Below are 144,179 nucleotides of genomic sequence, written 5' to 3'. Positions count from 1 at the left end.
GGGGTCTCTCACACTAGAAAGGAGGAGCATACAGGGAAGGGATGATATCTCACAATATGGGAAATGGAGCTTGTGTTAGTAATCCCTTTGGAACCTTTTTTAGGTTCCTCCTAAATCCCCCTAGTCAACTTCAGCTGAAATTATTTCTGAGAAAAACTTGGGTTTTGACAAAATAGCTTTTTAGTGTCAAAAAAGAACTTCGTCAAAATTGCTCTGACCTATTCTAGATGTAGTAGTTCACTCCCTGGACCTTGAAGGTGCCTCTTTTGGCAGGCACTGCCTCTTTGCAGACAATGACTATGCTGTATTTCAGCACTTTTATCTGTTTGTAGCTATCCATTCATTGTGTCCTGTGGAGTATGTTTTCATGTTATTAAAACATGGCACTATGTGGTAATTGCCACCTAGAGATGTATTTTATGTGGTTGAAATTGAGTTTACAACATCTGCTGTAGATTTCATTCTCAAACAAGTTTATTTACTTCATGAAATACATTTTTTGTACATTTTTTCTTAAATGTTTTTAGATCACAGGAATGAAAGAGCTAAGAAAGTATGAGATGTAGAATACAAACTGCATGTAATAATATTAGCATATAATGGTGTAAGAATGAATTGACAAATTTAGGTTCCTTTTCTGTGAGCCACCTTTCCTGGAACTATTCATAATTCAGACATATTAGAAGAGTCCTTAACTGTGATATTTTATGGACTGTTGAATATTCATAATTCAAACTATACGTTTTCTTAAGATTGCTCAAAGGAGCTGCATTGTGAAATTTCTGTTCACTGATTGCTCCATCACACACAAAGAACTGATTGTGTTTGCAGAATCAGAAATGAGTTTTTGCCACTACTTTCTCATCGGTTTTAAAATTCACTTCATGAAAACATATTGTTCAGTGAACTACATTGCATGTATACCTGCAACAATATTCTAACATTATTGTGCATGTGAAAAACAATTGAAATTTTACTGTTTTGCATGTGCTGTTTTGTTTTTGGTTTTGAGAATAATTTATAGAAGTTTATAGTTTTTCAACTGAATTCCTTTCATAAAGTGTAGATGTTATGAATGATTGTGGATATGTCTTCACTGGATGAATGTTTCAGTCACTGCACACACAAAAGAAACTGAAAGCCACTAATGAAACGTAGTGATAATTAAACATAGTAAGAGGAAGCCTCAAAGTTAACTGCACAGAAGAAAGCTGTGACAACCTCGTTGCTGAGGTATTTCTGTCAAGGAATTATCACTGGAGAGATACCCAGGGCTCTGCACTGCACTGGGATCAATGAGTACAGGCAATGGACACCTTAAGTTGCCTGTGGTAAATGCAACCTCTGTAGTGACTACAGAATGGTGAATGGGATGTCTGCAGTGGCTGAGCAATCCCAAGCCTTGTAGCACCAGACATGCAATAATGATGGCACTAGACAAGAATGCCCTTCATGTTGTCTTATTTGCCCTGATGCTACATTTATAACTGGATGCTGGGTATGGAAACATTAATAATTCACCTTTCCAAATGCAAGTAAGTAATAAAGGAGTTGTCTCTAGCTCATGGATGAGATGCAAAAGCACAGCATTGTCATTAAATTTGATTGGTCAATGTTCATGCTTCCTGTTCAGCCCTGAAAATTTGTCTTCATGAGACTGAGCAAAACTGTGATAAGGGGAAGGTTCCCAAAGCCATGTTATCTCATGGCACAATCAGGTACATTCTGTAGAGCAACAAGAGATTTGGGCAATTTCTGCTGGCCTTTATGCTAGGCTAACAAAATGCTGCATCTATCGAAGAAGAAAGACTAGAAGGAAATGGCCCAAAATGTTAACATATTTCAAAGAACAACTTGCATAAATACAGCTAACATTCACAAAGTGCGATGATAACCAAATCACCATATGTCACCAAAAAAAAAAACAAAAAAAAAACACACATGTGGGCTGGATATTGCAGTATTAAGCCTTGCAATTAATCTGCTTATTAAACTGCTTACTACTACCTTTGTCTGGCACTAACTTTGTTGGAACTGCTGTACTTTATGCACTAAGTGGAACTGAGGAAATAATCAACTTATACTGGTGATGGGAAAATTATGCCAACACATTCCTATGCAATAGCACTCACCAGAAGAAACAGGGCCTGAGTGGAAGACAAAGGGTATGACCTGCACTGAATGCAATGCTCCAGACAGGAACTGTCAAATCCCCTTCACCTGCTCCTCCCAGCAGCTCTTGAACACTGCACTGAAAAATTTGTTCACCTGCACGCCATGGAGGTGAGAAGGGAAGCTGACATCTCAAGATTATTTTATTACCCAAGCAGGCTTTCTGCTCTAACCATGGTACGTAGCAAAAACCTAGTTCTGTATCATAGAATTAACAATTCACAATAGGATTCTTTCCAACTGTGTATGATGGGAAAGACCTAACTTAATATCTTCTTGATCACATTGTAAGTCTTAATAAACTGATAAAAGTAATTACAGATGATTAGTGTTGTTGATGTAATACTCTTACACTTCTGTAAGGCCTTTGACTTACCACATTTTGATTACAAAATTAGAGCAACACAAAGCCAATGTGAAACCCATTAAAGGATTAAAACTGTCTGATAGTTTGTTAAAGGGGTATGAAGAGCTCCAAGCTTCAAACATCTATCTAATCTGTTGGTTCTTTGGTTCCCTCAGTTCTTTCATAAGCAACAGTGAGAAAAAAGAGGAACTTTTTCAGAGCAAATGTAACTTGTGAGCTTCAAAACAGCTTTGGGAAGAAAAAATTTGGTACTGCAATTCCACGAGGAACTCTGGAGACTAAAAACTGAGATAACTAAAGTTAAAGTGCACCAGAAAGAAAAGGTAAAATAAACATCATCATTTGCTTCAAGAGTGGATAACAGTTATTTTTAAATGTATGTTGTATGATATATCTATGATTAAGCATAAGTACATTACTAACAGACTTAGAGAGGACATGAAAGTGTGCATGAAAAGGCAAACACTATGGACAGATCACTAATACTAAGGTTGGCTCACCTACTAAAATGAGCACCTGGGCAAGCCACTTGGTGTGGCTTTTTGCACTTCTTACTGCATTCAATATGGTCAAATGTAGCCATACTTACAGAATGGGAGAATCTGTCTCCTACCTGAGGATATGGGCATTAAGAGATGTAACCATCTGCACACAACCCCCACGTGAAACAGTGAGCTCAAAATCAGACACACAAACTTTGTATGAATAAAGAGGATATTTGTTAGGAATAGGTATGATATCCATATTTCTGTACTTGGCAGTAGAGCAAATACCTACAGGGATATTGTGTTGTCCAATTTCAAGACCTGCAGTATTATAAGGGTGTCAATAACAGAAAATGTTTATTGAAGATTACTGATTGGAAAATACTTCCCACAGCACATGTCCTTCGGTAAGTACTTTATTCTATCTGTCTTAGTAAAGGGCAGGTTAGGGGATGGCAAGCTCAAAGTCTCTGTACCTACATGACAAACAGGTACTTCATAAGAGAAGATTCATAGGTCTAGTTGGTAATTCTGTAATGAGATCAAATGATCTAGGTGAAGCAAGCCAAATTCAGATCAAATATAAAGCACTAAAGTTAAAGACTAATAAAACATTAAAATAATTTGCTACTGATTATGGCAGACTTATCTCTGCAAACGCTTTCAACAAGATTGGCCATTGTTCTAAATGGAACACTCTAGTTCAAATGGGAATTAATTCAAAAATCTCTGATGGACTATGTTATGGAGGAGGTCACAGTAAACGACCACAATGGTTCCTCCTGGGATTTATAATCTATGAATCTCTGAACTTGGTTCAATAAAATGAGTTCAGCTTCCTAGCTGCAGGCACGCCAGAAAATGGAGAAGGCTTTCTCCCGTTCCTACCAAATAAGCTCCTATTCCAAGCTCCCAGCAAACAGACCACTGAAATAAATTAATGTTCATCTTGACACAGCTAGTTGGTGCATGAATCTGAGAAATCTATCTTGGCTGTTTTATGTTTAGGTATCTTGGGCCAGAATTAAAATGAAATGTAATTACCTAAAAGAGGCAGTCCTCAGGGACAGGACACAGCTGACTGTTAGTCCAGTCCAGTCCCAAACCTACACAATGCACATAAGCATTCTCTATAATCAGAGAAAAGATGTAAGCATTGACTGCAGATCCAGTTCTCAGTGTCCAGGACAGCTGGGTTGACGCACTGCCTGATGGGCCTTCCTTCCTCACTATGGTGTACCATAAATGCCTTGCACAAACTGAACACCCAACTTTCCAACTTTCAGACAGCTAAACCTGAGAGTATGTGGTTAAGTGTAAAATTCTCTTTCAGACCCTCAACTGTTGCCCAACACTGGTGTTGCAACTGAAAACAGGGGTATATATACCATCTGGATGGAAACAGTTAGAAGACTGATCAGGCCAGGCCAGGTTCAAACTACAAAATAACACTTAATGAGATTGCCACTCATTAACAATACACATTTCCAATGGTTACGTCTTACCGACTGTCAATAATTATCAGTACATATTCAAAACATTTAGACCTTAACAGTCATATCCTCAATTAGCTGTGGTTACACAATGCCACAGAGCTGATGTGGTACGTTTACCTATATGACTGCTGTGGTCCTCCCAGACTGAAATGATGAGGCTCTTCAGCAGTCCCCAGATATCTTTTAGGCTTTTGATGTGCATGGGGCTAAGATCTTGGAAAAAAAAATAGTATTAAATTAAAAGCACTTGACCCAGAAATTTTATTTAAATAATAAAAAAAAAAGGTGCTATCTGTCGTACTTCTTAAGTTTTGATTCTCAGTGCCTCCATGGGAAGGGTCTGGCAAAGCCAGGGAGTCACTGCCCAGCAAACAAGAGCCCCTGGGGGGCTGAGCCTGGGGGAGGCTGTGGGAGCAGGGAGCAGTAGCATGTGGTGAGGAAACACATAAAAGTAAAGCCAAATAGACCCCACTCAGCTGCAGTAAGGTCACATGCAATGTCCTTATGACCTACTGGGATATTGGAGGTATGAGCACAGCACCAGTGAAAAGGGACTTCTTTTACAGTTTTAAAGATATGGAAACCTATCAATGATAATTATATTAATTTGAATTGATAGTGCTAATATTATTGTAACTGGATTAATGACAACTGGTTGCTGTATTTTGATTAGATTGCCAAAACTTGATTAAGACAGTTTATTTTTGCCTCTGCATATGGAATGTATTCCATTTTTCCTCATAAGAAGATTTGGAATTTAAGACTTCTGTCAAAGCTCAAATTTCTTCAACTAGAAATTCATGGGGAAAAATAGGATTGCTCAATGACACGTTGCAATGGTGAAGATGAAAAAAGAAATTGAAAACCACCCTGTAACCGTAAGAGAGCTGTCCTGCAAAACAGACATCAAGTAAACAAAATATTTAAGTTTTGTTAAATGCCTGAATAAATGCCAGATTAAAGCATCTGTTCATTCTTCTTTCATGCATATGTTACTTGATTTGTAGATAACTTAATTTACAATGTAAATCTAAAATCATCTAAAGTACTAGCCTAAGACCTATTCAAATCATTTGGGGATTTTTTACTGACTTCAGTTACCTCATCCTTAACACTATGGGTAAAGGACACCAAAACCAACAGATGTTCCAGCTTTCTACAATTACTATGTGTTATTGCTTCATGCTGAACCAGACAACCAAAAACTTTCCAAATAGATGGCTTGTGTGTACCAACACAGGTGCTATCACTGATCCATCATTGCTAATCTAAAGCTTCAGATCTGTTTGTGGGGATGAAATTCCTTCTAGATACAGACTTTGGTTGTCAGCAACCACAACAGCCCTTCTGCTGAATAGAAACATCTCATATTTCTGCACTGCATATGAGAGTCAGGGAAGACAAATCTTTGAGAGCACTGAAAGTTGTTAAAGTTGTACTGAACACTTTGAATTCAAAACCACATAACTCAAGTCTATCTAGAAGATTCTGATGTGCAGATCCTTGCAGCAACCTAATGAGAAATCAAGAATGACTAAAAGGCCTTTGAAGGCTGTAGAAAGGACAACAGTGTAGGAGATGAGATGTGTGCTGTACCTTTTCACCTGAGTTAGAAGAGATACTTTTTTCACTGGCATGGTGATGGAAACAGGCATCCCAGTCAATGAGAGGAAAGGGAGGAATCCAATCAGCAATTACCATTCATCATCACAATGTCAGCTGATGTTCACAAAGCTGGAGTCAAGAGACACAAGGGAGCATCTGGTCATCACAAGAAAGGAAGCATAAAACAGGATAAGAAATGTGGTAAAAACACTAGAAAAAAATCCACAAAATTGGTATTCCCTAACAAATAATCTTGAGATTCAGTTTTGAGTAAAAGTAACCTGAGAAATCACAGAAACATGTTAGCAACCAGCTGAAGAAACATCTCTGTTTACTAATTTGAAAAGTAAATGACATACTGGTTGACTTAATCCTTTCAGTTTCTGTAACTTTTCACATAATTTGATGAAAAAGGAGCTTTCACATTCACTTTTCTAATAATCTTGCAGCCTTGACAAGAAAAAGGTAAAAACTGTGCAAAGGCTGTTGCTTTTCCCAGTGTATATGAAGCTGCTCTTAGATTGGGTGAGCTGCTGGGTGGGAAGAAAAAGAAAGATAATCTATGTGTACATTAAATACATGCGAGCACATAGCTTTCATGTGCATAGAAGTGTGTGTGTTTATGTAGATAAATATCAAAAAGTGTATTTGCTACAGACAAAGCTTAGTTCAGACAGACGCCCCAAAGGAATACATTCAAGAAGGTAAAAAGAAAAAAAAAGTGCTCCAATAAGAATGCTTTTGAACACCCTGAAGTTAGCTGACAAACATCTATTTCAAACAGATTCAAACAATGCGGCATGCAGGAATGGTAGACACTTGTAGAAAACAGAACAGTTTGCAGTAGTGAGATCTGATGCAGTGCCGTAGCTAAGGTAACATTTTTGAATTTAAGAATCAAAACAAAGAGCTAAAAAAAAAAAAAAAAGAAAAGAAATGGATGCAGTAGTACAGCATACATGGCTTATTAATTCAGTCACAACATTTCTGTTTTATGCCACTATTTTAACCAGAGACTTCTGAGTTTTAAACACAGACTTCTGATTTTTAAACAATGCTTCTTACTCATGCAGGGTTAGCCTGGATTTTAAATTCTCACAGAAGCAGTTTCATGTTAGAGAAAACTCAATAGATGGAAAATAGATTGTTTTTCTTCGGTGATTATTTTATTCCATAGATCACGGAGTTGCTAAAGGCAGTGGGACGCTCCCCTGTGGTGCTTTTTGCTTGGTATTTGTCAAGTGAGTTGCAGAATTGTTCATCCGGTACTAATAAACAATCTCATTAATGCTGTCTGAGCCCTGCTGCCTGCTTCAGCAAATCTGTCCAAACCTTCATAGACTAGTCACCTTTACTGCAACATGCTCTCTCTCTTGTGTGCACGGAGAACCCCTCCTCCCTGCTGCATTCCTTCTCTCCCCTACTCCCTCTTCATAGTCCCAGCCATTAAATTAACACACAAAGAATGATGTAGAGAAACCAACATATCAATTTCACAGGTGTATATTGCTCTCACAAATTACTTTACACTATGCAATACAAACCATATGATCCAGGGGACTGATCATTTTTCATCCCCCCATTATTCACAGACTTTGTTACTCAATGAAAACAGTTCATTAAAACTCCAGAGAAAGCTGATTTAAAAGCAGGGATTCAAATCCCCTTCAAGTGCACCTCAGATCTCAGTCCCTTATTTAGGAAAAGCAAATTAATTTGCTCCATTAGCCCCTCCAAAAGCAAGTAAGTCTCCGGACTCATTTCTATTGTCTGATTAGTCACTCCTCAGCATGGAAAAACCTTGCCCATGTAGACAATATTTGTGTGATGGGTCCCTAGGAACTTCCATTCCAGGTAGGAGAAAGGTGAAGTAATTAGTATGTTTCTGGAGATGGTCGCAGAAGCATTTAATTATTGTTGTATCTCTAAATAGGCAGGTAGGTAGATAGCCAGTTCTATTTTTCTAAGAGGAAACATTTTGCTTTGAGAGTTAAAAAAACTTTAGCTTGTTTTTTCTTATCAGTTATTGTTTATATCTTATGTAGAGTCTTTACAGAGTCTTTGTGCAATAGGTTTACAGTTCAAAAAGATATTTATCTGAGTTATTCAAGCATGACAAGAGGAACTGCTAATGACAAAATGACAAGCCAGAATACCCTTATACGAGAAGGTCTGCAGATGTAAAGGTATTGACAAAAGTGTTCAGAGCATCTATACAATGCAAATGTAGGATCTGAAGGCTTTGAAGCCTCCAGAGTGAACAAACTCAATGCAAGAAACATCAAAATAACAAGAAGCAGAAACAGAGAACGTTTCTATGCAGCCAGAAATCTCAGCTCCTCTGTTTTGAGACCTGACCTACACACAAAACATCCAGGTGACAGATTTCTTTGGGATCAGGGGCAGGCATTCATGTGTGTACATGTCACATCATCCTTTTGTTCAGCCCATGTGGGTACTGAAATTTCAGAATCCTTCTTTTACGGAATTGTGATAGAGAGTCACTCCTTTCTGACTGAGATAGAGTGAATTCACAAAAGGTGATAGCTCCTTCTAAAGGAATATGAAAATAACTGCTTAATGAGGAGATGGGTAGCATAGTTTTCCCTTCAAACCTTGCTCAAAGCATTCAGGGCATCTGGATTTTTGCAGTCCTGCCCAGGATTATTCATGCACATCAAGAAATCTCATTTTATTCTTTGTAAAATATGCATGGCAATTTTCTAATGCCAAAAGAGGGGAAGGAAGATGATTCTTTACCATTAGACTCAAAGGCTGCTTCAGAAATGAGAAGCAGAGATTTGAAAGTGGGCTGAGTTCTATTTCATAAACTTTCCTTCCACATTTTCACCTGAAACTCTGTGTCCTGCCCTGCACAGCAGACAGCTATAATATGAGAGTGACACTTAGTCAATACCATACCTGGATGTAAAACCATTCCCTCAAGGCATGCAAAATAGGAAAATCTTCATGTTCTCCCATCCCTGCTTTCTTAATTCCAATTTAATTTTCAACACAAATTTATAAAACAAATTTTAAATACAATTATGTTTTTAAAGGAGTAACCAGAAGTGTAAAGGCACAATGTTTTTCAGTAATAAGCTTTTAATAAAGATATGTTTCCCAGACATGGGAGACAAAAATTTGGCATTCTTCAATGACTAAAATTCATGAACTTGCATGTAAAAAAGGTCCATGAAGCACATCAAAAAGTCCTGGAAAGCAATCCAATACATCCCACATTCTTAACTGAATTCAGTACTTCTGGTATCACTGGGTGATTAGCTATCATCCATACACATCACCAAATCATGAAACCTCATGAAAATGGTACCCTCTGCTGCTACTACAAAACAAAGAACAAGTGTACCATAAAAAATGCACTTGTTTGTTTTACTTGTCTCTATATGCTGAAAGGAATTTTGCAAAAGGGATTAATAAAATTAAAAGTGAACCTGTGTTTTATGGGATTATTGACCAATAAGGTGAAATAATCCCCATGCATAATTATGCTGAATAAACAGACAATCAGCTAGGCCATTTCAATGAAACCTAATCCAAAACAGTCCACCAAAAGGAGACATAAATTAAGAAACAGGTTTATCATCAAATAAAACAATTTATTCCTCACATAATTTTCTTGTTATTACCATTGTCCATTTTCTTTCTCCTCATTCATGCTCTTTTTGCCAAATCCAATTTCACTTTATTTGTTCCCTTCTCTTATTTCTGTGTTGTGTACTATCTAGTCATTTCCACACTTTTCATGTCATATCTATTCTCCATTTTTTCTTTTATAATTCCAATCTAAAGAATTTCCCACACTCTTCATCTCTTTCCTACACAGTGATTCACTAGGTTTCTGCAATCTCCTCTATACACAGTCTACATATTCTACCCAATCTTCTCTCATGAACATGCATTTCAAGTACTATTGTTTTCATTTTTCTGCTGAATCACATTCAGCTAAACTCATGCTACATTGTTCTGCTTCCTAGTTTTTAATCCCAATAGACATTAGCAACATATCACAAATTTCTTGCTAAGATGTCAACTATTTCACAATTTAAAAAATAAAAATAAAAAAAAAATCACAGATAAGGAAGTCAAATGCTTGGTATGACTGATATTAATGCTTTCAGCAACACTGAGCAACCAAAGGGAGGATCTCAAACACAACCTATTAAATATCAGCAACTTAGAAAAATATTGCATTTCTCACTTGACATTTGTTCAACTGCTTACATTTCATACTGGTATGGATTCACACGTGCATGACCCTTATGACTTTGAACAAGGCACATCTACACTGCATATCAGAGCCCTGGTTTTGCAGTGACTGCCACATGTCTTTCAGGCAACATTCAGGCAAAAAGCTCAGGTCTGCAAGCAGTAAAACTACATCTGGGCAGTGCCGCATCTGACCAAATAAGCTCCATCTACCTTGCATGATTGAATTACAATGTAATACAGCTACGCTTCACTCCTCCTGTGCCCCTGGGTCCTCTCTGATCTGATGTTGTCCATAGGCTTACCTAAGCCAGTTCGAGTATCTCTCTCCGTACATGATGTAGTTGAGCTCTTAAAATTACAAAGGACAACCATTCTTCATTCTTCTCTTCTTTGGCAGTGTGGCTGATGGGCTTCCATTATCTGAAAAAAATCAAATGTGAACCACATCAATAAAAAGGATATACTTTTGTAATATTTAAATAATAGTTAGGTGTTAAGTATATATATTCTTTTTACTATTGCTATATAGCAAGAATTTCCGGGGACCCTGAGAAATCTGTGAACCTATAAGAAGAATGTCTTTGTGACAAGGAACATATAAGAACTGCATTGAATTCCATCTAGAATAGTATCACTGAGATGCTATGGTTTTTGAGATGTCTTAAAGAATCTGTATCTGAATAAAAATTGCTAAGTTGTCTTGATGAGCACCTTAAAAGCTTTAGTTGCCTAAGAAAGGTTATCCACAGACAAGCAGCACATCACGGTCATGTGAACAGGAATTTTTGGCAGCAAAAACAATTCACTGTTTGACAGCATAGGTGGAGTCACCTCTAAATTGAACATTAAAGACTGTAACAAACATCACAGAAGGCACAGGTACCCCTCTTCTTTACAATCCAAGTATGTAGAATTGATTACAGTGAGATCCTGTACTGTACTACTGTTTATGTTATGTATTGTCTTATTATCAAAAAAGTGTAATTGTAATATTTGATCTGCATTTTATGTTTATTTTTAGCTAGTTTGGTTATCTGCATTTGAGGTTTAATTGCAAAATTCTGATGCAGAAGACTGATCCCATTCTGGGTAACACACAGATTTCTGTACCTCAGCATCAAGACTCATCAGTCCTACTAAGGATTTGTAATATAACTCATTTTATGTCAGTAAACTAATCTAGCATACACAAACACCAGACTACCCCCAATGCTTGTGCTCCACAGCAGTGCCGTCAGGCAGTGTCTATACAGGCACAGCACATATGATCTGCCAGCCCTGCACTGCCTCAGAGGACAGGATAATACCCCTAATTCACTACTGACTCACAGACCAGCTGTCTCCTTATGTGCATACAAGAATCACAGAATGATCTGAGTTGGAAAGGACCTTAAATATCATCTAATTCCACTTCTCCTACCATGGACAGGGACACCCACCACCATACCTGGGTGCTCAAAGCCCCATCCAGCCTAGCCTGGAATGACAGTCACAGAACTTTGTGTGGCAAACAGCACACGGCCCTGATATTACTGCCTATATGGATCCACCACACCTGTAACTACAGTACATAGTTACCTCTCTTCAATTTCTTAGCGGGTTGGCCCTGGCTAGCTGCCAGACACCCACCCAGCTGCTCTCACACATCCTCTCCTCAACGGGACCAAGCGGTGAAAATAAAATGAAAAAACTCATGGGCCAAGAAAAAGACAGGGAGATCACTTGCTCAGTTACCATCATGGGCAAAACAAACTTGACCTAGGAGAAATTATTTTGATTGACTACTAATTAAAATAAATTTGAGTAGTGAAAAACAGACAAATCACCACAAGCCCTTCCCCTCGTCCCATCCCTTTCACTTCCTCATTCCCAGCTCCCTCACCTCCTCCTCCCCAGGCCATGCAGGAGGCTGTGGTCAATCCATAACACGTCCTCTCTGCTGCCCCATCCTCCTGTCATGGTTCCCCTCGAGTGGGCAGCTGAGCTCCACCACAGCCGCTCTCTCACTCCCCTCCTCAAAGAGGAATGGGGAGAAAATATGTGAAAAGGGCTCAAAGGTTGAGATAAGGATGAGAAAATCATGCAGTAATTATTGTAATGGGCAAAACAGACTCAGCATAGGGAGATAGTAAGATTTATTGCTTATCACTAACAAGCTAGAGAAGTGAGAAACAAAGGAAAAAAAACAAAAGCACCTTCCCCCCCCATCCACCCTCTTCCACCTCCTCTCCCCAATCGGCGCAGGGGAACGGGGGAATGGGGGTTATGGTCAGTCTACAGCGCTTCTTCTCTGCCGCTTCTTCTCGGTCACTCTTGTCCCCTGTGCTGTGGGGTCCCACCCACGGGACACAGTCCTTGATGAACTGATCTGGCGTGGGCTTCCCACAGGCAGCAGCTCTTCCAGAGCTGCTCCAGATATGGGTCCGTACCATGGGGCCCATCCCTCAGGAGCAAACAGCTCCAACCTGGCTCCCCCACGGGCAGCAGCTCCTGCCAGGTCACCTGCTCCTGCGGGGTCTCCTCTCCACGGGCTACAGCTCTGGCCCAGAATCTGCTTTGGCAGGGGTCTTCCACAGGCGGCAGCCTCCGTCGGTGCAGGGCCACCTGCTCCACCGTGGTCTCCTCCACGGGCTGCAGCATGGAACCCTGCTCCACCGTGGTACTCCATGGGCTGCAGGGGGACATCCTGCTTCACCATGGCCCTCACCACAGGCCGCAGGGGACTTCTGCTCCAGTGCCTGGAGCACCTCTCCCCCTCCTTCTGCACTGACCTTGGCGCCTGCAAGGCTGTTCCTCACTCCTTTCACTGTCCCAGCTGCTGTGTGGCGCAGCGTTTTTTTCCCTGTCTTAAATATGCTCTCACAGAGGTGCAAAACAACATCGCTTATTGGCTCGGCTCTGGTCAGCAGTGGGGCCCTTAACAAACATGGCGCAGCTTCTAGATTCTTCTCATAGTAACCACCCCTATGGCCCCCTGCTACCAAAACCTTGCCACGTAAACCCACTACACCTCCTCACCTTTTCCCCTCCTCCAGTATGCTTCCCATGGGCTGCAGTCCTTCAGGATAAACCTGCCACAGTATGGGCTGTCCATGGGTCATGCTTTCCTCAGGAAATACCTTCCTGCTCCACCACAGGGTCCTCCACAAGCCACAGTGTGGGTATTCTCTGTGGCCTGCAGGGGGGTCTCTACTCTGGTCCCTGCAGTACTACCTCCCCCTCCTTCTATGATCTTGGTGGCCACAGGGCCCTTTCCCTCACTTTTCATTTGTCAACACCTACATGCCATGTTTTACTCTTTCTCAAACACTTTTTTTTTTTTTTTTTTTTTTTTTTATTTGGCTGCTGGGCTCAGCTGTGCCCTGCACTGGGGCCATTGGAGGCAACTGGAACCAGCTGTGTCCAGTACTGGGCAGCCCCAGCCTCTCCTTACAGGGGAGTCCTCAGCCCTGCAGCCCTGCTGCAAGCACATGGGCACAGGCACACAACACATTTTTATTTTTATTTTTATTTTACATTAGCCCTGTGGTGGAGACACACTGTTTGTTTGTTCCCAGATTTGAACACAAAGAGATGTTAAATGTGTCACCCCAGATCTTAACACCCCCAAAGTGTGACAGAACAACCTCAATAGGTGATTATAGCTTGTTGTCAGCCAGAAATTTCCACAGGGTCTGTCAGTTTTATGTGATTTACATTGGCTAAGGCTGTGAACCATGAATAGAAGCAGCATTAGTTGAGGGTTATGCACAAACACAGCTGAGCAGAATTTGCTTGCCATTTATTTAAGCATCTTTCTATGTTTTTGTCTTTTTGTCCATGACCACAGAGATACATGCTTATTACTTGAAATACTGCATTTTTTGCATTTCAATTCCTTTGATTTGTTTAGCTCACGACAAGGTCAGTAGGATGTTTTAGCTCAGTCCTATTTATTAGATCAAAAATATACTGTGGCATATTCTGACAAATGCACAACTGCAATTCTTACAGCTTTCCCTACTGTAATATCAAAATCCTTACACTTACATCATTTTACATTTTAATATAGTCTATATAGCTTTATATGGTTATAACAGTGTTTTAGGGACCGTATTATATAGACACCTAAGGGATATGATCTGTAAGGTGAAGTATCTGCAATGGGTCCATGCATATCAATGCACCCTTCAACAGCTCTCACTTGAGCAAATGATTTGCTTCAGGTGCTCCTGTGAAGAATAGTCAAAGATGAAAAAGATTAAATATATATATATATATAAAACTAAATTGAAGAATAGAGAAAAGAGGAGATGAACAGAAGAAAAGTAAGACAAAAATGCAAAACACCCACTAAAGGTGTTGGGAATTAATGTAGGGCAAGAGGGGCAACTGAAATGCCCACTTACCCGCCCATTTACCCGCCCAAGAAAGATAATACTCACTTATAACAAAATTTGGCTTTTTATACAAAAATAAATCTCCTGACATATCTTTACATCTATTGTTCCTTGGTGTATATTGTGGTTTAACCTAACAGTCAGCTAAGCATCACACAGCCATTCACTCACCCTCAGCACCCCACAGTGGGATGGAGGAGAGAATTGGGAGGAAAAAAGGTGAAACCTTGTGGGTTGAGATAAAAACAGTTTAATGGGACAGAAAAGGAAGGGAAATAATAATTATGATTATGATGGTGATGATGATGATAAATAATAATTTATGATGATGATGATGATGATAAATAATAATAATGATAACAATAATAATAATAGAATGTACAAATGTACAAAGCAAATGATGCACAATGCAATTGCTCACCACCTGCTGACCGATGCCCGCCCCAGCCAGCCACCCCATATTAACTGTTCAGCATTATGCCATATGGTATGGAATATCTCTTTGGCCAGTTTGGGTCAGCTGTCCTGGTTTTCTTCCTTCCCAGATCTTTGTGCACCCCCCGCCTGCCCACTGGCAGGACACCGTGAGAAGCTGAAAGTCCTTGGCTTAGTGAAAGCACTGCTCTGCAACAACTAAAACATTGGTGTGTTATCATTCTCATTCTCATCCTAAATCCAAAACACAATACCATACCTGCCACAAGGGAGAAAATTAACTCTGTCCCAGCCAAAACCAGGACAGTATATCAAGTAGAAAGGTGAATTAGGTGTACAACACATGAGCCACTAATCAATCATCATTTTATCAAAGTTATTCCTGGTCTTCAGGGTACATTGAAGAGGATGGGACCAGGATGGCTTTAAACCTCTGCAAGCCTGGCTGCCTTTGGGACATGGAGAAATTCATACAACTTAAAGCAATAGTACTCCTAATTTGTCCCAGGTTGTACCAGACCATCCTTTGTATTGTAGGGATGTATTATTGTATATCCAAGGACTGAAAAGCACTGTACCTCTTGATATAGTTTCTTTGTATTCCACCAGATCATGTCTGTGATAGCAAACTCTTAGCTACCTACATAATAGAGCATTTTGTCCCTTTGAACTGCTCTGAAAAAAGATCAAAAGCTAATCTGGACTATTCAAAAATGTATATTTCCTTGCCCTCTCAATCTGGTGTCAGGCACATGGAGTCACTTAGCACAGACAGACATTTTCACAGTACTAAAATGGTTCAGAAATTTCTTTTCTTGGTTGAAATAAGTCATAAACTCCCTGAGACTGAATATATTCAAGCATGATGTATTATATATTCTTCAGTGGACTGCACTGATGATAACTGTGGTCTTGAATGTAAGAACTATAACTTTCTAAAGTTATGTAACTTCCATTTCAAATATTTCAGTTTATGTTTACTTCATCTAAGAGTTACAAAAAGTGTCAAAACCAACCGACCAAACAAACAAAACAGCAATAACAATAACAACAATAATCCCTGAGTAGATTTCCCACTGCTGTGGGGAAAAAAAAAAAAAAAAAAAAAAAAAAAAAAAAAAGGAGATCTCTTTGGCCAGTTTGGGTGCACCCCCAGCCTGCCCCACTGGCAGGACACTGTTTTGTCTTTGACAAAACTGAGTATTGGATAAAATGCCATTCACTGCCAGAGGATTGCAAAAGGTCTTCTTTGAATTTAGCAACCTTCAAATGTCTGTATAATACTTAAATTGCCCTTAATTTAGTAGCTGGACTGAACTAATTATCATGAACATCAAAAGGTTTCCAGAAATACAGTCATTAAATATTTTTCCTTTTCCTAGCCTTAAAAAGCAACTCCTGGCTTTATTAGCATAAGTTTTCTCTTTAATTGGGTGCTAATGATGGTGCTTTTTCAAGGTTTTTCACAGCTAGTACCTTGGGATAAGTAAACATATAAATAGTTTTGGTAAGCTTTGGGGCTGAAGTCTCAGGTTAACAGCATCATTATAAAAAGGATATACAATTACTACACTAAGTATTTCCTTAAGTCACCTTTGGTGCTTTACATTTCAAAATGACCCATATGACTCACCAGTCATTAACATATGCCCAAACATTTAAAAAATAATAATAACAAAGTTATTTTCTTATACCTTCAGTCAACTTCTTATTTTCTTATAGCTTCAGTCAACTTCTAAATGGCCATTTACTGCATTTCAGTGATGCATATTCAACGTTATCCCTGTTCATAATTTTTGCTTTAAAGTGCACTCAAAATGGAGTAAACTCCTCTAGAAGGAAAACACAAGCAAGTGATATCTGTAGAAATAGGCTGTCCTACCAACATTCTTGGTACATACTTTATTTACATATTTAGTTAAAGACCTTTTACTCTCTGTAGCCATGACTGGTGTTTGTTGGCAATTTAAGTCCTTCTTGGTTTCCCATCATCTGCTACCTTGTGCTTTCATAGAGCTAATAAAATTTCTGTCTTTCTTTATAACTTAAATAGGTTCAGGCTAAGTTTTTTCTTTTATCTTTTCGTTCTAGTAATGCAGGAGGTATGGAGGAGTGAGGGTTGTCACTGATGGCATTTGAGGCATAGGTTTGTCAGTGATAGAGTGCCACAAGCCCTGGTCCTAACCTGTATCAATCTAGTGGTGCCACAAGTCATTATTCTTTCAGAAGCCTATAACAGCCTCCTATCACCAACCTTCAGTCTGCAAAAGCATTATCTTCCACCAGAGAGTATCTCTATTCCTGTTCTCAAAATATAATGATTTCTGCTTTGAGATTCCAGGAAAAGAACAAATCAAACTACTATTAATGTTTTATGCACTGACCTTAGCAGCAGTGGCTTTAACTGTAAAAATATTACTTGTTAGTAAATATTCTTTCCTACAAAAATGCTTCATTCTGTGTAGCAGACTTAAACCTTCCCCAATCAGACAAGGAAGAAGAGAAGGTGGCAGAAAGAACGCTACAATTCACCTATTCTCCAGACTTCCTAGGTCAATTTTCTCTTTGCTAGACATTTTTAAATGCAAAATGATTGTCACTGACATGAAAAACTCCATTCTGCAGAAATTCTGACATATTGATCAAGATGAAAGAAAATTAGCCTATGAAGTAGGAATAAGGGAAAAATAAAACTGTAAAGTTAATATTGACTAAGTTTATCTTCAGATTTTGTAACTGTTTTTAGTATTTTAAAATCTATTTAAAATATTTAATATTTTCTTCATGAAATGAAAAATGTAGGACAATTCTTTTTTTACTCATCTTTTTTTTTTTTTTCATTGAAAAAAATAAGCTCCTCTGAAGCATCGAAGGGATATGACTTCTGCTTCTCAACACATCGTTAGTTTTTCAGTTGTTGGAGTACTCAGTGTGCACTTGGGCTGAAATAAAGGCAGCCTTCATCAGGAAAAAAACAGATTGAGACTTTCTCGACAGAGTGGTGTCTTGGCATTTCCAAAGTCACTGCAGAATATTTCCTTTGCTATTGAATCACAGAAATGCAGTTTAAAATTATTCATTGTCCTTTGCAGCCTTTCTCTTGCCTTGCCTTGCCTTGTCTTCCCTTGCCTCACCTTGCCTCCCCTCTTTTCCTCTTCTTTCCTCTTTCTTTGCTTTATTTTACTTTACTTTTTTTTTTTCCTCCCTGTAAGCCATACAAATTTAGCTTCTGAACATAATTTTGCAGCATTCTTGTGGAAATACCAGTGGTAGTACCCACAATGCTGGAAATGTTTCCATTCTAAAGATATTCTACAGACAAAAAAATAATAATACAAATTCTAAATGCTAAATAAATAATAATTAAAAAAAAAAAAAGTATTTTTCATTTTCTTTTAGCGTTTAAACAAGGTAGATTTCCTTGTGATCAAAAAGACTACTTCAAGCCAATTTCCATCTGTCTTTGAATAAGGTGCAACTATAACAATTTGATATGCCAGACTGAGATCTGAACCTTATCCTTACAGCTAAAAAGTTTGCTCATGCGTGTCTTTGTGTTTTTAGCTATACGAACGCATCACCTTCTTTAACAATGCCCTCTGGTCAGCTGGCTTACTGCACCAGGCATTCAGCTCCAGACAGATATGGAGAATATTAATCATGTCAATGTTTTACCTCCTACTGCCTTGACCTTCGCTGGGGAAAGCAAAGATCCCAGAAATAGAATATCCGAAGGAGTAGATTAATTTGGGATGAATCCTTTTCATTTGGGGCCAGATCCCAAGCCAGAATCAATTTAAAGAGTCTGTGTACGCCAACAGAATTATGTTACTGAAACCAGTTGAATATCTTTTGCAACAACAGGCTCTTCACTCCTCAGGAGAATATTATTTTTCAGTTTATAATAGGCTGCCTGAAATATTAAAAACACTAAAGTAAGCATATATATATTCTAAGTAAATGGTGTCCTTTAGAATATTTAGGAGCTAAAATAAAACTATCACGATTGGCACCTTGTTAATGTCTGTATAAATAATAATTAGTTTTATTTGTGCAGGCTCTTTCTCAGGTATCTTTTCAGGCTTTCTTCTTACAATTCCTGGATTTTTTTCAGCACCTTACTAATACAGTATTGCAAATATATCCAGTCTCAATTTCTTATTTTTAAAGAAGGTTTTAGCCTTTACAGCTACAGCAGAAAACACACACACACACACAAAAAAAAAAAAAAAAAAAAAAAAAAAAAAAAAAAAAAAACTCTCTAATATTTTAATGGCATGAAAAGTCAAAACAGCAAATTAAAAAAAAAAAAATAAAAAAAAATAAAAAAACCTCAGAATATTGAAAACAAACTGGTAATATCACTGTTCATCATTCCAGCTTTTGAGTCTGGCAGTGAAGCTGTTAGTCCCATTTCACAAATGAAGAAGCTGAAGTAGTGCTTTGGATGAAACAGGGTGAGCAGCTTTTGAAAGTGAGCCAAGTGTTAGGGTCCAGAGGCAGCGGGAAGCACTGAGGGTCCCAAAAGCCCCGGGTTAAAACTCAGACTGTTTTCATCTAGCTATTAGACTGTAACATCATGTAATGAGCTGATGCCTCAGAGAAAACCAATCAATCCTTACCCTTTCAGGGTGATCTTAGTGACAGGCTCTGCTTTGGAAAGCCAGAGATCCTAGCTCCAAACCTGTATGCAGTTCTCCAGGGTATGCAACTTGGTGCAACATCAGAGCAACAGTTGATAAGGCAAATTGGTATGAAAGTAACATAATTTATTCCAGTGTAAATAATGTGACAAATTCTCCCAGATTATTTAACTAAGCATGATACTGACAGTCGGCAAGAAGGATTCCTGACTGGGTAGAAAATAATAAAAATAATAATTAAAAAAAAAAAAAAAAGTTTTATTTGGAATAATTGCAAAACATTTTAATGACTTCTATTTTTAACAAGGAATGAGACCTACCATCTCGATAACTCACAATTTCCTCCACAAGCATCCATGTCTGGGGCAGGAGCTGAGCAAGCTGCCCCACTAATGAGCCCGAGCCTTGTTTTGAAGGAATAGCAGTGACAGGAGGTCGATAAAACTCTGACAGACAGGACAGGAGGGGGCTGCATGACTGACCAACCGTGGTCACTTCACAAAGCAGAGGAGCACCCAGCCTCTGGGGCAAACTCATACATTGGCATGAGCTAACACCTGCCATCACAGGATCTCTGGTGTGCCAGGAGCCCACGGCCTGGGAGCTGCTCCACCGTTTGCATACTGTGAACACACCAGATGATACAAGAGTTTATACTCTCCAATGTCTACAGCTTATCAGAAGAAAAGAAAAAAAAAAAAAAAAAGAAAAAAAAAACACTCAATTAAGGTAACAACTCCTCCTGTGTGGGGAGTTCAGCTCTGTGAGAAGAGGTAAATTGCAGGAAAGGTTTGTATACCAGAAGCACCGCAGCCCCACAGGGTCCGTGTGCTGCTGTGGCTGCCACCCTGGGAGCTGAAGGCTCCCCGGGGAAAGTCCCTTGCAGGATGGCACAAATGCAGGTTCCCCCCAAGGCTTGGCACCAGCCCTATTGGGAAGCTGCACTGGGGCATGTATGCAGCGTGCCCCCCCTTTCCAGGCAAACTATTTCAGCAAGTCTGCAACACCGCCGAGCAAACACAAACGAGCCATGCAACAGGGAGGCTTTCAGATACAGCCCATGAGAATCATCATCACTTATCACCATTTTTTGTTTTACTTTGTGAAGACAAAGTCAGTAAGCTTTGAAAGAAAAAAAAAAAAAAATGATGACAATGTCTTTTTTTCCCTCCTTCCTCCTTGCCTAGTGAAACCTCCCACACTTTTAACAGTGGGAACTGATGCCTCATGGGAGAGAATTGCCCTGAGATGCTTTGGAGCAGCAGTGGGGTATGAACATCCAGCTGACCCAGCTCTGCTTCCATCAGAGTAAAACAAAATGTTATTATAGTTTGGGTTCAAAAGAACAAATGCTTTCCGTGTTGATCTTGTACAAATCTCAGTTTGGAATACAATGTGTGTTGTTTTTTTTTTTTACTCTAATTAATTTTAGAAAGGCTTTTTATTTCTTTTAACATTTATAATACTTTCAGTAGTAGCATATTTGTCTACTACTTAAGACTTAAAAACTTAAGATTTTTAAGAGGAGTACATCAAACTAATAAGGACTCCAATCACTGTTTGCTGTGTGATGATTTTTTTATACTGTAAATATTTTTGAAAGCTTTTTTTTACATTTATATTACTTTCAGTAATAGCCTTTTTTTGATAACCTGCGAATCTGAATAGTCAATTAGAAAATTCATGACCTCTGAAGAGATTTCTCTTTTAATTTGTTTTTATTTCAAGGATAGTTTATCTTTTGCTTCTTAGTGTTTACAATAAATAAAAAGACAATATTGATAATGCATGTGTTTACTGCAGAGAAACATTCTCAATTTAATTACTCTGCAAATAATACAGCTTCACATACAAAAAATAGACTAGCAGATGAACACAAGGTTATCATAAGTAAACGGTTAAAGAAGAGAATAAGCTCCCCTCATGCACACACATTATAATGTTTCCTCAGGCAGTTTGGACTGAAGAAGAGCTCCTGCTGGGACATTTTAAGAATAAAAGCAATTAACACAAATAACAGTTGACTATTTACATTCTCAAGACCTGATCCCTCTCTTATTAAAAACAACTGAAAGACTCCCCTTTATGTAACAAGACTGGATGAGACCTTTAATTTTTCTGTCACCTTTCTATAGTGTTATGTGGGTGTGTTGTCATTTTGCTGGCATTAGAGATGATAAAATGAAAAATTACATGGGTAGGTTTTCTTCGTGTTTAGATTACCTTCTATACAAGCTTTATGCACAGTTTTGAGGATCAGGTCTAACCTTCCCACTGCGATTTCTGACTCAGCCCTTTCTTTAATAAGCACGAGATACTAAGGGAAAATTATTGTAGAACGTTCTAAATTCATTTCACAATCAGCTCTGTCTGTGAAACACTCTATAATTCAGCAATATTGCATTCTGGTAAGCGCCTTTTTTTCCCAGAAATAGTAGCTGAAATGTGCAACGTGATTTTTCTTATACATGCGTTATGAAAAAAATATTGCAGGTGATGAACAGAAGTGGGTTAGATTTATTAAAACACTTCGTGTAATGTCTCATAAAACTGTAATATCTCCAAAATTAACTTCAATTGGAATTGCAATAAACATAATCATACAAGGTAAAAACTATCTGAATACCCATAAATATGCATTAATTATAAATATCAATATTTTGATTTATGGTCAAAAGTGGTAAGGAGACTGGCAGTAGATCCCTGTTTTGTTTAAAATTTCCATGTCAAATCTGGAAAGTAGAGAAAAATATGACGGTAACTGAAGCAAGCTTGAGAAATAAAAGTATTTATGGAATTTAGAAATACAATAACAAAAATTGTTACAATTTAGGAAATACAGTCTTTTACCTTGGAATAAGGCTAATGTAGATCAAAACTTGAAAGGAAGAGAAATCAGGAAACCTGCAAAGCAATCACATCAGAGGGGGTCAGGCTGATGGCAATTTCCTGTAGCTGCATGATAGCATCAGCTCCTGCCAGGCTGCCTACGCCACTATTTTCTGGAATAATCTAAGACTGCAGCTGCCCAGACACATGGAGGATGAGCAGAAAGGGTCAGAGGAAGACCTCAGCAAATACAGTTCTGCATGGCTACCTTCACTTTTGTCCCCTTTTCCAAGCAACATTGAAGAGCAAACTGGGTTTCTTCATTTTGGTTCCCATCAACCTTTGTTCTTTTAACTATCCCTGGTAAGAAAGAAGTCACAATGATCTCCATATGCTCCAGAAAGGTGCTAGCACCTAATTTTAATCCTCAGAAACCTTCAGCAACTCCAGAACATAAAGAAAATGCAGTTCCAGAAAAGAGAGACTTAATCATCTTGTTCTTGTTAGGTTTCTCCAAGATAATTTCGTTTTTATCTTTCATGGTACAATTTTGTCATTTCCACATATCAAGCTCAAGCCTGTGCAAGTTTAGATGCCCTGGACAGTAATGAGCAGGTAAAGTGTGTTCCTTGAATGAATGTAAATAATTTTTATATTTATTTATTTTCTATAGCCAGTAAATGAGGATGTATCATTGCATCATTTGAAGTGTTATGTATCCAACTGTGGGTAACCATGCAACTGCTTATGCTGCAGAGCTGCACCTAGTATGGAACCATTTGAGTGATGGAGCAGTCTGCAGTATAAAAATTCCCAAATTTCTCATCTGTGAATCCTACTAAATATCTGAAGTGGTACTTCTGTCTACTCTGGCTATTTCCACAAGACAACAGGAGGGGCTGTCCACCCCTGGGCAGTGACTTGTCCCATTGCTTATGTCCCGTGAGAAGCATGGCTGGACAGCTGGACCAGTGGATGGTGAAAGTCTGCAAAAAAACTCTCTGTATGGACTCCTTCTGAGCCACCTGGAGAGAGAGAATGGCCGCTCAAAAAAAAAAAAAAAAAAAAGAAATCCACAGTGCTTTCAATTTCAGTTTCAATTTCAGGATTTGCTAAAAGGATTACTAGTTTTTAAAACAATTGTTGGGGTTAAAACTGTGGTAGGAACAGGGCTGGGTAACATCTACATCTAAAAATGTACAGTGCATTTGGGTGCATAGGGGTACCTTTGATGCTCTTGCTTGCATTAAATGTGCAGAAGGCATTAAGAGGTATCCATGCTACTAAACAGCCTCTATACTCTTAACACCTCCGTACTCTTAAACAGCAAAACACATTTGGATTAGAGTATCTACTGAATATCACTAGAAACTGTCTAGAGCAACCTGCATCACTTCAGCTACCAATTTTGAGGGTACCAGAGCTCGTCTGAAAGCACTGCTCTTCGTTTTGGAGGCATTTACAGTGCACCCCCAGCCATGAGCATGGCACACTGCTCTTCAGAGCTGTTCACAAAGTTGCAAACTGCAGCAAGACTGCTATTAGCAGGATAATTTGAGGAGGCATGCACAGTCCAAGAATGCCATCTTGTGGAGTCTGGCTGCAGACGAAAATTTCAAAATCTAGGCTTGCCATCAAGACATCAGCAATGAAGACATTTTTTATCACATTTATGGCACTCAAAAAAAATTTAATTATTTTTTAAAGACTCTTTAATGAATCTTTAAGAGCAAAGTAAGGATGTTAAGTACTCCTGAAACAATCAGAGAAACTGCAGTTTACCAAAAAATTAATATTATCTAATAATAAATATTTTATAGCTGCAATGTTTTACAGTTACAGGGAGCAGTTTTATGTGCACGAATTTTCAATTTAATTTAATGGTTTATAAATTCAGACATAAAAGTTAAATGAAATCTTTTAGAGAGTGGCTTGGTAAAGAAATTTGCTCTCCCAACAGACATTATCTTGTAAAGCAACTTTAATACAGGAAAACTGCTCTCCTATTACACAGGTTTCTTTGAAGAGGTTAGTGGGCATTAAGTGTTTTATATACTCTATATTTTCATCTAAAATATTTTAATATATTTACATACTATTTAAAGACATTTTCAAAAGCTGTTTTTAAAAAAATAAATATAAGTGTTCAAGCAGGGACAGGTATAAGGGAAAATTTGAAACACCATTATCTGGATTTGACAGCGTGTATCCAGTATACATATATGATGCAGAATTGCATGTGTGATGTACTTAATTTTATCATTGCCACACTTTTTCAAACTGCCTGCTTTGTAAGCAGCCTGTCCTCCTGTAGCCTATTGCTGGGCTAGGAAATCTCAGGCAATCAGATACTCCCAAAAGCAGGGCACATCTGGAGAATGCAAGTTCATTATGGGGGACGATGAGCCCTGCTCCCTGCTCTGTCATCTGCTATCAAGGAGACTGTTTCATCCAAAGATAAAAGCTAAGAGCATTGTTTTATGTTTTCCAAGGCCCTGCCGTATGTGCAGCTCCTTCTTTGTACTGTTAATATGCAGCTTACTATGAGACCTCAAAATGCCAAATTCATTTCAGAACCCAATGAGTATGTGATGAAAAAGTCCCTTGATTAATATTAACAATATGTTGGGGATATAGAGAGTATCAAACTGGGACATTATTAAATACATTTTGTTATTGTTGTTTAAGCATTTTGCTTTTTATTTCAGAGATGCTGTGTAAAACACTAAAAAGTTTGAAATCTAATCACATAGTAACTAGCCAGTAATAATCAGCCATTAATATTAGCCCGAATTGCATTTCTTTTACAGGTTCATTTTCTTAAATTGAAACTTTCCTTTAATACTTTATAATATATTGCAGTCATTTAAAATATGGTTAAAATTATAATATCAGCCAGCTAATTGTATGTGAGTTCTGATGTAACTCTCTATAACATTTTATACAACAAGTACTCATTTTGAGTTAACTTTGTCTCTCCATGTATTTACTATGTTATCTATTTGCTGTAATAATACACAGAGGAGCTTCTAAGTTAACACAGACAGGTTGTATCCTAGAAGTTGAAAAAGAAATTGAAAAAATGCAAATATTCAACCATTTGTGTACAAAATAACCAGATGAATTTTTAACAGTGAACACTGATTTTCACTTTCCAAGTTGAAATTGTTCATATATGATTTTCAGAAACTCTTAACTTTGTCCAGTCTACATGAAATGAACACAAATGTTGCTTGTCTTTTGAAAAAAAAAAAAATAATAATAATAATAATAATCATGAATATCTTGAACAGGGAGATGTAAGATCATTGTAGTTGGTTGTATTTGGAAATGTACACCATCATGCCTCAATGAATATTAGTGCATATCTAAACACCTCAGATCTATGAGGATGCAGACATAACACCCCTTAGAGCAAAGAGCAGGGTGGAATATTTCAGTCCTTTAGAGCAAGAAGGACAAACAGACCAGGTTCCTTCCACCAAATTCTAATGGATTTGGGTACCAAAAGGCACTCCCATGCTAAAATAATCACATTTCAGAAGAACAAAAATCACAGACCTCCACTCAGCAGTTGCTGAGCGTGTAACCACAGAGTAACATATATGACATAAGCAGAGATAACAGAAAACCAACATCCATTTCAGTGTCTGTTGTTATGGTAAGCTTGTCATTTTTATTATTTCACCTTTTGTTCTAATTCTATAACTTTACAACTTTTCATTATTATCAAATTTCTCACATGAAATATGTGAGCAGAACCAGATATTTTCAGTCACAACAATAACAACCATACATCTTTTCATGTGATATATTTTGACATGTTTATATTATCATCTTTAGGTTAGATCATAGTTTTGATGAAAACATAAATGTGGCACCAAACATCATAAAAAGGCAAGTTGTACTTATATAGAATAACAGAATATGGCAGCTGTAGAGTGCATGTAATCTATAATGTCCCTAGATAGATCAGGTGACAGAACCTAAAGCCCTGGAAGTGACTTCTGACAATAAAGACACTCTGCTCCAAAAAGAAAATCTGCTCCAGCCCCAATCACTGTTGTATCAAAATGCTTCTTTCCACATAAACAAACAAATAAGATGAATTCCTGAAACAGGGCTACTAACAGGTAGCCTGTGTTTAATGTTGTAGTTCAGAGAGACACAGAAACACTAAGTGAAACTGGTGGCCCTTCCACCAGGTGTTCCAAAGACAAATATGTGATAAATTCTATAGTGGGTCTCACCTAAAAATTTCTCAATTAAATTAGTAGGAAAATGGAGGCAGAATCACTATTTGTGCAAGTAAAAATAAACTGTAAATGTCAAAAATTTACTCTATTACTAGTGAACAATTTAGTTGGATTTTGCTCCTTTGTAAACGACTGAACATCAGTAGAAGTGTTTTAGATATGTGTCCTGATCATCAACATCATATACCTATGGCATTTTGCCTTTCAAGCAAGGGCTAAGCTGAAGTCAATAAGTTTAAAGCTAAGGGCATGCACATCAGCAGTTACAGCACTCTAGGTTTAGCACACTTCATTCATGAAAACTGATTTATTTATTTATTTATTAACATCTGATTTTATGATATATTAGAACCTTGTGCTCACTGGGAATCACTTTCATCTATTAAAACAATGGGGATTTCTTGGGAATTTTTGTATGCACATATTAATCATCTGCTGTTCCATATGTTTGCTGCAGCCACGTGCTGAAATTCACTTGAAATTTTGCTTTAATTGAAAAAATCACAACTATTGCTAAAAAATCTATTTTTCTGGAAAGACAAGCTCGGTCTGTTTCAAGTAGTTTAACAGAGCCTCACTATTTATAAGGACAACGAATTATCATCATGTAGAGGCCATCAGGCAAAATCTCATTTAAACCAGCTTTGAATTTTAGTGGTTTTAGAATAGGCTTGAAAAGACATTTCTGTACAGGAATGTAAGAATTAAAGAGCCAAAGGCTGTGATGTATCCACACCTGCCTATGAGGGAACGTGTTCAGACTCCGTTGTGTCATGCTTAAAACTGAGTTTAGATACATTTGCATCTGCATTTACCAGCACAAGGAGATAATCCTGGTGGAATTATGGAGGTAATTTTAAGCAATGCCACAAAATCAGCCTTGCCATTATTACCCACAGTTCTGCCATATCAATATAGGAATTCTTTGTGACTCAAAGATAAAAAGATATTAATCCTGCATGACAATATTCTTTGTTGCTATACATTTTTATGACCCAGCTGCTGTATTATTATGCATGAACAATATCCTGGACAGCTCTCAGTTACCATACATTGTTTCATGGAGCAAAGAAGTCAAAGCAGTGGGTACTATTTTCCATCATTTTTTGGGGATCAATAACAGGAGCTGGCATATCAGAGCCCTAAGACAAGTGATTTCTTTCATAGCAATAGTATCAGCTGTGTTTTCACAGAATGAAACATCGTGAGAGACCTTGGTTTGCTCTCCCAGACCCTATTTCTGATGAATGGAGCAGCTGAAGTTTAAGGAAGTGCTATAGTATCTGTTAATGACTGTATGAAACAATGGGGTGTGATTGCAGGATGGGATAGCAGCAAGAGACATACTGCACACTGAGCTGGAGGGATTTGCAGTCCTCTGGTTGGTATCACTGCAGAACAGAGGTTTTGCCCACATTTTGTTGACAATGAATGGATACCCACATCACATGGCACTCAAATGGCAGCAACTTTGCAGAAACTTTCAAGCAGTGAATCAGCTGCACAAGAACCACTTCAGAAGTGCCCCAAATGTCTCCAGAAAAAGGTAGAAATGCATTGCAATGCAACGTGATTGAACGGTGCTGCTTTTGCCTTAAATAATCCAAGCTCTGTCCTCAGGATTTCATATTAATTTCTTCATGGAAAGGAAATTAATTTCAAAGTCCCGAGTAAACCATCTTTGAAAGGTTGATGGTGACTTTGTTTATACCTGAAGAACCCACAGCTCCATCTTAAAATCCTGTAAATACTTCCATCAAACATATTCATAAAGCCCTGAGAACTGACTGCCTGTCAAGAATAAGTAGAAATCCCTGAAGATCTTGTTTTGGACAGGAGGCTGAGTTAACCACCTGTCTCTACATATGTCTATAGGGACATTTGGGACTAGATCAGTATGACCTCAGTGTTCTTTTAGATTTATTTTAACTGGCAATATGTTATGCTAAACAAAACTGTCCCTGTGGCATCATCCATCAAAGAGAATACCTGCAGCATATAGAGTAGGTCTTCATGGGGAAAAACACGATTTTTTTCAAAGTTGTAATTTTTCTTGAGTTTTTGTTCAAATAATATATGGATTTTTTTCTGGGTAGATGTTGGGTGCAATTATAATGAGTACATTCCTTAAAATGATTAAAACAGGATTTGGAGGTGAAGTTTAATCAAGAATGATATGGGAAGAAAATCATAAATTATGACATTGTTCTCATTTCTGGTACCAAACATAGGAACCTCCTGGTTTTAGGAGATTTTATTATTATTATTTTACTTGTTTAATACCCATATCTTATGAAGAAAGAGGTTTGATAAGGTTTTGGTGACATCTAGACTAGGTTTGGAGGACATTTTGGGTCTGCTTTATCTGTAAGCCTCCACAATGTTTCAGGGACATTTTGTATCAGATTGGTTATGAGAATTACAGTATCAGGTTAGGATAAAAAAATTTACACCTCAGCCACATGTAACTTTATTGTGCAGAGCACTTTAATAAGAGTTCAGATACTAGCAAATCCATGCTAATGAAACAATTTTCTATTTCTACAGTTATAATCAAATGCACCACACAATGTCATTGTAGAACAAAGATGTTCTTGAAGTTTCAACTACTCTATTATTTTCAATGTTGTTAACTCTAATACTGATAATGTTATTTTAAATGTTAGTACTGTTAAATATCTCATTATCCAAAGGCTAGGAAATGCGATGAGACTCATTATAAATATGTACAGCAATATTATATATATGGATAACATCAAGCACATAGAAAAATTGTTCAAATTAAAATGTATTAATTTTTAACAGGTCAGGTGAAGCATATTGAGAATGAGTAAGTGCAGCTTTAACATACTAATTTACTTTCACTTTTTTCATTTGGCCATACACACATGCACAAACACTGTAAAAACAAGAAAATTACTTATTTGTGTAACTCTCCATTGATTCCAGAAATGTTGGTGATGATTTCATCTCATAAAATTGTTTGCCTTTTTTCTGCCAACAAAAAAATATTCGTAAATTCATATAGATTGAAATTTCAGCCAGAAAATGACAAAAAAAAAAAAAAAAAGAAAGAAAGAAAGAAAAGAAAAAAAGAGCCATTTTTAAAATGTATCAATTAAAATGTATGCATTTTTCCACTTTGAAACATTTTACTTCAGAAACTATGCTTACTTTTAACTCTGTGCAAGTGGGAAAAACTAAATATTTTTCACATAAGATGTGGAAATTTTGATCACAATGAAATTTACAGTGAAAGGGGATTGAAGTATTATTTTACAAAAAGAAAAGAAAAAAATCAATCTGAAACAGTTTAATTATTTTCTCAGTTAAGATAGCAACTTGCAAAAATCACTTTTCACATATATATATTTTTCACATACATACACATTTCAAAATTCACATCTATCTCAGAAAGGAAAGCTAGAAACTAAACTTACCATGAATTTTTTCTGAGTGCTAGAAATCTCACCAAACCCCAAAACTGCTTCTAGAGTGGCAAAAGTGTAAAGATAGAAAGAAAAAGTCAAGTAACAGGAAAAAAAAAAGACTAAAGTTTGTCCCACGTTACAGTCAAGCAGACATCTTCAATATCTGCTACAGACATCTACTAGAGTTCTGCTGACTCTAGTAACTTTCAATCTCCTTGGAATTCCTTTTAAAAGGAATGTTTCTAAGCTTTTAGGAAAATCCAAACTGTAATTTAAAATAATATTATTTTCACTTTGGAGAAAAAAAATAAAAAAGAAAAAAAAAAGAAAGAAGAAGAGGGAGAAGGAGAAGGAGAAGGAGAAGGAGAAGGGGAAGGGGAAGGGGAAGGGGAAGGGGAAGGGGAAGGGGAAGGGGAAGGGGAAGGGGAAGGGGAAGGGGAAGGGGAAGGGGAAGGGGAAGGGGAAGGGGAAGGGGAAGGGGAAGGGGAAGGGGAAGGGGAAGGGGAAGGGGAAGGGGAAGGGGAAGGGGAAGGGGAAGGGGAAGGGGAAGGGGAAGGGGAAGGAGAAGGAGAAGGAGAAGGAGAAGGAGAAGGAGAAGGAGAAGGAGAAGGAGAAGGAGAAGGAGAAGGAGAAGGAGAAGGAGAAGGAGAAGGAGAAGGAGAAGGAGAAGGAGAAGGAGAAAAGTCTTCAGTTTTTTCAAATCAAAGTCATGTTTTTAAAGATTTTCTCAGAGGAGAAATGAAAGAAAGTATTACTTATTTTTACATTCACAGATTTTAAATGTTTTCATTTGCTCTACTCTTGTGTGACATCTTCAATCTTCTTAATTTGCCCTATAGGACTCTGACATTGAAATGGATATATGCATGCACTTTGTATTTTGTTGTATACATCTTCTTTATTGAATCACACAAAGACTGGAAAGAACATTGAGAACTCATCTCTTCCATTCCTCCATTCCACAAGTTACTACCTCAAATCTTCATCACAAATGTTACCTTGAGTTGTAAATCTCTAGTAACTAAAATCCCACAATATCCATTGGCTGTCTAAATCTAAGTTGTGCAGTGTTTTTACTATGAGGGAGCTTTTTCCCTAATGTCAAACATAAAACATCTTGACTGCAATTAAAATTTACTATTTCTTTGCCTATACAAAAATTGCTGTAGAAAAGGGTTTCTTTATGTTTAGCTATTTTTACATTTTGAAGACGCAGTCATCTTGGAACTAAACACTACCAGTATGTACCACTAGACAGAGTTGAAACGTTTATCTCTGTCAGTTGAAAATGAAATCTGTTCTGTGGTCAGGAAAAAAAAAAAAAAAAAAAAAAAAAAAGTAAGCTTCACATTGCCACATTGCACGAAACCTCCGGGAAGATGAAGATGGCAGGGCTTATCCTACTTTGTCTTTCCTGGTCCTGTTTTCCTGAGAAAAAGACAGGAAATAAATGACTGGATCAGTAATACTATTAGAAGAAAATAGTCCTTGAACTCTTCTGCTTCCAAATGTTTCTCACCCACCTGGCCACCTGTTGCTAAAAATGTATGTGCTTAGCATATACAATTTTCTTCTGTAAATATTTGTCTGAGCCTGAATCCTGCAGTCAGACTTGTATAATCAGACTGCAAGAATAGGACCAAGACCACCATCCAGACTACTAGCAAAAGAAACTGGCAAAAATTCTTAGGACTATGCCAAGCTCTTAGTAGAGCATAAAGTTTTTAAGTTATTCCTTGCTAGCTTTTCTGTGTAGCTTTATGTTTTACTACATATTTTTTTACTGCACTGTACAGGGAGGAAGGGAAACAGCAGCAATAGTCTATCCTCATTTGAAGGTCTTGGGGAATGGTTAGAGATTGCCTGAACCTTTTCTTAGCTTTATACACTTTTGATTCTTATGCAACATAAAACACTCACAAGGAATGAGCAGTCACTGTGTAAACTGAATTACATCATACAAGTTTACCAATATATGCATACGTACACATAAAAGCTGAATATACGGGTGGATTTATCAGAACATTTCCTGTAATTAGTTAGATATTGCTTCTTATTTCTAGACCACCATGAACTGGTTTAATTCTTTGCCCCAGACTCACACCACCTGCAGGGATGCAAACAATTTCAAAAAGTTATATGGCATAGATTTGCTTGCATATGCTCTAAAGATATCTGAAATTGCTTGTTTTGTGCCCCTTGAAGTAGGAATCATCATTATGCTACCTATTTCTGTAGCCTTGAGACTCCAGTTGGTTATACAGATACAAAAGAGAAGCTGTACTTTTTCAATCTTCAAGATAAAATAATCACTGGTCAGCCTTTGAGGTTTGTTGTCACTTTAAAACCTTCATTAACAGTAGAACAACTGTCATAAAATACATGCTTCAGCATCAGCTTCCTCTAAATTGTGCTATGTTGGTCACATATACTCCAAACTGGTGGATTTGCAGCCCATTAGCCTGACAAATACTGATTTAATGGAAAGTTACTCAAAACTTCAGTAAATTTTAGAAGTAACCCTGCCAATATATTTTGATATGTTGGACAGGTAGTGATGAATTAGCATATAGAAAGAGCAGCTTAATGGTCAGGAACCAGGGAAAGTCAGAAGTTAGTTCTGCCTCAGATAGAGGGGAAAAGGAAATAGCAATGCTCTGCAAATGATCTAAGCAAAAGGTATTTGGGAAACAAGCAAAAACTTACTAGGTTGTATCCCCAAACTATGTTAATTCTGTAACATGGGCAATCTGGCAGGAATGAAAAGTATATCATGATATTTGGTAATTGGCTATATGTTAAAAGTATGGCACCTTAGAGAATTAGACTACTTTTATAGGCACCTGGATATAACTTATGTTGCAGGGAAAATGACAGTTATGAAGAAAACAACAACATTTCTGAAGAAATAAATTTAGTTATATCAAAAGTAAGAAGATTCAGATCTTTAATCTGAGATTTAAATCAAATCAAAACAAAACAAAACAAAAGCAATTATAATTATTTACTCTAAGACTTTGTAAAACATAAGAGAAATTATAACAATGTAAATATCTACAAAGCATCCATGATTTAAGCCCAAGCTTTTCACTTGAAGTCCTTCAAAATCTATAAAGTTAATTGCTTTCCTGAGGCCACCTTCACTCTGGAAAGTCTTGGAAGACATGCAGGGAGACCTGTCCAATCTCAGCATGCTGTATGCCCTCCAGTACGCAGTAGATCACATAAAAATAAGGACTGAAAGACAAAAGTGAACAGCCCTTGCTGGCTGAGCAGAGACTCCCTCTGGGTCAGCACTGATGCCTCATTTCAAAGCAGTCACACAGATAAGCTTAAATCATCACGGTTAATTAGTTTGCCTATAGTGAGAAAGTCTTTTCCAGATGCTGATGAAGTTATCCCACTTTAATTAAGCAACTAAATATCTATCAGGGAGGGAATTTCAATCCAGAGGTCTTACATCTCATGACCGTTCCATGGTTTATGGCAGAAATTGATTAAAATTTGCTAGAGTCAAGCTATTCCACCAATAAATAAATAAATAAATGTATTTTTTTTTAAATGATAGCACTCTAGCCATGAAGAACGTGGTGAAGACATTTGCAATAGATGCAGCACAGCTAGGTTCCTTGGCAAACTCAAGGAGGGCACAGGGCTGATCACACATGTCTGTCCCACACAGTTACTGCAAGCCCACCTAGGCAATGAAAGTTGCTTCTTTGATGGGTTGACTAAAAAGTCCATTCTATGCCTCAGAATACTCAGTTGCAAAAACCAGTGTTAAAATTTCTTGCTGTCATGGAAGTTCGGGGCTTAGCAAACAGACCTTTTTTGACAAACCTTTTAATGGAAAAGTTGTTAACAGTTATGCCATAAAGATTTATCCTTTGCCAGTATATCTTCCCTGACAAGTCAGGATTTAATTCTGTCATATTCTAGGGCTTGCCATGGTCTTTTAAATAGTTAATTTTCATAATTCATTCTTAGACAATTATCAACTTTCTCTGCCAAAGGCCTGTTGACATTGCTGTTATCTATATGATCCTTTGACATCATTAGCAGCAAGTCCACAATGTGTTTCAGTTAAGATTGAAGGACACTGCAATCTGCCTCTCATTTCTGGACTGCCTGAATTAAACCATTCCAAATAGTTATAAATTGAGTGAAAAACAATTGATTTTATATATTATATTTTTTTACAGGTGTTGCATAATCCAAAAAGAAGTGCGAATCTAAAATGTATTTATTTATTAATACATAAATATTTTCTATATAAAGAGAACATGAATCTCTTCTACTTAGAAAAATGTAGGCATATTTACTGAATAACAAATATTCCATTTACCTTTACATCATTTCTATATGTTTGTTCTGTTTTTGCTTTTAGTCGTAGCATGTTGTCTGGGAATCAGACAACAGTTCTGAAATTGAAGACATATTTGTCTGTAATATTTTTAAGTGAATACAAGAAGTCTACTCAAAATATTACTTTGAAATTTCTGATTTGATCTATATTTTCATGCAGTTGTCTTAGTGTTAGTCTTAAAAATTAGGACCATTTACTTCAGCAGATATGTTGGGGTCAATAGAGCAGGACCTGGCTAAACTGTGTCTTGTGCAATTTCTTGACCTCTCATTGCACAAAGGTAGAATTTCCTTTCTGAAGATTTTCTCAGTTTGTTCACCTTCCTTGGAGTCAACATTTTCATTCCTTCTCTTAAAGTGCAGAAGGAGAAAGCAAATCAACCAAAGGGAAAAATGGAAGTGCCGGACTGTTACAGACAGACCCATAACAAATCTGGAAGATCAAGGAAGACAGGCAAAATAGAAGGCAAGGCCAAGTGTGCTCACATCTGTCCTTAATAGTCTGACTAGTTATCCTTGGGGTACTCAGCCTCCTGACCTGAAAAAGAATTTTCCCTAGGACAGGGAAAAGAATAATCCCATAATCCTCACCCCCACCCCCCATGGCTTAGGTGGAAACAGTTAAAGACCTGCTGCTCCACCTGGACTGTCACAAGTCCATTGAGCCAGATGGGATCCACCTAAGGGTGCTAAAGGAGCTGTCAGATGTGATTGCCAAGACAATTTCCAACACATATCAGCAGTCATGGTGAGAGGTCCCATTTGACAGGCGACTTGATAATGTGACGTCCATGTGTAAGAAGGGTTGTAAGGAGGACCCTTAGGGGGAACTACAGGCCTGTCAGCCTGACCTTGGTTCTGGGTGAAGTGATAGAACAGGTCATCTTGAATGCAATCATGCAATGTATATGGGACAGTGGGGGGATCAGGCCCAGTCAGCATGGGTTCATGAAGGGTAGGTCCTGCCTGACCAACCTTCTGTGCCCTTCTGTCCTTCTGTGACCAGGTCATCTGCCTGGTGCGTGAGGGAAAGTTTGGAAATTAGGAGAAATTTCTTCTCAGAAAGGATGGTTAGGCATTGGAATGGGTAATCACTCCACACCCAGGGAGGTGGTGAGTGATTGCCTTTGCATCACTTCTCTCTCTCTTTTTTTTTTTTTTTTTTTCCTCCCTTCACTTATTAAACTGTCTTTATCTCAACCTGCAGGTTTTCTCACTTTTGCTCTTTAAATTTCCTCCCCCATACTAGTGTGGGGGATTAATAACTGAGCAGCTGTGGTGATGTCTGGATGCTGGCCAGGTTCAACCCACCACACTTTTTCATCTAACAAAGTTCACTGAGCAGATGAGTTAGTGATTAACTTCCAAATTTGCCAGTTGATTAAAAATGGAGTCATAATTTCGCAACTGATGCAGAAGTGTGTTCAGTTCAATTCCTAGCTCTATCCCAAGCTTCCTCTGCATCCTTGGACAAGGCACTGAATTTCTTCTTCATCCGTTTATCCATCAGCCAGAGACGATGACACTTATAACTTTCTTCTGTTACATCTAATTTACAGACAAGCCCCTGGAAGGGTGTGATGCAATGCCAGGTCAAACACCAGCAAGAGATTAGGAAGCCAAGTAGAATGGTAAACAATACCATATAAAACCAAACACAAGGAGCAGAAGTGCATTTCTTTTAAATTATAATTTGAAGTACCTTTCTGTGTGTATGATACATATCTATATGCCACACGTGCCTGTCTATGCATCAGGTATACCTGACTCAAGTATGGGGCCATCGCAGCTAGCAATTTTTGTTGCAAACTTACATACGAGATCCAAAGAGGTTTTCACCTCTGCTGCCAGTTATGGGAAGTGTTCACAGGTTGTCACATGGTTCTGTATGTGCCCAACATGTGCCATGTGATCTCAGTTTGGAGGCTCTTTTCCTACAGTTTTTCTTTACCATCCTTTAAGTTTCCCTCCATTCTTTAAACTAAGTAGCTTTCCTCCAACTTGAAGTTTCTATTTTTAACAAAACTAACTTTTGTCTTTAGCAGCAGTATTAACCAATTTTTATTTTTTTAATTTTTATTTCTTTTTTGGTCTTGTTCTAGAACTGTTTTCCATCCTGTTGTATTTAAATTAAACAATAATTTAAATAAATTAAACATTCTGTGCTTATAGCCATATAGCCTCTGGCTTTAGCCTGCAATTTTTCTTTCTGCATACATACATACATACATACACACACATACTATATATATAGTGCTTTCTTAATTTTATCAATTACAGGCTACTAATGTGACAATTTTAATTTATAAAAAAAATGAATTAATACATTTCTCTCTAGGCTATATTTTCTGTTCAGATTTCTTGCTGTGAAATTATTTTTATACTGTATGTAAGTGTTGGCAATGATGTGTTTTTGCAGTATAAAAAATTAAGAACAATAACACGTGGGATTTAAACCTAAGTTGTAAATGTCAAGTGACATTATGCACGCCTGGTTGCAATCGTGACATGGAGGGTGATGACTGCATAGCAGCAGCATCATCTGCCCATATTCCAGCAGCAGGTGTCTAGTCAAACTGCCCCTTTTCATCTCTGCAGTCTTCGATGTAAGGACAAAGCTAGATTTTGGAGAAAATTAAGCCAACACTAAGCCAACAATAAAATAAAATAAAATAAAATAAAATAAAATAAAATAAAATAAAATAAAATAAAATAAAATAAAATAAAATAAAATAAAATAAAATAAAATAAAATAAAATAAAATAAAATGAAAAAAATAACAGTACAAAAAAGTAAGACATGAGTGAAAAAATTAAAGGCATATTTGTAGCCTTCAAAGTAACTTAGCTGGATCTAAAAGAATCAGATTACAGTCTTTCAATTATTTAGATTTATATTAAGGTTTCACAAAGGTGACTTATTTTATAACACATCCCATGAAGATCAGAAAAGATAGCGGTAACTTGATAACATGAACTTGAGAAAACTAGTGTCTACTACAAAGATTTCAAATGTTCTCTTACTGAATAGAATAGAGCTAAGCAGAGTCACCTTCAGCTCGGTAACTTTTTTGACTTTCCATCTGTTTTTTCTTTAGTCAGTAGTTGTACATATATGGCTAGCATTAAAAAGACTTTTAATACAGGAGCTAATATGAACTTCAGATTGTCCCCCAAACTAATTTTAGAAAGACAGGTAATAAAACAGACTTGTGTAGTTCATTAACTACACCTAACTCTTGGACTGATTGAATACATCACTGTCAGCTTTAGTAACCTTGGCCACAGAAGATACTGTCACACTAACTAAGATTAATGAATATACTGTACGTCAAATGTGAAGCAAGAACAGAGTTTTCAAAGCCAAAACTTTTTATTGCTGAGGTGTTAAAATGCTAATAGTTTATTTTTATGCAAGTAGCTTATACGAAGCATGGAAGATTTGATAGACACTTTGAGCAATTGCAATAATAAGACACCAGCATGAGCAGGATCTCTGGCATCAAGGCATACAAGGCTCTGGAAGAAATGTCATGCGATTACCCACTGCTGCGATTGTCTCTGACTTCATTTATTTTTATTCCAACTTTAAATTAAGAAACCTCTGACCTAATTTTATATGCAGCCTCCTATTATTTTTTTTTTTCCTAGAAATTAGAACTTTAATAAATAACAGCACCACATATTTTAATGTCAAATGAAATTTTACTTGGCATTTTTAAGTGTTAAAACACCCATGTAAACTCTGCACAATGAAAAACAAGATGATCTTCATCAAGAAGATATCCTGGGCTGCATTAGGCCAAATATGGCCAGCAGGCCAAGGGTGGTGGTCCTTCCCCTTTGCTCTGCTCTGGTGAGGCCACAGCTGGGATGCTGTCCCATCTCTGGGCTCCCCAGTACAACTGAGACATACTGGAGACAATCCAGTGAAGGGCCACAGTGGTGATGAGTTTGGAGCACCTCTCTTTTGAGGAAAGGCTGAGAGAGCTGGGACTGTTCAGCCTGGAGAAGGCTTGGGGGGAGGATTTTGTCAGTGTCTATGAGTACCTGAAGGGAGGTTGCAAAGAAGATGGATCCAGGCTCTTTTCAGTGGTGCCCAGTGCCAGGACAGGAGGCAACAGGCACAAACTGAAACACAGGAGGTTCCAGCTGAACATCAGGAAGTACTTCTGTGCTGTGTGAGGGTGACTGAGTGCTGGCACAGGTTGCCCAGAGAGACTGGGAACTTTCCCTCATTGGATATCTTCAAAACCACCCTAGACATGATCCAGTGCAACCTGCTCTGTGCTTGAATGGGGGTTGGACCAGGTGGCCTCCAGACATCCCTTCCAGCCTCAACCGTCCTGTGACTCCATGACATCACAAGCTGAGAACACAAGAATTGTTGCAGTTCAACACAACCCTCCATTCATTATACCTAAAACCCTCAGAGTCAACAACAACCCCAGCTCCAGGTCCAAGAAACAGGACTGATCTTGTGCAGAATAACATGTAAAGTCCAGAATGCATGTATTCATACAGCACTTAAACTATCTCAATATATCTCTTCTAGTCAGACACTCTAAAAACTTTGTTGTTTTTTTTTTTAAATCTACACTGCTGAAATTTCCATTCAGAGAGCAACATTTTCATTAAAAGTTAGGATCATTTTCTAATATAACCAACAATGCAACCAAGACAAGTATTGTTTCAGCTGGGAACACCTGCTGACAAGTACTCTATTAGACGTTTTCAGAAGAAATAAACATCTGTGGGAAGAAACAGACAATTGTGCAGCAAATTAGATTAGCTCACTTCAAATTATTTGATGAAATTGATCTGAAAAATTGATCTTCAAGCTTCATCAGCATCCTAACTGCATCTCATATGCGTTCCCCATAATCATCATCCAAAAGAAGTGCAGAGGAGTAACTTCAATTTCACTTCCTTCTAATATGTGTACATTACAGACTACTCAGTTCCACCATTGTAAATACGGCTGTCATAGAAAAAGCAGAAAATCTAGATTGCTAGTTAAGCTCACGTACAATCAGTCTGTAGTGTTTTTGTTTGTTTGTTTGTTTTTTCCTCCTGTTTAAATCCATTTAATTACTGTCATTTTCTTTGGACAAAGATGTCTATTAAAATAGCTATTTTCATTGGGGAGGAGAAGAGTGAAGTAGTAGCAGCAGTAGAAAAGACATCTCTCTTAACACAGGTCTTAATTTTACTTCATAAAGGAAACGCTACCAAAATGTAGCATCTTGTCCTGGTTTGGACAAATAACATCTATTTAATCCCCAATTTCCCCTGTGCTGGTATTTAAGCATCACTTTTTAAGGTTAACTCAAGTTTACATGTCAGAAAAGAAAAACTAATTCTAGGACGTCCCTATCATAGATAGAAAAGTCACACCACATATGCAGCAAAGTATAAGCCAAAGAATTACTATAGCAAAATAAAAGTTCAGTCAAAACAGAGATGCGGGTACAAACACACACACATAAATCTGGTCTAGTATTTTAAAGTTTTTGCAGGAAACTAGGAAAATGCTATTGTACTCTCTCAGCCCATCTCAGCTATTAGCTTTCCACCTAAGCTTCAGCCACCATCGCTTCTTTCACCAGATCTTTGCAGTGGCTTCATTGCTGGTGTCAGACACTGGTGGTCAGTTTCCCAAACTCCCCCTTTTTAACGGAAACACTGCTTTAGCACTTCAGCTGTTCTTTAGAAAGTCCAGAAGTCCTCTGTGAGTTCATGATTTAAAGTTTTTCATATAGTCAGTCCTCCATTGATAAAAATTTCTTCTTGTAGTTCCGCATCTACTTGAGCACAGCACATCAAGCTCATACAGCCTTAAAAACTATTCAGATATGGAAGATATTCTCGGCTATTTAAAAGGACTAGGAATATTGGGGAAGAAAAAAAAAAAAAAAAAAAAAAAAAGAATTGTGTTAATTTCAAAACAACCTTCTTTGTGAAACTATGCAAAAATTTGCAGATTAACGGGGAAACTGGCCATGCTTCTGCCCACTGTTTAAAGAGGAGACAGGACATAGAAACTATTTACATTATCCCAGAACTTTGCGTACTTCCACAAAGCTGAGGCTTGCCTGATTTGCTGACAGTGCTGCTTATTGCAGAGGAGATCAAAATAGACAACCAAAAAATGAGCTGAATTTATACCCACTGTGAAATCAACAAGCAGTAGAAAAAAAAGTCTGTCCAAAAGAGCACACCGGGATTATTATTATTTTTTTTTAATAGATTTATATTGTATATGCTGCCCCCTCTGCCCATATATTATTAGCAGAAGATACAACAGGATGACCACAGTTACTCTAAGTGTTGAATTTTTAAAACTATGGAAACAAACTACTCTTGAATAACCTTAAAATACAGATGCTGAGATCTTGCATTTTCCTCCTGTACCAGCAGACTTTATAGCAGTTTCTGTTGCACAAGCAATGAAAGAAAGATGAACGAATTAGGTAGATAAAAATAAGTTTACAGACCTCTCCCACCAAATGCCGATTTCCAAAAAGTTTAAAATACATGTATATATTGCTTTTACCAATTTCATGCTATTCTAAAAGAGCACTTGCAACTTTAAAAATTTTCATTAGCTTGAATTTGCTCTTTTTCTACCATATCAGAGAAGTCTTAAAGGAAATAGATTTTTTGATGGAAGAACTGATAAAGTAGGTATGTTGGAACTGAATGTTGTTTTATAGAAATGTACACAAGAAAAAGGAAGTGTTAAGTAGAATGTGGACAGCAAATGCTTCCTGCATTTATTTACACTTCTATGTGTTATAGACTTGCAGGAAAAAAAGTTTGTTTGTTTGTTTTTAAATACAGATAATGACCTTTACCAACACAATCACCCGGGAGAGCTTTTATTAAATTCCCTGTAAATATCCTTGAGACAAATTTTCTCTACCAGCCTGCTGGGTAAAGTGATTGTCTCATCTCTCACCTTCACCTCCAAATTTGAGTATTTTTGTCAGCAACTCCCTTTTACTCAACTTGCACTATGCTACTAGCAGCAAGAAGCTCTGGATGATTTTCTGTCTATAATCCTCCAGAACGAACGCATAGCAGTACGTCTCTGAACAGAAATAAACAGCTAAATAAATCACTGTGAAAAGGTAACTTGCCTGTCACTAGCACATAGATACAAACCAAGAGAGCCAGAAAATCCAGTGTAGCTGCCCTACCTACCAGCTCTTCGGGGGAAAACACACATTCTGGGAAAGGTTCACTTGCAGCAGGACCATCAGAGAAATCCGCTTTTAATGGACTACAAAAACTAGAAGCAGGAAAGATTGTTTTACAGCAAGAAGTTTTAATAGCAGCATTTTAAAAAGAAAATATTAAATATTTATTTTGGTGAATGTTGATGGTCTGTGTGTATTGCTCCCTCTAGTGTAAAAATACAAAATCACAATCAGCAAACATTGCAAAAATCACTGTGTTTGGTAACAAATACATATATATTTTTTAAAGTTATTACCCCCCATTTTTTCCCTAAATATTTAAAACATGATTTCTCACATTTTAATACAAAAGAGACAGATTAACTTTGTTTCAGCTTCTGATCTGGGATTCTTGCACTTTATTAGCTGGGGATGATCACACCAGAATTGACAAGTGAAGATGCAAATCTGCACGCTGTATTTACTGTTGTAACACTCCTCGAGAAAATAATAGGATATATTTAGATAGTGTTGTTCCCTTCTTCTTCCTCCACCAGAATACTAATTTGCATTCCACAATTATTGTACAGTTATTAGTAGACCATGCTCTTACATGACACTAAGTTGTAGAGAAGCACATTCTCAGATACCTATGTATTCATTTGGCTACTGTATCAAGTTAAACCCTAGAATTGGGAAATTCTAAACAGGTATTCATTTCCTTACAAACACATCAGTGAAGAGCAGCAAGTCTGAGAAAATATTTTATATTTGAAACCAACCTGAAGAGCCACTGGAAAATACCTGACTTTGGCATAGGAGCATAGGAAAAGCTGTAGCCATTGCTGCAACCTCCTCGCAGACAATGTCCTGGGACAGTTTCCATCACATGCACAAAAGAGAAAGTAACACAGCCTTCCATGCATTTCATCAAAAGAATATCCAGTTTGTATAGGATGCTTAAAGGGCCCCTTCGAATCATTACTGTTTTCCAGCCCAGAATTCTCTCAAGATCAAGAAAAACATCGTTACTTTCTCCAAGAACTGATGAAGCTGCCTCTGAAGATAAAACCAAGAAAATGAATCTTGAAGGCCTGAGCCAAATTCACACTAAAGCTTCCACTTAAGATTTGCTTAAACAATTTGTTACAGAACAACAGAATTAAAGCTCCACTTTTATTTGCAAAAAGGAGCTCTCTTCCTCCCTCTAATGTTCCTACCATTGGAAGCAGTTGAGAACTTGGAAAGCCTTCTGAAGAATCATTTTCAACTGTATATTTTTGTTTTTGAACTGGTACTTCATACTTCACATATATCAGATTTACAAAATTATCATCCTATTCCAAACTGCAATTACAGTTTTTCAGGGATCTGAAAAATCCAAAAAAACACATTTTTCTATGCCTGCCAATCATTATCCCATTTCATACACACTGATTCTAAGTATATTTGCTGAATGAAATATGATCTGATACAGGCTACTTGCTGAAGACTCTCTTAATAAGCAAACCTAAGATCAAAAGTGGTTATAGCGTCTCAACAAAGTGCAAGCTCCATTCTCTTCAAAGGTAAGAATGGTGAAATGGCAGATTTTCAAAGTCATTACACAAAAAGTACTAATGAAAGCCAACAACCAAATTTTCATTTTAGTTTTCTACCTGATGTGGCTATTGTTTATATCGGAGCAGCACACCTGCGATGCTCCTTGAAAGATACCTGCCATCACTACTTCCTGCAAAGCAAGGTTTATGGTCAAGACTGAGAAAATGGTTTGCTTGCTCATTTGTGAAATTTATCCAAGTACTCTGTAATTAGGAGAGTCCATTATAGGTGGTTGCTCTCAGCTAGTATAACATAACTAGAATACCTACCAGGCAGAGGGCTCAGTAAGGATGACACTGTATGCTATAGCATGAAAACAATTGGATTCTTTAACTAGCTCCTCTAACAACTCAGTCATGGAGTAAGAGAATGGGCACTACAGCAAAATTTCAGGGGCTAAATTCAGGACAAAATTAACAGTTGAGAAAGAAATTTTATTTCAAGCTTCTAAGGGGGTATTACAAACAATAGAGAATAAAAACATTAAAAACTATTTAAAAAGTAATTGTCCCTTTAAAATAAAGATTCAAGCAGGTTTAACAATGAAGTATGCTATTCATGAAGTTTTAAAAAAAGATTTAAAAAGTATTGGTTTTGCTGTATTTGCTAATCCTTTATAAAAAAGCTGGGCATAAATACTTCGTGCATTCATATGCATTATTTGGTGTTTCATACTATATAACTTGGTACAGTATTTAAGATATCACTGCAAAAGAGTTCAAACACAGTGCATTTATAAATAATGGAGTCATTATAAATCACATTGCAAACATACCTTGCCATTTTCATTGTTACAAATTCAGTATTCTCAGTGAAGGTAGGAATAAAGTAGCTACAACAATCAATATCTTGACTTTATTTTTTTTTTTAATATAAAAATGCAATTCTGGAAACCCACCCTCCTTCTTCCCCCTGCCCAAACATAATGCTTTACTTCTTAAAAATAAAAATAAAGTACTAATTCTATATACATCACATGTACCATACAAAAATGTATCCAAAGTTTCTATTGCTACCAAAGTGTTCTAAATTAAAAGTTACATAAATCCCCTCATTGGAAACAAAAGATTACAAGTTACAAAAAAAATCAAATTACACACAAACCATCAAGTTATTTTTATACAATTTCCAATACATTTTTCTCCCAAAGCAAGTTGTCTTCTCATGTGCCTGTATAAAAATGCATATCAATATATTTGTCAATTTTATTTTTCATTATAAAGCAAATTAATACATTTTCTACAATAAATAAAACACAGGGAGGCACATATATCAACAAAATAAAATCAATGGGAGATAAATGGGATATGGTTTTGAAAGAAATAATGTGCTTGCAGGCTTTAAGCCAGATTTGTTTAAAACAAAAACAATCTTAAGTTATTTTGGGCAACAATGGAGTGTTTTTGGTGATTTGCAAGTGATGTACATAGTATAATTTTTTTTCTCAATGTCTTTCTCACAAAGTACCCTCCAAAATAATGCAACTTCCTTTCTTAAAATACATATTTGTAATTGTAAATTTACATCAATCTTAAATATGTGGTACTTTGTGCAAAGAGCAATGATTTACACAAACATTCAGAAGTCTTTTTCAGAAGCTACAGACCAAGGAAGAAATGATACAAGCAGCACCATATTGTATATGATTCAGGCAAACATATATTTGATGCCATTTTGATATTAGGCTTTACAATTCACTAAACACCTTAAGCTGGAAGGTGGTGCTTAGGTAACTTAAACTTAGAAAGAAAGAAGGAAAATAAACAGCATGGAAACAAAAACCAACTCCCTCCCCAGCAAAATTATAAAAGGAATTAAAGAACTACTTCTAAAATCAGAATAAGTTAAGTGTTGAATATACATTTATGTACAATTATGAACACTATGAACAAGACATTTTAACAGGTTTAGTGGAAAATCCTCCAAACTACAACACGATAAAACCATTAATCAATATGGCAATGGTGATTTAGAAGAATTGCTCAACAATTTCAAGTTTGCAGAACTCAGCCACTGAATCAACAATTAAGGGGTTGTATCTTCAATACATTCTTTTAGACAAAGAGGTTCATTAGAAGAGTTCAAGTCTGTGGTATTTTTCATGCCTTGGTAGAATCTGTTAGTCAATATCACTGAAGTCACTGACTGGTTCTCCATGTACTCTACTCAGGTGATTCATAGCACGATCAAAAGCAATCCTTACTGCTTTTCGAATGCTTGAGTTGCGGCCTTCCATCATTTTTAACTTGTCTATAGTCTCATCTATCCCAAGGGGAACCATTTTGGATTTGGGAAGCCACTGCCTGTAAGAAGAGGTAAAATAACTATGTTAAGTATAGAATAACATCACAAACTTCGTCCAGAACTGTAAGGGCTGCTACACTGTGTTTCCCATTTAGTGGGTCAGATTTGCCATTTTTAAAAAGAACAGTGGAATGTAACTCGAGATGTAACTCGATAAAAGGAAGAAAGAGAAGTAGCTGAAAAACTTCCTTATCTGGAAAAAAAAAAAAAAAAAAAGATCTAGTGGAAGGGGAAGACAATGTTTGTGTGAATATTATGTGAATTCTCCCCTCAGGCTCCACACAGCATATTGCTGATAATGAAAGAAACAGAAAAAGGGAAGGTTTCCACAGACAAATTAGAAAGAGTTAAGTACTTCAAGTGCATATTAATACAACATTTAACTAAGAAGATTAAAAATTTAAAGAAAAGACACTTGAACAGTTTGGAACATGCATCGTCATTTGGAAAACAATGATGAAAGCTGATACAGACAAATACTGAAGACTACCTTTAAAAAAAAAAAAAAAGATCTGTCCATATTAAAACCAGCTTGTAGATCAAAACAAGTAAGTTTATATTATTCCCTTCTAAACTGACCATAAATAAGTATCTTCCAGTATGATACACGTTGGTGCAAGAACAGACTCCAATATTTTAACATTATAGGTGATACATCTGTATGAAAAAATATATATAAGTAGGAATGTCTTATCTTCTCTAATGTTTTCTCTTAGTCTTAAGCTACAGACTTAAAGTTTTAAGTCTCTGTATTGAGAAAAGTATTTTGAGAACATACCAACTTCTTTTGTTGTCAAAAAACAGTACTAAGAATAGCTTCTCATCTGATTTGGTCTGCATTTGTTCTCCAATTTTGAGTACATCCAGGGGTGGCACTGGTATAGTAACACCATTGTGATGGCCAGCAACACGAGGCATCTTGGGGTCAATAATCTATAAAAGAGAAGAAAGGAGAGTTCCTAATTTAAATTTTACATCTTACACATAAAAGAAAAAAATAAATAAATAAATCCAGCCTATGTAGCCTATGTTAAGGTATGGATATTTGTTTCTGCAAAAACAGAGTCATACCTTTAAAATCTGAAGGAAAAATGAGCTCTTAATAGAATCAAAAGGGAAAAAAAAAAGAACAGGTAGAAAAAAATAACAAAGTAACTTTCAAATATCTTGCATATAATATTTAATTATCAGAAAACACTACTAATTTTTCAATAAATTGTAAAGTGACAGTCACAAATAAAACTCCTTTGTAGATACTTCACAGTATTAATAATTGCCCAGTTGCCACTGAGGAACAGTTATATTACTCCATGGCTGTTCCATCAATCTCTTGCCCTACAAACTTCTGTTATTTTGCCAGTTTCCCCACTGATACCCATCTTAATTCAAAATAAACTGGTTATGCGAACTAAGCCAACAGATAGCTAGTAACTGTGGAGAGCTCATGGAAATCACAATAACTTTCTTCTCTTGACTTGAGAAGATTGAGGTTTAATTCCTCTTGATTGAGGTTTAATTCCTCAATCAGCTCATCAACAGAGAAACACTAGTGTTTACATAAAACAGTGGACAGAAAAGGAGCCTTTTGGCACCTCCTAGTCATGATCGGCTTAAATCTAACACCAAACTGCACCATTCAACAGACAATCAAATTTTAAGCATCTGACCGAAGTGTGCTTGGGTCACCCACTGAAGTGCTTGGGCACAAACTCAAGTGCTCTGAATCTCACCTCCACTAGTTTTAACCTGATTTTGTTATGTTCCTGAGCTCCCCAGTAGGCATACCTTAAACCAGTCACATGATTATCCAGTTTATTATATAAATCAAGTCATGAACTCTTTTTATTACCCCAAAGGCCTGCCTGAAGCCATTCAAGCACTTTATAAGCAACATTTTCTCTACAAACTCTTGATTTAAGCAGAACTGTGTTTATTTCTCTTAAAATAACATGGACACAACAGCTTTAAGTTTCCAGCATATCATTCACAACTAAAAAAAAAATAAACGGTTTTATCCATTGATTTTTTTTTCTTTAATGAGCTGCTGAATTTGAATATTTTAAATTTGTTTTGCAGCAGAAAGTATCTCCTAAGTTCCAACACTAGCAAAATGTCTGTCAAATGCTTATTCAGTTGATCCTCTAAACAATATTGCAGTGACAAAGACTAGTGAGACAGTTAGGGTAATAGACATCATTGGCTCAACATCTGATATTGCAGTAATTTTACAAAAAGGATTAATTTTAAAGCTGTAAAGAGGGAAAAGTAATCCACTTCTACTCAAGATAATTCGTAACTTCCGCTTCACGCTGAGTTCATGCATCAAGATTTTCAAATCAGAAACTAGCGTACTGATGGAAAGCTGTGTACTCACCAGAGCTGGGTAAGAAGGATATCCACTGCATTTGGCCCATACTACTTTCAGAGGCTCAAGAACAGATGTTGCAGCATCAGTTGAAATCCACATACTGCTATGCCCAACTTCTAAGAACAAATAATAATTAAATATAAGGTTAGTATTTTACAGAATAAAACCTCAGACAAATCAGCAGTTGTTTTCTCAACAGTATTTTCATAATCATTAGAAATCAAATGTATACCAGTATTACCTATGTGCAAATTTCAATAAAAAAACAGGTAATGTTCACAATAGCTCTTGAAATGTTACTAGTAGCTTAATCCAAGTTTGCAGATTAACAATGAGTTTTTAGAAGCTTCAAGAAACTGCCTATCATAGAACAATTCTTAGAAACCAAGTGCCATCAGAATCTTATATTCCCTTTTACTTTGGGGAAAAAAAAAAAAAAAGAAAAAAGACATGAAAGAAAACAAAGCTATGGTACTCCCAAAACGTGTTTGTTTTGAAATTATGACAAGCCTATCAAATAGGTGATGGTATGAAAGATATAAGTTGTGATGGCATTAAAGATGCAAGTTGCATGATCTTCCTAAGATGTTGGATATAACATATAACAAGATCAGCCCCATGTCACTTACAGCACTTATCTGATAAACATAACAATAGAAACGTGTTTAAATTCTAACTTGCTTTTTTGTCATTGATGCTCATTTTCTTTCAATTTAAATCAGAGCTCTTGTCCCTCTGTCTAGCCCTTCCCTGAAGCAAAGTAAAAAAGACCAACAGGATTCAAGGAAGCAGCTGCAATAGTGGTTTTTCCTTCTCAGGAGGCAGCACAACAGAAAGCTAAGTTTATGTTACTGCCTGCTTCTACCAGAATCCTCAGTTTTCGTATCTGTTGCTTCAATCACCACTGGACTGAAGCACAAGACAGGTTTAAGCCATTTAGTCAACTAGACCCACAACTGACTCCTGTCAAAGAGACTGGGCAGAAGACCATGAGTTGCCCACTCAAGATGGAACTTGGGGCAGAGAATGTATGAAGATGAGAATGAAAGGTCATGAACTGTAAAAGTGAGGAAAAACTTGTATGGGGAAACCTAACATCAAACTATAATTCAGAAGCTGCAGTTGCACAACTTTTTTAGGAGCAAGACAATACTTGGTAGAAGCAGCTTTCTAATTGCCAAAAGAAAGTATGTTAAATTCTTCCTAATTTGCTTCTTTTTAAAATAGGCAGTGCTTATAATGAAATCTGACATACAGATACATATTCCATTTGAACATCAAGAAAATGGCTTCAAACCTTGAAAGTGAGGAAAAAAACACTTGAGGTGATCACTAAACAAAGAGGTCAGTCATTCTCCACAATATATTCTACATCAATTTCCAACCAAAGGCTTTTCATTCAACTATAGCTTATTTTCAATCAATGATGGTATCAACATTCCAAAAAAATACTGGATTGAGAAGTTTAAGGCTAGAGATTCACAACCCTGTAGCATGAGTTCTCAAAATGCAGTAATTCATAGTAATCTGCCACAACAGCTTAACCAAGATGCTAGATGCTTTTGAAGCTAAAAAAAAATGCTGCAGGTTCTGTTTCAGCTGTGTATATCAGAAGAGAAATAGCACCAAATGCATTTTTTTTTCAGCGTTTAAGACTTTAAACAAGTGTCCCAAAGAAAACTGGGATGTTTGCCACCAATTCCAACAGACTTTACAGATGAGAACTTTAATCAGTGGATTCCATTATATAACACCGTGGAAATAATGCAGTCTTATTTCTATTTTCTTTGTTGTTGTTGTTGAAACTGAACTACATAACCTTGGAAGACCTGTTACTAAACAATTTATGGGTTTATTTATTTGTTCCTTTCTGAATATTTTTAGAAGTCTTATTAGGATTTTCCTCACTTTCTCATTGAAAGCCATAATAATATTCTTCAGATGAAAAAAAACACAATACACTCAGAAATAATAGAATCAGGCATTCTTATACTTCTAATACTATAGCTGAATTCATTAAGCATTGGACATTATGGAAAGACATGTCAAATCCAGATGAACCATTTTGATATCATCTCAAGACAATTGATCAAAACAATTTCTAACACCTTGAAAAAAATAATTTAGACAACTTCTTTATTTCTCAGCTTTAATACCAGTATGCTAAGTATCCCCAAGGTGGCTAGACACAGTCATGAATTTTTAGATTAACGTGTCTTTTATACAAAAACCATTTTGAAAACATGTACAAAACTGTACCTGGTACATAAAAACAGTACCAGTCCTCTTTTTTGAGGAGGCAGCTAATAGAAGAAAGAAAAGAAACCTACATTATTCTCAGCTGTAGAGGTGATACAAAAATGAAAAAAATGATATTTTAATGCAGAGTAGAAGGTCATACATAATCTCACTAGAGGAACACAGCAAGACTCCCTCAGAGACTTCTCGGCTGTATAAACAGTAGGGAAGAGTCGCAGAATATTTTCCTAGTAAGAATTTATTCCATATGGTGTTAAGGGTTTAGTTTACTATTGCAAGCACAGATGGTTAGTAGTTTTGTTTTATGCCATAACAACTCTTTATTTCCTCAAGCTACGAGAGACAATGCATTTAAGTTAGCAGTCATGACAATGTACTGCTGAGGATTTTAAAATAACAGTACTCACACTATCTGAAAACAAACACTAACAAAATACCAGACACCAGACTAAAGATCCTACATAGTTCAGGGTAAAGACAAGGATGTCTTTCTAAACATTTCCTCCTCCCCTTACAGACTTCTTACTTCTCACAATGTTTTAAAAACAACTACTGTGTTGTGTTTTTTTTTTGTTTGTTTGTTTGTTTTCATGAGCATTCTCACAATGAAGTTGATGAGTTTAGCTTTTTGAGTAGATTGAGCAAAACACCCATTAGGTGCCAGCACTGCAGGCTTCAAAACTTTAAGACACTTTTATCTTCAAAAACAGAGTTAAGAACTTCAAAAACCCAAACTTCAAGAAATCTGCACAGCTTTCAGAAAGGACCAAGGGTTTTTTTTTCTAGTTCAGTAATGAACTTTGTTTTAAATCAGAAACTTCAGCCTCAAAGAAGAAATTCTCCTTTTCTTTTTTTTTTTTTTTTAAATAACTGAAACATGACCAGAGTAGTAAGAGTGCACAGTGGTTTTTTTTTTGTTTGTTTGTTTGTTTGTTGTTGCTGTTTTGCTCTCAAATTACTTAGAGGCAACTTTGATTTTAACATCATCTAAATCTGCAGATGAAGCCACAGATACGGAACATATTTAAGCTTCAAAAATACTGACACCTAAAAATGAGCTATGATCTCTCCAGCACAGATGGATCATTCTTTAGCACAAGAATTTATACTGAGGCTTTCCTTTTATTGTTTAACTTCTGGAAAGTGTTCTTTCTGCCATACCTGTTGAAATGAAGACTGTGCACAGAAGAAAGCTATTTGAGTCAAACAGTGTGAGACCTTCCCTACAACCTGCCCCCCTCCTCATTTCCCATTCCTGCTTACCAGCCCAAAATTACTGAAGGGAAAAACAGCATCTAGACACTGCTGGAAAAGATACTGTCACTAAGCTTTACTGAGGAAAGAAAGAAGTTTGACAAAATGGTGGAGAAAATGATTTGGCAAAGATGGGGGGACAAAGAGTTTAAAAGTTGAGACAAAAAGAATGAGAGGGACAGACTAGGAACAGGAGAGCAAGACAAGAATCTTGGATAAGGAACAGCTGAGCAAAAGGACTGGGCAAGGTTCAGGAGGAGACAGGCAGAAGACTGCACTGCCACTCTTGCCCAGCAAGTTCCCAACCCTGTAAAGGAAGTCAAGAGCTACAAATCTTAGTGTACCTCTGTATACAGCACCTATTTATGAAAACCACTCATAACATGTCTCTATTCATCTTCCAGTGCTCCTGCATAACAAGGACAACAACCGATTACAAACAGATGATTCTCTTTGAAAGACAAGAAAACCTACCTAAGCCTACAAATCTAAGCCCCAAAAGTTAGACAGAATTGTAAACTGTTTTTGAAACCTTAATTTATCCTCTTGCATGTATTTATACCTCAACGTAGTCTTCAGGTTTTAATGTATTTTTCCGTAATATCCTTAACTTTTAATGTACACTAGGTGGACAGCATGCTCTACTTTGCTTTGCAAGTTCAACAGCAGTACTGTAAAATTGTTTGAACTACAGTGTGCACATATGTCAATGTGTATGCGCATGTATTTCAGTGTGCATGTATGACAATGACTATATCAATCAGTGCAGAACTGCATCCCATTGGAACTGCAGTATTACAACATAACATACCAGAGGTTTTGAGTTAGCATCTTGTAAATAAAAATAAAGCATTACTTGGACAGCATGACTGTAAGCACTGTGTCCATTTCTAAAGCACATGTAATCCATTAAGCAGAGTTGCTTGTGACATTTTACTAAGCATGGGCAAAACTTTGTTTTAGTTTCTTTTTGAAATCCAGGATTTTACTAATGAAAGTAAATCATGACAAAGTTCCAGTTATGCACACAATATAAGCAACATATTTCACTTCAGTCCTGCCTGTTTCTTCTTTATCTGCCAGTAAGAATGTAGCTGAAAGAATTAAAATTATATAGAACATATAACAGTACATAAAATAATACCACTTCTCCTTTGAGGCAGACTTAGAATATATCTAAGAACAGACACAGAATTAAGATGGATCAAGGAGAGTTTGAAAAAGCAAGTACAGGAATTCTAAGTGGAAAGTGTTAAAAGTAAGACTAGCCAGGACAGAATAAGGAAAGTAAATGGAAAAGGCTTTCTTGTATAGTAGGTTACCATACAAATAAAGATCCTAAACCTTAGAGTAATGAAGCAATAGCTGAAAACAGATAAGCTGCAAGAAAGAAAACAAAACCGATCTTGCAAGGAGGAAAGGACAGAGTAAGACAAGCAGGGTCAGATAAAAAGTACTGGAAAGACATGAAAGAATTCTAGATAAGCGAAAGGAGCTGTAATGTCAGGGACTAACAACAAGCCTGCTAGACATGGCAAGCTTGACCCCTAACTGCAGCATGGGAACAATGTATTTTACAAACAGATCTACAGATTAAGTAGATGACCTACTTAAATTGTGCAATACAATTTAAAAATATTAAAATAAAAGAAAGGCATATCACCAAAACATAATTAATTCCCTGAAATATGTTAACCTATTATACTGAATTCTTAGAAATTCTTGCTTTATTCCATTTTTTTTTCCTGAAACAAAGTGGACTATGTCTTACCCACCTGTCAACACATTTTTGCAGAAGAGTATACAAGGAGTAAATGTTAAAACAAAAAGCCCAAAGAAAAATGCTAACAGAACCACAAACAGTACTGAAGTCCAAGTTCTGCTTGTACTACTAGACTAAGCTAATTCACTTTAAATGCCACTTATTGATCAAAACAACATTAGATATTATTCTTTTTTCTTTAAATTTGTAAAAAGTTGTAAGCATAATCTAGCATTTTCTACCATGCTATCAACACAACTTTCAGAACTCTTTCAGTTGAGAAAATAAGAACGTTAGAATTTGTTGAACTAATGGACGAAATATAGTTGCATAGTATTATTAAGAAAACATTTATTTATAAATAGCAGTTACCAGCTGCAATTCTTGCTGCTTTGGCATAGTTTCCATTTTCAATGCATGATATCAATTCACTTCGATCTTCCAATGTGTGTCTTCGTATAAGCGCTGGTTTACCTTTACCACACTTTGGTAGGCTGAAACTGCAGAAGTATGGATATTAAAGACCATCCCTTGATAAATTAACATTGTTCCCTACAAATGAAGACTCTGAACAAGAATTTGGAATCATAAAAAATCATAAAAATCAGAGCGACAAACTCTGAATGGATTCCATATAACAAAAAAAAGTTAACCACCACAAAAGCTACAAAATTTCATGCACTTAATTGGTTTGTTATTAGCAAAAGAGAAGCAGTATGCAATTGCACTTCAACTTTAGTGCAGGTTATACACATTCAGCACGAGCTGCTGCATTGTCTCCAGTGTTAAAAAATGAATACTGGACACATAGAAACACGTTCCCTCTGCTCCAATAGTCCCACTAAATAGAAAATGCAATTATTTTCTCTTTAACTTTTCATTACAAATTTGAATCTTTCACTTGTGATACTAATGTCTATACACAAAGTGAGAAAGTTGTTCTCAAGAGTCTTAGTGTACACCTGAGTTCTCTTCAAGAGATCAAAGAATGTGAACAGTAGTTATTCTAAGTCGTATCCTCCATATATCACATTCACAAGAGACCCAATATTAAATTCTCTTTGCTCCTGAAAGCCTTTTTGACATGAATGCATTAACACCACTTCCTTAGGTAATTTAATACCAATCATGAACAAATGAACTAGTGTCTTCTTTAAAAAACAATAAAAAACTCCCTCCCCCACACAAACCCCACAGACTCATCCTATACTCCTGTATGCTCTATCCTACTGTAACAAGCTCTGTTCTTCTATTACTAATTTTCAAACTTCTTCACATCTCTCATCACATGAACATGAAAGTCGTGTACCACTGCCACCCGTATTTCTAGGCCAAGACAACACATATCAGCAACCGTCATTCCATGGATCCAAACAAACCCATTCAACTTTACTGACATGTTACTCCCTCAACTCTCATAGCCCAGGACTGGAGATAGTTACATGAAGGCTTTTGGAAGACGGTGCACCATTGGTGATGGAGAAGTAGATATCAGTAGTGACAGAGGTGACCGTTCCGACAGTCCTATCCTATCTTTAACAACGGGCTTCACAGAGAGACAGTCACCAGTTGGTATATGGGTAGGTACCGTCACCACTGCAGAAAATACCCGGTGGTCTGAATCACACACTGACAACCCACAGTTTCACGGCTGCTGAATTCACCTTCCCTACGGAGAAGACTCAGCTTTGGAGTCTGCTCCCTGTCCCCGTCCCCACTGATTAAACACACACATTTTTAGTGTTCAGGACTGTGAAGGCAATTAAAACTAAGTTCTACACGCATAACATGCATATATATCTATCCATCTATATGTATTTATACAGAGCAGGAGAGCAAGACAAGTGCAGTCAAGTATAAAGTGTGCCTGGAGTTGCAATAACCTGAATACAACAAAGGAATACTAGCAATCCTATTAGGTGTCTCATGTTTAACACACCACTGAGAAAAATGAAATGCACTCTTTTTTTCTAAAACGTATTCAATCCTGCTATGTGGGTCACAAGCAGCACAGAAAACTGACATATTCAACCTCAAATTTGTATTTGATATTCAGTTTTACCTGGTGTTACACAAAAGACTGTTACTAGATGAAATACTAGATTCTGATGCACAGCGACGACGAGGTTCAACTTTTCTCCCCGGAGTATCATCTAATGCTCTCTCTTTACTTCCATCTCCAAAACCATTTGAGAGACCTACAGCACAACACAGAAATAAACTGCATCAAACTGGAAAAAAACACACCATTTTATTAACAATTTTATATACACACGCATTGTATAATTATTGTTGTGTACCTCTTAAGTATTTTGATAGGATGAAAAAGAAAGAACATGAACAAAATATTTCATTTTCAAAACACAGTATTATAAATAGTAGGATCCTGTAGTCCAGTTTTTAAAGTTAGGATGGAAATTTAGGTAACATAAAAAAAGGTGAAGATTTCAATATGGGAAATGCCAAACAGAATATCAAGTTAGTCTCTGTACGTAATGCTTCCAACATGTAGTACATTAAGACAGTCAAGCTGCAGAAGCTGGGTAGAAAAACCAAGGAAAAAAATGTTACAAACCAGAGACAGATTTACCAAGTCAACAGAAAATTCATTTGAAAACAGGGTTACAAACATCAATCCAGAACTACCGAAAAATCTTTTTCAATTACTGAAAGTAAAAAGTGGGAGGGATTTTCTTATGAAGTTAGCTAGCTCTTCCTGAAAGAAGTCCTTTCATTTTAGTAATTTCAAATTAACATCATATCAATTTTCTGGGATCAAAAAATCAATAATATGCATATGTTTTTTTTTAATTTATTTTTTATTTTATTTTTTTTACAATCTTTCTCCTTATTCAAGTTCAGATACATCTGAGTATTTTTACTTCACAACTGTAATGAACACGAAACAGAAAGCTTTTACATTACAAGCTACTAATTTGGTGGGCTGTCATCAATCCTGGTCTGGTCTGCTAATTCTCTAAAAACATAGTTCTTATAAGCAGAACTTGCTGGAAAATTCATGGAGTGAGTTTGTGAAACCCATCGTAAAGCCAATGTAAATTTACCCATCATAAATTTGATTAAAACAGACCAACGAAGTGGTTTAAGCTAACATTCTAAAGAAATTTCCCAAAGGGAAAAAACAGTTAGAACTTTTTTCTGTTTTCTGAATTATTTTTTTTTTTTTTTAAATAAAGTATCTAACACAGACTCCAGGATATCATCAAAAGTGAACTGGTTTAAAACAATGGAACTAGCTTCCAATACACTACCAGAAGGAGAACAAAATTTTAACCTGAACTCAATTCTGAGCACATTTACTTCCTTACAACAAATTACAAATTTTAATTCTGTGTGCATAACCTACATGCTTCTCATAATGCAAGAAAGAACTATCCAGCATAGCCATCATATTATCAGTCTTAAAAATCATCATATTCATTGTTCATTCAGACACATTTATTTCAGCTTACATATCTTCACATCTCTACATAGGGCATTGAAATAAAAGCAAATTATGACAGAATTCCCCTTTTTAAGTTCTATTTGTTTCAGTTTGTCTGTTGCATCCCTCTATAGAAAGAAGGATGAGAACTATGAACTTTAGCTTAGCAAGTCACTTTGTATGATCCAGGCATATTTCAAAGTGTTTCCATTCAATGATCCCCTCCAGAAGACGTTCCCTTTCAATTAAGTTTTAATGTTTTTTTAAGAGAAAGAAGAATTTATTCAGTAATCTAAGAAATTACTGAATATGAGCATTCCCTTTCATTAACATTTACTTTACACTAGATTTAAGAGTGCTTAGGTATTTTTTTTATTTATTAATATTTAAGAATATTAATTTTGTTTTCATTTGAAGCAAATCACTATAAATAGCTGGGGATTAAGTAGAAGCTCTGTCCTAGACTACATTGAGTGACCTGTTGAAACAGAGTAGGCTTTATGAGAAAGCCTAAATTCCCCTGTAAAACTATCATGGTACACTTTATATAGCACATAAGATGAAAAACTAAACAACTTTTCTGCAAAGATAGAAAGGTGATCTTAAGTCTCTCTTAAGTCTCTACAAGTAACTTTTCTGTTCTTAGTTACGTGAGGCCTATTTTTCAAGTGGATTGTAAAGACTGTTTTGTTTTCACTCTGCCACAAGCAGGCACCTAGTTAATATACACCAACCACAGAAACAAGTTACGTCACAGATTTCTAGAATTTTAATTCTACAGACAGATCGAGTAAATACTGCTACCAGAACCAGAGCAGGGTTCAGGTTTCCAATGGACTGAGAAAGTGAAAGGAAATACATCTTCTTATGAGATTAAACACGCATGGTATGTTCAATCCAAATACAACTTGGCTATGTGTCTGTGTACTCCTGTGTTGTGTGTGTATGTATATCTAGGAGAAAAAAGATCAGGGACTGGCTTCCCATTTTGATCGCTTCAGTAAGTTTATGATTGGGCTGCCACTGAAAGGGATGGTTTAGTGCTCTCAGTCCCTTCCAATGGTTTTGTCTCATATTGATCCCTGTCAGTACGAAGAAATGCGAGACCACGTGTTGAACTACTTTTCAGCCACACACTGGGAAAAGCAACCAAGTAACTGCATGACTGCTGATACTGAGAAACAAGTGAAGCAACAGGAACATACAACTATAACAATGCGGATGGCTCTCTGCACTGGCAGTCCAGTTTAAACAGACTATATCAGAAGTTTAACGACTCATTTACTTCACTAATGCAGGTTTTGAAGACTACAGTAATTCCACCTGTCCTCCCCCCAACATAGTTATCCCTCGCTTGTGGAATGAAAAATGAAGAAAATGAGACTATCAGCAGGAGCAATTTTCCTGAATATCAAGCCCTTAATGATATCAGCTTACATAGTCCAGGAGGCTCAGTTTATACAGTCTATTTGTCAGAAACTGTAAGTAATATGCAGAAATTGTAAGGAATATGCAGTATTTTAAGAAAGGAACCTCAAACACTTAGTTTAAGCGAAACACCCATACGTGGTCACACAAATGCAGTGGTTCCCAAGTGACCTCAACTTGACAGGAAAAGCAGGCAATTAAATTTATGTGCTTTATGGTATCACTAATGTCCAAAAAAACACGAACAAATATACTACATTTAAATGATATAACTGGAAATGTGTTTTTGAGATCATTATAAAACTCCTTCTCTCAAGAACCAAGAAATACCCAATCTCCTCTGTCTACTGGAAGAAGTGAGATCAGAGAAGATTCCCAATTCTTTTGAGGAATTTAATTTTTTTTGGCTCAAAAGATATTACTAAGAAGGTCAAATAAAGAAAATCTGTTAGAGACGTAACTCATCCTGCTTTTCCATGTTAGTAGCCTGGGTAAGTTTGCAACAAACTGGCATGAGCCACTCAAATTTTCCAAGAGCTCACAACTAGGTTAGATTAAATGAGCTAACACAAACTAGAACTTCATTAGGTCAGGTACTAAACTACTTACACACACACCCTTCACTAAAACTTGAGATTTTCGTGAAAACAAACAAATAAAAATCCCCCAAATCAAACTAAGACCTTTAATTACTGGATGATTTCTTTTTCGTTTCTCCTCTATTTTTAAGTTTCTTCAAAAAAGCACTCAAAGGCAGAACTTTTTTTTTTTCTAGAAAAGGAAAAAAAATCACAAATAATGAAGTTTACTGTCAATCTTAACTGCAGTTTAAAAAGAAAATAAGAAGTCAAAGAAGATCAGCTTAATAGTTGTTCAAAGGTTTCTCTCCTCCCTGAAAATTATGTTTATCATGGAAAGTTTCAGCTTCTTAACAGAAGCAGTTTGTCCTTAAAGTGCAGTCAAAACTTGGGCTGACTGTCTATGTCAAGCAAGTTAGGATCTTCTTGTCGATAACACATAAACAGAACGAGGAAGAGATAACTGCAGAGAGGCAGCATACGTTTGGAAAAATGAAAGAGGAACAAAACCCGGGATAGTCCAAGGAGCAGCATACTCCATGAACATACAAAATGCTACCACATAACACAGAGCTGTACATTTTAGACTGCAATCTGATTTTGCAGTTCTGCTGAAACAAAAATAAAGAAGCAGAACTTGTATAAAATTATTCTAAAGCAATTAAAAATGTATTATGCATAGCCCGCTGCAAAGACAAGCATATCAAAACATAAGATGACGTACTATATTAAAACCACAGCTGAAGAGCTGAGAAATGAAAATAACAGTTAAATAATTTCAACCACTCCAACGAAGTGGGAACATTCAAAAAATGCTTTACACAGTCACCAGCATTTATATAACACTATTTTGGTTGATTTTTACTAAGCAAGGACTAATCAAGTCCTGACTTGTGCACTTACCCAGCACGAGTAACGTTAGTCTTCAGTAAATATATAAAGAAAAAAATGTATTTTATTAAAATTACATAAATGCACAAAATAGAGCACTCTTTTGTATGCTTTAGTTCTCCAAAGAAGATCAGACTGGGTGTTTGGGCAGGGAAGATGGAATGTTCTGAACTAACCTGCTCTCACAAAGCACGTTTGGGGAAAAAAACACTGGGACTACTAAAAATCTGCGACCAATTTGAGTCACATATACTACAACATGTACAACTTTATAACTTACGGAAATGGGGCAATATATTGAATGAAGAGCATAGTTTCATATATGTCAAAGACTTCCTCCAACAGTGTTCTTTTTTTTGTTTGTTTGTTTTAAGGATGGCTGGTGTCTCCAACATGATCCAAAATAATTACTTCAAATGTAATTGTCTTTCTGCGCTCCAAAATGATCATTTAATTGGATTCCATTCCATGTTGAGGATAACAGAAAATAATTAGGATCCAAAGAGATAAATACCCAGCATGATATTAGTTAATATGAGAACCTGGAAGACAGTGAAAAAGCCATTAAGTCTCTCTGAAAGGAAACAGAGCTTTTAAATAAATAAGCCATCCCTACGTCAGTGTCAGAGACAGTGAAAATGGTACAAGTGCTCCACGTATTCTAATACTGATTCTCAGCTTAAGTTTAAAAAGGGGAAAACTAGATTAAAGGTTTCACTTTGATTCAGTCCTCTTTGTTGAAAGAGAAAATATATGTAAGTCACTAAAAGCACAGAATAAAATCTCCAAGTGCATGATACACATCAAGAACATGGTTTTGAAATGCATCGAAAAATCCCTCCAATAAGAAGTAGAAAGAGGATGACCCTATCTTAAGAGGATTTATGTATATAAGTATGCACAGAGAGGATAGAGGAACACTTTAAGTTAATAAATAATCAGAAGCTATTGTATTCTTAAACACATAAATGTGCGTATTATAGCAAGAGGAAGGCATCCACAAAGTTTTTAAAAACTGAATTTTACAGTAGATCTATAAATGCCTTTTTCCAACAGGAAACTCTGGAGCGTAGTGAGAGTAATAGAAACAATTATTCTTTTCTGAATATACAGACGAATATTTGAGCATGTCAGAGTTTACATTCCTTAACTCAGTCCTAACAGTACGCAGACAAAATAGGAGCCAGTTATTCTTAACATGAAGTTGTCAAATTTTGGGGTTAGGAGTCCCCCTGGAAATTAAGTTTTTAAACATGAAGTTGCTTAAAATTTGGTTTGACAATTGTTCTAAGAAAGCAAAGAAAGCTCAGTGTGAGCCCTTGAAATGGCACCTACATACCGAATAACAACAGCTTTCAAGACCCTAAACAGAAAATTCCACTTCTGTTGGTTCAGGTAACATGTAATGAATACCGCTTAGGGGCTCACAGAAGAGTCATTTTGATATGTTTCAAAAGAATGCTTAAGAATTCATCCTGTATCTACTAATTTGCTTTGAAAACTGAGAGTAAGAAGTCTCTCTGTCTGCTAAAACAGCTGAACGTGAACTGCACAATAGAAAGGAAAAGTGATCAATATTTAATAACTGCAACTTTCAAAAGACAAGGATTATCTGTTGCTCTTCTCACCGAAACAATGGGATCATTGTACTGTAGGATGATTGTTCAAGACAATTTAAAATACACAACTGAGAGGCAACACTAACGGGAGAGTTTGAAAACGTTCCAGAAAAGAAGAAAAAAAAGAAAAACAGGGAATATAAGCAGAAACAAATCATAAAAATTGTTTTAAAACTTCTAGAGAGCATCAGCTGTTCTGGTGGTATAGAAAAGACTGATGACAGCAGTAGTAGTATTACTAAAAGCCACAAAAAGCATAAGTACAAGCCTAAGGAATTTAAAATTCACCAAAAATTTAGATTATTTAGTCAGCTCTAGTTGATACAATTTATGATGTGTAAAACACTCACAGATGGTTGCAAAATACAAGGCTCGAGAGCCTGAATGACACATAGATCTATCATATGTCATTCAGGATACAAGAAATACAATGACCATAGAAAATCATTAATATTTAGGAACATTTACTTCTAATTATCTTGGCCAAGACTACTTTTGAAGACTTAAGATCAGTTTTCTATGTTTACATCTAGCAAATTCTGAGATAAATCACAAAAAAAGGAGAACTGAAGGGGCATTGTTAAAAACTTTGTTCTCAACTTGTATCACGAAAAGAGCACGAACGCTGCCTGTCAGTTGATCTTACTACAAACTGCCCAGAAGTACCTACAGAGGCAGACTATGTCATTTCCTAATAAGCCATTTTTCTTACGTTATTATCTTAAGGATTTTATACACAGCGTTTACCAACACATTTTTTTCCTTCCTTCTTTTAAAGTAAATATTTCCCTTTAACTGTGGGAACACAATTGCTAGGAATGGTATCAAAAGGAAAAGAAACAGAGCATAAGCATGTCCAACAATCCTACTCTATTAAGAAAAAAAGAAAAAAGAAAGCATGCCATTTACCACGCATTTCCTGTTTAGAGAAATTGGTTCTTAATTTCTGCCTCATTCCAGTACAGTGAGCAGAAACTACAGTTTCCTCTATGGATGCTGAAGGAACTAGCGCTGAAGGACACTGGTTACTTCAATGGGAAACACAGAAGAGAGTTATCAATTAAAAATACCCTAAAAAAAAAAAAAAAGGAAAAAAAAAAAGAAACAACAAAATGCCTATCTACCTATCTCCAGGTCTATCTAGGATTCTCAAGCATATGTGCCACTTGATACCATTTCTATTTGCAAAGCCTTACAAATAATACCCAGAAAAATCGATGAAAAAGCAAAGAACAAGATTCAAGAACAATATTCTGTTTCTTCCCAGTATCTTCTTGTTTCTCTGATAAGCACTTATACTGATTTTTTTGCAAGAAGTACATTGGTCACCACCAACGCTTTTCTTGCTCTCTTGTTCTGTATTCTTGCAATTACAAGACTGCATATACATTATATATGACTGGAATTGAAATCGTATTTTATGTATAGTAAAAATGTCCAGGATATACTTATGCTTCCCAGCAGTAGCCTGTATAGTGTTGTGCTTTGTGCACAAGAGTGTTTAAAATGCACCAATGTTTTGGCTATTGCTGAGCAGTGCTGGCACAGCATCAAGGCTGGCTTTCAAGGCCAGCAGGCTTGGGGTGGGGAAGAGGTGGGGAGGGAACACTGCTGGGACAATCTGACCCCAACTATCCCCCCTAAAGGGATACTCCATACCATATGATGCCACACACAGCAATAAAAGCTAGGAGAACGAAGAAGGAGATGGGAACGTTTATTATGAATGAGTTTGTCTTTTGAAGCAACTGCTATGTGTACCGAGGCCCTGCTTCCCCAGAAGCCTGCTGATGGGAAGTAGAGAATAATTTACTATTATTATTATTATTATGCTTCTGCATATGGCCTTTGCTTTCCTCTTATTAAACTTCATTTATCTCAACCCACAAGTTGGTGGGTTTTTTTGTTTGTTTGTTTGTTTTTAATTTGTTTTTCCTCATGTTATTTTCTCCTCCTTTTCTTTTAAGGAGTGGGAGTGAGTGAGCGGCTGGGTGCACAGAAAGTCAAACCCCCACAACTGATTGTATTCTCTTTGCAGAAGGTTATTGTTCAAGTAGTCTACCTCAATTTCTCAGCTTATTGGATTTTTCTGTCAACGTCTGGTGTTCAATTAGTCTTCAATCAGCATTCATATTTAAAGTGCATAATGTTGCCTGCCTTCTTCAACAAACCTGTGAGTTTTACCATCTTAGGGGGCGTCCTTGTCAAACAAACACCTGAAAAGCAGTTATATAAAAATGTGTAATGTTACACAGCTACTTAATACTGCCACATTGATCAAGTTCTGCAAGACAAAATGGTTAGGTTATAATTCCCATCTCCTTATGGTGACTGACACATAGGTCAACCTAACACTGAAAAAGACTGTAGATGTTTTATAATCTTGAGCAATTACTAGAAAAAAACAAAAAACACAAAACAAGCAAGTCTTTGTGATATAGTGTCATGTTTGACGTATCACTGTTTTTACTATATTTTCCCTGAAGTATTAGTGGAATCTATTACAACAGCTCCTATTGTGATCTTGTGATCTATCTACAAGAACTTCAAAGAATAAACTGAAGAGTAGTTTCATGTAGGAAGACAGTGAACTAATAAACCAAGAAGAGTACATAGTTAAGCATCTTATGCATATATCCCCAGATTTACAGGATTAACTTAATTGTCTTTTCCTAAATCTACTGGAGATAACTGCTGCTACTTTGAAGATACCAATGGCATTTTGTCAACACTATGATTATGTGGTTAAGATTATGAGCATTAGAGAAAAAATAAGAAATTTTAGTTTTAAAAGACCAACACTGTATTTTCCTATAGCACAGAGCATCAAAGTGCCAGTTCCCAATCACTGTATCTGTGCAAAAGATTGTCTAGGCATTTCTGTCTAAAAAGCATGCATAAGCATACACATACAATAATACACAGCACCACAATTCAAGTGTCATCTCTGCTGTAACTACTTCAATCCTACTTGGCTGAAAGGATCCCTACTCCTTATCTGGCATTTCCAGTCAAAAAGGAAATCTTGCCTGAGGTCTGACTTGAAAGGGCGAAGTGAAACACTTCCCAGGCATTTTCAATAAATCAGAGGAGGTTCTTCTTTGACAGTGTATTGTGTAACTGCTGCAGATGATTTTCTAAACCAATTTTCCTTCGTGGAAAGGAGCCTTCAGGACATGAATTTCCTTTTACTTCCAGTTTTCAATTTTGTTTACAGTATTGCCTCAGCAGAAACTTTCATCGTTTATCTTCCTTCTGACTTTGTAAAAACATTTTGAACCTCTATTTTTGCAGAGGATGCAAGTCCAGCACTCTACAATGGCAGGATCCCCTCCCTCTTCCAAGTCATTATGGGGGATCTTTACAATCTGACAGATTACAGGCACAGAAAGACTGTGCAATCAAGGGAATGATTGAAGGCTGACAAAACTCTGACATTCCTGAATTTTGCTCTATCAGAGCAGAAAGAGCTAGAAAAATACAATAAATGAAGGATTAACAATTTATCACTTATGGGTTTACAATTTACTATGTCACATTTTGTACTTCAGGTGAATAAGAACCATTGTACAGGAGAAGAATGAAAAGTAACGTGTAACTAACTGATATAAGGAGTGATCCAGACGTAAGAATTACATCTCAGTATGGACAGACTCAGAGAGCGTGTATGACACAGTGAGAGCGTACACACCACCATGTTCTGCAACTCTTCTTTATGCAGAAGATCTCTTTATGCTTGTAACCATATAATCTTTTCTCACCTGGGGAAAAAACTAACAAACCACCCTCTAAGAGTGTGTTTCATCTTGTGGGGACTGTCTCACCCTCTCTCCACTCGTATTAGAACAAGACACCTGTATTTTTTACTTCTATATTCATTGCCTGAAGTTACCACTGGAGTCATATTCATTTTTATGATCATCCATCTCTTAAGTCAGACCTGTAGGCAAATTATGCTCTAAAGAGGTCAAAAATAATGGTGATCTGTGTACTGGTGATTTGATAAACTCTGGTACTGTACATTCCTGATACAAGGGATTCTGTAACACCAAAGCGTGAATTTTAAGGTAGGTTACTACAGAGCCCCACCACCCAGGGAAGCGTGTTCTTAATTCATAAGCATAATATGGATCTCCAAACTTTTTTTTTTTTTAATTACCTTCAATAAACCCCAGTTCTCATCCCACCATCTGTATCACACAGAAAAATGAGTTAGTGTTAAATGCCGCAGATGAAGCACAGAGGGTACTATGACATTTTATTTTTTAGAAAGTCAAACCTGGGCCAAGAATGAGCTAAGCAGTCCAAAAAATATGAAATGACAAAATATAGCGAAAGCCTCCACAATTCCTACAGCATCAAGAAAAACAGAAGGGCATCTAGAAATATTTTTTTATTATTATTATAACAGAAGATTCAGTTATATTGATCTTAGAAAACACAGCAACTCTTAAGTTAGGTGCTAATAATTGTCTTTTTGGTCATTCAAAAGATAGTGCTTTAAAGAGATTTACAGGTTTAAGACCCAAGAAAAGTTTCTAAAATTGTATACTTTAGCTTATGCATGCACAGACTCCACAGAAACAGAACATTTATCCAGCTGTTCATCAAGCCCCACTGCTCTTGACTATGCTGCTCTAAAGAAGCAGTAAGCAAAATGTTTTTTAATGGTGAGGAAGTTAATATCATACTTTAGATGCAATCAACCAAAAGGAGCATTTATGCTTAAATGTTGATGCAACTGTTGACTGGTTTAAAATAGTTTACATTCCTGTCCTCCTTACTTATGCTCTTATTTTATTCCACATGTATTACAAAATCCTACCCTATTTCTCAAAAATTTTCAATAAATCCAACTAACAAAAAATTTAGTAGGGCTGCCAGAATTATTGTCTGAAGCATTAGTGGGCCAAATACAACACGAGTACTCTTCCTTTGCCCCCCTCTTCTCTCCATAGTCTGCCCCCTGCTCTAGGGGATTTGTCAGTTTTACAGTGGCCTACCACCACATTTTAAAAAATAAAAAGGCAATTTATCAAAAGCAAACAAAACTAGACTAACATTTCCCCCTTCACCACAGAACTGTTGGCAATATTCTAGTCAAACTTAGCTTCCTCAGCCTCCTTGGTACTTATGTGTTACTGTGCAGTCTGGTTCTATCCTGACAATTTAGCAGTTGAGCTCCTGAAGTCCCCGTATCTGTACATTGAGAAATTTAACAAGCCAGGGGACAATTCCTTTCAAGCCTTCGCAATCTCCAATGCTTTGTTTGCGTTTACACCTTAAAACATTTCATGCTTTGAAATTCCTGGAGAAAGGCAGCTGACGTTTTTGGACATCACTAAGTGCTTAAATATCTAAATTTCATGTCATATTTTACAGGAAGCAATCAGTATGAATCTAAAGAAAAAGAAAAAGAGTAGATGTAATTCAACATATAAAGAGTCTGGATATGTCCACAGGTTTAGTCAAATTACTGCATTTTACTCATGAATATGCAACAGACACTGCCATTCTTATCTATGATAACCAGACTTTAATAATTCTGTTTTCAAAATTCATTTTTTTTTAAACTCAGCTAACTCTAGCTTAGAATTTTCTTTAGATAGAGAACATAAATTATGTTCTCAGATGAGTGTTTCTTACTTCCATCTCTTTCATTTAGAGAATGGTGATTGAATTCTGCACATGTCAGCTTGGTTAAAATTCAGGGTTCATTTGTGCTCCAGAAGCGAAGATTTAACAAAAATCATTTTGAAAAATCCAAGAAACAACATGTGTTCTATTTTACCCCACATACAATCTCTGTCCTTATCATACCAAATAAAATTGATTAAAAGCGTTCATCCCTACAATCTGAAACATATCACGTACAAGTGGAATCTATGTACTGGTTACTTAAAAACAATTAAGTGCCAAAAAATACTTTGTAGTAGCCAGGCAGAAACAAAAGTCAGGCCAACGCTTATTAATAGATTTATAAAGGTATAATTATGTTTGTTGTATACTGACAACTACACGCAAAGTAGTTATTACAAAACAATAATCTCCCCTCTTCCCCCAAATCTGTGCTTTTTGCAGTGTTTCTCAAATTCAGTGATCCCTGTTTTAAATGCATGCTTACGTCTGTTTCAGTGCCCTAAGGAAATCTGTGCAGCTGGAAGTGTGAAGAATACTGAGTAACTAGAGTTACACCAAACTATTACTGCTGCCTAGCCAAGAAGTAACAGAAAACTGCACTGTAATAGTCATTGTTTGCAATTCTAAATCTGTGGTGAGTTAAAGTGTTTGCTTTAGAATGGCAAATTTTAAATACATAGCTTCTGCTTAAAATATAAAGCACAAACACTGCAAGTGTAAATTACTATCCTACATTTATGAAAAGCGACTGATAAAACCAAAAGCATCTTCAAAAATTTAATCGAGCCTAATTTATCATCTTATAATAACCAATCAAAAGGCATCTAAAAACAGTCATTTTTCCCAGGATTTCATTTGTTTGATATTGATAAAAGCAAACTTTTAAATGCTTCATAAAAATCTCTCATATATATATTGATCAGCTTTATTTTCCTCAGATGTAATAACTGCACCATTTAATTTTCTGACATTAACCTGACTTGATGAGAAGGACTAAGATTTATAACAAAGAGCACTGTAAGTATGTGATAGATACTTTAGGAGGGTCACTGAACTTGCAGCAGTTAACTTTTGACGCACCGGAACTTCAAGAATCATACAGCGATCTCCAGCGTAACCAAAATTGCCAGAGTAAAACCTCTCTTCTTGCTGAAATTATTTAATGCTATATAAAGCAACAAGATGATTTATCTAGTACAAATAGAAAAAAAATTAAACACATCTCCCCCAGTACGTAGTTTTCAGTTTACAAATAGCAACCATGGAGAAAGATGTATTATGTATATATTATCACATACATATATATGTATGCATGTATGTGATAATGCCCCAGTAGAAGAGTATTGCTTCCTATTTCTTAAACAAGGATTCAAATATAAAGGGAGGCCAGAATATTAAAGACTGCTTTTGGGCCTCTTTGAAGGATAAATCATACTGTGCAATTATCGTTATTTCTGAAAAAAATCTAGTATTTCAATAATTATTTTGTATACAAAACCAGTAACATATGGGACAACATACTTAGAAAGTAGTAGACCAATGGATCCTGTATTTATCTTTCTTGCAACTAACTAGCGAGCACACCAGCCTCAACTGTACTCCAGTATAATAGAGAGAATAATAGCAGGCAGTCTATGACAATACTGAAATGTCAGACAAAGTAAGTATGGTTTCACCTAACTAGGTAAAGTTTGGAGTCTTCTTCTGAACCTCATGTAGAAATACACAAGTGACATCAAGGGGGGATTACTTTGAGGACAGGATAAGGCGAGGAACAAAACAACAAGGCATCTCTAAAGAATGACGGAGAGGGGAAATGAAATCAAAAAACAACATTGGTAAGGAGAAAGAGATGTGACAGCAGACAAACTCCACAGCAGTGCCTGACCAGTAATGACATGCACCCAGCAGCCTGGGTGCAGCTCTTGACCAGTTTTTCTTTCTAGAGACCAAAGTTTCAACGTATATTTGTATATTAAGTGAAGTCCCTGTTAATTAATTTTTTCTTATATCCACTAGAACTGAGGATATTTAACATTCATACGAGTAAATCATGCAATGCTCATTCTCTCTAAGTGACAGTGATCGATCACGGAGTTGCTAACTCACAAGAATCCATGTAAGGAGCCTGAAGCATGCCTTATCTAGCATGGCATGTCTCAGAAGGGAAAGAGTCACGTCTGATGAATTCTTCTCAAGAAAAACATTTCACCAGCAGTATTCAATCACACTTCAGTGAAAAAATTTCCAAATAGAAATTGTGTATACAGTAACCTTTTTTTTTTTTTTTAATCTTATCAGAACACAGACATCTGCATGAATCTACAACAGCTTGCATAGGCAAAACTAAAATAATTCAACTAATTTTATATCTTGGAAAGTGTTTAAGGTTTGTGCTGGTTTCCTGTTAAATTGTAGCTCAAAATAGCTGCCAATTGCAAATTGGCTCAAATTACTGTGGAGACATGTTTCAAAAATAATGTAAGGAAGAAAATCTGCAATGTAAAAGCAAGATTTTTGTTTCAAATTGACAAAGAATCACAAGAGTAAGATTTAATAAGTTGGCACATCTGTATGAAGAAAACACGTTCTATTCAAGAAAAAACCAGAATACTTCCAGTTGAAAATAATTTGGCCAGAAGAGTTCAGTTAACAGACAGTCTCTTCTTGAACAAGCAAACAAAAACATAAACACCTCCCTAAGTTCTGCGTAGATTTTATTCCATGCATAATGCATATTCCATTTCTTTCAGGAAGAAGTTATGGAATTCTACTTAAAAAACAGTAACAGTAATAAAAATCTTTTAACCCTTTGGATTTTATTCCCATCATTGACCTGCATATTATACAATAACAAAATACCTAGAAATTCTGAAATGGGAAGTCTATTAAAATCAGAAGAAATTATTCATAATTCTTTTAATATAATTAGAAGTATATTTCCCCATATACATGCACTGCACAGAGCAAATGAATGACATGACAGTTTTTAAATGTATTCAGCTAGTCTGATTTACTTATTTAAAGAATTAAGTCAGTCTTCCTATATTAAAAAAAAAAATTAGAATGTTTAAGATAACAGTTTCATAGTTCAGACTAATTGCCTGCACGATCTAGCATAAAGTGAATCATTATGCATGTGATAAAATGTAATCTGTATAAAGACACATGATTTTACTGTCCAGATTAAAGGCCAGTAAGTTAGAATATTTAGAAACCAAAGCTTTTTATGTCATTAAAGAAGATTAGTACACTTCTACCAACACACCACCTTAACCTGATTTCTGCTTCAGAACTAAGGTATCAGATTAGATGTATGGGCTCCTTCCAAGCTTTCATAGAAAAACAAAACAAACAAAACAAAACAAACAGGGATTTTCCAATGAGGGAAAGCAAACAAGCCAAAAAAAAAAAAGACACCAAAAATATCTCTGCACCAAAACTTATTATTTTCTTATTTTATTTTTCTAGCAATAAAATAATTTCCCTTCTCTTTTGATCATTAAAAAACAAACTAAAAGCACGTCTCTTAGATTAGGTTGATCCTTTAGGTCTGCTTTTAAAGCACATCTTCACAATAAACGTTTGAAATACATTTCTACGTCTTTCATTCAGAGACAGAAAAATTGCATGCTCTTTTCATACTTGCATACAGGCTATCGGTGTAACAATGAAACAGAGTGCTTATTTCAGAAGGTGATATAGAAGTCATAGCAAGAGCCATTAAGGAAATACATAAGTAATTTCCTTATGCTGCTGTTCCTCCTCATATAGGGTTTTATTCAAACCTCTCCAAACAGAACTATAGTTTGCTAATACAAATTGCATTTATCTATCTATTTAAAGTGCACAGACTTAAGAAGAAAAGCACAGGAAATGTCGTCATTATTCGGGATTTTAATGCTTCCATAAAACACATGGGTAGGCAAAGCACCTCACACGTAGTCATCAGTTTCACAATGTGAAAATATGCTTAGTATGTGCATTATATCAAATAAATGCAAACTATGCATTATATCAAATAAAGCCACACATGGAACGTACAGCTTCCATGCTCCTTGTAAAAATTCTAGTTTTGGCACCATATATGAAGTTTCCTTTTAATTTAACAGGGAATTCCCCAAAAAAAAAAACAACAGCTGATTCGTATTTCCCATTGGTTGCAACAATAAGAAATAAGAAAACAAGTAAATAAAAATGAAAATATCACCCACCCAGACACGTTAACTTGAAAATTCCATTGCTAAAGTGAAACTGTGAGAAAGGAAAACTTGGTTCACTAAGTCCAATTGCAAAGGGCCAACATAAAGAAAATGATATGGTAATTTTCTGAACTGTAACTACATCTGAGTACTGAACTCTGAGGAAAAACTGTTCGAATGCTAAAATCTGAAGATTAACAATTTCAGGTATGTTAACTTTTGAGATGCATCCATTCAAATAAGTTTTATAACATTTACCTGTATCCAAGCGCTTTACAGGGGACTCATCATCAACCTCAGAATCTCCACATGCACTCCTTGATCTTTTCCTTGGGTGCAGAAGTGTCTCCAACCTTGGAAGGACTACAGACAAAAAGGTTTTGGTCCCTAGCTGTGGAGAAGTTGGCTGGGTTTCAGTGTTCTTTGCAGACTTTTGGGGGCTTATACTTTTCGATTTGCAGAAGAGAATGGATGTACGTCTGTTTACATCAGTTGATGACTCAGCTACAGCAGAAACAGTCGACTCATTGAGATTACTGTCAAGTAAATGTTCTGGAGTGTGTCCATTTATTTCTTTCTGAATGGAAGTGCTATATAATTCATTATCAAATTTTACTCTTTTGTAAAGCTTACTCTGCTCTGGATTGAGTTCTACTGGTTTGAGGGTTGGTGGTTCTGAATTAGTCTCCAAGTTTGAAGGAAGAGGTAATGCATCTGATGGTTCAAGTTTAGGGGGAGATTTATCTCCTGAAAAAATTATAAATAGAGTGTGATTTTTGAAAACTTGTCGTTATAAAGTCTATTATAAAACTCACTATAAATGTGCAGCCCACCAAATAAACTGTTGTTTGGAAACAAAGCATAACATTTTAAAAACAATTCTTGTCTAGCAACAATCTGTCCTAGTTAGTAGTTCCTACTTTTATACTGGGAGTCTAACATGGATAGAAAAGTAGGTGTTTATAGTTGGTGTTAACAATTTACACCTGGATCAGTACTTCTTACTTCTCATGCAATTATGTTAGTTTCATTAACTAAAAACTAAGAAAACTATTTTTTTTTTTTTAATACCAAGTTGGGGTGGTGGATGATTATCTGTTAAATGCACTTACACTGCCATTCAAGTAAAATACTTGATATAATACATTTTACAAATTTTGTATATTCACCTTAACTGCCTAAGACAAGTTTTATCAGATAGACATTAAAAAAGTGGTATTTGTAACCTGATCTACTAGAGTAAGTTAAAATGTGATATAAAATTACAGAAAGGCAATTTCTGCAAAGCTGTTTGCAGTTGTGACTAGCAGATTCATTTGCAAAACAACAACAAAGCATCCCCTAAGCCTTGCAGCTTTGACACTCATTGACAAATACAGACTTGACAATGCAGACTTGATAGAAGAAGTCAGAAAAACCACCCTCTACCAATTTTCTTTCATCCCATTTTTTTCTCCCCTCATTATCCTTTCCCAGATTATTTAAATAATTCCACACTGGGAGAAGACAATGGAGATGTAAGTGTGAGCATGAACAACTAGTTTCAATTTTTCTTCCCAAGTGATGGGAAAGAAAATATATATTCTACTGTTGCAGCATTCCTAAATACAAGTAACAGAACTACCTCACCCGTCAACGCAAAAAAGATGATATACCTTCATAGCTTCATAGATGTTAAAATTTATAGCTTCCAAGAGAATCTTTTAAGATGTGAATTAATAATAAGATGCTTATTCTGTACAAATAACTGCATGAAACCAATGGAACACGTATGCTGTCAAATCAATTTTTAAAGTCTAGTTAATTTTCTATGTCACTTGATAAAAGACATAGAACAGCAAGGGTTTAAACCCTGTATCTGTAGTGAATTAAATACTATCTACGTATTGTTTTGGCTTAGCAATCTTTACTTTGAAATCAATAACTATAAATTAAAAATAAATAACTAAAAAAAAATAACTAAAAAATAAAGCGTAGAAGAACTCCACCCTATCATTTAAGGTTTCATTGAACAACAGCACAGATCCTATTAAAAATATAGTGCTAAAATAGTGTGACTATGCTCACATCCTTTGAAGGCATGCAAGTATTAGAGTTGGTAAATAATATTTCTGGAGCACATTTAGAATGAAATTTAGGGTCAGATAAGCATATTTACAGTAGCACCAATTAAAAAAAAAAAAAAAAAAAAAAACTGTAGTTTAGAATATCCAAGATCACTATCCTTTTTGAACAAATTCTATTTTTCTCACAATGAATTAGAAAAGATTCTCAAAAATACTAAAGCACAGAAAAACACTTAATTTAGACACTGAAAACTAAATTTCACTGCATTATTCTGCCACCACATTTTTAACATAATCAGAAATTGAAAAACAGAATTGCCAGGTGTTAATTCACAGCTCTTCTAGAATCAGCTTCTGTAATCCTGGGCACAGGATTCTTGTGGCTACCTTCCTCATCTCTCTTTTTTAGATATTTGTTCTCTTTCCTCTAAGTATTTGAGAGCCAAAACTTGAACTTGACTACTACTCTTTGCTGTAACAGCAATGCCAATCAACTCTGGATGATGTTCTTTATAATTATTTTAAACATATTGTAAATTTAAGAAAACAGCTACTGCTCAGTTTTAGTCTATTATTTGCACAAGAGCTGCAAAAGTTAAAGGCTGAGTAATAAAAATGTTAAGCTACAAGTAATAAAAAGTTAGTGCATTTTTTATCTGACAAAGTACATTGTTAAATGACTATATCCAGAGGCATCATCACTTGAAGGAGATTTAAATAAATAAATAAAACAGCATTAAACATCTTAAGAATGTTTAACAGCTTCACAACGAGGTAAATCACATGCTGATCCAATTACAATTTTTCTACTGTTGTCGTTCAAATCTCAAGCACATTATGTTTGGAAACCACTCTTAGTCACAGTAAGAAACAAACACTAAGTTGCTGTTTGAATGGCAGTTAAGGACAGTCTTTTTATTCACTTCACAAAAATTTTGATAGCATCAAGCTGCACAGGACTGTTTTATTTATTATCATGCTTCCACTTTCCCTTCCGCTCTTTCCTCCCACAATTCAGTAGTGTTATGCCAAATGAAACATGCCTCTAACCCTCCTAAAGAAAAATAGATTAGCTTTTTAGAGAAGAGCTGATTATAAAATAAAACCTCTCAATAACATTTTTTTTTAAAGACTGGATTTGTTTGCTTCATTTAAAAATGAGCAATAAAGACCTCAGTAACTGTGTTAAAAACAAAAGAATCAAATACAATATTGAACTGTAACAAAAAGTTGGGTCTTTCAATTATGTTGCTCTCACTGAAATCAATGGGAACTAGCGAACAGTTGATGTAGTTCTGAGACCAGTATTTCAAGGAGGAAGAGAGGCACAAGGGGAAGGGCTGGTTAGATTTAGCTGCCTTGGTTCTACAACATGAAGTTTGATGACTCCCATCAATAGTTAGCTTTATTAAAACAGAAAAGAAACAAATAAACAAACCCTACCCTCCACCCTCCCCAAAGAGCCTGCAGATCATAGAAAAGCTACACATGACTGTACAAGAGCCAACATTTTCAACACGGTTGACTTAGGCTCACATGATCCCTAATACATATTTTGGCATTTAAGTGGATTTCTGAAAGTATAAACATATTTTCCACTCAGACAGTTGATTCCTTTTTGTATTACTACATTGAAAAGAGGTTTTAACTAAAAGGATCGTTCTCATATTGTACTTAAGCAGCTATTTATCCATTTAAAAATGAAACATTATATTCATTTATTACACTGTTTAATTAATGTGATTAGAGCAGCTGATTGAAGAAGTCCACAGTAGTACTAATTTAAACAAGGTATAAATCTTACCTTCTTCTTCTCCATCCTGTTCTAGTGCTGCACTTTCTTCTTCAAAACTTCCAATACCTGATTCTATTTGAGGAACTTGGTTGTGTTGCTGACTTAATTTGTTGCGAATACTGCTGATTTCTTTCTTTAAAAGCTTTGCTCTTTTGCTCCTTGATCCACTGGATTTCATTGCACAGGTAAGATCAAGTTTTTCTAGCAACTCTCTCAGCTGTTCTTCCAAGGACATATGCACTCTGTTCGCAGGATTCAGTAATCTATCCACTGAAGTCAAAATATGTATAATTGAAAATGTGTTAGTGTCTCCCACATACTAACAGAAAAAAAAATAATCACGTGCTGAAACTGAAAACTTATCAAGAAGCTACTTAGATTAGTCTCAGTCACTTTCCTTTACCAGTAAAGAAATGCTGGCATGAATTCCAATTGTATAATGTTACTACAATTCTTCTTAATCTGAATTTTGTTCAAGAAATCTAAGCAGTTGAGCAAGGTCAGAAGGAATACAATTAACCTTTTTCACCCTATCAGGTAATTTCCTTCTTGTCAAAGAGCAGGGAGAGATTAGTTATAAAAGTAGTGTTATTTTCCTTCACTGTCAACAACTCAGAGAACCAATGTGCATGTCTAAAGGAAGCTGTTTATTTCCTAGTATTACAAGTGTGCTTGATTTTTTTTAATTCAACGGGTTATTTAAAAATGTACTGAAGTTTACACATGCTGGTAGTCATTTTCCACTATATATGACCAGATACAATATATGGAAGAAGGCGCTGAACTTAAAACCTTTTTTCATGTATCTCTTTAAATTAGGCTTTAACATTGTCTTCCAGATTCTGATTTTGACAGTGCTTTCTAATGGCAGATCTAGTAAAAGAGAATCAACTGAAACTTTCAAACACTGTCTTTAGTGGAGAAAACAAATTCTAGTCAGCAGACTGAACAGCTACAGTTTTAAGCATTTGTATGGAATTTACACACGCCAAAAATGCGACAAGACAAAAATGTTCAAAAACAATCCAAAAACATCTTACCATCTTCCCAAGAGAAAGGCTGTGGTGACTCAAGTTTAGGCCGTTCAGGTAAGTGCATTCCAGTTTCATTATTATAACCAATTCCTTCAGCATCTCGTCTAGCTTGCCTGAGAACTACACCTCCTTGATCTCTTAACCGCACTGCAGCTCTATAGAATATTGTATCTTTTGCATTGTATTTCATACAGTTATCTATGATAAGATTGAAGTCTTCTTCAAACTCACTGAGGTTTTTATAGCCTTGAGCATCTAACCGTTTTCGCATGGTAGAGAAATCCATAGGATGTTTTATGTGATCCAAATAGTCTGGAACCTTTGAATAAATATTTAAAACAACAACAAAAAAGGGTAAAACTATGATAAAATTTTCATATTATGGATAAGATAATATCAGCTACTAACTGATCTGCATGTTTTAACATATTAACACCTAAGATCAAGAACTGCAAAATGTAGCAGAGTTACGTATCTTGATATTGTAAACATTTATACACCAGTAGAACAGTACATGTTACAAGACTTTGTAGCCTAAGTCTACTAACAGATGCTGAAACTACTTATAACATGTACGTATGAAACACATAGTTCTAAAAATATGTGTATTTATGTATAAATACATTTATCTTACGTATTATAAATATATTTTGATTATTGCACACGTACAATATACGCATATATGTAAACGCATACACGCATATATGTAAAAAAACACTTTGCATATATATATTTCTATACATGTATACATGGATATGCACATATGCATACATACACACATGTATATATCGCCTATTTTCCTGGTAAATGAAAAACAATTTTACCTCCAAATAAGAACACAGTATCCACATTTCAATTTATAAGACACCCTTCAAATTTTCTCTATCAAAGAATCTTATAACAGAAGATCAGTATGTTGCCATCTTATTTGGCACGTGTAGTTGCTAAAAATTATTTTGGTATATGAACAGATTTTCATAGCAGCATAACTGAAGTTATCAGAATACAGGTTAGAAAGTAACACTATTCGGTTGCAACACTGCATTCTGTGATGCCATGAATTGCTGCTACTTATGTTTAGGTATGACTTGGTCACACATAAGGAAAACCCTGGAAAAAATAAGCTTAAAACATACCTCTTTAAGGTTCACTGGCTGAGCAAATATACGTGCAGAATCCTTTTCCTGCAGCTGATCCAGAACTGATCGCAGAAGTACAGTAAATGGAGTAAGCTGAAGTTCCATAGCAACTTGCTCAATCTTGACCTAAAGAAGTAATAATTACGTAATGAATTACTTTTTATTAAGATACTATTTTAATGTAAGTTGTCTTTCAGTAACAATACTTTAGATATGAAAAACATTAAAAAATACTACTTCAACTTCAGCTGAAATACCAAAGAAAGTGAGTTTTCAAAAATAACACTTCTAGATCTTAATGCTACTTTCAGTATCATCAGTTGGCATGGGTCTAACACGTTTTCAGCTGATAACTTTATAAAAAAAAATCACTCATCCTTTTGTTCACTCAATTTCAACTCTAGCTTCTCATCCTCTCAAAGCCCGTTTTTTTAATCTGTAATAACTGAATTTTGCTTCATTTTTAATAGTAATTATTTTCACTGAGAAGTTATTACATAAGAGATTCATATTTTGCCAACAAAAATAACAAGAATTTAAATGCAATTTATTTAAAATTAGTCTTCATTTGTAATGACAATTTCAAGATGCAAAAAGAGAACCTGATGAACATTTACAGGCTATATAAACCCCAAACAAATGTAATTTTAAAGACCATGTCCTATATAGATTCCAAACATCATTTAAACAACCAGAATCTATATCTTCAAATACTTGGTCACCCTTCAGAATTGTCATTATTTTTTCACAGTATTAAAACTCCTCTACAGTTTATTTTCAGGACATTTCAAGAGTTATCAACACTGAAACAGTTTTGTCAAGGCAAAAATAAATTATTTATGACACATCTATGGTGTGGGTGCATACACATAAACAGACAAAGCACGTTTTACAAGTAAGAACAATTAAGGAGTCCTAAAGGCAAACTTGTTGCTTTCACAGTTTCATATAAAACATTCTCTTCCTGCAGTACTGCTTCCTCCCATCTCTTGTCCTAGCTATCTTAACCCTATAATGCTGTATGATTTAGATGCAGCTTTTTGGTTTTTGTGTTTTATGACAAACAAATAAAAGTGTTCCTCAATAAAGGTACCTATTGGGAAAATGTGATAATCAAATTTTATACATTTATTCAGAAACCAATTAACTTTACAATGACTTATTAAGTAACTTTACATATTTTAAACAGCTTGTGTGAGAGTGCATGCACAAACAGCACAGACTTTGCACTACAAAAACTGTGTGAGAATACTTAAATTATCTTTCCTTCAGAAGAGTTTCACCAAATTAAAAAGTAAAATTAAAAGAAACATTTACCTGCTCTCTTTTTAACTTTTCACGCTTACGTATAAGTTCAATTAATAAACGTGCCCTTTCAAGATCATGGCGCAGCCTTTGCCAGTACTTCAATTTTTCTTTTAAGGCTTGCATTTCTTCATCATCTTCTCTCTAAGAAAAGAATCAATAGATTTTCAGGAAATGAAAACACTTATCTCTTTCTATAAGCTAGTTTTATGCAATTATATAGAAGTATTCACTGGAAAGAATAAACTTTTTTTTTTATATACATACTCAGTAATAAGCTTCATACTACAATTCTTAATTTTTTCAACTATATAGCTGAAAGCAAAAATTGTAAAGCTGAAAAGGCCTATAATGAAGGTTATTTACATCAGAAAAAGCAATATAACAAATAGCAACCCAGCAAAAACTTGGTATTTTCACACCAAAATCCAAACCAGGAAAACTAGCCCTGAAGTGGTCAGTCACTTGATAACCCTTGTAGATCCCTTCCCACTAAACTATTGTATTCTATTCTATTCTAATGATCACCAGCTTCTTCAGAAACATCACACAAGCCTGGTAGAAATGAACTCTTACTGTGCTCAACACAGTCCACCTCCCCCACCCCCAGAAGAATCAGGAAACGCTTGTAAAAGCATCAAGATCATTCTGACTAGTGAGGACAGGAAATGAATAGCAGATTGTCAAATAAAATACTAACTTCAAATGGTACTGAAAAAAAAAAAAAAAAAAGAGAAATCCAGTAATACAACCTGGATGACAATGCACTTTTAGGAAGAATTGTTTAAATACCTGTAGTACTTAGTTGGATCTGTACACACAGAATACAGCCTTTCCTCTTTGTTTTTACTATTTTTCATAAGAAAAATAAAGATATTGAAATAATACTACCTACATTATTCAAAAGAGATTCATAACCTCAGGAACTGTGGTAAAGAGTAGAAGTCCTGCTACTAGTACCAAGTGCACAGAAAAAACATGCTTTGGAGGATTATTACATTTTATGAGAATATTTTAATAAGGAATCTCATGAAAAGACCCACAGTTTTGTATGCTGGCCTGGAACTAGCATAATGCAATATACATTTGGTAAGTTTTTTGTTTATTTGTTATTTTTTAACTAAAACAAATAAGCAAATCATAAATAAATTCCATAAGTTATAAGAAAGTAAAAGAGGATTAAGGAAAACAGGCTAAGCAGGTGAACAGTAACCACACATTACAAACTGTGACACTCATAGAAAAAACATCCCTAATAGAAGGTAATTATAAGTCCTTTAAATAAAGCTTGTGCAATTTTTCAGCCAAAAGGTACTAAAATTGAAAAAAAAAAAAAAAAAAAAAAAAAAAAAAAAGGGTGTTTAAAAATATCTAACAGATCTGTGAGTGCTGAGTAATCTATAGAATATTTTAGTGCTTTAAATGCCTTGGAAAAGTAAAGATCAATACCCATGGAAACTATGAAGATAGTTTTATTCAAATAAAACTTCTTAATTAGAAAAATCCTTAATTGTTAACTAGGTCTGTATCCTGGTAGAGCAATCTGGTAACAGCAATTTGTTCCCCTTTTCAAAATAACACAAAAAAAGACTGAAAACTGTAACTAGAACTTTCTACTTCCCTTTCCTAAGGTCTTTTACCACTGACAGTTATTTTGGTTTTCATTTCTTTAAAGAAGCTATGTCTTGAGTTAGAAACCTAGTAACTGCTGAAGGTCAGAATATTTCTGAGTAAACTTTGATAGCAGTACAAATATTAGTACGCACATTTTTAATTCCATAGAATTTCCAGAGACTCACTGAAACAGAAAATCTGCACTGACACTAATTGCTGTTCTTGTACACCCCTCCATCTCCAAGTCCAGATCCCACATGTGGAGAAACAACCTGTTGACTGACATATTTATACTTCTTTTCCCCATGGTATTACTGTTTTTGAAAGTCAAAATTCAGCTCTGGCCCTTGTCAAAAGTGGCAGTCTTACCGTTTTGCTTGCACTCATTCAATAGTCTGTTCTTTTGCCTAATGTAATTGCATAGTTCAGATTGGGGAACTGATTCTGCTGAAAGCTACGACAACAAAACCATACTAGTTTTAAGGTGTGTCAGGAAACCTAAATAGAGCAAGAAAAGTAGCTTTGTTGGAACAGGTCTGGTGTAGTTCACTTGGCTAAATCTGAAGGTGCAATTGCACTTAAAAACATGTATTTTCAAGATTTTTTTAAAAAACTGAACCACTTGTTTCACCTGCTACAGATATGTCTATGAGATAAGCATAATATTTCATTCTGTAAGATAACCAGGTAGGTTTAAATGTGCTGATGTGACCCAAAGCATCTACAGCACCTTGTCTGCTTTCTTCTTGGGCGTACATACACTATACTCCTTCCTTGAAAGTCACTTGGGACTAGGGATTAATGGCAAACTTACAGTTTTGCATCACTTATGTGCAAAGTGATGTTGGCAGTTATACTAGCTGATACAAACTCTTTTTATACTTTATTAGATAACATATACCTTAATTAAATTAAAAGATACAGGCAAGTTGAAAAGAACTGTTGATGCACTGGCTTCCTGTATCTGTACAGAGAAAACTTGGATAAAACAAGTCCCTTTCAAAATTTTAATTTCTCAAAACCCTGATGACAAGCACATTTTCTATTAACCTCCTGATAAAGAGTTCTTCCCTCCAAAACTTTCTTCCCATAACAAAGCCAGAAAAAAACTTCTTGCTGACAACAGAAGACAAATTTAGAACAAAACTGATGCTTTACAATGAACATAGTTCTTACCAAACACCAAAAGATGCATTATCCAGGAAAGCTAAAACTGATATTTACTAATATTGTGTGAAAACACTTCTAAGTCTACACACAGAACATACACCAATTGAGAACTCATCTTCAGCTCCATCTCTGACCATAAAGCACATGGTACCAGTGGGCACACTGTCACTGTATGTCACTGGATGTGAATATATGGGGACAGCCTCAATCCTTAGATTACCTGCTGCTATTCATATGCCAGCCAAAACCATTTTGTGACTGCAATTAGTGTTCTTACTGAAATCGTCACTGCAGGTATAACCTTAACCAGCAGCACTTTCAACTTTTCCATTCTTTTTCCAAAGAGCAGTTTTCAAACATCCTCTCTATAGCAGCAACAGCTATTCCACTTTAATTTCATGTCTTATTTTTATTCAAAAAGTTTCTAACTGCATGAAAATAATGGGGCTCTAGGTTTATTATTTCCAATATCTTTCCTGATTATGCAGGTGGAGAAAGAAGTGACAGCACAAACCATTCTTTCAGAGGGTTCCTTGCTCCTTCAGCTGGTGAAGTGCTACATAAAATCTCTTTTGTTTAGAACCATTTGTTGATAGGTATCACCTTCAAAAGCCCAACATAACTAAGCTCTAACACAGTCATTAAGAAGTAATTTTTAAACCCTGGGAACACTTCTTCTGCCAAATCTGTTCTAGTAAACAAACATTGAGTAGGGATCACAAACACTTGACATCTTGAATCAGTTTCAGGTTTTAATTCAGAATCCTGATCTTCACATTTCTGTTCAATTTAAATTAAAACCAAACAACAACAAAAAAACAGAACCACCTCTTCTGAATCTGTATTACACTGGCACTTATGTTCCTGTGACTGACTGAAAACCAGAGTTTTTGACATTTTGACCTCAAACCTAAAATCAGGTAAAAATAATTTTCTCATCCAGACCGAAATTAACAAAATCATGCACACTTGCCCCACTTGACTGGCAAAAGTAATTTGCATCTCAAATTTCTGAGGAGTTTAATAAACAGCCATAGCTGTTTTTAATATATATATATTTCTTTTTTATATACAGCTATGGCTGTTAATTAAAGGCTTCATTATGGTTTGGCCTACACTTGAGTAATGAAGATGACTAACACATCTAATTCTTTGTAGTTATGACTACTGTAAAAGGTATTATAAATACCTCTAGATGATGTTACAGAGAAGACAGTGTCACACACAAGGCACTTGCTACTCACTGAGCAGCACAACCTACATGTTTATCATCAAACAGGTCAATTTAATACTCAACTTTGCTTGAAAGTTGCATTTTATTTTCTAAAGATGAAGTCCAATTCAATTGTAATTTTTCAGCGTAATACAAATGAAATTAATAGTTAAGCTACAAAGGGGGAAAATTTTCAATTTAATTCAAATAAATGATAGTCATATACAAAGTTTTTAAAGTTATAAAACACATTCTGAAGATCTCGAGGTTACTTTACAGTAACAACTCCACTGGAAATCAAACATCTGGAGAATGGAAAGAACTCAGAACTGATATTATTAGTTCATTTTAAAAGGTAACTGGAATGCAGGAAGAATTTTCACACCATGTTTCACAGTGCTTCAAGGACTATTACATGGATCCAGGTACGGAATACAAAAAAAAAGTTTTAGTTACTTTCAAAGTTACTCCGTGCCTTGAAACCAGACAACAGGAGACCTGCCTAAACCTCTAATGTTGCTAAAGTTGTTCATATTAAAAAAATGAGAAACAGAATAGAACTGCTTTATGATTGTGATACAAATCTGCACTGATTTTTTTTTTTTTTTTTTTTTTTTTTTACAAATTTTAACTGGTAAATGCTTACAACTTAAATAAATCAAAGTTGTTTAAAGATAGGTTGAATTTAACTAGAACAAAATATAAGCATGAATTTATGCCTGCCTATAACTCAACTGAATTGTGTCAAAAGTAAAACTAAAAGTTGCATCATCAGGCCTTTGAACTTCATCCACATCTTGTTCTTTCTTTTGTTACTACCAAACAATGTGGACAATAAGGTTCTAACTTGAACACAGAACTCATATGATGTTTAACCTTTTACTCTGTAAAAGTTCATGTTTTTTTTTTTTGTTTGTTTTGTTTTTTAGTTATGCATGTCAAAGAAGAAATCTGTTTTCCATCTGTTAATGGATGGACTAACTCATGGCACATTGATGAATGATTTCTAAAAAAAACAAATCTAAATCAATAAATAATACTAGATAGTTTTGTTAAATATTTTGTGAAACATTTAGGCAAATAAAAGATTACCCTGTGCGAATATTTTTTCAGATTTCAAAAGTAAAAAGAGTTAAATAAAGAGTTAAACGTGACTTGAATTTGAAACTGTACATTAAAAGTAAGGTAAAGCTTTTACTAAATGCTGAATAAGATAAAGGTTTTACTTGGTGCTATGTTTCCTGATTAATTCTTTTACTCTTTAAAATAAGACCTTCTGATTTCTTTTTCTAAGTAAAAAATTATGTCACCTACCTGTTGTGTGTTTCTTTGTGACTGTAAACTGGACTGCAGCCTTCTCAATAGAGGAACACCATTCCTAGACAGCCTTTTAAGCAACCAGTAACTGTGCACTCGTTCAACAAACTGCTTCTTCCGCTGAATGGCCACCTGATTCATAATCTTATTTAATCTAAAATATGGAAAAACTGATATTGTATTTTTTCCAGCAAAGCATAAAACATATTTGTCTAAGGAAATTCAACATCAGGTATATATATACATATATATATGAATGTATACTGTACTAACAGCAGTGTAATGTATCACCACATTTTTCTTTCAATTACATCACTTTCAGCACAGTTATCTCTCAACAGTATATTAAAATCAGAAATACAGCATCAAGCAGATGTATTTAACAGATATGTTAAGGTACTTTAATGTTAACTGATCCTTAAGGACATCAATTTTTTTCATGATCATTAGTTTTCTCAAGAACAAGACCAGATAAAGGCTGAGAATAAAACTTAATGTACATTTTAGAATAAATTTCCTTCTGAAAACAAAACAGAAAGCTTTAAAACCCTACTGAAGTTTTTGTATCATTTGTTGCATGTTTAATATTATCTTCACACAGAATGAATAATTTGTTTCAAAGACAATACATCTACAAAATTTTAACATAAAAACAGGTGAATACTCTCTGTACTTGTCAATAGAACTTGTATTATTGATCTACTGATATGAATCTTTTGGCAAATAAAGGGAAGAAAAAGAAACGTTAAACAGCTAAACACTTATGATTTTTACACGATGCATATGAAAACATCCACACAGAAAAGCTGCAACAGGGGATGATAAAAAGTTAAGCAAAATATCTTGATTAAATAAACAGCATTTTCTCCAAACACTGTTTAACACACAAATATTGTTCACATTGCACTTTCCTAGAATCTAACATGCACAACTACCTCAAGAGCTATTTTTTGAAATAATGACAAACTTGCCTGTTAAAACAACAGGAGTCTCACAAAACATGACATAAACATCTCAACATTTACAAATAAAAGTTCCTTTGAAATAGATCTTCAACGCTGTGCCTACAACATTTTGAATTCACAGTGCAAAAGTACAAAACCTTGATGGTTGTAGAAGTTTTTGTCTTTCTTTGATATTGCAGGGATTTGTGGCTGACGGCAGCCCTTGCAAAATTAACACCAGGTGTCCCAATATATCAACCACCTGCACTGTCAGAAGGGTTGTTCATTCAGTTGGGTGAGTCAGAGAGAGGAAAGAATTTCCCAGAGCTGGATGTAAGACAGAGTTATAGAAAGGATAATATGAATGAACAAAAATCTGTTTGTTCTCCAGGCAGTCTACTACTACCTGTAGGAAAACTCTACAATGCATAGCACTAGATCTGTCAAAGACTGTCCAATTAAATTTAATAACAAAATAGGCAAAAAAAAGTCAAAAGAGGCATCTGTACCATGTACCAACAGTACCATGAAGCATTTAAATAAAAATTCTGAACATTTACATATTGGTATTTTGTAGCTTTTTCCCTTTTAGTATTAGGAATAAAGCAGTTTCTCAGCTAAATGATAGAAGTAGTCAAATACATAAACAAAATATAAAGTTATGAGTAGTCCTTTAGTAAAATTATGTTTAAGAATGCTTTGGAAGCTTGAACAGTATTCTTCAAACAAACATGCATGCAAGTCTACCCAGAGCTTGACAAAGGCCATTTATCCCTGGTTGTTTTTTCTTGGCTACGTAAAAGGTAAGATGCAATAGGTCTACTCAAGATTATGCTACATGTAGTTACAGAGCTTTCAATCATCATAGGGTAAAGGCAGAGCAAACACAGGTCTTGAAAATACAGTCCCACTTTGTCCTTCAGCATTCTTGATAAATTCTAGCGTAACTTACAGGTAAGTTAGAAAGTCTTTCACTAACTTACTCTTAAAAGCCTTTCACAGGCAAAACATGCATTAATATAACTATATTAAACTTCACATACAAGTTAATTGTATACAATCACAGCTAATTACATAATTTAATCAAAAAAGATTACTGTCATCTGTCTTGAAAATAGCAAAACCTACTGAAGTGAGTCAAAAAAGCAATCAAATATATACCTATTTGGAGAGATCTGAGAATCATAACTCCACATGAAGAAAGGTGCGCTGGCTTCACGCCCATCAGATGTGGCAAGACTACGCAAACATCTTTAATTAGAGCTTTAAGTACATCTGCCCATTCACATAACAAACCATTCTATTCTTAGATAATTATGATAGCAGTGTGCTAGAAAAAGCTTTAGGAGAGATGTTTGCAGAAGATATTTTCCAGCTTTCAAAATAAAAACAAGTAGTTCACAGTGTAGAAACGACCTAACAAGTTGTAGGAACCTACTGTTCTCTCCCTACCCTCCAAATAAAACCAAAGCCTGGCTGTTCATATTTCATTTAGACACCAGGCTTCGGCAGTAGAAATACAACGTGAACCACATTTTCGTTTCTCAGAATGCAGAGGTCAGAGGCTCTTCACATCACACACATCTACAGAGCAGCTGATCTCAATGACTCAAGACATTACATCTGCCATTAGCCCCTGAAAACCCTATAGTACAGTTTGTTGATCAACTTTTTGTTTAGTCAGATGCTCCCAGGAGGACTTTCACTGTCTGAAATGCTTCACATTTTGACAGATGTGGGAGAAATAAGACAGGATTCGCCTATTGCCGTAAAACCCTAGAAGTAGCTCAGCCCAGGTACTGATTTTGAAGGTCTTGCCTTTGACAGAGCTAACTACCATCATGGGAAACTCTTACTCGGACTCAAAGATAAATTCAGCTGTGGTGAACTTGAACACACACATGAATTAAACACACATATGTATCAGTATTGAACACGGTGTTTTCTGCTACCTGAGCTAGAACTAAGGTCTGAAACATTGAAACTAATTTTTCAAACAAAATTTGAAATCCTTTGATGTCCTTAGGGAGCTTGCTGCATGCTTCACCTCCCCCTCTTCCTCCTTCCAATAAAGAGATGTAATATTAAAGAAATTGTTGAAGAGTTTTATATATAAATATATATATATATATATATTTAAGTCAGATAAGAGAGCTGTTTGAAGAGTTCATAGTTTTGCAATCCAGGATCTGACTTGCATAAGACAGGACTAACAGCTGTACTATGCTGTCAGCTCCCCCAGGAAGAGGCAGAACTTACAGAAGAATTTAGATCACCTCCCAGAATGACACAAAACACACCAGTGACAGAAATTACTGCCAAGGTACCCATCCACCCTAGAGCTTTTGCCAACTATAACATCATGAAAGAATAATTTTCTCTAGTGTTTTTATTTTGTAAAAGCAAGTGTTTACTGTAAATCTAGCATTGTGTTAAGAGAATATAAATCAGATTTAAAATGCACTGTAAACACAGGTGTATTAATTTAACCCATAGTGCTTTATCTTCAGAAATAATAGGTAACTCTCATTACAATGAACTACTTTATCTCCCTCTTTTTTTAACATAATATATATTGAGACTGCCAAAGAAGCTAAGACTACTGTTCCAGACAGCCCACAAAGAAGGGAACATAGGATCACACACTTGAAAGGAACTACCAGCATTATTGCTTCCTCTATAACCGACTTCAGACACGTCAGAAAATGAAAAGTCACAACTATAATGGCTACAGAAAGCAAGCACAAGAGATGAGAACTGTCCTTGCTGCCCACGTTCCTTAGGGAACAGAGAATTAGTTAAGACAAAATTCCCAAGAAGTCTTCTGAAATGGATGATGTTGTGTTAAACAATTTCCTTTCTAAATACTTAATCAACACAATTAAGCTAAACAAGTTTTCAAGCTGTAATTCAGCGTAGCAAGAATCAATGTTCTCAGGCCTGAAGAGCAGCTCAGCATTGCTCACAGCACATTGCTTTTACCCCTCAACTTTTCACTTATTTAAAATAAATAATATTGGAGCATCACAGATAACCTATAAATAAGATTTATATATTTCTCTCAATGGTTTCTCTTTAGCCTTATAAGTTAACAGTCAGAAAAAAAAAAAAAAACATATTTTAGATTTTTCAAAATTTCTTAAACCGTAGTTGTTCTCCCACTATATTTGGTACTCTCAATATGTAACTGGTCCCATAACAGATGCATTAGGTTTCGAGTTCACAAACCCAACGATACTGATGCCTGTTGTAGCATCTCAACCCAACCATTTTCTCAAGGAACCCTGTCTGACCACTGCAGCCTTTTGATGTTTGGCACCACCAGGCACACTCCCTATTGATTTTTTTTTCCTGGGGGAATACATCCCAATGCTATGCAGTTACAAGAACATTTTCAGAACTATTATGTATTTGTGTCACAGGCAACCAAGAAAGCGAACACTACTTCCCTCCCCCAGCCCCACTTGTCTCCTACTGTAAAACACTGACATGCGCTACAAACATGATATGGAAGTATCTTAGAATCCCATGCTTATCTTAAAAAAGAGACAGTTTGCTTTTCAACTGAAGCTTTCAAACACCATCTGCAGTTCCAAGCCTGAAACTATACTCTAGTTGAGAATAAATTATGGCATTAAAAATACAAGGCATTTACAAAAGCAACAGAAGGAGAAGGAGAGGAAACCGTTTTGTTTTGAAAAGGTAAGACAGACTCAAATTTAAGATTAAAGTTAATAAACAAAAATTCCTTACCCAAGCTGTTGTATATCAGCTGCACTACTCTACCCGTCCTCACACAGAGAGGCTTGATATCTCCCCTGCCAACAGCAGTACTCTTAATGGTTAAAGACATCTGAACTAAACTGTGAGAAGTAACACTAATCCTGTATTTCTTCATTTTTTTGCTAAGTGCATAGAATATTTTCCCTCAACACAAGAGATCTGCTGGTGCGATATTAGCAATCTCAGAGCTTCCTCCTTCCTACGGGTGGCTGCCTCCCTCTACCAGTTTCAGTATAGCTGTCTCTGTGGCAACTACAGCAACTGGTTACATGGAGGAGTAAAAACATTCCCTTTTGTGACTATGTGGCAGTTCAGCATTGGAAAGCCAGCAATAGATAATCTACTATTTTCTATTAATCATCACTGATTGCTGCACGGACAATGCTTGCTGTCTAACCCCACTGATACTGTTTTAAGAATTCTAATACCTCAAGATTTATACAGTATCTCTCCATCCTCAAGTTTTCAAAAATACAATCCAGAAAGATAAATTCCATCTTAAGGCTAATTTTGTTGGTTTGTTTTTTTTTTGTTTGTTTGTTTGTTTTTTTTGTCCCCCTCCACTCCCTGGATTACTCTAAGTAATTCTGGCAGAAGGAAGGTCAGATGAGAATCAGCAAGATTCAGTAACAGTAAATACCCACCCACTAAAACCAATCAAATTTTAAACATGAACTAAAACTAGTATTTTAACTACTGTACTTCTCCTAAGCCTGCAGTATTGATTTGTGATTTTGTATTTTCCTTTATCCATCACAGCTGGATTAAAGCTTCATGTGAAATACCAGCAAAGACTGACTTATACTCCATAAAATTATATTTAGCATCACTAGAATACCCAATGTCTCTTGAACTGTGGTAATACCTATAAACAATCGAATGACGTTCCACTTCACTGTGCAAATAAAATACCCCTTTCAAATACGAAGGCTGCAGATATGTTTTTAAAAAGCTGTCAGAACAAAACACGAAATATCTAAATTGAATTAATTGTTACTAAGGAAACCGTGCATCCAAGGCTTTCAAGCCTTGCTCAGCAAAGTTCCAGAGAACATACCGAGACTCCCAGGAAACAGGAAAAAAAAAAAAAAAAAGACACAAATATTAACTACAAACGATTACAGTAATTCCACTGACACCGACTGGAAAAGAATTAACGGAAAAACGGAACAAAAAAAAAAAGCTGGGGAAGTTCCTGCTTTGGGAATTGGAATGAGTTCTGGCACCTGGCCAAGCACTCCTCCTAGCTCTGTATACAAAACTTCAGCTCTCAGAGGTGTATATATTTTATATGTTTTAGCATTCCAGCTAGTAAATTTACCTCTCTCTGTTAGATTAAGTCTGATAATATATTTTTTTCCTCTGATATATTTCCCAAAGCCTCAAAGTGTCTTCAGGTTCCTACTTATTACTCTAAATTTTATTGGCATTTAATTTAATTTTTACTGAACACATAGGAAACATGCTTCATGCTTCAAGTGACTGAAACTAAGCAAGCAGCTTGGAAGTTTTCTTAGGTAGAAAGTAGAATGTTGCACTGAAGGGCTTAGAAAATGCTACATTAATTCCAGTCCCTTCTCTATTAGTGATAACAGGTTGCTTTGTTCCTATCCTCCCAATGAACTCTATGACCTTCCAAACCTTTGGATAAGGTAGAGGAAAAAAACACAAACTGCAGCAACAACAAAACCCAGTCACACTGGAAAACTTCCTTAGCCTTCTCAGAAAAAAATCACAAGCACAGATTTCCTTCTGCCTCTTTCTATACATCTTAGGGTCATGACTTTTCTTTGAAAGCATACAAAATATTTGCTTTCATTGAAGGAGTCATAACCATACTGTTTATGATTTTGAAATATAATCTCTAAAGCTAAACTCACATTAGCAAACTAGTAAAATATTAACCCAAAACAGCCTTTTCTCTATAATGGAAATTAAAACTTTAATTTACTTTTTTTTTTTGTGAATTTTGTAACTTGGACTATTGAATAAAAAAAATAAACCGTTCTTCAGACAATTCATACAGAAAATCTTGATTTTGTATAGAATTAGATGTATCACCCTCTAGTCACCACAAAAACAAAACAAAAAAACACACATAATGGAAGTTCACACAATTGGTGAAACTCAGAAGTACCAAGGGAAAAAATTATTTCAAGTAGCTGTGGTGTTTTATTACTGTTAAATTCAGGTCATGAATTTTGACCTCCCTAACTTTAAATCAAACCCTGAGCACGCACAGGGCACTAATGATGCATCATGCCAAAATATCTAATATATTTTAATTCCACTTCTAAGCTTCTTTGACCTGTACACATGAAATAAACAATACACACACACAAAAAAAAAAAGGAGAAAATTTTACCTATAGTATTTTCCTGCACCCCTTTTGTAAAAAGGGAGTGTTTAAATATGAGGCATCATTTCTACCCTAAGGATGAGGGAGGAATCACCCCCCCCAGAAATCAGCCAATATTTGGCTTTTATTGCCAGATACAAATATGCTCTGCCCTCCCCCGCCCTCCCTTTTAAATGAAATTCCACTTCTTTTTTTTCCCTTAAACACATTTACTAATTCTTATCTAAAAAGGCAACTGCAGTCAAGATGAACTGGCTTGAAAATAAAGCTCATCAGTTACTGTTTTTATTATTATCTTGTTTGCTTTAAATAACACTGAGGCAAAGCTGGAGACCACTCTAGAACTTCTTTTCTCGATTTAGGGAATTATTTGTTAATTTTTAATTTAAGCAAGAGGGGTAGGATGACTTCAATAGATGACTTCTATGCATAGAGAAGGTTTTGAAGTTGATCCACCTGATAAGAAACATCGGTGACTGACTGCTGGTGGCATCCCCTTATACTTTACACCTAAGTGGTTCCACCACCTCATTACTAGGTGCAGCCATAAGGCCTACCTCCATCATGCTCTCCTATAATTGAAATAAGGATCATTGTGAGGAAGTATATATACACACGCATGTATTCAAGCTAATAAGCATATGGCTAATAAGCAATGGTCTGCATTTATATGGCTTCATTGCAACACTGGTCCTAGTAGCATTATCCAATGTTTTTTTCTGATGTTGAACTTTAAGTAGTATTTATTGTTATTTTCCCACACTTACAATCTTTCAGAAAGTATTAGAGAAAACCAACGCACTAAAACATCAAAATAAACACCAAGAAGAAACCCTCAAGCCACATGTACAGTCAAGATGCATCATCCGCAAGAGCAGACTGACAGTATTTCAAAGGCCTTCATGTATGTTTCTTCCCGCTTATATGGTGTTTCATCCATCACTTTCTCTTCATTTATTTTTCTGGTCCATGCTCCACTTTAGAGGCAATGAAGATTCCTGTGTCTAGATATAACTACAGTTAATTGTTAAGAAAGTAGGGTAATTTCTACCAGATTAATTACAAAACAAACACACACCAGTTCTGCCTTGAGACACACAGCTACAGAAAGCCGGTCGTACCACCGGGAACAATGTGATTTCTAAACACAGCAAAGGTCAACATGGAAAATTCTGGTTATACAAAACGCTTAAGTGTTAATTTCTAAAGACAGCTGAAAATATCTTTGTCTTAACATTTTTTTCTTAGTTATCTGCTTGCTGCTTAGCTACTTTCAGAAATACCCTTCATGCTTTTTCAATAGTGTGATGTAACACAGCTGACAGATGAAAAGCAAGCACAATGCCTTGTTCCTATCTATTATTAAAGTGGTGGTTCTTTCGCTTATTTTTTTCTTCCCTGTACAAGTATTGCATTTCAAATGCTTTCTTAATTACAGACATTACATATATACCACATAGAAACAGAAACTAAAAACGAAAGCAAATATTTATATACTTTAAAATGTCTGCTTCCATTTACTAGAGCAGTAACTGCACGAATGGTGTTTTTAATGAAACAGATTACAGTGTCTCAGCATGTATTTCCAAAATACTGAAGATTAAGTATTTTATTTACTTTTCCCCCAAGTATATGTCCACAAAATCCTACTTATACAAGATTTTTAGACAACACAAACACTACTATTAGCTTTGCTTTTCATAAAGCAATCACATCCTAGATGCCTCTTTCAGCACACAAAATCAAGAGACTACACCAAAACAATGTTTTTCATAATACAGAACCAAGCATTCAAAAATAAGAGAAACCAGATTAGTTGTAATGTTCTCTCTGAAAACTTCCTTTGTGCATCCATCCTATTCACTGAGTAAGGTAGCTGTTATAAAGGTCAATGATAGGCAGCAACAGGGTAAAAAACAAAACAAACAAACAAACAAACAAAAAACACAAGAAATGTGCAGAGCTAGTACAAGTTAACTCATGCAGACAAGAAACAAGGTTTAGATTGTCAAGTCAACCATAAAAACCAGAATTTCCTAACTCAGAAATTTTGGGCCTGCTATCTAAAGACAATACTTTTTGTACTTAATTAAGGAAAAAAAAAAAAGACTAATTTATTTAACTAGGCAAAATTCAACCATCACACATCATCGGTGAACTATGCACCTGCACTTTGGCACTGCAAAAACAATTTGCCACTGTTTCCAGACAAATTAGCTGGTGACAGCAGGAGGTCGGCATTCTGACTTTATTGCCAAAGCACCCAGGTACTGACTGTCCCTGTCACACAGAGCTTTGGCTGGAGGCAACATCCTTCTCCGCTGCCTCCTCCCACAAAGTGTGTAGCTGCTCTGACACTTCCCAGAAGCATGAGACTAGATTAAGCTCATTTCTGTGCCTTGAAAAAAAAAAAAAAAAAAAAAGCTGATGAATTCAAGAGAAGCAACAATTTTCAACACTTTATATTTCAACAAAAAATGAGTGGAATTTCTTACTGAAGAGAGAACACACTTCTGTAAACAGAAAGGTCTGATGCAAATCATGTATATACATATGAGATTCCCCATTAGTCTCATATACTATTCCAAGTGCTAAGCAACTTACTAAAGAGCCTGCACTGACAGCACTGAAAACTGAAGACACCTCCAGGCTCTAATGTGACATCCCACACCTTTGAAAGTGGATACTTAGGTATGGACTTCCTAAAAAAAATGAGGTAAGAGAGGATAGATGCCCAGAAATAAAAAGAAGGGAGGGGAAACAAGCATTCATCTCCTATTAAAACCATTTAAAATCTTCTGACCCTACACTCAGTAGCTCCCAGATGACAAGCCTGTGGGGCCATATAATAGACAGAATAGACAGATTATAAATGACTAAGGAATTACAACCTGTGTAATTTGAAGTAGATACAGAAATTAATGAGTTACAAAAAGTTGTCAAAAATTATGAAGTACATTGTTTTACACCAGTATTTTTAACATACCTTGAATATTAAGACAGATGTCTTATAGTACAGAATTATTATAATTGGTGTCAGTGCAATGTCCAGTCTTCTACATACACTCACCAACAACATACACACACAGAATCACACAGAATTTCTAGGTTGGAAGAGACCTCAAGATCATCGAGTCCAACCTCTAACCTAACACTAACAGTCCCCACTAAACCATATCCCTAAGCTCTACATCTAAACGTCTTTTAAAGACTTCCAGGGATGGTGACTCCACCACCTCCCTGGGCAGCCTGTTCCAGTGCCTAACAACCCTTTCAGTAAAGAAGTTCTTCCTAACATCTAACCTAAAACTCCCCTGGCACAACTTTAGCCCATTCCCCCTCGTCCTGTCACCAGGCACGTGGGAGAACAGGCCAACCCCCACCTCACTACAGCCTCCTTTAAGGTATCTGTGGAGAGTACATCCCTTCTACCTTCAGCTAAACATGTATGACAAGAATGGTTTCCCTGAGCAGGTGTGCTCAATGGCTACATCCACCAAATATTTTCCTGCTCACTATATTCTTCACATTTGTGTACTACTGCAGCTATCGTCTAGATATTAATGATGAAGAAATTGCACCAAGCCAAACACCACCACGAGCGTGCACCTCTGATACAGAATACAGTATCAGGAAATTGTATTTTGTCAATTAATACAAATATCTATGCTTGCATCCAGTAACATGAAGCTGAGCATACATGGAATACAACTGACCCTCTGCAGTTCTGGAAAGAAGTTTAGAAATGAATACCCTTTACAAGTCTGTTCCTCGCATGCAACAACACATAAAAAGAACTAATACAATTCTGACGATACTATCCTTTTAGTGTTGGTGTCTGACAGTTACCTGTGGCAAGCATTACCAGTGCTACAACTGAGAACATGCATTCTCGTTCTCAACTCTCACATAGCCCATTGCCTTTTGTAGTTTATTCAGAGAAGGAGAAAAAAAAAATCAATCAGGATTGTCTTAATTCAGTCAAAAGGAAATTCTTTTATATGAGCTCCCCCTCCCATGGACAAAAGCACCATTTCAAATAACAAGATTTGTTGCTAACTGTCAACTTAAGCCTTTCTTCAGTGTATCACCAAACAAAACCAAGCGAATCACAGAACTGAACAGTGTAACTATCTGATGTTTGCAAACACCACACAGGAGCTAAAGGCTGTTTGTCAAAGTCAATATATAGCTAGCTACATACATTAGCAAATCTTATTGCAGGAAGGGACTGCAATCTCAAAACATTACTTATTTAGATTAATTTAAGCAGTTTTAAGTGTTCATTACCTGAGACTTTGGATCCAGCTTTCAAAAAGCATGGTTTATTTATATTATCCTAAGAACCTTGTACATGATTAAGCTGCACATGGGAATTGGTGCCTTTTTGGAGAAACTTTCTAAAGTGCTATTATTAACTTCAATAAGAATTTAATTCAAGGGTTAAGCAAACATACTGATGTTGTAAAAGCTGGTATCAAAACAAATACTCAATAAAGGCAAACTTGGTTTTAGTCCCAATAGTCCAATTTTGCATTTTTTTAGCACAGTGAGTTATTTATCAAATGTTCAGCAAAACCAAAGTTGTATCTTTCTAACCCAGAGCTTTTCTTCATTACTCATATCCCCAAAACATGTATTTCCACTGCTGAAATGCATTAGAAGTGAAAGAAATCTGAAATGAGACAATACAGCTCTTTTAAACTACGATGTAGCTAATCTAATTGGTTCCAAAACCTTTAACCCCTGAAACAAAGATAAACAACATTTCCATTTTGCTCCATTCCGTTATTACATATGAAAACACCACTTGAACCACCCCCACTTTCTCAGGCAGGCAACACTCCTCTAGCCTCACCAGATCTAGAGCCATCTGCAAGCCCCCTGCTCATCACTGTTAAAATACAAAAACATGGCACGTTAAATGTAAAGGGTAACTTCAGCTCTGGTGTTTATATTTGCAGTAGTAATAAAAGCTTCTGCGAGAACTGCAACAGGTACACTAGTAGAAGAATCAGCTTAAACAGATCTTACAAAAAATGAATTTGTAAGTGAAGACACGGTTAGGATTAAAACTCATTTGCACGTTCATTAATTATTTTTTGTTCAAACAGAAAGATTACACTGAAGTTATAGAATAGATTTTATAGCAGAATTGTATGGGAGAGCACATTCATTTTTGGTTACATGACTAAGAATGCAACTAATTTACAATCAACTTTTCTAAAATAAAAAAAAAGTACATAGGTTAGCAAATTCCTCAAATTCTTCATAAATGCTACTGTATTTGCAAAAGGAAAATGCAGATACAGGAGAAAAATTAAAAATTACTATGCACTGCAAGAGGAGTATTTCTTGGAGGGCTTGTTGTACCCTCATAGATCTTAAGGTACAAATTTATGCTTAAGTTATGTGAGATGAAACAAGATTCAAATCCTATATATGCCAATTTAATTTTTATTTTGGAGGTCTTAAGGTTAGGAAAATAAGTTCAGATTCCCAAATTATAAATACATTTAACTTTGAGCTTGACTTTTTAAAATGAATGTCAACTACACAAGCTATTTTGAATTCAGTGGATAATTTTCAAAAGTACAGCAGACAACTGCACACACAACATCATTTGGTCTGACAAAAAAAAATGTTTCTGAATTCAAGAAGTCAGACCACTAACTTATCTAAAGAAGTTACTGCATTTTTAATGCAATTTCACTGAAGTACAAGGTACATCATTCACATTAATCCTCTGAATACAGCCTTTAAGGAAGACATAGAAGAAACACACAAAGGCTTTAAGTCAGTATCTAAAAGCATTGGCTTAAGATTAAACAGGTAAATACATAAAGGTTTCTCTCACTTGGATGGTTTGCTTACCTCTGGGGAGGGATATAAGGAGCAGATACTGTTGGCATAACTGTACAGGGTTCAACCACTGTTTTCTTGGCCTTTTTTGTCTTTTTTCTGACTTTTGATGTAGACCTAGCAGTTCTGACTGATCCCTCCTTCCTACAAACACCGTTTTTGATTTCAGCTTCTCCATAAATATTTAGAGGTCTCCGTATGCAACCTGGTGGAGTATGTACATCACAATAGGCAGTCTTTTTTACAGAGAACGTTGTCCCACTGCCAGTTAGTTCTTTCACAGGTTCCATTTTCATATATAGACCGGCTTTTTGAGCACACGTCACATGGAATGCAGTATAGCAGTTTGCTTTGTGGCACTGGATGCAGGCACCAACACCTTTCTGTTTACAGAGGTAGCATGTTAACTTCCATCTGGCCGGGGGAATGTTCCTGACACCATCAATTGGCTCAATAAAAACTGTATTGGCAAATCCAACTTCTGGAATCCACAAAGCACACACAACATGTCCCCAGCGATCATCATCAGTCTTTTTAAAGGCACCTCCCTTGTTTGGGCACAGCACACAGTCTACAGGCCGAGAACGGGACTGCAGACAGTGTCTGCAGAGCCACTGACCCTCAGGTATATATGGCACCCCATAGCATTCCTGATGTACTGCTAAATTACACATATCACAAAACAGGATTACATTGCTGTTCTGACATTCACCATCCATGCATATACAACACACTGCATCTTCATCAATTAAAGACTGATGATCACCCTGTTTTTGGTTCTCACAATAAGACTCCTTTTCAAACCTATCCATAAGGAATTCAAACATGTTTTGTGAAACAACTGACACTCCATCGCTTTTCCGCTTTTCATTTATTATTTCTAACCATGCATAATCTTCCTCATCCATGTCATACTCAACTTCATTATCAAGTTCTTCTGCTGACTTCTCAATGAATTTGTAATAAACTGGAGGTCTCCGAGGAGCTGAAGGGGGACTGTATTCAACAATCCGTACTTTTGGTTCTGGAAGAGGAGTTGTTGTAGCAGGTATACCGTGTGAGCTCGGAAGAACTTCATTTTTCTTTTTTACTTTGTTATTTTTATGCCGTTTGCTTCTTAAACAAACTGGTGGTCTTTCACTATTTTCCTTATTGCTGTTGCATTCACTCATTTCCTGGGCCGTAAGATCATCTTCTAATATAATCTCTAAAGGATCAAAGATACTGATCCTATGCAGGCGACCTTCAATTTCTATTTCAACCATTCTTTGAGCTTGAGCGTACGTCAAGGTTTCTCGTGTAGGGGAGTGCTTAATACTGCATGGGGAAGAAGAATGCCTTGCTGCCGATACTCGATGGCATCTTCCTTTTCTCCTCATTTGGTAATGTTTACCTAGAATGAGAGCAACAGTTAAAACTACGAACTCTGAAAAATGACTTGAAAATGTTAGTTTTATTATACTAAAAGAAATAACTTAAGTCCTATGGCTCCCAAACCACCTATCCAATTAGAAGAAAAAAAACAAGCAACAACAGAAAAATGCTTCTCACCCTTAGTTTATAAGACTGCTCAGGCTTGAACAAAGTAACTTGATGATGAAATGATCTCCTAAATGCTAGCTTCTCTAAGTAAACACAGCTATATAAAATCCATAATAAAAATGCTGCAGAAGAGCTAACGGGAACAACTCTGCATAAGAAAAAAAGAATCAGAAATGCAAGAGAAAAATAATAGAGCTGTTACATTGGAATTACTGTATTAAAGATTTTCTTACAACTGCTGAGTAACTGGAATTGCAATTAAAAATGCAGTTTCATTTTTTTTTCCCTGAGCTTCAGATTTTTCATCTGAAAATCTTTTTTTTCATCTGAAAATTTTTTTATCTGAAAGTACTTACATAATCCTGAAAGTTTTTCCCACAACTGTATCCAGTGCAGTTTGAAATACATTAACAGCTCAGTTAGTACACCTATGCTTACAGCTAGAAAAACATGCATACCTCCAAATTTGACAAGCATGCAGCTTGACAGCTTTTTTTTTTTTTTTAAATTCTTCATGAATCTATTATTCTTTACCTTACTACACTTACCACAGAAACGGTTCTACAAGCATTGTATCTGAGAATCACATCATTGCCATGGCCACAGATTTACCAGCATCAATGCACATTTTACTGTTTTACATAACTCCCATAGTAGCAGGTTGAATCCCAGTCAGCGCCAAAACTTTTGAATACAAAGAGATGCTCGAAATGACAAGAACACAATTAAACTTGCAGTGACTGATACAGTGAAGTATGGGCTACAGTTATGAAATATTCCGCCTGTAATTTGACTTAGGCTCTGGGTACACACTGGGTGCATCTGTGCGTGCACGCATCCCTCAAACCCTTGTCCCTCAATCCATTCTTCAAGAGTTCTCCTCAGCAACTGGAGTAGGCAAGTATCTCCCTGTCTTTAAATTCAAGCCCAAGCTCTTTATAAAATATAAATGACATCATTTCCAAGTTTATCAGCTGCTGGAACAAGATCAGCACCCATTACATACAACATACCAAAGAAATAGACCTTTTTTTTCCCCAGAATGAAGCACCGTGACTAGAACAGGAATGCATTTTGACTACAGAAATTCTCATTAACAGCTTCCATGCTTATAGTCTATATGACACGTTTCCCCCCCGCCCAATAAAAAAAAGAGGCTGAACACTATTACAGAACCAACCAATAACCTCAAGCTTAAAAGTTCTTTTACTCCCCTTCCTAATAAATCATTAATAAAGCAAACTTCAACCTCAGGTACAGAAAAAAAAAACAACTCTTGATCTTTAATCACCTGCTTGAAGTATTATTAGGGCCTCCTATTTTAATTCTGATCAGACAGAAATACTGCAACACTGACAAATTCACGTCAGTGTCACCTATTAGTTAAAATAACTCAGCTAGCATCAGCATGTATTGCCAAAAGAGCAGACAATTACAGAGATCAGAGCACAGTTATTGTAACAAAGCACTGTAGCTATTTTATGAAGAAAATAGCAAAGACTGGAACAATTAATACACAAAACATCCTGTGCAGCCTGCCTTTTGCTTTTGTTGTCTGACACCAATTTCAAGAAATCCACCTTCAAAGTCCCGAAGGAACTCATTTTAAGGGAAGACTAGACAATTTAGGCAACAAGTGTTAAAAGCAACTCTTGAGAGGGTCTTATCTGCTATCACAAATTGACCTTGTTTCCCAAAGAGAAATTAAAAAGATGAATCTAAGCTACCCTTATTATTCATGTGAAGATTAAGCGTATTACTCACAGATCTGACTTTTACACAGATATTCCTTAATTCTTATTACTTGTTTTTATAGCACAAGCTCAAAACCAGACAACAGTCAGTGTTTAATCATCACACACCTCTGATCTGCTCTTTATAAATAACGGAAGAATAAAAAAGGTTCCACCTCTTCAAACAAGTTTGGAGAAATATTTAATAATCTAATTCTGTTAAATGACATTGGATTAAATTAGACCTATTTCTTAACTCCAGAAGTTTATACCACTAATGCTGTTATAGAAGGCCCACTAACTAGAAACAGACATACGGATAATTTAACTGCAATTAGAAGTTAGTTCCCACAGTTTCACAATAGATTTTGTGATTCAGAGGCCAAAGATATCACAATGACCCTGATTTGTTTATTAACGTGAACAAACATGAGAGATTTTTATAGCTAGTACATGATGTGTCAGTGTACAGCAACCTACTACAGATCAGTATGGTTTCATTTTATGGTATTTTTTGATACTTGTCTTGAATTTAGTCACCAATAAAAACAAACAAACAATAACCCTGATCATTTAGTTACGTTCATCTCACACAATTGCGCAATTTTGTCTAGATGTAAAGGTCTGTTTTCTCTTTAAATCTCTCTTCCTACAATTATGAACAGATACATAACCAGCCAAGATATTCATGAAGACAGCCAGTGTTCTGAACAAATTACTGGGGGAGACATGGGAGGTAGCCTTCAGAATCAAGAATTGTGCTACTTGTCCACATTTAATTATCTAACCTAACCCAGTATTACAGTACTATAATAATAATTTCCAATGTCTCTACACCTATCTTCCTGAAATTCTTAGGCACTGCTGCAAGCAGACAACAAGAGGAAGAAACTATTTTGAAGCATGTGCATTCTCACCAAGGACTACTGCCAGAAACGTCAAACTGTATGAATCAATGCTAAACTGTGGCTGAGCTAACATCTAAGCACCTTCCTTGTAGTACTCAACTGTACATAAAGCTCAATCATCAAACAAATTATGATTTGCTGGTACAATGGATACCCTACACATATAACACAGTGAACACAGATCTGGAATTGGTACTAATCTGGCATAATTTCACAAAAACTTAAGTGTGAATAACCTCAGCACTCCAGGAGCAAAAGCAGCAGTAGCTTTGTTCTGTTGCCCTCACAAGTCTTCTATTTGCAAGTGTCCCATAAATATTCCAGAGGAAGACTGGATTTCTACATAACAAATTCATGACCGGCTTTTAGTTTGCTTTTCCTGGTTAATTATCAGACAGCTCTCTTCCCTCTCCCTCTGCAGTGTCCCGCAGGCCCCCAGGAATGAAGGCTACGCATGTAACTTTGAAAAGCAGTGAACTATGCCACCAGTTCCCAGTTGATATTGAAAAAGCAACATCACGCTTGTAGCGGAGTAATTTCAATATACTTCTGCCACAACTTTTCTGCCTCTTTCAACAAGTCGAAGAGTGTAGGAGGTCAGACAGAAAAGTTTGCAGCTCTTCCCTCTCGGAATTACCTCAGCTGCTTGGGAAGAGGCGCCAGCAGCCAGCTTGCCTCGCCACAGCACAAGCGCACGAAGACAGCTGTCTGTGAGGGCGGCAGGAGGCACGGGATCACCAGCAGGAGAGGCACCACGACGCACCCCTTGCTCACAAACTCCTCTCACAGCCTCGGTCCCGGTTACCTCCGCCCTAACCGCCCAGCTCCCTGGACCGGGCCCCGCCGTTCCCGAGGGGCCATCGGACGCAGCGCGCCCCGGGGCGCCGCTCAGCCCCACACCATGAGGCAGGGCAGGCGAGCGCCGCTGGGGGGGGAGGGGGGCACCACCCACGGCCTCGGAGCGGGAGCGTTTCCCCTCGGGGGAGACTGAGGAGGACAGGGGCGGGCAGAGGAGACTGAGGAGGACGGGGGAAAGCGGCTCGGCCTCGCCGAGGCCGCTGCGGTGACCGCCGGGGCTGCCGCAACGCGACGCCCCCATCCCCCTCAGCCCCCCCAAGGCCTCCCGGCCCCCGGCGCCATCTCGCCCCCCAACCCCTCAGGCCCCGCCCCTTCCCTCAGGCCCCGCCCCCGGCGGCTCCTGCGCGGCCACTTCCTGCCCACGCCCAGGGAGCCTCCAGCGCGCACGCCCCCCTCCGCGCCCGATGGTTCCTGCCCGGCCCCGGCATTCCCCCCCCCCCCCCTCCGCCTCCTCCTCCCTTCCCGCCTCCCCCCCTCCGCCCCCGGGAGGATGGTTCCTGCCCGGGCCCATCACCTCCCGGCCCTTCCCAACAGCCGCCTCCCTCCCGCCCTCCCTCCCCTCCGCGAAAATACTCGGCCCACCAAGATGGCGGCTGACAAAACAGCCCGAGCGGCGCCCTCCCCCAGACCGCCGCGCTCCGCTTCCCCCCCGCGCAGCCTTCCCCGACCGCCGCCACCGCCGGGCCCGGCCCGGCCCTTCCCTTCCTCCCTTCCCACCTCACCCACCCTCCCTCCCGGGCCGGTGGTCGGCGGGCCCCGCCGCCCTCCGCCGCCCTGCTCCGGCTTCACTCACGCTGTGGGAGCCGCCGAGGCGCGGCTGACAGACCTCCCGCTCCGCCTCTGCCGCCCTAATGGCGGAGCTCCCGCCGCTGCTGCTGCTGCTGCCGCTGCCGCCCGCTCCCGCGGCGGCGGGCGCTGAGAGGGCGGCGCTGCCCGCGGCGGCGGCCCGGCGCTGGCTGCGGGGCTGCTGCTGCTGCTGCTGCTGCGGCCGGTCCGGGCGCATTCGTGAGGCGCGGCGCGGGTCGCGCTCCGGCTGCGGGCTTCGGCGCTCGGCTCCCGGGGCTGAGCGGCTCCCCTCCCCCCTCGGCACAAACAATGCGGCTTCACCACAGCGCTGCGCCGACGGGGGGGAGGGAAGGAGGGAGAGAGGGAGGGAAGGAGGGAGAGGGAAGGGACGGGAGGGCGCCAGGCACCGCCCAGACCCGCCGCTGCTGCCGCCGCCGCCGCCGGGCGGAGCCTGCGCGCCGCTGCCCGCCCGCCCGCCCCTCGATGGCGGAGGCAGCGCCGGGCCGCGCCTCAGGGGACAGGGCGGGAAAGCTCCGGCCCGGCAGGGAGAGGGGGCACGGAAATGCCTCAGCGCGGGGGGATTTAAACCCGGGCGAACGGTGTGTGTGTGTGTGTGTTGGGCGGGACGGGGGAGGGCTGCTGCACTGCAAAACCGAGGCTGGGAGCTGCGCGGAACTGCGATTTATTATTTCTGCGGGCAAAGTCCAAGCTCGAGCTTAGCGACTTCGCTCAGAAGTTCGCTCTTACGTCGTCTCCGGGTCGCGCTTCTGCTTTTGAGTAACTGGGATCGGCCTCTACGTTTTGAGTGGGCAAAAACCAGGTTGTTTCTAGCTCCCCGCGCAAAGGACAGCCTTTGTGGAGTATTATTTTTAGACAGCCATGTTCGAGATCTGGAGGATTTTACTGTGTGTTTCCGTGGGACAGCTGCACCCACATGCTTCAAAAACTTCTGAGCTAGCCCTGTCTGAGAGAAACACTTGTCTTTGCCTATCACACAGAAAGAGTCCTGCGTGCAGTGAAAAACAGCAAAGAGTAGGTGTGGCGCTCTTTGCCCATCTGCAACCCTCTTCTTTCTTCAAAACAACTTCATAACTCTTTTGTAACTTTTTTTTTTTAATATATGTGTATTCACTAGAATCCTTTGCCTCAACCAGCAGTTACTTCAACAACAGATTTATGGCTAGGAAATCAGGTATAGATACACCTGTCATTACTTGCAAAAAGTGAAGTAAGGTCCTAACAGCTCAAGTAACTTAGCTAAAGAAATCTTGTTCAACAAGCAATATAAGTACTTTCCATCTCGTTTCCTTCCCCCCCCCAAGGACCATCCAAGCAGGCTGCTCTCTAGCAAAGCAGAGGGTATTAAAACAGCTAACACTTGCGCACTGCACTCCCTGTAAAAGCAGATCTGTAGGATCACATTGGCACAGTAACTTCAACTTCTGACTTCAAAAAAAAAAAAAAAAGCATGTTAACTATACAGGTCATCTGTGTACTGCTTATAAGGAATTACTCTCTGGTTAGATGGTCATACCATCAGTCTCAGAAGCCTTACAACACGTTGATTTAAATTAATACAGAATTCAGCTTGTGACGGATACTAAAGAGGAAGCAGCGTACTAAATCATATGTGTTAGTGTACAGTCAAGCAGTAAAAATGACTAGAAATTACAAATATTGTCAAGAAACTAATAATGAATATAATAAAATCCCATTTATGATAAAAACCATGTTGTTTCATCTTTTAACTGATAATCCACATATGTATCTGTCCTGCAGCTGTACAAGCACTTTATAACTGGAGACAAGTTTTCCACAGAGCTTGATGGTGTTCATACTCCCCTGTGTCTGATGCGCAAGTAAGTCTGGCACTTTTCCTTTTTTTTTTTTCCTGCCAGGTGGACTGCAGCACATGCCTTCAATAATGCAGCATTCCATACATGTATTTGCACCATTTAACCATCTTTTTGCAGTTTGATCTCATGCTTCATTCTCTGGTAAGCTCTACTTACATGACTTTGTTGAGATTCATCTTCCAGCTCTGCCTGCCCTGTGCACAAGGCACATTTGGTAAAAATACCCCATCCGTAAAGTGTACTGTCTTAAACTTCATGCTGATAAAAAAAATAAAAAAATAAAAAGGAAGTGGTAGTTCAAAAGTCATTTCATTATAAAGACAGTGGCAGCATCATTGATTCCCACGACCTGTTGACCAAGGACTCATAGCACAGCCTGAATCAATCATGACAATGTGTTACAGTGCCAGGATCTGATCTCCCAACTGATTTGAAATGAGAGGCTTCTGATCTATTTTAGCGTAACACAGAAAGGCCTCTGTGCTCCTCAGACTCTCTGCAGAGTTTCAAAGAACTGCTAAGCTTCATTTCCTAGTGCCCATACTAAAGACAGTAAATCAACTTCAAATTACTGACTTAGAGGCAGGGTTCATCAGGGCTCTGGATCCTTGCAATTAACCTCAGGAAGAAGGTATGATTTTTTTTACTATGGACTGCCCAGGCTCTGGCACAGAATGCATGCAATTCCTTGATACAGTGTTTCACAGCAATGGCACAAAGATCAGAGCAGGCCTGACACACAGTCCAGTAATAGGAGCCTTACGCTTTCAAACCTCTTCTCATTGACCTTATGAAAGGCTGCTAGATCAGGATCTTCAATCCTCGATGTTAAATATCTGTAATGTTAGCTTGCATTATTTCAAAATGCAACAATGTATGGTATTGCCTGGTATATTTGACCAGTCCTGAGCACATGCTTCTATAATCTCAAAGATTTGTTTCCTTGCCTGCTCCATCTCACAAGTGAGACCTAGCACCTCAAAAGAGTTTTCTTTCCATTTTTGGAAGAGGCAGAAACAATTTTAATGGGATGCCGTTCAGTTTCAAGCAAAAAGATAACTGTCCCTCTGCATGATAGTTTGATGGCAACAGGACCCTCATCACCTTTTTTGGCACTAACTCAATGGGGGGGGAGGGGGGAGTTGGTCCCGCTCCATCACAATCTTCACACTCCTGCTTAGCAGCATCAGGTTTTGATTCAAGTTGCCACTGCTGACTCACTCTCCAAGAAAGATTTTCACAGATGGAATATCTTCTGCTTACCAGCTTTCACCTGCAGTAGTTATCAAATTCTTAAGACAAACATTTCAAGAGGAAAGAATCATGTAAACAAACTCAAATGCTATCCATCTGCTCATTTTCCCTTTCATAATCAACCTTTGAGACATTACTACATTGCTCAAGTATATCACCTGCACAGCAAAACTTTTGTTCCAGATTAATAGAGATCAATTTGGACTTGCTGCAGCCTTTAATTTTTGGCAGTGGTACTGATCTTCTTTGGACAGAACTCTGTATCCCTTTCCTTCTTTGAACAGACAGCTGCTAAAGGGACAAGCAAGAGCCAGATCCCATGCCACATGTTCTTTAGAAGTCATAAGAACCTTTCAGTTTCCAGATAGATTTTGGACTGCATGCATGGGTCTTCACACCAGCATGGCGACAACTCTGCCTAACTTCGCTAAGACATTGAACACCACTACATGATTCCACAAACCAAACTGTCCCCATAAAATTTCCTAAGTCTCACTTTCCCGCTATATGGTTTGCTTCTTCACACTCAATACATAATTATATTCCCCCAAAATATGTCTGATAACATATGTTACTGTGGTTTCTCACATCCTGTAAGGGGGATGCTTTTCCATTTCACTTACCTCATCAGTTGTGGTGCTGGCAAATTACTCAGGGGGCCTGACTGTGCAAGGCCAGCTGTTCTTAAAAAAAGGTTGTTCCCAAATATTGCGGAAGTCCGGACAGCATACACTGTGATTAAGATGCTGCAACTCTATCACAAGACATGTTACAGCAACATGCTGACAAAAACACAACTGTTTATTCTCAGTCTGTGTGGTGGTGTAATGTCCCTGCACCTCTTTTGGCGGATCTCCATGAACTGCTATATTTAAATACAAATCCACGTATCACTGATCCATCAATACTTTGGCAGAAAGACAACATCTTCATATTAGACTGAAGAGGATATATGGTCCAAAGTCCTAGATGGCAATTCCAGAACCTTTTAGCTTCAAATACAGAAGAAAAGCATTGAGTCTTTTCACTACAAGATTACTGCACATCTTCTTTGTTCTCTAGTTAGTAAGAATCATGCATTTCCTTTTTAATTTCATTCAGTCCTGAAGATTTTGACCACACTGTGACAAAGGCTTAGGTAAGATGAAATAATATAGGTGTTCACCCCTGTTCACTAACTGCTACGGAATCAAAGTATTTTGGTTCTTTTGGCCTCACTAACTCTTACTTTCTGTATGCTCCATCTTTATCATCCTCAGAAGGAAAGAGGTTCTCTATAAAATTGATAAGGAGAGTTCATGGTGATCTAAAAGAACAGCCTTCTCTGAAACATGTTTTAAAACAGACTGCAGTCTCTGTCAGTGCCTCCTATGATACTGATAAAGACAGAGTCTTTTTATCATCAGAGCTCCACCAGAATTCAAGCTACATCACTGCGCTTGCTAAGAAATACCTCTGTGACTTATATCTGCTGAGCAGTCCTGTGGAATGTTATCTATAGATAATACTTACAGACCATTTGACAGAGTGGTCATTAGGCTGTACAGCTGCTATGCAAAGGTCCTTACCCCATTTCCATTTAAGTATTTGTATGAACTACTGCTTGGAGTCACCTATTTCAAGAAAAGTTATGTAGCCTTTGTAGTTAAACAGCTCTTTGAGAGGCAGAATTGACAACGAAACCTACTTCCTGCCTTCCTTACCCTTCCACTGTTCCAAATCCTTTAACATCACATACCTTTGGGATTTTGCAGTTATAAGGCTCTCTTTGCGGATTGTGCATATAACCTTTGCATAATGGAAGGTGGGGCTTGCAATTACCCCCGCAGGCACTGCAAATATTAAAAAAAAAAAACAAACATACAAACAAAAAAATATACTGTATTAGAATATATGTTAAAGCATATCTGTGTTACACTTCACAAAAGAATCATCCCAAATTAACTTCTATTTTTTCAAAATGCTGCACCAAAAGCACAGAGATTACCCATCTACTCACCTGTAGGTCTTTTAAACAGCAAAACGGAACTATGCTTAATGAAAACGAAAAGGATAATACAATGAATGCATCCTTGGTGATTCAAGATATATAACCACAGAAATTATGTCAACCACATTGCTGAAATTTCAGGATTGTTGTGAGGTAAGAAGATTCAAAAGCTCAGAAGCAGGTCAGAAATAAAGCTATATGATTTAGTATTTCTTCTTAAGCTGATTAAAAAAACAAAACAAAAAAACACAATTTGAGCAGTTATTTGGACTCATACCTAATGATATTGTTGTTTACAGAAGAGCAGACAGAGCCTTAAACAAGGAAGTATTATTCCCCTTCTCTCCCGTCATTGCCTCTTTGGCATTAATTATTCAATTCCTAGTGCTTACAGATTGGCACCTTTAATATGTTCTGTATGGTAACTCCACCTGCAGAAGCCTTTATGGGAAGCTATCCCTGCCAAATGGTAATTGCCATTATAATAACCCTTCACTGTTTAGCCTGTTGATTTTCTGTTTAGTCCCCTGAACTGCCTCACTGCACAATCAGACAAACATGATTGCCAGAGTAAGGAAGGCAGCAGAAAAGTAAACCCAGGGTCTGAGTGCCCCTTTAGTGTTCCTAATTATTAGGCGTCATTAGCTTAAGCTGACAAAAGAAGCTGCATGTTTAGAATGGGAATGTCTGTGTCAATTCACATAGAATAAGTAACTGAGCCAAGTTATGGGCAAAGAGAAAATGTCAGCGGTAATGGGTGGGAATCAAAGAGCAAAACAATAATTGCTATGTGAAAAGTTCTAAATATATCGTACTTACAGAGCAAAGAACTACAGCCACTGTGGCTAAACAATTTACATTGTATTTTGACTTTTTTTTCCCCAAGATGTCCTGAGGAACTCAGCAGATGAAGACTATTTATAGAAGGTTAATGAAACAAATTAAATTATTTGAACTGAAAATTTGTGTCAAAAAGCAGCCACAAAGGGGGGAGGGAGGAGGAAGAGAGAGGGGGATTGCTCTCCACAAAAGTACTTGTCACACAATGGATTTTTCAAATCAAACATCATTTTCAGTAGTTTATAACTTCTTCCTGTAGTTGTTCTCCTCATCAGGTTTGGGTTTCAGAAGATTTTTCTTTCAACTTGAATTCAGGCAACTGCTTAAGCTGGCATGTAAACAGTATTACTAGAAACACATTTTTATTTTCTCTGATAAACTTTATGGAAGGGATCAGGAAAAGGTTAATAACTTACGCACTTTATGTATTAAATCACTTAGGAGACTTCAAGGAATTTCCAATTTCTTACTGTCAGTATCAGAACTTGTAACTCTTAATACCTAATAAAACACAAATTTTGAGGTTTTTTTCCTAGTTAGATCACTCTCAAAGGTGCATCTCTGAGAAAGAATCCAGTGTTTACACCGAGTTAATACTTCAGCTCTGTTATAATTAAATTAAAATTCAATCAGCGATGAAACAAATCCAGCCTTAATTACTTTACTACCTCTTCTTCATTCATTCTCAAGGACAGACCTGGTCTGCAGATGATTAAGATGGTATGTAGCAGAGGAAGCCTTGCTGTTGGAATCCCCAGTCATTTACTGCAGAAGTAATCCCAGAATAGCTGGGCTCATTTAGAATTAAAACCTTGTCTCCTCATTTACATGAGGAAAGACAACAAAGCAAGGTGACATCACCTTGTGGAAGTGAAAAAATAAATCAGGAGCAAGATTCTGAATGCATGATATCCACCAAAAAATTAACAAACAGGAAAACCAGATATAGCTCATAGCTTCAGAAGGAGTCCAGAGAAAGACGTCCCCTGATCACAGAAACCCTACTTGTATGTATCAGATAACAAGCAAGCAGTAATGAGCCCTGTGTAGGTTTTCTTTGCCTTATCTCAGACCTGGCAACCTTGACCAGTGCCTGGTGATGGAGGATAGAGGTCTTCCAAAATCACATATATATAAATCAGTTCTAATATATAATATGGCCTCATAAAGCAAAATGAATCTTAAAAAAAAAAAGTAGGATCTTCAATGTGATCACTCCTCATAGGACTCCAGATATTCCAGCATCATCCTCATTCCATATGAATTCATATTTCATATTCTCATTCACATTCCATATGAATAAATCCTCTGAACTTCCTGTCATATGCACAACTCCACACCAAAATTACCAACATACACTCCTAATGTGCTATAAATCCAGGACAAAAAAAACAGAGATAAGACAGTTGTTTGTGACAAATGAGGTAATTAATATAAAAGCACTGGCAGCAAACGCTGTTTAAACTTGCTCAGAACCACTGCATAATTGTTCATTCTTTCTTTTCTGAGCATCCAGCTTGACACCTTGGATATGATGAACAGAGCCAAGTGCCTGCTGAAGTTAATGGGGTATGTATGCTAAATATATAAATACTCTCCTATGTTAAGTGTTCTTAGAAACCATACCCTTGTGATACTAAATTGGACATCCAAATTTAGTACTTCTGACCTTTATTTTAAGGTTTTGATTTTAAGTTGGCACTGTCTACACAGGGTCCTGGAAGAGGCTGGAGTCTATACAAAAAAAATAAATCGTTTTATTAAATAAGTTATCTCAGTGCATACAAGAGGCACCGAATCTTTATGCTTGATTTAAGAAGTACTATTTAAGGCAGTTTTTGTCTTAATAATTTCATATGGAAAATGCACTACCAATACACGAGGCATTTGAGGTGAAGCTAAAGGTTTGAGTGATAAGTTTGTTTCTGTTACTGAGTATGAAGAGGTTTGCTGTTAAATTCTGCTAAAACCAAGTAATAGCAGCAAAATGGTTATTGCTCCCACCACTGGTATTACCAGTATACTATTATAACATTAACTATCTCCAGTAGCATACACATTCAGGAAGACAGAACTACATTAACTTATCATTGCACCATCACTGTTACCATTACTACCAAGAAAAAAATACAAACAGATAAGAAAAATAAATTCAAATTAAGATGAGAAGATTAGTGGCTGGAGAGACTCTGAGACCACAGAACACAAAGCTCTATCTGCAGCAACTGCACCTCTGCAATCTTCTCATAGCTTGTAACAGCATATTGACAGAGAAACAGGTACATTTAAGGAATATATGTGTTCTGTCTGTCATGGTAGGAATGGACACCAGGTTTTCACCCAGTTGCCTGCTGATTTTAGGCTTTTATTATAGCCTGCCCTTGTATTGAGAATGACAGAGAGCTATTGACTTACAGTTAGTGCAGTGATATTTCCTTCTTCTCCGAGCCCCAAACACCTGTTCTCCAGAGAATCTGAACAGTTTCTTTGGGACCATGATCTCTTAGCCTTCTGATACTCCACAAAACACAACAGGGAGCTAGGTACTTTGCAGTTTACTCCGGGGACTGAGAAATGAATTTTTGACATTCATTTAGTATCAGATCACTTTTAATTCATGACAGGTTAAATTAAAAGTACAAATAGAAGTGTTTATTCACTATACCTGAAACAGACAAGTTCATAAAAATATATAAACGGGGGGGGAAAGATACTCTTTGAGGTTAAATAAGAAACTTTTTGGTTACTTACTGTCAAGATGCCTTGTGTAAGCTTTCCTAATATCCATTTTCCAAAGGCTTATGTTCTTTCACATACTTACACCTCAGATTGCATGCTTTATGCAGAATCTATATCTTTAGACTATCACTACACCCAAAACTGTGACATCCACCACAAGCTGGCAGTCTGGAGCCTTCCCCAGGTACTAGTTACTTTCTTTCCTTTGCAGTCACCTTATCAGATCACCCCCATCTCTTTGTTTTATTCTTCATATTAACTGATTGCTTGAGAGAAGTCTTTTTGAGCTGTTGTGTTCAGATTTTTGAGACTGACTTTCTTACATTTCTGATGTGTTTTTGTAGAACAGAAGGAAGTTACAGCTATATCACACTCTATGTGTGATATACATCTATACACAGACTGGTTTTCATGTAACTGAGATGATTTAATCAAAGTAGATAATTTCTTTAACCATTGCTGAAATTTCCATACTAGAACATGTGAAAAAAAAAAAAAGACATTCAGAAAAATGTGTGGAGAATCAGGAATGTGCAGTGGGAGAGTACAAAATGAATTTTCTTTTTTTTTAAAAAAAAAAAAAAAAACTTGCTGTACAGTTTTCAACTATAAATTGAAAACTCTTGAAAGTCATAGCTATTATAAAAAAAAAGTTGGCACATATTCTTATGTTGTCATGCCTTTCATTGTGCGGTGAGAGTAACTATATAATTCCAAGTAACATTCAACACATTGTTACAATTTCATAGTTCTCTAAGACATGCTTTTTGAGACGATACATTTCTGTTTGTTATTATTGCATGTTAAATAATCACCATGATCGCTTGATCGCTAGTCAAGAGACTGGTGACAGTGCCTTAGCTAAGCTCCCACATTTGTTACAGAGTCCAAGAGACCTGGCCAAGACCAAACTTTGTTTTAGGCAGCTGTATCCATATAAATGCATTTTTGTAACAGTGGAAACTGGGCAAGCCAGAGTAACACTGTCTCAAATTACTCTGGCCTCCAAGTTAGTTGGCCTCAATTTTCTATAGTAGCAGCTCAACTGCAAAAACATAAGTTAAATAGTTACACTGTGGAACCAAGAAGGACTGTCAGCACACACTCTAATACCTACTTTATTTCAAGTCTGAGCAGCGTATGAACTTTGCAAGAGATTTCCCAAGGAAGCACTAACTATAACAGACCATTTACTTTATGCTGACCAGCAACATCCACTTGGAAGGCTGAGCAAACAGTACAGAAGTACAACCATGACAAACAGTGTAGAAAAATGATCAAGAGCTCCACTATTTCATATTGGAGAAGGATCAGCTGTTCCCCTTCCCCCCCCCCCCCCATATGCACACATAATCCACCAAGACATTATGGCCTCAATTTGTTCATTACAATAAATAAATAAATAAAATCAGTTAACTGATGAAGACGACTCGCATCAAGAAACAGGTACTTTCTTAAATATGATGGTTGAAGAAAATGAACTTCTCTCTCTAAACACTGACTCAATTTAAAACATAGCACTGCTTTAAAAAACAGAACAACAAAAAAAGGATTTTACCAGCAGTACTGCGACTGCTTTTCTCCTGCCGAAGGCAAGATGCGAGTTACCGTCACTGATGACACTGAAGTCAAAGTAATGGATGCCTGTGACCGCCACCAGGAATCTGACAACAAACGTCAAAGCCTCACCAGACCATGTTTCCACTCGGCTCTCCATACATTAGAAGCCATCACCTACCCCACTTCATCCCCTTCCCCGAACGCAAAGCGTGGGTCAGGTCCGCCTGGGGACCCTGACCGATCCTTCCCAAGCACGGAAGGCAGCGAGCCAGCAACAGCCGGACACCAGAACCGGAGAGCGCTGGGATCCCAAGCCAGCAGGAACCGGCACCACGGCCACCACCGATCCTGAACCCACACGGTTCAGCCCACACGGGAGCTCAGATCCAGGCGGAGGCGGGAGACGCAGCAGCAGCAGCCCCGTCCCCGCCGCCGCCACCGGCGCGGGGGCGGCCATTTTGCGGCGCGGTGACATGTTGTGCGTTGTGCGTCGTGCGTGCCGCCGCCGCTGCTGCTGCCCGCCGAGCGGCGGCTGCTGGTGGTGGTGGTGCGGTGCCGCCCCTCGGAGCCCGGCGCCTGCGCAGCGCGCCCTGTGGCGGCCGAGCCGGGGCAGGCTGCTGAGCGCCGCGGCGGCGGCGGCGGTCGGCGGCGGCTGGAGACAAAGCGCCCGGCTAATGAATGGGACGGGCCCGCCCGGCCCTTCCTTTTAACCCCTTCGGGTCCGGCCGGGCGGCGGCGGCAGCGGCGACCTCCGGCTTCCCCTGCGGCGGCCGCCCGGGGAGGTGAGTGGCCCCGTTCCGGCACCGGGAGGGGGCCGGGCTGGGCCGGCCGGGGCGGGCCGGTTCTCCCCGCCCCGCTCCGCTCCGCACCGCTCCGCTCCCCGCCGCCCGGTGCCGGTGCCTGCGCGCCGCAGCCCCTCGCCCCGGGCCCGGCGGCGGCGGTGGTGCCGGTGCCCCCCCCTCCCCCGTCCCGTTCCGGCCGGGACAGCGCCGCCAGGCCGGGCAGGGGGCGTGTGGCGGCGGCGGGGCGGCGCAGGAAGCCGGGGACTAGGCCCGCGGTGCGGGCTCCATTGTCTGCGAGGCCCTGGGAGGGGGCTCCGCCGGGCGGGGGCTGCGCCGGGGGGCGCCGCTCCCCGGGGGCTCGGCGGCTGGGGGTGGGGGGCTGGGGGCGGCCGGCTTTGTGTGCGGGCCGGGCCGGGCCGGTGGGGCTCGGTGCCCGCTCGCACCGGGCCGGGGCCCCGCCATGTGGCCACCGTCCCCATCTCGGAGGGCCCGGGGCGTGCGGGCTGCAGGAGGGCTCCTCCGCCAGGGCTTCGCCCGCGGGGCTGCGGGGCCGAAAGGGCCGGGCAGCCCCAGGAGATGTCCCCCCCCCACACCCCACCCCGGGACCGGGGAGGCGTCCGCCGCTGGTTTCGGTGGCGGTGTAAACAGCGCATCTCTTCCTGCGTGTCCTGTGAAGTTTGCAGCCCCGTCCTTCTCCGGCAGAGCCCGGTGTGGGCTCCGGGGAGGTGCGTGTGGAGGGGCTGCAGGGCTGAACTGCTCTGCTCCCCGCTTCTTTTTACTTCGGGGGCCGTGGTTTTGCTTAAAAATGTCTCCTGTAACTCCTAGGGCTGCCCCGAGACAGCTGCTGACAGCAGGCAGTGTTACGGTGCTCACCGGGTGCTGGAGGGTGCTGCATGCGTTAGAGCTGCCTGCTGCACGCACAGTCTGCTAAAAGTGTAAAAACACTTATTAATCCCAGGGAAGTTAAAACAGTCAAAGTCCTGCCTTGCTTTAATGACGATTCCGTTCATTATTGTGCAGTTTAAGTGCTTGGCTTTGCAGCGTAGAAGAAAGTCTGCTCTCCCCCATCCTTCTCCCTGGCGCTTCTGTGTGAGAAGCAGCCATGTGCTGTTTCTGGGGTGTATCTTTGAGAGGTTTCAGGAATTCAGCATGAGCTGTCATGCTGCAACTGTAAGCCAAGCAGAGAAAGTCTTTCAAGCCCCTGTAACATAAACATGCTTCTCAGGCTTTCCTTGTGCGCTGTCTTCCGCGTGGCCCGTGGTGTATGTGCATGTTTTGCTTTTAAAGAGTTGTTTCCTTCTGAAGGTTACCTTTAGGAATGCAACATTTCCCTTCAAACACAGACAGGCACCCTTTGGGGGGACATTTGTGGAGTACGTGCTGGGGGTAGTGAAGCCTGGAAGACTTTAGCAAGCATCCCCAAGATACCAAGCTGCTTTTAAAAGTCCTATGCAAATACTGGGCAGGGGCTTTCTAGTTATTATTTGGTATGGAGGTTGGTTTTGGGGGAGGAAAAAAATCTGTCACTTTATTGTCTGTTAAAAGCAGAAGAACTCCTTTTGTGGACTCTTAGAAATGTGAGTGCTGCCTGCTACAGACCAACAGTCAAGGATCTGCAAGTTCCTATATATTCGGATATCTCAGTCCTTTGGGATTTACAGTGTTGCTGGTGTCTTCCTACTTTAACAGATGTCGAAGAATTTATGCTGTAGAAGTTCTCTGGATTAAGAATTGATTGAGAATATGTGAAATGAAGTAACAGAGCATCTCAGAGGAAAGTGTTTCCTAAGCATTTGTACTTTCTAACACCTGTCATCATTTACTGGTACTCTGTATCAAGCAAAATTCTTGCGGATGCAGCATCCCCAACGGTAAGGTCAAAGTCCAAGCCTGCAGTGGTGGAAGGCTGGAAGGTGGTGAGCTTAACTACGGGTACCTGGCGTGCTATGGCCTCTGTTTCTGTTTGGCTGTTCTGGCACACCTTAAACCTAGACTGCAAATATCCTGAGTGAGAACTGTGTTTGCAGAACAGCCGGTATCATGGGGTCACGGCTGGTTAGGGAAGGGGGGAGCTACTTTAGTACACACAGTACATCACTAAAACTTATCATTTGGGAATGTAAGAGGGCAGCTGAATTCCACAGATGTTTATTTAAAATGATCTATGTCTTAACATCTTATACATAATGTAAAATAAATTATATCATTCTATCCATCAATTCTTAAGAACTAGGTAATTCCGAAGGAAGTTCTGGCAAACTCTTGGGCTGTAAAAAATAGTTGCTATTTTATGTGGTCTTTGAGCCTGCTCTATCTTTTTACCCCTTCCCTTTTTCTTGGAAGTTGATTCTAATTTTCTACAACCCCAACCATAGTGACTTTGTTGAGATTTCTTTGTGTCTCTGAGAAATTTTAAATTAAGGAATGCAAAGGTTTTGGGTCATATCTCTGAATACTTAGCAGCATTTTACCACTATTCACCGTAGAGTCACCGTAAGGGAGCATTTTATAAATCCTATCTTTTGAGGCTTGCTTTTCATTTACAGGAGTTCTCATCTCCGAAATGAGTGTATCGTGTTATGAGCTTGCCACTGTAATGTACAATTAAAATTTGCTTTATGCAAATAAACATGATTATACATGTATATTAGCTTACTTTTAGGTAGGAAGCACTATTATAGATAGTTTAGTTGCGGATTTTGCACACTGTAGGCCATAGTGTTTAATCCATCATTGTTTGACTTTCTCTTAAATAAGGAGAGTTTAGGTATTTTTACTAGTATCATCCGTAACAAATGTAATTTGCATAATGTTTGCTGTTCTGGTGCACACTTTTCAAATGGGCTTAACAGAAAGGTGTCCTGTTGCGTGTGGCAAAAGGACATTGTTTTCTGTACAGCTTCAGCTGCTTATTTTGCATTTGCTACAGGCATCATCAATTTCTGTCAGCAATTATCAACTGTGAGATTGTTTAATTTCATCCAATTGCTGAAAAAATGGTGTAGTTTCTATAGCCTAAAGGTACCTTTTAAGTGAAATATGGAACTTTAAGCACACTGAAGAAGGACTAAGAACAATTAAAACTTTTACCTTTTTTTTTTTCCGAAGTGTAGGAATGGCTATCCTAAATTATATAGTGATAAATAGTTTAAACATGGTAACAGAGTTGTGTTTCTTTCTTTTGTAATGAGGCAGAGCATAATGTGATGGCCAGTTAAAATAAAAGCAGAGAAGGACCTTGGTTTTTAAGGTTCTAATTTCTGTTCAAGTGTAATCAGAACAAATTGTCAAATTTTTGATGTTGAACGTGTTGGAGAGTACCACATCAGTGTTTCCTGTAACCTGTGTAATACTAATTTTCAGTGGATGTTGACATTAGTAAGTATTACCATTATCTTTATTTAAACTTGCAAGCTGTGTGCTTTTCAGCCACTACTGCACACTTGCCTACTGTCTCTCTCCTCTTTCCCCTCCCACTTTGCTTTGTAATGACAAAGCAGCAAACAATCATCCGTTGAAGGTTTAGGGGTCTGCTATTTCATTTTTATGGCTTTCTGAAAGCTTGTTGAATATTTCATTTTTTCAAGTCATGCCTGGTAGTTCGCAGTCACTCTGTCTATATAACATACCTGCTGTACATGTATATTTTTCCCTTGGTGCGGTGCAGTCATTGTAGCTCCAAGTGCTCTGATTTTCTGTACATCTAATACAAAAGCCAGTTCTGGATTTCAGTAGTCAGTAGCCTGAAATTTATGGCTGAAAACAGGCATGTTTTGGCCCATGTGATATATTCTAGCAATACTTCTTTGCAATTCTATACAAAATGTATGGAAAAGGTATTTGAAGTTAATAATATACTAGTAATTGTCTTGTATGACAGTGATCAAAGAATTTGTACTGGTTTTGCTCCAACTGCTTTCGTTTCATTAGCATTTCAATAATTATGCCATTTACCTGTTGCTGTGGTTCTGTATGCGGTTTTCCAAATTCGTGTTCTGTGCACAGAAAAGAAGACCAGAGCCAGCTAAAATGACTTTTTCTTTGTCATTCTTTTTGCTAGAAGAAACAATGAGAACCCAAATATTAATTTGAATTTAATGAAATGTTTGACCCAGCTTGAAACTGTTTTACAGGCATCTTTAACAAATGAGAGGGGAAAGGGGTGTTGTGTTTTTTTTTTTTTTTTTTTTTTTTTTTTTTTTTAAAGACATGAGGAAGGATAAAGGCACGTTATTTGTACCCTTTCTTGCCTGTAGTATGATGGCAGTGGCACTTGTGAGGAATGCGGGAGAGCCAGGTTAGCTTCCCTTCTTTGCCCTGAGGAGCTGAATCCAGGTCTCTGGAGAGTTCCCTAACGCTGTCTGATGAGCCTTGGGAATGGGGTGGGTCCTGATCACCTTGGCTGTCACTTTCTACCTCGTGTACATTATTTAAATGTTTGCTATAGAAGGGACAGCCAAAGTGTCTCGTCTTAACAGTCAAATTAGCCAGCCACAGGGCTCTGGAGATGTTTTCACTTGCTTAATAGGGAGTATGGACGTATTTTTAAATGGAAAATGTCAGTAAAAGAGGTTACGTGTAATTCATCCACTACTGCACAGTAAGCAAGCAATCAGGACTTTCCTTCCTCTGAGAGGTGTTCTGCTTACCAAGAAATATAAATCTGTAGGCATGTGTTTCTGTCTAACAATCTGAACATGTGCAGTAAGCACCGACTGTTGGAGTTGAAAGTGCTTTGCTGGCTTAACCCCTGTTGATGCTTGGTCCATATGATGTTTAGAAGAAGAGGACAAAACATCTTCATGATCATTAAACTGCAGAATCCAACTTCTTTTTTTGTGTGTGTGTGTTCAGATTTTGGGTAGAAGTTGCCATACTGGGTTTTTAAAGATAGCAAAAAGATGTCCTGGTGTTTTTTAATGCACTGGGGCAGTGAAACAGACAGGGGGATACTCTGGCACAAGGTTGCTCAGGTCTGTATAATCAGTGGGGCTAAAGAAGCAAAACTCCAAAAATATGTCCTGTGTTGGATTGTTTTGGTGGGTTTTGGTTGTAAGCCAAAATATCTGACTTAATGTGCTCCACTTTCAGTCATTCCTTTCTTATACATGGGGAATGAGTCTTGTGCTCACCCTGTGTTATTGCATGTTGGTTAATAGACGTGCTGTGTGCAGTGTGTAAGCATGTTTGGCTCATTAAAGGAAGGCATAACGAGCTGCCAGATGAATCCTGTAGTGCATTAACAGGTGCCCATAAGCTCCCTTGAAATGTTGTATTGTAGCTCAGACCACTTCAGTGTGAAGTATGTTGCCTTAGTTTCTTTCATTCCTGAGAATGAAATGCCATACAGTCACCCCTAGACAGGAAAAAAAAATCATGGATCAACACCAAGACATGTACAATAAATGACTTTTAATGTCATTATTTTTTGCTTTTGTGCCCTAGAGTTGAAGATGTCTAACTTTTCTTGACAATTATAAAGACTAGGGATCTTGAAGAAAGGGGAGAGCTATTTGTATAAGTGCAGCTCCTGGAGCTGTGACCTAAACTCGAAACATCCCATGACTTGCCACTGCGACAGTTAATATGACTAAAAAATTCTATTAAAAGGCATTACTTTCTTCTTCTCCTTAGATACAATCATCATCTTTGAGTAACAGGTATTTAACCTGAAATGAATCCTCCTGCATACAGTGGAACAGATGTAAGTTTTGTTTTGTTTTTTTTCCCTCAATGAACTAACTGACAGTTTGTTTAGGGTATTACATGATTGTTGTTATTAGTATTAATTTAGAGTAAGCCAATGGATAAAGCGTATGAATAATTATATATATGAATTAGCTTATATGGAATTTAGTAATTTAGCAGGCAGCTTGTGTGAGTGTCTGAGATTTAAAAAACAAGTTTGGAAGCCTGGCTATCTTTACAGTGTTACAATAATAGTAACCAGCTTATGATTTATGGTGCACCATTTACTCTGTGGTAACAGCTGATACATTTACATCCTTATCCTCTAGACTACCCCTTAAAAAAAGGGGGAAGTAACTTGTATGCCCTACATTCATCCTGTACCCCAGTTACACTTGCTTTTTTCATGTTTTTGCATCTTCGTAGATAGAATAAACTTTAGTATTTTCTTTATGGTTTTTGTCACAAACGTTTTTTTCTTTATATATTCAATTTGAGCTGTGAGTAAAGATTTTTGGAAGCATAAGGTTATTTTCATGCATGAAAAAATCGTTTATATGTAGATTAACATTTATATGAAACCTAAGAGTAAGTGTTATTCTTGTACAGTTTTTCATATAATGCTGTTCCCCCTATTTAAACTTTTTTTTTGAACTTTTAGCTGTCTGTATTACTGGTTAACATGCACGTTAGCAACAGGTTGACAGAAGGTTTAAGACAGGTAGAACGCTGAGCTACAAAGTCTTGTTGGGGTCATCTAAGACTGGCCTCCATAGGAAATGAAAAATAAAAGCATGACTCATTCATTTCTTAGAGGAAACTTTTCCTAGGTGTGACACATCTGGAAGATGTGGGGAATTTTGTTACATACTAAATCTGCTTGTGGATCTTTCATTGTCGAAATGTAAGTTAAAATTAATTATTAGCGCTTTCCAAGCCTATAGCATAGCCAAATAACAGGAAAGTGTAGTCACCATTTGCAGCAGCCTCACAAGTCAGCTCTTGACCACTGTAAAGCCATCTTATAAAAGGGGCTATGTCACTTTTGCCAGGACACACAAAAGTTAACTCATGTATTTGATGCTGAGTTCTGGTATGCTCATCTAAGGGTCACTTTATACTCTGCACTGTTTCATTATATGATGTCAAGCACGGTAGCTTCTGATAGTTCTACCCAAAGTGTCTTTCTAACGTGACATTCAAGGTTAAAAGCCTCCAATTAAAATACCCCCTTTAGTACTACCTGTCAACTGAAAACTAGTATCTTGCCTCAGCATCTTCAAGCACTATTTTTTGAACTATAACGCAGTTGAAGTAAGCTGAATTGTTCTGGAAGATAATAAAATCTGTAAGTGGTTACTCTTAAAGAAGTTAAATGCCAATATGAGCTCCAATAGAAAAGTATATACATTTTATTACCTACTTATTATCATATTTGTGTAGTTCTTTAAAGTTCAGATTGTGTACACTGTGAATAGAGTTGTGGTAGTTCTAGTTGGCCTAAAAGAGCAGTCATACAGCATAGTCTGAGTTCCTTGCAACAAAGTGTGTGTTTGTTTGTTTTTCTTTATTTTGTTAAGATTTAGTAGAAGGCAGTAATTTTTACATGTTTATTTTGGGGATCATAAAATATGAGGAATATGCCAAATATATAATATGTTAAGTGATCTCATACTATTTCTTGCTGGGGATTGCTTTTCTGCTTTATCAAATTAGCTTGCACATAAAAAGATTTCTGCTTCCTGGCGTGGTAGTCATAGGCTGACTTTGTTTTTCCTTTGCATTTCAGCATATCAATACGTGATATCTGATGTGATTTACCACTGCAGATTGCCCCATACAGCATATTGAGAATGAATTAGTTATTGCATACTAGTTCCTGGAGCTGAGCATGCATGGCCTGAAGAGCTAGCACTTCGCAAGTGTTCTTTTTGGTGATGTTTCTTCATTAGTGATTCATTAGGCACTCATAGTAGGATGGGTACTTACACAGAGCTGAAGAGTTTCCTGAGAACAAAGATGGAAATATTAATCTGTCCAAACGTTAACATTTTATTTCAGTAGGTTGTAAATATTACAGGTCTTCTGCATCCTTTAACATGCAGTATAAGAATTATAGCCTTTGAGCACATATTCAATGCAGTAGCTTTTATGTGCAGTTTAGATCATTGAAGAAGATCTAGTTCCTGATTAAAGGGATTTCATAGATCCCTTGATGTGTCATGAGAAGGTGGAGAGGAAAAGGGCAGTTCTGAAAACGCTGCCTGTTTAGAGCTCCCACCAAACTTTTGGCTCCTAGCTTCTGGCAGCATTTCTTATTTAAGAAATTTAATTATTGACTGCAAAGACATGCTGAAATAGGTGATGGCAATCATATTTTTTATTTACTGCTCTTATTCTCTTTTTTCTTCATTAGAGGTAGGAACAAGATATGCTGATAACACTGTTGGAGCATATCCAGAGACAGAAAGAGAAAACAGAAGGCAGTGGGATAATCCTCATTACATGGGAGGTTTTCGCTTGTTGTGACTTGCATCAGTAGCCACCTAAATGAAGTATAGGCCAACTTTCAGAGAGCCAAGCAGTGGGCAAACCATGCTGTTGGCAGTACGTTTGCATTTGATGCTGGGAAATTGGAGGAATTGAGGCTGCTTTCTTCTTTTCCCTTCCTAGTAACGTGGAGTTGTCCTCTGAGATTTCCTGCGCTGTGGGGAGACCGTAATCTGTTTATGGCAGGAAACACAGTGATGCTCATAAAGAACAAGGAGCTTCCCCATCCTTCTCCTTTCTCTAAATGTTTTTATTAATTTCCCTTTTGCATATCTTACAAAACATTGGGTTTATTGAAATTATTATTTTGGCTTTTGTGTAATGACAGAAATTAAACAAATGGAAACAATAGGGGCTATCTTTTTCTTTACCTGTACTTGTAGTAAAAATGTCTTAGGCTGTGCTCTGAAAAAACCTCACGTATCCGTATTCTGTGAAACTTATTTAAATTACAGCTTCCATTACAGAAATTAAAGCTTTGCATTTGTTAGCGTAAGTTCTACAAAAAAAGCTTTATTTCTAATTAAAACTGCATTTCTCATTAGCTCCCTGAGCAAAATCCTGTTTGCTCAAATTAAAATACGAGTCTACAGCAAGGGTATAGCTCTCCTATAAGCCATTTTTTGGGGGGGAAGAAGACTAAGCTATTTGTTTGCCAGGGACAGGAGTGTCTTTTTGGATTTCCTGCTAATGCTCAATGTGGTGCTAGTGGAAACAATGCTGGCTTTCCTGGCTGGTTTGCCTGTGTCAGCTGTGTCTTTGCAGCAAAGTCTCACCTTGTCTGGAAGAAGGCAGAGAGAACTGCAAAGAGGCTGAGTGGGAAAAGACCCTTTGTTGTGGAGGCTGGTTGACAAGTGAACGGGAGACCTCTGTGCATGCTTCTCTCCTTCTCCCCCATTTTATGAATTGGAACGCCTGCTTTAAGAGGGGTCAGAGTTGAAGTTACTGGGTTTTTAAACCAGGATATCAGATGGATATGTCAGTTGCTAATGGTGTTCGTACAGTTTCCTTAGAAATACTGAATGACAAAAAATATACTTAAAAGTAGCTTAAAAAAGTTCACCCCAATCATGGGTATGGTCGATTATGCCCACATGTTACGGGACTTATTCCTGTTCTAGTTCTCGTTGGCAAGATAAAACAGTACTTCTACACTCATCCTGTAAATTTTTCTTGGGTGGTGTTGTGGTTATTATTTTCTGTTTGTTTAATAAAGTAGATGGGCTTTTCCTTTCATCAAGTGAAAGCTAGATGTATTTCTTCAAATTGTCATTTGAGGAAAAGAAAAAGAGTTTGTACAGAGAATAAACGTTTCTTCAGAGAAGCATATGCAATTTAGGATAACCTGGTTTGAAATATTTTTTGTGACAAAAGAGTGATTAAACTTAGCTGTAAAATTCCTTATGAGGTATTTAAAATACTGTTTATCCTCTTGAAAATATTTTCTGTCTTTTCAGGGACTGTGAATTGTGTTCTCTTAACTAACCTGCCTTGATGCGCAGAAGCTACCAGTTCTAGGATATACCTGTATGTTAAAAAAGTAGTACTGTGTCTTATTACATGTATACAAATAGGATATAAGTAAATAATGGAAAACCTCTCCATGAAACTATCACACGTGAAACTATCTGAGGATGTGTAGCTAACTGGCATTAATATGAAGAGAAAGTTACATTAATGGGTGGTTGTATGTTCTGTTAAATGTTGTGTTTACATTTTGTGAGGCTTTTTTTTTCTATTAATACTTATAAAAATGTTTTCAGCAAGACTTCCAGGAAGTCTTACCCTACTCTAGGCATGGCATACATCTCAAAACTCCTCTCTCATTCTCTGCCATTCTACTTGTTCAGCTTTGTAACCCTCAGTTTTCTGCCTTTCACATGTCTCATTTTTAACTCTTTGGAATAGTCCTTAAAGTTCTTAAGGTTTCACTCTTGATGGGCTTCAAGATGGACATCTTAAAATATATATATGTACATATATATAAAACAAAAGTATACGTACCTTGCAAAATACGAAGATTCATCAGGAGGAAGGGGGGGGGGGGGGAAAAAAGAAAAAATCCTGTCCTAATCCTATCTTACTTGTTTTCTCAGCTGTACACTGCACAGGAGGAAGAAGAGTAGAGTCCTATGGGCTAGACAGAGGAACTGATCACTTGGGGGGAAAGAAGTGTTGGCGGAGCTTTGCTTTGAATTTTCTGATGCTTTTCTGAAAGCAGATTGCTGTTCTCTAGCAACAAGAATAAATGTTTTGTGTTTTGTCTTTAATTCTTTCGGAACTTATCTTTTATTCCTGTGTTTTTGGTTGTGCTTTGTTTCCTGTTCCACAATAATACTGATGCATGTTCCCTACTTCTGTTCTTATTTTATCTTCTGCATTTTAACCTCCAATTTTGTTATTGGAGCCTTCATTCGTTTTCCCTCCCCGCAGCCTCAAATTGAACAACATGAGATACTGAAAGCAGCTTTGATGTCCTACACTACAAAATACCATAGGCTAAACAGCACATACTTCAGCTGTTTAAAAAAACAAAACAAAAACAAAAAAAAACAAACAAAACAACAAAAAAAAAAAAACAAAAAAAAACCACTTTTATTAAGAAAACTTTCTTCTAGCATTGTGTAAGAATTACCCCATTTTATTAGCATGTAATACTTTTTTGTCTAAAAATTGCAAATGGTAATATCAAAATAGAAGCAAAATCTGTTGTTTTCATTTGAAGCAACATTGAACTGATGCGTAAGACTTATGAAAATTCTGTTAAGAAACTATTGAAATCAGTGCTTAAAGCATCAGCACTTTAACAAGTGACAGGCAGATCTGCCATTTGGTAGGTGTGAACAATAGCATAGAAATGGATCCTGAAAGCATTGCTTTAGTAGCATCACACCAGATAATGAGAAAGAAGGTTCTTCAACTCTTGAGAGACAGTTTGGATCATAGACAAATATCAACATAATTTACTTACCATGACAAACCCGTGTCTTTTTTTTTTTTTTTTTAATGAGCAATCTCATAGTAAAAGCTGTGACAGAAATGATTACTATATGTACATCCTACTTTTTTCTTATAGTGTGCAACTATGGGAAGTTAGCAAAGGACATGTGAAGGAAAATAGCCCCATTTGAGATCCATTGGTATTTTTAGTGCACTAAGAAAAAAAAATAGCAACAGTTATAGGCATATCAGGTGTATGTAGGTAGAAGTACTGTGTGTGGTGATGTGCAATATTATGTATGGTGGTAGATACAACACAGTGATGATATTTATTTTTTGTGTAACTTTGGAATGGGATTGTTTAGGCAGAGATGAAATTTGATGGTTTTTGTTATTGTTAGTCTTAGTTGTGTGTTCTTATTTTGTTTTTGAAGTAAATGCTTTTTGAAATTGTGGAATATGGATTTCTGTGTTATGGACTTTATAGTGTTTAAAACATAGTGTTGCTTAAATCTAGGTAATGGAGGCTGAGTATTCAAATAGATCAATATTTAATAAATTGACAAATACATGACAAAGTCTGATGTTTTCCAGAAGTCAGTTTGATTCTTGGCCTGTATCTGATGCTTGTTTTATCCTAAAACATGCTGAGCCTGTACCATTGAGGTCAAATGAAATATTTGGGTACTGAGCATGTTTAACAAATCTGTCTGGGCACTTAACACAGATGCAAGAACTAAATGTCAGTTGGAAGTGAGTAATGTGCACACCAGCATAAACACCCTCATTTGTATCAGACTTCAAAATCAATGAATAGCAAATATATAGTATTAGAAAAACACACTACCTTTACAAAAGTTAGGAATATTGATTAAGGATATGCTGGTACAAAAAGATAAAAGAAGAACATTTTTTTTAATTTTATTTTTGAGAATGAAACCTTACTTCACTTCTGCTTTATGTGTATTTTGAAGTATTTTTAAAAATGGTTGTAACATTGGTCTGATACCATACTCATACCGTTTGCTCTTTAGCGTTGCTGTTTTAATGAATTATTTTCACATCTTTATTGCATCAGTGTAGAGCAGGTATAGTTCTTTGCAGGGGAAGCTATGGCAGAAACAAAGTTACACTTCTTGAATCTTTCCCAAGGTTTCAGGTATCTGAAAATGATGGGTAAAGAGTTCCATGGACTTTCCTATGTCTACAGTAATAAGAGGAAAACACAGGTTTGTTTATTTTAAAGAAAGGAAGGAAAAAAAACAAACAAGCAAACTGGATTTTCGAAGAGAAGGAAGGTAAATCAGTTTGTGTTGATGAAATGTTACCTGCCTTCTGTGTGCTAGTTAGATTTTAACTTGACACTGTCCCTTTAGCAAGAGCCTGAGACAAAAAGTGTCAATTCTGAGCTGTGCTGCTGATTATTATCTTCCTGCATTACTTGCATTTAGTAGTGGCGGGGAAAATAAAGAGAGAGAGAAGTCTAGAAACTGCTAAACTGAAAAATGTGACACTAGCTGGTCTGTCATACAGCTAAATATAAAACAATCCAGATTCCCAGTAAAATTACTTGATGTTTTGTGGGGTGGGAGGCAAGGAAAGGGGCAGTATTTACATGTAGCTGATAGTATCTCTTACTTTTCAGTTTCTGTGCTTTATGTGAATTCTTGCCTTTGTAATTAGGGTTACATACCCAGCTCTAATGATGATAGTTATAGCTATAATACTTGTCTCTCCACAACATGTTTTTTCTCTGACAGGGATGAATGACTGCTTTAGGCCTCAGCTTATATCAAGCACTGAGGATTTTATCAATGTGAAGAGGCATGAATAGTCTTTATGCATTTAGAAATCAGAAGTCTCTGTTTTGTGTCAGGACAGGTAGCACAGAAGCACTGGAGCTCATGTACCTTCCTTTGAGAGCTCTCATTCTTTCTGCTTCGTATCCCGAGCCTCTGAGCATGTACTTTGTCCCATGACTTTTCAGAGCATATTTTCATCTCCCTCCTTGTGCACTACTCTGGATATATTACTTTCTCTTTGTGAATTGTCCTGGCTTCTCTTCAGGGAATGTGGGAGTTAAGGGCATCAGCTGCTTTGCCAAGATGCTGCCCTGTTCTGTCCAGCAGGAGCTGCCTGGTTCCTGCCTGGTACAGCTTCTACGTGTGGCATCCTGCTTGGCCACCCACCCAGAAAATCCTCAGTCTTGGGAAGTAATTGGGAGTTAACTGCATTTTTTTTCCCCAACACCAGCCCCAGTCCGAGAGCTGAAACAGTCTTTTCTTATTTACACAAACATATAAAACTGTTTGTCCCCTAGGATTTTTCTATACCAAAATATTTGTCTCGATCCAAAATAGCATTTAAAAAATATTTACAAAATATCTTTTTTTATTTTGTCTTTTTTTTTTTTATAAGAATTGTATCAGGAGTACTTGAGTACTTAGAGGCCCTTAGTGAGAATGAGACTTTGATGGATGAGCCATGTGATGACTTTGTAAAAATTGAAAATCATAGTGGAATAGACAGAAGAAAAAAATGAAAGATGAAGTATTACAGGCATCCTAAGTAGATTAGGGTCATGTAGGGAAAAATTTAGACTTCTGCAAGACCAAGTAGCTTGTGATTAAACGAGCTAAACCTAGATACTATTATTTCTCAGCAGGGCTGGAAGGCTGTCTGGTGGAAAGGGACCCAGGTATATTGGTCAATAGCTGGCTAATTGCTGAACATGAGCCAGCAGTGTGCCCAGGTGGCCAAGAAGGCCAACAGCATCCTGGCTTGTATCAGGAATAGTGTAGCCAGCAGGACCAGGGAGGTGATGGTACCCCTGTACTCTGCTCTGGTGAGGCTGCTCCTCAGGTATTGTGTTCAGCTTTGGGCCCCTCACTACAAGAAGGACATCGAGGCCCTGGAACATGTCCAGAGAAGGGCTACAGAGCTGGTGAAGGGCCTGGAGCACAAGTCCTGTGAGGAGTGGCTGAGGGAACAGGGGGTGTTTGGTCTGGGGAAGAGGAGGCTCAGGGCAGACCTTATTGCTCTCTACAACTACCTGAAAGGAAGGTGTGGGGAGCTGGGGGTCGGCCTCTTCTCACAGAGGAACTAGTGATAGGATGAGAGGGAATGGCCTCAAGTTGCTCCAGGGGAGGTTCAGGTTGGAAATTAGGAGAAATTTCTTCACTGAAAGGGTTGTGAGGCATTGGAACAGGCTGCCCAAGGAGAGTAGCTGAGTCACCATCCCTGGAGGTACTCAGAAAGTGTGTAGACATAGAGCTTAGTGACACAGCTTAATGGTGGACTTGTCAGTGCTAGGTTAAAGGTCAGACTAGATAATCTTAGAGGTCTTTTCCAAACAAAGTGATTCTGTGATTCAATGAATATTCAAAAAGGTTACATTTTTCACTACTTCCATATATCAATCTTAAATGTAGAGAAAAAAAGTATACGTTGCTAAAACTTTCAATAAAAATACTTTCAGTTTTGACCACAGGGTGGTTGTCTTTTCCTCCAGTAAGAGAGCACTTTTAAGGGTAATAGCTTCCATTATTTTTTTTCCTCTTTACACCTTTATTTTTTTTTTTTGACTTAGATACAATTTTGGTGATTGTTTCCCATTCCATTAACCATTGCCCATTCCATTTACTGGAATTTTTTTTTACATAGTTGCTGTGAAGTTCACAAATTTGAAGTACACTTCAAATCTTTGATATGAAGTTAAGAAAAATGTCTAATATTATTTGTCCTAATTATTATATTCTGTTTCAATATTAGTTTAGGGTAAAGAATATTCCTGTCAACAAGGAACAATATACAGCATCGATGGTGCTATTTCCACACTTTACTCTTATGCGTCCAGATGGAGCATTTGGGGTTGCAGACATGAGAGGGTATTTTGCAAGCTGGAGAGAATACCTTCATAAAACCACAGAAGTTATGGGTTAATGTAATTTGGAGTGCAGCTCATTGACATTATGAATTAAAGGAAGTAGCTGCAGCTCCAGCTTTCAGGTGTCTAGAAAGGTAATGGAATAGTAAAGCTAGCTTTACTTCCTCTTTTTTTCTCTCCCAACAATCCTCTACAAATCATTAGGTCCAGAACAACTTGTTTCTTTCATTAAGTCTAACTTTCTCTACTTTGATCCCAATTATTCAGTTGCATCCACTAGTTCATGCTTGTATGTCTGTGCAGGTACCTGTGAACTTCATTGAGACCTGAGCATAGGACCCACCTCCTGGCAGAGTATAACTAACATGTTAATTTTGCAGTCTATTCTAATAACACATCTTAATCACTCAGTATTTTTGCAAACTGTACATATGGGTGAGCTGTGACTGATTGTCAGAGTAAGTTGCTATAGAAAAAATCTCTTGCTGTTCTTGTTTTCCTATTCAGGGGGGTTGTAACATGGAAGGCAGTAAGGTTTCTCTAGGCTAGACATTTATAAAGATTTGTTTGCTTATTTTTATGTGTTTTTTTTTTTTTTTTTTAAATCAAATATTCTCTAATTAGCATAGTACCTGGCAATGAAGTGTAAGCTAATAAAAATTTATTAAAATGTCTCCTCCTCATTGCTTTTGTACTTTTAAGGATTTTCTTTTTACTTGACACTCTTAATGATGATGCCTGTACATTTCCAAAAATAAACACAATCAGCACCATTTATTCCAAAACTGACATCCATTTTTTCAAATTGTTTTAAATACATTTTAACTACTTCTGACTCCCAAAATCTATCGCTGCTTTTAATCTTTGAAACTAGTAAATAGTTTTGCTTTCACTTTGTCTCCACTTTTTGCATCTTTCTTGAAACCACTACCCTTGCATTTTACTGGTGCACACGTGTCTATATTTACATTATGCACTTACATAATAGTTTAAAACTACAAACTTCAAATTATTTTCTCTAGACAACTCCTTTCAGGTAGTTGCATTCTGTAACATAATCAAGTCCATGATTTAGCACCTGAGTACTCTGTCTAAAATTGTTTTAAACTTGCAGGGCATGGTCTGCTTTACAAATAATCTGCTCATAGTTCAGATAGTTCAGTGTTCTTGTACGCTTTTCATGCTTCTCTGTATGGTAACATGTAAATATATTAACACAATCCCCAAACACCTTTTTTTTTGCCCCCCCTTCCTTCAGTAGTGATTTCTTCAGGTCATGGCAGTGTGATGTGGCACTCTTTGGATCAGTGACATTCTCCTGACATTTCTTGTCAACCACTGTACACTCTCAGTAATCCAATTTTGAATGGAAAATCCTATAAAATGTTTCTGCAGGCTTCTGACCACAGCAAGCCACTGACTGTCTACTGCCGTTTAGGAACTAATAGTCTGAGAGCAGATTTGAGTAGATAATTGTTCTGTAGTTTTTCTTTCCATTTATTTTCTTTGAAGATTTTTGTTGCAAGGCGACTCTTAATTCTTATTTTTTTTTTTTATTTTTTTACATTGCTTGCCTATATCTAACTGAGGAGATTTTAAAGACATAAATCCATTCTAATTTTGAGTTGATTGCCTGTAGCCTTCTGTACCTTTGAAGAAATTTCTGTCTCCTTGAATATCCTGTTTATTTAACAGCAGTTCTTAATTTTGTGTAGTTTGTGTCCAATGATAATTAAGCTACTTAAGGTGATCATAAGCAAATTCATACTTTATTCTAGAGTACTATAACATTTTAAAATAGGATGGAGTGTTGTTTGTTTTTAAAACAGATCTATTCTTGCAAGAAATTGGCATAGGAGGCAGAGACTCTTTCTACCCCAGCACATCTTGAGGACTATATTCTAAAGAAAATTTGGTTTGAAGTACCTTCAGGGGTTTCTGCGGGGAGGGGGTTTGGCTTAATTTTACAGTCTGATGTAGTAACACTCGAAGTAACAGAGATCAGACTTAGGTGTTTGAAAGAAGATAGAAGACTTTTGCATGTATTTTTTCCAAGGGGCAAACAACTTTGAGGATTTCCTGAGAAGGGATATAGCAGCCCTGACTCATCTCATCTAATAATCTTAGCTCTTCGGCAGATGTAGAAGGCAGCAGTCGTGTCCAGAAAACTGTGCAGAGACCTGTAACACATACATGAATTAGACCGGATATAACTAATTTATTTTTGCCTTAAATTTAGATATAACTACACATCAGTAGCATAACCAGCCACAGTACACAAGCACTTCATAACAGTGCTGATAGCCTAGCCCTCCTAACATCATGAAAGCGTTTTACATCACAGATAAGCGTAAGTATAGAAATAATACATAGCTGAAAATGGAGAGCCATGTTTAATTGCACAAATGGGACAGAAGAACATGTAAATCAACAATTCAAGAAGTAAAATCTGCAGATAAAACCAAAGGGTACTGAATAAACAGTAAGGATTTCTGGTGGAACCGGAACAGTTTCTGGTACTAAAGAAAATGAGGTAAGTCATGCCAGGAGCAGATGGGATTGCTTCCCACACCCTTTTTTTGGTAAAGGAGATGACAAGCATTAGAAACCACAAACAACAGGAAGGAACATTTGAGAAAAGATGTCTACCACCATGATTATGATTCCTGCTTTGAGTCTAAATAGCTGCCTTGCCTGTCCACCTCTGCTTCAGCAAACAATCAGACCATCAGGTACCATAGCCATCAGTGTTTAACTGCCTGGCATCATCTCAGTGGTGTTGTGTACTCAATGCTAATGTAGGATAAGATGATTAGGACCTATCTGTTTGAATATGTAGTGATAATGATTGCTAGTGATTAAGAACCAACCATTGTCAATGTTTATTGTTGAATGTCAATCTAGTAAGGTATTGTTATGAACCTTGCAGTTAGTCTCCTTTATCAGTCTTCCAAATCTTCCCATTACAGTTACCTTATGTTTAACTGTGTTAAGCAGTAAGTGGTTATCAGGACAAGTGAAGTATCTACATGGATTTATCTGTTAAAAGACTAGAACTGTGTTGTTTGTTGTATTTTTTTCCTCATACAAAAGAAATCACAAGCTAGAGATACCAGTACCTGTTCTGAGGCAAAGAAATTGTGCTCTACTTCATCAGCATCACCTTCTAGTGGATACATGTTTTCTGTGAATCTAGCTAAAGATTTGTAATGTGCTTGCTGTAGCTTGGTGCTTGATGCATAATTTATGTTTTGTAAGCTCTTCACGGAGTGAATGGTTTGTGAGCATTTCTGTTCTGTGATCCCATGTCACAACAATTTCCTGTATATTCATGATTTTGCATCATTGCAGTACAAGTTCCAGATTCAAAACATAGATCCAAATTCAGATGAAAAATATAAAAATCCTGTTTGATTGATTTCTATTCAAAATGTTGACTATCGTATGCTGTCTCCCTCATCCCAGATGCACCTGCTCCATATCATCAACATGTGTGATTGCTAGCTTCAGTTTCAGTCATTATTATACTGAGTGATGTCAATTTAATCTCTGCTGCTGGGACTGTTCTCAAGTGTAATTTTACAAACCTGTGGAGAGTACCAGGTAGTGTGATACTGAGATAGATTTTAGAAATGTAAGATGGTTCTTCTTTAGGTCTCTTCTTTACCTTTCCCAGAATTAGAGTTCCCTTTTGGTATCTGAATATATATTTGTGCTTTTTCTTTCCTCCCCTTGAGAAAAGCAGAGCAGAAACACTAAAACTTTCACAGAAAAAAAAAGGCAGAGTGGCTGCTTTCCTCTTTTTCCAAAAGTTTTGATGGCTCCATCTCCCTTATCTTAAGATAGCTGTAATAAGCGGATTGCTTCTCCTTTTCCCAGCCCCTTCTGCTGCACTGGAAAAGAGAATGTTATTACTACAATAGGTTTTACAGGAGTCTGAAATCCATGGGAAAAACAGAGTTCCTAGCTGTTCCTTTTGACCTCTCATGCAAACAGACCATAGAGAATTACAAAGCTGATATGACATTGGTCTTGACACAAAGGAAAAAACTCTGTGCGAGTACAACCTTGAACAACCTTGACCTACGTATCGTGTCTTGTAGTTGTGACTAATCTCACCTTTTGTCTGTTGAAATCCTCCTTGTGTTTGAGTAACACATGAAAATTGTGCAACTGTTTTAAAATATCAAATTTCAATCTGTGTGTTTGATCTTCAGTTTAGGTGAAAGTCCCATAAAATCCATTTTTTACAAACTGGACTGGATAGTGTAGCATCGGCTGTGTGGTGAAAAAAAATATTTGCCATCATTAATAAAGATACCAATAACTAAGTTAATGATGCAAGAGAATAAGTGAGGGTTTGGCAAAATTTAGAACCCTGGTAAAACTGTAGTTAAAAAGAAAAATCAAGAAAAGAAGGGTCTGACAACAGCAGACATCTCCAGGCTTTTGTGGGGCTGGTGGGGGTTGTTTGGTTTTTTTTTGAGCCTCAGTGATTGATTATATACATATATAATATGCATCTTCCAGACCAGCTCTTTGTACTGGAATTGTTAGTGGGGGAAATCCTTGCCCATGAGAGAAATTAGCTGTCCTGGTGTAAATGGGATTTCTCCTATTAGATATGTAAGGAACTTCAGCTGGCAGTGCTGCACTGGACAGCAACATATGCACCTGTATATATCTTTGTGTCTGAGTGATGTTGTTGCTATTGAGTGACCTCAGTGTTTATATATAGCACATGCATAGCCCAGTTATCCTGAATTAAACATTTTAGTTTTTAATCCTGAAAGTCAAAAAGTAGCTTGTTTCTATGGTATGGTGTTGTCTGGGAGCATTATGGCGTGAATATAACCATGAGGACCATGTCAGAGGAACAGAGATGAGTGTAACTAAATGCTGGACACCCTTACAAAGGTTTATTGCAAAAGGTTGTATTTTCTTAGACACAGCTGTCAATACTGAAGGGTTCATATGTACCAGAGAATACTTTTCCATTTGTTCTTAAGTGCATATGTTGCTAACATGACTAAATGCCTGCTTGTCTTTATATGTGTATCTATGGATATAGTTAGCTGTACGGATATATGCGTGTGTACATATGTATTACACAGTGGTTGAATTAGGATGTAGGGTGAGGTGTGTGTATGTACAAGCAAACACAGAAGTGATGTTTGGAGTCTAGATTTTGACAAAGTTGGCCCAGTGCTGTGTGTGTAGACGTGCATTTGCCCACCGTAGATTCATTGAATAAATTGTTTTGTTATAGAGGGGAGGGGAAGGTGAATAGCATTTTGCTGATTTTTTTTTTTTTTTTTACCTTAAAGTGTGGAAAAAAACCCACACAGAACATCTAGTGCATGTTTTCAGTTGATGTTTACAATAGTTATTTAGAATGTGTTAGTCACCTTTGTCTTCTGATTGTTTTATTTCTAGATGGTGCAAAGGAATCACAGTTGTCCAAACAAGATGAACAGAATGGCTTCCTTGACCAAGAAAACAGAACATTCATTTTTTAGGATTATGTCTACAACATGAAGCATTTAACAGTAGCTGTCTTTGAGAACATTCATCTATGACCTGAAATGTCCTGATCCTGGGAAAAAAATGAGATTCCATTAATTAAGTCTATAATTTCTTAATGCAATCTTATGACTAATCATATTTGCTTGTGTACAACACAGATGCAGAATTCATAAACCAGAGGTTATTTTAACACGCACATTTGTGTCTGTGCACTCAGTATACAAGATACATCACTTTAATCAAAGTTTAAATAATCTTTTAAATTATCTATATTTATTAATAAATGAAGACTTGGCAAGAAGAATTTGTCAGCCATGGAAAACAGTGAATCAGGTTGCCCCCAAATGGATGGTAATTTTGTCTTGGGTAAAATCAACAACTTAAAAGTAGAGCAAGAGGAAGACACCATTAACTGTACTCTAGAACGAATGGATATAAAAACAGAACAAGATGATTTCAAACATGCAGACAGCAGTGATGAACAAGAAGACAAAGAAAAGAACTTTATTAGCAACAACCCTAGCAAATATTTATCCACAGAAAATGAAGATGATTATGGATCTCTTTTTTCTCAGTATAGTAGTACGCTGTATGATGTAGCAATGGAAGCTGTGACACAAAGCCTTCTTTCTAGCAGAAGCATAAGCTCCAGAAAAAAGTCACCTGCTTGGAACCATTTTTTTATATCTCCTAGAGATAGCACTAAAGCAATATGTATGTACTGTATGAAAGAATTTAGTCGGGGTAAAAATGAAAAGGACCTAAGTACAAGTTGTCTCATGAGGCACGTGAGGAGAGCCCATCCTACTGTACTAATCCAAGAAAATGGAAGTATGCCAGGTATATCCTCCTTTCCTTCACCCACATTGTTACTGCCTCCTCAGTCCACAGATGTTGGAGATCTGAGCTCTATGTTATCCCCTATAAAGCTGGTCAAGAAAATGGCTTCTAAAATACCATCTCCAGATCGAATAATTGAGGAATCTGTTTCTATTGTTTCTTCTGAAGAAATAGCAGATCTCTCAGTTTCTGAAAAATGCAACAAAGAAGAAGTCATGGTTGGGTCATCTCCACAGCTACCCAACAACCAGTATGATGAAACTGTGGAGAATGTAGCAGAAAAAACTGTTGTAATTCCAAAGAGCACCTCGGGTTCTAGGAGGAGATCTGCTGTCTGGAAACACTTTTATTTATCACCTCTAGATAATTCTAAAGCTGTTTGCATCCACTGCATGAATGAATTCAGTAGAGGAAAAAATGGAAAAGACCTGGGAACAAGTTGTTTGATAAGACACATGTGGAGAGCCCATCGTTCCATTGTCCTGCAAGAGAACGGAGGTGGTACCAGCATACCACCTCTCTACACTGCACCTCCAACTCTGTTGCCTTCTTTACTACCCTCGGATAGTGATCTGAATTCTATGTCATCCTCTCCTGGAAAACTAATGAAAGAACCAACTTCTGTTTGTTCTTCTCCAGACAGAATCTCTGAGGAGATCCATACTAATCTCTCTTCTGGAGATGCTCTAGTGGAAGACTCAATGCTGTCGTCATCTGATGATATAGGTGAAGTCTCCTTTGTTTCCTCACCTGAGAAACAGTGTGAGGGATTAGGTCCGCTAATATTTGAACCTACTGCTGTATTTCAGCAAAATAAAAGGATAATGAAAAGGCTTAAATCAGAAGTCTGGCATCATTTTTCACTGTCACCTGCAGACAGTCTAAAAGCAGTATGTAGATACTGCAGTTGTATGATAAGTCGTGGTAAAAAAGGAGATGTGGGCACAAGCTGCTTGATGAGACATTTATATAGACGCCATCCCGATATAATTGGAAACCAAAAGAGCTGTCTTGATGTTAGTTTGGCAAATTCTCCTTATGCCACTCTGGCTTCTGCAGAATGTTCATCCTCAAAGTTGACTGACTTGCCCACGATGGTTACACATGATAATCAAATTATATTTCCTGTTACTAGCAAGAAGACCTCAAAACTGTGGAATCATTTTTCAATTTGTTCTGCAGATTCAACAAAAGTAATATGTATGCACTGTGGACGTACAATAAGTAGGGGGAAAAAGCCAACAAATCTAGGCACAAGTTGCCTTCTTAGACATTTGCAGCGGTTTCATAACAATGTATTAAAAACTGATGTCTCAGAGACTGTATTATCCTCATCTACGGATAATCACATGCCACTGAGCACAGAATTGTTAGCGTCTTCAACTTTTGATGAAACCAATGACAAATTTTGTGACTCTCACCCAGTTGCCAAAAAAATAACAAGTCTTGTAGCTGAAATGATTGCACTTGACCTTCAGCCATATTCTTTTGTAGACAACATTGGCTTTAACAGGCTGCTTGAATACTTGCAACCTCAGTATTCTTTACCTTCTCCATCTTACTTTTCTAGGACAGCAATTCCCAATATGTATGATAATGTAAAACAAATAATTATTTCACATCTTAAAGAAGCTGAAAGTGGAGTGATCCATTTTACGTCTGGAATATGGATGAGCAACCAAACACGAGAATATCTAACCCTTACAGCTCATTGGGTAACGTTTGAGTCTTCATTTCGACCGCAGTGTGAGGATTACCATTGTTCAGCACTATTAAATGTATCACAGATTGATTGTGACTACAATGGAATCAGTATTCAAAAGCAGTTAGAGTATTGGTGGGAAACATGGATTACTTCCATTGGTCTTCAGATTGGGATTACTGTTACTGATAATCAGAGTATAGAAAAAACTTTAAATGAAGGTGATCATTCAAGTGTACAATGTTTTAGTCACACTGTTAATGTCATAGTAAATGAGGCTATTAAAAGCCAGAGAATGGTTCAGAATTTGCTTAGTATTGCAAGAAAGATCTGTGAACGTGTTCATCGGTCAGCAAAAGCAAAAGAGAAGTTAGCTGAGCTGCAAAAAGAGTACGAGTTACCTCAGCATCAGCTTATACAAGATGTTCCATCCAAGTGGAATACATCATTTCATATGCTTGAACGTCTCATCGAACAGAAAAGAGCAATTGATGAAATGTCAATAGAGTGCAGCTTTCGGGAGCTAATAAGCTGTGACCAGTGGGAAGTTATGCAGTCAGTGTGTCATGCTCTTAAGCCTTTCGAAGCTGCAAGCAGGGAGATGAGTACCCACATGTCTACTTTAAGCCAGGTGATTCCAATGATTCACATACTTAACAGGAAAATAGAAATGCTATTTGAGGAAACAATGGGCATAGATACCATGCTGAAATCTTTGAAAGAAGCTATGGTGAGTAGATTGTCCTCCACGCTTCATGATCCAAGGTACATTTTTGCAACGCTTCTGGATCCCCGCTATAAAACATCCTTATTTACAGAAGAGGAGGCTGAACAATATAAACAAGACTTAATCAGGGAGCTGGAAATAATGAGTTCTACCTCAGAAGATGATAAACCTGTTTCCAATGGATGTGATATAGGTTCACCATCTACAAATTCATATGGGGAAGATAATCTTTGGTCACTCATGGGTGACATGAAGAAAACGAAAGACCTGAAAGAGAGAGCAAAGTTACCAGAAGAAATGGTGCTTTCTTACTTGGAGGAAGAAGTGCTTGAGCATAACTGTGATCCTCTAACTTACTGGAACTTTAAGAAGTCATCTTGGCCAGTACTGTCAAAATTGGCTGTCAGGTTCTTGGGTTGCCCACCAAGCATTGTTCCTTCAGAGAGATTGTTCAATACATCCAATGAAAGCAACAACTTTAGTCAGTCAAGATTAATGATTGAACATTTTGAAAAACTTATCTTTTTGAAAGTGAATCTTCCTTTAATATACTTCCAGTATTGAAAATAATGAACAAACTGCTAGACTAAATCTATTGTTGCTCACTGGATATTAACTATCTGTAACTTGGATTGTTAAATTGCTCCAATAGGGGCCATGTATGACATCTAATCAGTGACTATAATTCCAAATTTTAGTTCCTTTTTTTTTTCAGCTTTCAATATGTCTACATGTGCCTTATTCATAGTACTTCAGGCCAGATATTGTATATATGTTTTTTAAAAGTTCATACTAGAGATAGTCTGTCTTGTCAAATTATACAAAGTTATGTAGGTTTTAATCCATAATTGTAAATGAACTTTAAAAAAGCTCAGTCATTTGTTTTAATAGAATGGCAAAAAAAAAAAAAAAGATGTAAACAGTTCTATTCTGTAGTTTTTTATTCAATTATTATGTAAACACCATAAACCAGGTACTGTATTTTAGTTGAACATTGCTTTAATTGCAACAAAACAGCTTTTGTAGTTGTTGAAAGAAAGCTGTAGATGAAAGATGGGGTTCGAGCCATCTTTTTATTATGTGATGTTCTTAACTGCAAGCCCGAAAGTACTTACAAGATAAAGAAGCGTTATGGACGAAGGTGTTTTTACAGGAGACTATTGACTTAGTATCTGAAAACAAATCTTAAATTTGAGATGATGTGGAACATCGGTTATCCAGCAGTCTGTAGTAAAGCTTCCCATCCCGGCTTCTCCTGTTCAGGTTTTACATTTTAAATGAACTAAAAAAAAATATTCTGGTTATTTATAAAAGCTCTTTGGAAGGTTTATCAAAGTTTATGAATCAATGCTTGTTATTTAATGCTGTGTACAAAAAAAAAAAAAAAAAGCAAGAAATCTATAATGAAGACTGTAATGTCATTCTAAAACCTTTTCTAATCTGTAGTGCATCGAAACTGTAAGGTTCCCGATTGTAAAAATTGAGCCCTTATTCCCAAAGTAATTTCAGTTGTGTAGAACAGCCCATCTTAAAGCTCCTAGTACAGAAATAACTGATCTTCTGATTTTCAGTAATAGCCTTATGGATATGGTGCACTGCTTAGAATTTTATGTAGTAGGGTTGGTTCTTAACTGTCACAGGCCATCGGGCAAATGGGACATAGAGCCCTCAAAACTTCAAATAAGGTGGGAAAAAGAATAGCCAGCATTTTAATTTGAAAGGAATGTTCTCCAATGTTTTTTTTAACTCTAGAAAGATTAATCTCCTCATTTCAGTTTTCATTAAATACCTTTTGGGAAACAAGTCATCATTTGTCTATGACCTTTTAGAAATGTTGTAGCTTTGTTAAAATACTGTACCTATGCCTAATCTAATTTTGCATTTACTATGTTTTAGTGTATTTATAAATGGTGAACTCAGTTTCTGAAATTAAACATTTTATTTGCAATTTTCTAGTGGTAGTCAACACTGCCTTTTTTTTTTTTTTTTTTTTAGATGGATTAAAGACAACCATTCAATAATTTAATTGTAATCATACATATGTAATCAGAACATGCTATGTGAAAAGACTGGTTTTCCATGTATCTCTTTGGACATAAACACATAGATTCAAGTTCTCTTAATTTCACTCAAGGTAATCAACAGATTTATTGAACTCTTTCCCAGGTGACTTTTGGGTTTCCAAGATCTTCCTCTAAGCATTCTGTCCTTTCAAGTATTTTAATTGTTACTCAGTCAGTTACCTTAGACCTGAACTATTTCAGTAAATTATATAGTGCACTTAGGAAGAACTAATACCTTTTAAAATACTGAAGACAAAATGCAGTAATTTGTAATACTATGAATAGCCAGCATTTCTCTGTTATTGTAGGGTTACATGAGAACAGGTACACGTTTCTTCTGCAGTAATAAAACAACTTGTTCTAGTTCATGTATAGTTTGAACTAGGTGAGTTTGAAGCAGTTTATTGAGAAACACATTTAAATGGCTACTGGTTAATTATTATCTCAAATTTTTTCCCTCTACATTTTAACCATGAATACAGCCTTGACCTTTGTAAGATGTTTAATCTCTCCAAACCAGGAGAGAGGTAGGTGGAGGGTGAAGGAACTTTTCTTGTTTTTAAAGAAGGGATAATTTTCACTCAAGACTTGCATATGACTATGAATATAGCCTTAGGCTTAAAGCATTGTAGAGCCACGCCATACCAGCAGGAGCTTACTTGAAAATCCCAGTTCTCTGGAAACGAGGATTGTGGCTCCCATGCTTTAAAGCAGACTGTACTGTAGCTCCTGCTACTCTTGTGTGGAAAGCTGTAATGATGGCATTCTGAAATAGATAGCACTCAATTTGTATCTTCCCCTTCTTAGGGATACTTAATTGTATAGTCATGGGTGTTGTCAAAAATTTTCCTGAGAGCATGAAAACTAGTGACTATTTTAAGAAGCAAAACTACTTCATAAAACTACATTTTAAGAAGCCGCCTACTTCATTTGCAAGTGCAATTTACTTTTTTGAAGGGTATTAGCTCTTAAAAATGTACTGTTGCAGTATCAGCTTGGTTATGAATGAATATTAAGCTTATATTAGAGCTTTTTAAGAGACAGTACACGGGTGTAAAAAAAAATAAATCAGACATGGAATCTCTTAAATAAAAACAGGAGAGACTGGAAGCACAAAGCTGCTATTTTTTGGATGTAAGTCTTGATTCTTCTATACAAGCTATTTCCATTTCCAGTTCAAGCACTGACTTTGAGAAATGAATGACTTCAAAAGCTGAAAGCTTTCATTGAAGTATTGAGGTAAGTTGTAGTATGCATGGGTTTTGTATTGATTTTTACTTTATAAAGATTATTTTTAATCTTAGTGAATGCTAAGCTTTATAGAATCATAGAATATAGAATATCCTGAGTTGGAAGGGACCCTTAAGGATCATCAAGTCCAACTCTTGACACCGCACAGGTCTACCCAAAAGTTCAGACCATGTGACTAAGTGCACAGTCCAATCTCTTCTTAAATTCAAACAGGCTCGATGCAGTGACCACTTCCCTGGGGAGCGTGTTCCAGTGTGCAACCACCCTCTCTGTGAAGAACCCCCTCCTGATGTCAAGCTTTCACATATTGCAACTTAATATATGTGATGAAATTACTTTATTTGAAAACTCTTATTTTTACATCATATTCTCCCAGACTATAAGGAAGTGCAAGCTCTGTTAAATGGGAGCTTTCAAGTTGAGTTTTTTGCTGGACCAGTCCCTGCAGCAGCATAGTTCCCTAACATGTAATGTCTTGGTGGATCCCCAACGGTGATACAAACTTTATTTAAACAGTTAATTTTAGTACATTAGCAACTTCAGAAATAAATTTGGAGCAGATGGTACTAGAGATGTCATTGTAAGGATCCAATAGCTTCTGTGTCTTCTAAGAGTAGGCAGGTGTAACCACTACGCATACTGCAGCAAGAAATATTTTGCAGTACTGAATATAGGAAGGGGAAGAAGTAGATATGTGTAATGGTCTTTTAAAAAAACTCAAGTCTTGCAAAGGTGTATAATGTATTTATTGATATATATATATATATATATATATATATATACACATATATATATATATATATTCTGCAAAAGTAACCTGTGAATAATGCTCCTCCCATACTGCCATTCCCATTTGGCCTCTTTTCCTACCCAAGTAAAAATGAAGTCAACCTGCCCGACTGCAGAATTTGGCTGGTGACCATCTACTAGGAATGTTCATGGCTTCTCCCCACCATCCAAGAATACCTTCTCAATTTACAAAGGATAGAAATCTCAATCTAGAACAGTTTAATTGTGGCATAAGGATGTGATTAATAAAACGAAGATAGAAATGACAAGCTCAAAGCAGATGTGTACAGTTGTTGAAACATCTGTCCCTTAAAATAGTATTTATTTTCCTAACTATACAGAGCTGACAGTAACTGCATTTAGGTATTTCCAAACCCAGGAAAAATAAACCTGTAATTAGTGAATATCACTTTCTAATTACAGATTTACATTTTTTCTTAAAACCAAATATTATAGTCCTCCCACAAGACAAGTACATTCATCCTTTGCTTTATTCTTAGCAACAAGGAAGAGCAATTCTTTACCTTCCTGGCAAAACTGACCCCAAACTGCTTTGTTTCATAAAATGCACATACCAACCAGAAATGGCAACCACAGTGATGTGCCCAACTTAAGTATCAGCTTGGATTCCAAAGACTATCTATGCCTAAACAGTCCTTACCCCAACCCCCTGCACTTTTTTTTATTTTTTTCCTCTGTGTGAACCAATACCTTGTTTTAGTCTTTGGATTTAAATTGGCAGTTTTAAAGGAAAAGAGGGATTCCATTTCAGAAAGCATTTCTACCTTACACTTGACGTAAATGGACAGAAATCAAGCCTTGCTATGGAACAAAAAGCACTTGCAGCTGAAATAAAGCAGAATTTCTGAAAGACTGTCCATGACAGTAAGATACGGAATTTCAGAAGAAAAAAAAAACACTGACTGTCCTTGCTGTCTTAAACTAAGGTCTGAAACAGACAACCAGAAGTAGCTGTATTTGCTCATGGTAATCTAAAGAGTTGATTTAAGTTGCATATAAAATGTGTCATTTACTTAAGCATAAGAATCATATTTGATTTAAAGAAAATCTTTGTTGTGAGGTATTCTTTGTCACCAAACCAGCAACTTTTGCAAACGCCATTGTAATCTTCTGTGTTGTATGTTAAGCAGATAGTGACAACTTTCATTTTAAGACATAGCTGAGACTAATTATGTAACCAGCTAACTGAGAAAGCTGTGGCTAAACAGTCTTGCTGACATTGATGATAAACTCAGTCTGTGGTTTTGTTCTTTTCCTGCAAATAGAAAGTGAAGTCATCGGTAAAAGAAAGACTCTTTGAATACTAAATTACAAGGAAACTTCTCCAGGGGGGTGAATTTAAGAATGAACATAATAAAGTGAGGAAGGCAGCACTAGTCTTTTGTGTAGCTTCTCTTGTATCTGGAAAAGTGCTTAGATGCAAGGGAAACACATGCTCACTCACATTGAAATTGAGATACAGTAAAGGAGTCCATGAATTTTATTATCAATCAGCTTTCAGTCTCCTTAGCATTACAGAAAGAAGTGCTTAGGAATAGTGGTATAGTCCTAGAGCAGTTAACTATAGCACATTCTCCATCTTGTTCACCCCAATGTGTAATCTGTTTCACCAAGAGGATGTGTGACAGGACCATGGATGGAGTAGAAAAAGGAACACAATCAAACTGCTTCCAAACATGTTATGTGCCTATGTTGCACTGATGTATTCTGAGGGCTTGAATGACACGGATGGTAAAGGAAAGAACTTGAGTAAGGTTCCAACCGTTCTCAGAGAAATATTTCTCTCGTTAACAGAGAAATATATTTTATGTCTGATCCAGGACAACCATTCTCCAGCCCTCCTCACCCCCACATTCTCTTGAGACCCACAGCACATACAGAGGACAGGTATAAGGTAAATGCAGTATGGATAAAAATATAGTTCTGAATGCTTTAAGAGAATCTGTGAACTGGAAATTATTCCTTAATCTTTTTTAGTTTGTAATGGAAGAGTGAGCTGTTTAATCCTATTTTGAACTTGCTTTTACTTTCGTCATCCAAATATCTTCTACCAGTAAGTCCTGCAACTTTTTGCATGCAACATGCAACTGCTTTATTTAGTTTTACACAAGCTCTCCTAAGCCTTATGCTACAGAACAGTGGTTATCCACCATCTCTGGGCTACTCCTGGTGACACAACATTTTGACATTTGTGCCCAAATCTTTTGTTAGCCTTACTATTTACAGGAACAGATGTTGCTTGTAAGAAATTAAGTCAAGCTTCAAATGTGATGTTACACAACCTTCAATGACCTTCAGGGAATTTCATAAGATGTGCTAAAATTTTGTTCTATAGCAGCATTATACACATTCAATGCATTTTATTTACAACTCCATTCTGTGTTAGACTGTCATAGTCACAACATAACTTACAGGTGGACCATACCATTTTTTTTGTTTTGTTTATTTCAACCTTCAATTACTTGAATATGCTTGCTTCATTCCATTATGAAAAGCTATAGCCTAAGCCAAGGCTGTTT

At 37.2% G+C, this 144,179-nt stretch overlaps 2 protein-coding genes across 13 annotated transcripts; one reads left to right on the top strand and one right to left on the bottom strand.

Annotated features, from left to right (window-relative positions):
• Window positions 1–43,891: 43,891 nt before the first annotated feature.
• Window positions 43,892–113,268, bottom strand: BRD1 (bromodomain containing 1). 9 transcript variants are annotated; one of them, XM_068669689.1, is made up of 15 exons: window positions 111,012–113,268; window positions 107,505–107,598; window positions 104,669–106,758; window positions 96,842–98,222; window positions 83,879–84,035; window positions 78,580–78,711; window positions 77,260–77,388; window positions 76,130–76,442; window positions 75,099–75,359; window positions 71,487–71,975; window positions 55,488–55,623; window positions 53,798–53,925; window positions 48,157–48,266; window positions 46,561–46,715; window positions 43,892–45,781 (listed from the first exon to the last, which is right to left on the bottom strand). In XM_068669689.1, exons 4-15 carry the CDS (start codon window positions 98,206–98,208, stop codon window positions 45,598–45,600), a joined length of 3,561 nt encoding a protein of 1,186 aa, XP_068525790.1. In that variant the 5' UTR covers window positions 98,209–98,222; window positions 104,669–106,758; window positions 107,505–107,598; window positions 111,012–113,268; the 3' UTR covers window positions 43,892–45,597. The 9 variants fall into 9 exon arrangements, 8 of the variants coding, with proteins under 8 accessions (XP_068525790.1, XP_068525789.1, XP_068525787.1 ...); XM_068669688.1 differs by having other exon boundaries at window positions 104,669–104,770; window positions 106,390–113,268; XM_068669686.1 differs by having other exon boundaries at window positions 104,669–111,163; window positions 112,894–113,268.
• Window positions 113,269–113,485: 217 nt separating this feature from the next.
• Window positions 113,486–139,491, top strand: ZBED4 (zinc finger BED-type containing 4). Of its 4 annotated transcripts, XM_068669696.1 has the most exons (4): window positions 113,486–113,677; window positions 115,367–115,548; window positions 119,312–119,381; window positions 134,178–139,491. In XM_068669696.1, exon 4 carries the CDS (start codon window positions 134,582–134,584, stop codon window positions 138,098–138,100), a length of 3,519 nt encoding a protein of 1,172 aa, XP_068525797.1. In that variant the 5' UTR covers window positions 113,486–113,677; window positions 115,367–115,548; window positions 119,312–119,381; window positions 134,178–134,581; the 3' UTR covers window positions 138,101–139,491. The 4 variants fall into 4 exon arrangements, with proteins under 4 accessions (XP_068525797.1, XP_068525799.1, XP_068525798.1 ...); XM_068669698.1 differs by lacking the exon at window positions 115,367–115,548; XM_068669697.1 differs by lacking the exon at window positions 119,312–119,381.
• The last annotated feature ends 4,688 nt before the right edge of the window (window positions 139,492–144,179 follow it).

The sequence above is a fragment of the Anas acuta genome, chromosome 1, assembly GCF_963932015.1.
Source record: "Anas acuta chromosome 1, bAnaAcu1.1, whole genome shotgun sequence".
In the NCBI taxonomy this organism is placed as follows: domain Eukaryota; kingdom Metazoa; phylum Chordata; class Aves; order Anseriformes; family Anatidae; genus Anas; species Anas acuta.
The sequence above is the reverse complement of the archived record's forward strand: the minus strand, read 5'-3'. Positions and strand labels throughout refer to the sequence as shown.

Coding starts and splice junctions, on each gene's coding strand:
- BRD1 (XM_068669688.1), bottom strand. CDS start 98,208: ATGAGGAGAAAAGGAAGATGCCATCGAGTATCGGCAGCAAGGCATTCT. Junction 71,976..75,098: donor ACAGGATGGAGAAGAAGAAG/GTAAGATTTATA, acceptor TAATTTTTTCAG/GAGATAAATCTCCCCCTAAA. Junction 55,624..71,486: donor TGTAAAGCGCTTGGATACAG/GTAAATGTTATA, acceptor GTTGTGCTGTAG/GTCTCTCAAATGGTTTTGGA.
- ZBED4 (XM_068669695.1), top strand. CDS start 134,582: ATGGAAAACAGTGAATCAGGTTGCCCCCAAATGGATGGTAATTTTGTC.